Genomic DNA, 144,179 nt, shown 5'->3' on the forward strand with positions numbered 1-144,179 from the left:
CTGGAATATTGGTCAGCCATACAAAGGAATGTAGTACCCATGCAGGCCACAACATGGATGCATTTTAAAAACATTATGCTAAGTGAATGAAGCCAGTCACAAAAAGCTATATGTTGTAGGATTCCATTTATATGAAACGTCCAGAATAGGCAAATCCATGGAGACAAAAAATAGATTAGTGACAGCCAGGTGTTAGGGGAAGGAGACAGTGAGTAACTTCAAATTGGCACAGGGTTTCTCTTGGGATTAATGAAAATATTCTAAAATTGGATAGGACACATAGTTGCCCAACTCTGTAAATATATTTAAAACTACTGAATTGCAAACTTTTAGAAAATGAATTTTATGGAGTGTGAATTGTATCTTTATTTTTACTTATTTGTTGTGAAATGCTATCTTATTATTTACATTCCAGTGACTTCAAGGCAGCTTAAGCATCCCTTAATATTTATTGATCAGTTTTCCTCTTCTGTGAATTTTTTTCATATTCTTTGCCCGGCTTCTGTTGGGCTGGTGGTGTGCAAAACTACCTTTCAGTGCTGGTGATGTATGAACCAGAAGCTTCCCTCTACAGCAGTGACAAGTAAGCATTAGTAGCCACTTGGACATGTCAGTACTTTCGAGAGGGAACCACATCCATTCCAGAATGGAATCTCTGAAACACATGGTTACCATGACAAATGACAACATCCCAAAGGATTCCTTTAGTTGACAGAGTATTTTACTTTTGGCTAAGAGGTAAAGTACTTGAGTTTCTTTTCACTACTGTGCCTCATCACCAATAACAGAGAGGTTACACACAAGTAAGTAATTTTTCTCCTATTAACCCTTCAGTCAGTCAAAAGCCTGTCTTCTTTCTCAGGTGACTACTTTCCTTAGTTTGTATTGTTAAAAGAAACAAGTACGGGGGCGCCTGGGTGGCTCGGTCGGTTGAGCCTCCGACTTCGGCTCAGGTCACGATCTCACAGTCCGTGAGTTCAAGCCCCGCGTCGGGCTCTGTGCTGACAGCTCAGAGCCTGGAGCCTGTTTCAGATTCTGTGTCTCCCTCTCTCTCTGGCCCTCCCCTGTTCATGCTCTGTCTCTCTCTGTCTCAAAGATAAATAAACGTTAAAAAAAAATTTTTTTTAATAAAAAAAAAAAAAGAAACAAGTACGGATACATGAGGATGTACCTCACCATCTACCCTCTTCTAAAGTTCTTACCAAATTTGCCAGTTGGAAGAGTTCATCTTTGTTCATTGATCTCCTGACTTCATGTCTATCATTTTTTCCACCATCTGCCCACATCTCTTCTGCCTTGCAGGCATTTGAGCTCCTGTGTTAGCTGATGGCCATCTAAACCACCTATTGGCTGGCACCCACAAAATTTGGACTCAACCCAAGCACCCAAAGTCTAAAATTGAATTCCCATCCAGAAAACCTTTCATTTTCTTCAATGAAGCTGGACTTCAAGGAGTCAGGAAACAAACCCATCAGGTGGTGAAAAGCCCGTGAGACTAATCAGTGTACACATCAGTTTAAGAAATGCTAATCACAATTTATTAAAATAAACCAGACACACATAGAAGCATAGAATAACAAAAATCGGATCAGGGAGAAAATCCTAGATCTGTCCTAAAATTTATTCATGTATGTATTTAATCCCATGAGAATTTTAAAGAGCGAATTTTTCCCAAAGCGAAGTCTTTGGTGGGATAGACTAGGCACATTCATTTAGTAAGATGCAAAATGTTTGGAAATGACAATGAAAACACTCAACAAATGAAAAAAAAGAGCTAAATTGTGAGCACATACAACATCTCGGGGGTGAGGCTTTTGTTCCCATGTTTGGATCCAGACATGCCTCCCTGGGAATGGATAACCTTTGGTTCTGGTTTTGAACCAAGGATAAGTGGTGAAGCTGAACTAAGCAAGGAGTCTCAAAGATAAGCCCTAGTGCAGAGGGCTCAGGATGGATACGAGAAATTCCATGGTAGCTTTGAAGCCAACAGGATCAAATAGCTGGGGAAGAATAAGGATGAAAGAGCAAATTTACACACACACAATTTTGGGTCAGGAAGAGAATTCCTCCACATGAAGGTCCAACAAACATTTGACCGGAGGACAGTTCATCTCATTCGATACTGAGTAATGATTACAAAGGAATCAAAGAAAGATTTTCCAAGAAAAAAAGCAGGAAAGTAACATAAAAATAAATGACAAATAATTTTAGAAAAATATTTTCAAAGAGCAGATGACAAAGACTTTGCAATTCAATGAAACAACTTTATCTATAAAATGTGAGGATAAAATAGAGATATAAGAATTCAGGGAAGAATAGTGCAGCTCAGAAAAGAAATGGAGGAGAGAAATATTCTACAAAAACAAAGGGCATGTCGGAAACAGTACAAAGAAAATAAACATTGCTGCGAACATGATAAGGAGCAGGAAGGACAAATTGAGGTCAGCTAGAAAGACTTTTTAAAAGACATTTTTGGGGTGCCTGGGTGGCTCAGTCGGTTAAGCGCCTGACTTCAGCTCAGGTCATGATCTCCCGGTTCGTGGGTTCGAGGCCCACATCGGGCTCTGTGTTGGCAGCTCAGAGCCTGGAGCCTGCTTTGGATTCTGTCTCTCCTTCTCTCTCTGCCCCTCTCCCACTCACACTCTGTCTCTCAAAAATAAAGAAACAGTAAAAAAAAAAATTTTTTTAAGACATCATATGTAAGCACAATTGATATCACCAAAGAAGAGAACTAAAATAACAGAAGAAAGTATTTAAATACAAATTTTAGTAAAACTTTCCATGAATGTATAGATTGAAAACCAGGCTACGTCTCCAGAAAAATTAACTCAATGACAATCAATGGTGAGTTATAGCCATTGAAAATGGCTGATTGAAATCACATCGAAAATGGTGATTTTCAAAGGTAAATAAAAGATGCTTTGGAAATCCAAGAAAAGGAAAAACATTCAATGAATCTATTCAATGCTAGAGGACTCTGGAGCTGAGCCTCTAAAATCCTTGAGGAAGATGCTATGGCCCAACAATGTTGTGACTCAGCCAGACTTTAATTCAGAGTGAATGTAACAAACATTTTTTAACATGAAAGAACTCATGTGATTCCCCTCCTCAATGGACTAACAGAAAATGAACTTTAACCCAACTAGAGATGAACGGGCAAAGCATGGCCGATGACAGTGGATCTAGCTCAATGTAGGGCTAAGACATAAAGGAAAATGAAGATTATTATTTCAGAACTGAATATAAATATTATAAACTTTGAAAATATAGAAATGATATAACTAATAACATAAAAATTAGAAAACAAAAGGGAAGGTAATGTCAGGACATTGATTTCTTCATTATTAAAGCTTAGGGATTAATAAGTTATCAAGGACAGTCAACCCTTGAACAAGACAGAGGTCAGGGGCATCAAACTCTGTGCCAGTCAAAAACCTGCATATAATGTTTGATTCCCCAAAAACCTAACTACTGATAGCCTACTGTTGACTGGAAGCCTTACTAATAACATACATTTATAGTACTCTATGGTATACACTGAAAAAAATCCACATATAAATGGACCCATACAGTTCAAACTCCTGTTGTTCAAGGGTCCACTGTAATATAAACAGAAAAGCATAAAGGTTTCACTAAGTAATCAGTTAAAATTATATGGAGAATGAGGGAGGGGAGGAAATAAAAATTCCTTGTTGATTTCAAAAATTTCATCTTGGCTCACAGTTGGGACTCGACAGATTCGCTCTAAAGTTTTGAAGAATAAATACATTACAAAAAGTTAGTCATATTAATCATAATCACAAGAGGAATATAAGCCTGTTGTATTAAAGAAACACACAAACACATCACATTATACACACACACACACAAAGTAAGGGAGAAAATACCAAATCATAAAGGATTTAAAGGTAGCTACCACAAAAGCAGAACTTAAAAATAGGACAAAAGTAAAAACCCAAATCCATTATGTAAATACATCAAAACTCACCTATAAGAAGAAAAGAATCTGGGGCACCTGGGTGGCTGTCGGTTGAGCGTCTGACTTCAGCTCAGGTCATGATCTCACGGCTTGTGAGTTCAAGCCCCGTGTCAGGCTCTGTGCTGACAGCTCGCAGCCTGGAGCCTGCTTTAGATTCTGTGTCTCCCTCTCTCTTCTGCCCCTCCCCTGTTCATGCTCTGTCTCTCTCTCTCTCAAAAATAAATAAACATTCAAAAAAAATTAAAAAAAAAAAAAGAAGGAAAGAATCTGGCTGAATTACAAATAAAACCCAGAAATATGCTACATACTAGAGACATTTATAAAACAAAAGATCTCAAAATGGTTGTAAATAAAAAGATGGAAAAAAAGCATTCCAGGAAAATGTACACAAATAATTGTGACAGCAAATTAGGAGTTGAGATCTTAATCCAGACAACTTGAATTCCACACTTGGAAATAAATGCCTGGTTTGCTCAGTCCATTAAGCCTCCAACTCTTGATTTTGGCTCAGGTCTTGATTTCACTGTCTTGAGATCAAGCCCCACGTTGGGCTCCACACTGGGCCTGGAGCCTACTTGGGATTCTCGCTCTCTCTCCCTCTCTCTCTCTGCTCCTTCCCCACTTGAGCTCTCTCTTTCTCAAAAAAAAAAAAAAGACTTTAAAACATTAAATGTATTTTTAAGCAGCACTTAATGAGAAAATGTATAATCCATAATGAAGACAAAATAATTATAAAAATCTACATAAGAAGAATTTTAAGATGCCCCCCAATATTCCTGTCTCTCAGTGTCCATGCTTTGAATAAATCCCTCCTGCATGAAGCTGGAAAGGTAAGGCAGGATGTGGGCTGCTCTCTGCCTGTGATGAGATATGACAATGTTCCTTAATATGGCAAAAGGGATTTTACAGATGCAATAAAGGTTATTAGGCAGCTGACTTTGAGTTGATCAAAATGGGTGTTGCCCTAGTGGGCCTGGTGCAAGTTTGGGTCTAAACGTGGGAGACGGAAGTCAGAGGTTGGAGTGAGAGAAGGTCTTGCCCACGTGGCAAGGGATGGCCTCTAGGAGCTGAAAGGTGCACTCAGACACAGCCAGCAAGAGAGTGGCCCTCCATCTTAATGGTCTCAAGGAACTGATTTCTGCCAAACACCCAAATGACCTAGGGGAGGATCCTGTGCCCCAAATGAGATTGCAGTCCCTGCCGACACGTCAACTCCAGCCATGTGAGACCCTAAGCAGAGCTTAAACCTTCTGACCTGTAGAAACCGTCAAACAATAAATGGATGGTTTTTTAAGCCATTAAGCTTGTAATAATTTGTTACACAGCAAAAGAAAATAAATACAATGTGCATTCCGTATAACATAGTAGCATGAAAACGATAAAGCAATGGAAAATAATACACGTATTCCTGAAATCATAAGGCAACTACAAATCACCAAGCACAAAAAAAAGTCTTACAGGAAATCAAATAGTGTGCAAAAGATATAATCTCACCTACATGAAGTTCAAGAAAAGGCAAAACTAATCCTCTGATGTTAGCTGTCAGAATAGTGGTTATCTCGGGCTGGAGGGGGGGACAGGGAGGGTGCGAGGGGGAAGGGTTCCCACTGAAAAGGGCACAAGGGTACCCTTTCAGACACTGGAAATGTTTTACACCTTCATGGTTACATGGTTGTATAAATATGTAAGAAGTCATTGAGCTGTACTCTTAAGATTTTATGCACTTTGTGTATATTACCCCTTAATAAAAGTACCTTTGGGCAAAAAAAATGATAAAACAAAACTATAAGAACGTTACTAGTTCATATACTAACACAAAACACTCTTTTGCAGTACTATTAGAAAACTTTAATTCACCTTTGTCAGCATGACATCAAAGATTCAGAAAACAAGTAAGAATTTAGGATACAGCAAAGACAAAGGTAAATATGTGTATGTATGTGTATGTTGTGTGAGAGAGATCTGTATATCAGTCTCTATCCATTAAAAACAGAGAATGTATCTTTCTTCCTAGTGTGCACAAAAGGTCTATTCACAAAAGATCACCCTGTTAGGTTAGAAATCTCTGCATAAGTTCCAAAATGTAGAAATAGCAAAAATACTTTCTGATCACAAGGCAAAACATTAGAAAGTAATAACAAACTTATGAGACTAAGCAAAGACGAAAACAAAAACAACCTACCATTTTGCCATCTGTCCTACTCTATTTTGAACAATTCTTGGGTCAACGAGGAAATTAATACAGAAATTGCAGAATGTTGGTAACACATCGCAGGACCTACAGCACACAGCCAAAACTGCAAACAGAAAAAGATCCATAACCTTAAATATTTAGACTACCAGAAAGAACGAAAGTAATTGAATCATATATCCAAAGCAAGAAGTTAGAAAATAAATAAGTAAGTAAGTAAGTAAGTAAATCCAAAAAAGGCAGTCAAAAAAGAAGGCATACATTCAAGGGATACAGGAGAGCTGATGCATAGGGGCACTTGTACCCCAATGTTTATAGCAGCACTTTCAACAATAGCCAAATTATGGAAAGAGCCTAAATGTCCATCAACTGACGAATGGATAAAGAAATTGTGGTTCATATACACAACAGAGTACTACACGGCAATGAGAAAGAATAAAATATGGCCTTTTGTAGCAACATGGATGGAACTGGAGAGTGTTATGTTAAGTGAAATAAGTCCTACAGAGAAAGACAGATACCATATGTTTTCACTCTTATGTGGATCCTGAGAAACTTAACAGAAGCCCATAGGGGAGGGGAAGGAAAAAAAAGAGGTTAGAGAGGGAGGGAGCCAAAGCATAAGAGACTCTTAAAAACTGAGAACAAACTGAGGATTGATGGGGGGTGGGAGGGAGGGGAAAGTGGGTGATGGGCATTGAGGAGGGCACCTTTTGGAATGAGCACTGGGCGTTGTATGGAAACCAATTTGACAGCAAATTTCATATTTAAAAACAAAACAAAAACAAACAAAAAAAGAAGGCATACATAAAGACAAGGCTGAATTCCTGAATTTGATGAGAGGAATAAGAAGACTACTAAGCTCAAATTTTGATACTTTCTTATGATGAAGAGGACACTTCACTTGAGTGAGATTCTTTCCTAAAAACCCAGTCTTATTATGAGGAAAACACCTGACAAATGCAAATCAAGGGACAGTCTTTAAAATACCTGACTAGTCCTTTTCAAAACTGTCAAGGTCATGAACAAGGGAAAGTTGCAAAACAGTTATAGGTTAGAGGAAACTAAGGCAGCAGGATGACTGAATGCAGTGGGATCCTGGAATGGGAAAAATGGGTGAAATCCACATGAACTTTATAGTTTAGTTAATAGAACCGTACTAATATTAATTTCTTAGCTTTGACAAATGTGCCATGGTAACGTACAATGCTAACATTAGGGGAAGCTGTGTGAGGAGTATATGAGATCTCTTACTAGCTTTGCAAATTTTCTGAAAATCTAAAATTATTCCAAAAAAAAAAAAATCTAAAGAACTTCAGAAGACCTAGGAAATCTAGGCAGAGCAATTAAAATGGAAGAAGTAAGAATAATTACCAAAGGGCTATCTCCTCAAACAAACAAAAGTATCCCAGGTCCTAAAGTTTCTATAAAAGAATTTTCCAAATATTTCAGTAACTGATAACTCCAATCTAACTCGTCATTCTGATAACATAGAGAAATTTAAAGAGCATTCACATTATTGTCCATGAAGTAAATAATTAAAAAATAATGTATTTTTCCTTTGTAATATATTATTTCTATTTTCTAAAAATACTGGATGATGAGGTACCTGGGTGGCTCAGTGGGTTCAGCATCTGACTCTTGATTTTGGCTCAGGTCATGACCTCACGGTTAGTGAGATTGAGCCTCGAGTCGAGCTCTGTGCTGACAGTGCGGAGCCTGCTTGGGATTCTGTCTGTCTCTCTCTCTCTGACCTTCCTCCGCTAATACTCTTGCTCTCTCTTTCAAAATAAATAAACTAAAAAAAATTTTTTTAAATAAAAATACTGGATGGTTATGTGCAGAAATGGCAAATAGTGGTAGAAATTTTTGTCTCATTCTTTATTTCAATGAGAATGCTTCTAATTATTTCCTTATTATATCTGGTCCTAGCTTTTGTGCTTATATATCACATTGAGAAATTAACCACATATCTACTTTATTAAGAACTGTTATCAAGAATAGGCTTACAAAACGGGGCGCTTGTGTGGCTCAGTCAGTTAGGCATCTGACTCTTGATTTCGTCTCAGGTCATGATCTCTGGGTACATGAGTTGGAGCCCCGCATCGGGCTCTGTGCTGACAGTGCAGAGCCTGCTTGGGATTCTCCCTCTCTCCCCATCCCCCTTTCCCCTCCCTCACTCGTGCTGTCTCTGACTCTCTCAAAATAAATTAATAAACTTAAAAAAAAAGAATATGCTGGGGCGCCTGGTTGGCGCAGTCGGTTAAGCGTCCGACTTCAGCCAGGTCACGATCTCGCGGTCCGTGAGTTCGAGCCCCGCGTCAGGCTCTGGGCTGATGGCTCGGAGCCTGGAGCCTGTTTCCGATTCTGTGTCTCCCTCTCTCTCTGCCCCTCCCCCGTTCATGCTCTGTCTCTCTCTGTCCCCAAAAAAAAAAAAAAACGTTGAAAAAAAGAATATGCTTACAATTTTATCAGATTTTTTTGCCTTCACAAAAATTATTATGTAAATTTTCTTCTTTTTAAAGCAATTAATGTTAATAATTGTGTTATGAGCTCTCTTTTATTGAACCATCCCTGCATGTTTGGAATAAATACCACTTGGTTATAGTTTATTATTCTTTTAATGTGTCTCTGTATTCTGTCTGCTAACCTTTTTACTAAGTGTTGTTCAGTATCTGAAGTTTTAGTGTGCATGTGTGTGGGTGTGTGTGCATACTATCCTTGATGGGCTTTGCCATCAAGATCATACTAGCCTCAAATTTGGGGATACATCCCGCTAAGATGATAAGAGATTAAGTTGATTCCCTTTTAACTAGTCTCCTTCTTCTCCCTGACTAGTAACCGGTCTCCAGTGTCTACGGTCCAGCGTGAAATGGCATCGCCTGGTAAGTGAGATTCTAGAAGACATTAATGTAACTGAAATCTCCCGGGTAAAAAAAAAAAATAAAGTAAAACAAAATAACTTGTTCACTGTCTCTATTACAAGGATATCATAATTCGTGTTTAAAATACATGTATCTGGGGCAAGGAAAGAGGCAGTTTGATTGAAAACTGGCTTTAGTTTTTTCTTCCCTGAAGAATCATATTCTTGCTTACCCTCATGTGCCCCCTGGAAATGACTTTCAACACTAATTCAAAAGGATGAAAGTTTTGACCCACCATCCCACTGTTTTCCCCACTTACCCACCCCCTATCTCCTAAATGATCTCCTACAACAGCCTCATATCCTTCCTTCCATCATCACTGTGAAACCCCTTCCCACCAACCTGGGTCAGAAGTAATGCCATGAGCGGACAGAAAAAGAAAATTATTTTTCCCAATTCACAGCCATGACCTGGAGAAATAAAGACAAGAAGGTGAGGGGAGCCATGAGAGAGGGAACCCCTTCCATAGGGAGAACAGCTAACACGTCCATAGCATTTATAACATGGAAGTCATGCTCCAATGGCTTTAAATAACTAAGTCATTTAATCCTTGTGACGGCCCTCCACGGTGAGTACTACTGCTATCCCCTCCTGGCAATTGAAGAGACAGGGCAGCAAGTGACCGGCCCATTTAGCTGCCAAGCGGCAGAGCCAGGATACAAACTCATGGAGTTGAGCCATGAGAGACTCCAGGGTCTCTGGAGTCACAGTAGGAATTAGTGAGACAGCTTCAAGAACATGGTCCTACAAAGGTGAAAACTGCACTACAATTCAGGCCTTACTTTGTTTTCAGGAGCAGGGTCTCTATTTCTCTTAGCTGTGGAAACGATCAAGTCCAGAAATCAAATTGTGACATAGACTTAGGTTGGAAATAGTCGAATACAGGAAACAAAAGAAAAAGATGGTCAGATGGCCCATAGGATATAAAACAGAAACTTGTTTGACATGGGCGTCGGGGTTTGAGCCTAAATTGAGTTCCTGCTAGGCTTCAAGCACGTCTGAACCACTCCCATTGAGACAGAACTAACAAATGAAAGAGCCTGCAGGAAAAGAGCACATCTCAAGTGAAGAGATTATCAAGGTGTGGTTCAAGGGTAAGCGGATGGTGGAAGAGGGGAGGAGAGGCTCTCACCGAGGCAGCTGCTGAGTCCTAGGACGATGGGGCTGCTATGAGAGAGAAAAGCAACAAGCAGCTGGAAACGATGATAGTAAATGAGGTTGCCTGTGGCTCTTGCTCTAAAGCAAGAGCCCCTTTTGTGCGACCCCGATTCTCTTGATAATGGCTACCAGCAGCCATGGGACCCTATCAGCAAGGATTAGCAGCAGCATCAATGCCTTTGACCAGAGGGCGGGAACAGCCTCAGCACCATGTTTTGGCTTCCACAGGGATAGGCGATGTCATCATAGCAAGTCAGCAATAAAGGAGTCATCACACTTTAAAACTACTAAAGATAGCTCAAATATATAAACCAAAATCTTTCTGTCTCTAATTAGACAGATCTATCCCCTTATTTCTCTTTTTCAAAAATACATCAGCTAATTTTACTCATTTGTACTTCCAGATGGACTTTGGAATATACTTGTCAAATTTCTCCCAGAATTTCTTTGGCATTTTGATTAGAATTGCACTAAATTTACAGATTAATTTATAGAGAATTTACTTCTTTAAATTACTGTCTTGTCATCTGGCACATGTATGTTTCTTTCCCCTTACTTGAATCTTCAGTAAAGTTTTTTTCTTCATGTAGACCTTGGACATTTCTTAACCATTTATTTTGGGGTATTTTATAGACTGTACGGTTAGTGAGTGTAGATTATATGATTTGCAAATATTTTCTCTCAGTACCTTGATTGTCTTATCTTTTCCTCAATGGTATCTTTTGAAGAGCAAAAGGCTTTAGCATTAATCAAGTCTAATTTATCATTTTTTTCCTTTTATTGACTGTGTTTTGCAGCCATATCAAAGAAAACTGTCCCTGAACCAAAAATGACAAAAATGTTATCCTATTTTTCTTCTAAAGGTTTTATAGTTTTGGCTTTTACATTTAGATCTATCATCCATTTTGAGTTCTTTTTGTGTAGGCATGAGGTAAAAATATCAATTTGTATTTTTACATATGAATCTCTGTTGTCCCACTCTTATGTTTCACATCCCGTATTGTTGCAAAACAACGTGACCTGCATAATTTCTATCTCTGGGAACTTAAAGAGATTTTCTTTGTGAAGTGGATATATGATAAATTTTCGATGTTCTTCTAGTTTTATGGAAGTAGGACACTCTTATTTTTAAAAATGAGAATAATCAGAGACCCGCACCCCCGTGAGCTGTCGGAGTTGATGCGAACGTGATGGTTTTCATGATCTGTTTTACTCAGTTTCTTTTTTTATATTACACACCAAGTGATATCTATTACAAGTTCTGAGGGTCTAAAAGATGGCATTAAAGAGGTGGGAGGGGAAGAAAGCAGGAAGTTATATCAGCAGGCTTCTATCAGGTACTGATACAGATATCTGTGAACATAGGGCTGCACAGTGGGCCACCACCGGCAAGTTTGAGAATTGCATGAATGAAGTCACGTTGAGATTTGGACCCAAAACAACACTTTGACTAACAAGTACCAAGTAGATATTACCAGGCAGTGACACGGGACACACTAACTCGGTTATGATATCCATGTATACTTAAGCTTAAAAACAAAGTTCCTCTTTTTGCAGGCCCCAGTCAAGAAAGTGGAAATCCTTCCCATTTAGGAAGTCAGGGATAGTTGGGTCTCTGGGTCTGTAGACACCCTTTGATTTTACAGGCATGCTGTAACTTTTGAGTTACCTCAAGAGAGTGCACTCTGGTGGCCTTTACTAATGCAGTTCAGCAGGAACGCTCACTGCTCTGTTTGGGGAAGAGGAATCAGAGAAAGCACAGAAGTCTACCTGAAAAAAATGATAAAAAGAAAGGTCTGAGGTCTCCAGGCACGCAATGTCAAGGTTTCTTCAGTGAGTATTCATCTTTTCGTAAATTTTTTTTCTTAATTTTTGACAGAGAGACAGAGACAGAATGCAAGTGGGGAGGGGCAGAGAGAGACAGGGAGACACAGAATCCGCAGCAGGTTCCAGACTCTGAGCTGTCAGCACAGAACCCAACACAGGGCTCAAACTCACGATCTGTGAGATCACGACTTGAGCCGAAGTCAGAGCTTAACCGACTGAGCCACCCAGGTGCCCCAATGAGTCTTAATCGTTTACACCAGAATCAGTCAAAAGGCAGGTACTATATCAAGTACACATGGTTTTGATTTTGCCACAATAATATAGACTTGCTTTTTTGAGCCTCATGTGTTGACTTTGGTCTTACAGAAAGGAAAAGTAACCTTTGGCCAGTAGTGCCTTTTTCTTTGTTCGTTTGTGTCTGAGGATAGCTGAGGATCTCAGATCCAAACGTGAGACCCGCACTGAATGCTCAGCATAGAGAACCCGCCAATGTGAGGATCGACACAACTTTGCACCGAACTCATCCACCCAAGTCTCCAGTGGCCTTTGTGGCTCCAAATCCTAAAGATGTTTTTCCGCCTTTTTCTTTTGGGACCTTTAAGCACTGTCACCAGTGACTATGTAGCTCTTAAATCTCTCTTATTTCCTCTGCCGACACCGGAACCAACCCTCTTCTGTTATAGTCTCTCTCCTGGGTAACATGAGCCTTAACTGTTCTCCTTGTAATCAGTTTACCTTGTTCAATCAAGCGGCCTTGTGATCTTGTCCCCGTTTTGATTAAATGACTACGTTCCCCCCCCCCCCCCACACACACACGCACTTGTTCTTAAAGATGAGTAGCAAATCTTTAGGCCTCACAAGAGGACTTGCTGTGATCTGGCCTCTCTGGGCCCATGACTTAGCACGCTTTGCTCTGGCCAGAAGGCCTTCTTTCGTGTCCTGTAACACAGTGGTTCTCATTTCCGGCTTCATATTACAATTATATATGGAGCTTCAGAAACAAAAACAAAAAACTATTGCCAGGGTCATACCTCCAGAGGTCTGGATTCACTGGTGTGGGGTGAGTTCTAGGCACGTGGATCTTTTGAAGGTATCCGAAGATGATTTTTAAGGCTCAGCCAGGGTTGAGAGCTACTTCTCGAAAGCATTAAACCCTTTCTCAATGCATGGATATTCATGCCCACAATTCAGATTCCTCATCTCTCTGCACTTTAGTATTTTGCTTTTGTCAAAGAAAAGAGACATTCTAGGGAGCTAGAGATGAAGGAAAAGGTGCAGACTCACATTATATTCTAGAGGACCAAGTCCTCTTGGATCCCTTCGGCCACTGCAATGTTAATGGTTGGAATGGAACCAAATGGTTCCCTTTGAGCATTCCCAGGATTGCTTGAGAATTACTAGAAGGGAGTTCAAATTCCCTCAGAATAATGATTATTATGATAATACCATTTGCCCTCGGGCTAAGGTGGCATCAGAAACACATAATGTCTGTGATTTGAAACATCTGAGGTTTAAGGAACTAGTCAAACTGGCATGACTCCAATTTTTCTGGCCAAGAATGACAACAGATATTGAACAAAAATGTCAGTGATATAAGATATATATAAAAAGCAGATGGTCAGCTTAAAGAAGAAAGCCAAAATAATAAATATGGAAGCTTAAGTCCTACCAGGCTGGTCCTAGAAGCTAGTATTATGAAATATATTACAAAGTATAGATTTCCAGGATTGTGACCATCTTATCATTTACTGTGGGTTTCCAGTGAAGAGCCATAGTGAGGAAGGAGTAATTGAAAATGAGATGAAAGAGAACTTATCCATATAACAGAAATTAAAGCCAGAATGATAGTCCTAACTCCCCAGAGGTGGCACTGAGAAATTTAGAGGGGAACTCCGGTGAGCATGTTATGTAGTCTGAATAATAACAAAGAGCCTAACTGGGGAAAGCAGGTAAAATTCCTGGCCAGTTCCTGTAACTTCCTAGGTTCACACCAGTTCAGAACCCACGTATAGATGTTAGACAAACCTATTGCTCACGGAGATGCGCACTGGCTTTGGGTATTACATTAATATCAGTGGTCCCTATAGCACAGGCAAAAGCATGTTCACGAGAAGGCAGGGGTGTGCTGTAACTCAGTTAATCAACAACAGTGTGATGTGAAGGTAATGTGAGCAGAACAATAACCTGGTGATGGAGTTGTAGTAACAAATTTGGCTCCGTGAAAATAAAGAGAAGCTGGCTAACAGATGGGGAACAGAAGTCTGTGTTGTTATAGATCAACTAATTGACAATGTATTACTGTGAAGCAAGCTCCAGGGTTGAGTGGAAATAGTTCACTTAAAAAGTGCTGCTCAATCCTGGATGTACTTCAGAATCACCTGGAAGCCTTGCTCTGTGTGTGTGTGTGTGTGTGTGTGTGTGTGTGTGTGTGTGTGCGTGTGATCTTGAATACAGACCTCTTAAATCTCTGGAGGTGTGGCCCAGGAATCAAAATTGGTTATTTTTCAGGCCCTGAGTGTACAGCCAGGGTTGAGAACCACGGATTTCAATTTGAAGTGTTACAAATTGATTTCCAAGGACTAACACCCAATTAGAAGTTTGTCTATGAGGAAAGTTCCCAGTGAGGCAATAGTCCCAGAAGAACATTGCTTATATAGTGACAGAACATGCTATTAGTCACTGCCCAGAGAAATACTAGTGTATTTCTGGCCAAATTGAAAGAAAACAGTGCCAAAGACAAAAATGTCTAATTTCAAACTAGACAAACCACCATTTATAGTTCCCATGTCACAGTGAGAGTTGTCTGCCATATAGGTTTTATGTTCTCTACGTAATGATAATGTGAAATATGCTAATAAACAACATAGCAAAGAATTATTCTCTTAAGATTGAATAAAATCACATTTGGTGTTGTTAGGAATCAACGATAGGTATGGATATAAATATTTTAGAGAAAGAAGAATAAGTCTTTTACACCACTCGGTCTCAGCACAGCCCAGGGAGGGGGGGGGGGTGTTAGAAAGTGTTCAGGGTGCTGTTACCCAGGAAGGTCATGGCAGGATACTTGTGCCTAGTGGGGAAATGCCAGTTTTTAGTTCCAATCCCAAACAGGAAGTTTCTTAAATGTCTTAGTTCTGGCTGATTTAACAAGATTCCATGGACTGAGTGGCTTAAACAGCGGAGGTGTCTCACAGTTCTAGAGTCTGGGAAAGCCAAGATCAGAATACGACAGATTTGGGGCACCTGGGTGGTTTAGTCGGTTGAGCGTCTGACTTCGGCTCAGGTCTTGATCTTGCAGTTGACGAGTTGGAGCCCTGCGGCCAGCTCTGCGCTGACAGCTCAGAGCCTGGAGCCTATTTCAGATTCTGTGTCTCCCTCTCTCTCTGCCCCTCCCCTGCTCATGCTCTCTCTCTGTCTCAAAATTAAATAAACATTAAAAACAATTTTTTTAAAAAGAATACGACAGATTTAATGTCTGAGTGAGGTTGGTTCCCCTGGTTTTCAGACGGCCACCTCCCTGCATCCTCACGTGGCAGAAAGAGAGAGAAAGTGAGCTCTTTTGGATCTCTCTTATAAGGGCACGGATCCCATCTTGGAGTCCTACTCTCATGACTTCATCTGAGCCTCATTATCTCCCAAAGGCCCATTTCCAAATACCGTCGCATTGGGGATTCGAATTTCAACATATGGTCTGGGAGGGGACACAAGCTTGCAGTCCATAACATGGACTTCACAGGCATATAGCCCTATCTACTGGATTAATTCTGACATCCCACAAAGGTAAGACACAGACCCCACAGGGTACTCAATACTGGAGTCAGAGGAACGGCACTGAGCAGACAGGACAGGGCTTTTTTCAGGGTGATAAGTAGTCAGTGGCTGGTGTTTGCCTATGCATTAGAGAGAATAAATACCCTCAGAAATAGCATTATTTTACAGCAGCACCTAAAAAAGAACGTTGAGTTGTTTCAGAAGTACAGGCTGGGAATTTCCGGAAACAGCACTATTGGTTCCGATGCAAGAAGTGACATTGCCACAGAGGCTTGTATGAACAAGATAAGGATGCACGCAAGAAAAGAGATACTCCTCCACCAGACTTGCCTCAGGTCTCCAGTTTCTTCAATAAAGATCTGGAAAGTCTGCATAGGATCTCACTGATTATAATTGATAAGTTTAAATCACTGTACATCAACCTATAACATGGTTCTCAGTCTATAGCAGAAGACATTCTTCAGTAAGTCCTGATTTAAATCATCCTGCTGGTATTTTTATCAAGAGACCCCACACCGAGTAGACTATACTCAACAGTTACGGTGTCGTCGAGGGCATCCTCGACAACATTTTGTCCAGAAATGCTACTTATAGAAGCACAGTGGTTGGCTGTAAAAGGCCACCATTTAGGCCAAGATGCTATCATGAGTTTAAATTAATTTGGTCTCAACACCATGAACTCTTGGACTTCTAGTCCCGTCCAGTTTGGTCCGTTGCTCTCGGTGAAGGGGAGAACTACGTGTGATGCCTCAAGGGCTGCCATCATTTATTCTTTTCCTTTTTCCAGGAGCACATAGCTACCAGCCTATGGGATGTATACTCAGGCCTGTTCGGTGATCAAGCCATGATCCTCGCCGTGAACTCCAGGTACAAGAAGCTATAATGCTCTCGCATTTCACTGACTGAATATCTTTAAAACACAATAGAGAAAACTCACACTTGTGAAAAACAGAAAATTACTCCAAATCCTACCTTCCTAACTCAGCAGCTGTTATTTCTTTCTTTCTCATGTTCTTCCTCAATTCTTCTGTCTTGCGTGGATAAACAGACAGTCTAATTATTGTAGAAAAATAAGCAGATTGTAGAGGGGAGGAGCCAAGATGGTGGAACAGCATGGAAGTTTTTGTGTGTCTCACATCCATGAAATACACCCAGACCAACACTAAACCGTCCTGCACACCTAGAAAACGGATCTGAGGATTCACACAACAATCTGCACAACCTGAACCACAGAACTCAGCAGGTACACGGCGCGGAGAGGCGAACTGGGGGAGAGAGAAGCCACATAGGGCAAGGAGCCACTTTTGTGTGCGGAGAGAGGATGGAGACAGGGGGGAGAATACGGGAAAAGCACCCCCCCAAAAGCAGCTGGAGAGAAAGTGGAAAAGTGGAAACACCCACAGGGACTGAACTAAAAAGGGAGAAAGGAGAAAGGAGAGGGTTTAAATTCCCTTAAGAGTATAAACAGGGGGAGCAGAGGCTGAAACTCCGCAGCTCCATACCTGGCGGCGTTCGGGTGGGAAGGGCGAATCCCCAGGAGCAGAGTGGGGTCCGGGGGGCTTCGGGCCACACGGGAGAGGCAGTTTCCCTGCTGGGAGGACAGCTGGTAGAGGCGGCGTGGCCCCCGCACAGGCAAAGACCCCGGCGGACCTGGGACAGCGGCCACATTCGCTGGTGCTGGAACAAGGTCGCTGGGGGCGGAGCCCGGTGCCAGATGCGTGTCGTGATCTTCCATAATCCCTGAAACGCCACTGCTACACGATCGCGTGAACTTTCTCTGGGGCGGGCTGGCCCCCCGGCTGCAGTCTCGGGGTGTCAGCAGCAGCACAGTCCCGCGAACGCTCCCGGGTGCGGCCGGCACCCAGCCATCGCTCCGTGAGATCCTCCGCAGAGGGGCAGAAAGGGTCAGAGCTGCGGTCCCTCAGAAGTAAGGGGTCGGGAGACACAGCCGCATCTGAGATAAAACTCAGGGGGGAGGAGCTGTCTGGGGCTTGGTCACGGACAGTGTAAGAGCAGGGAGTGGGCAGAAGCCGAAGACAGAAGACGGGTGCGCGATTGCTGATCGGGGAGAACAGAGTTCCCATATTAGAGAGCGGGTAACCGGGTGACACCATTTTCACCGTCCCGCGCATGCGCGCGAGCTTACACACACCTGCAGCGCCACAACAACCCACCCCAGTAAGCTAGCTGCGCCATCTAGTGGACAACGGAGTCGTTACACTAAGCCCCGCCCAAAGGGCCAACCTCCCTCTTCAGGACACAAGTCTCTCTGCCTGCTTAGTTTATGGACTATAAAGCCCTTCATAGTTTCACTTCTAGGGGAAAACAAAGTAATTTCAGTCGTATTTCAGTCTGTTTGCTGGTCCATCTATTCAATTTTCTTTCTTTTTTTTTCTTTTTTCTCTTTTTCGTTTCTTTTCTTTTTCTTGAATACAGACAGAGAAAAAATTCATTTTTATTTTCAGTTTGTATTAAAAATATTTTTTTAAAATTTTTTTCTCCTGTATTTTTTACTTTTGTGTAAGTTTTTTTAAATTCTATTTTAGTTCCATTGTTTCATTTTTGTCTACTTCAGTGTATTCATTTTTTCAAATTTTCAAAAGATTTCCTTTTTTTTTCTTTCTCCTTTTTTCTCTAATCTATCAAGCCCCTTTCAACACACACACCAAAAAACACCCAGGATCTAGCATCATTTATTTGATTTTTGTGTGTGTGTTTGTTTTTAATTTTTTAATTTTAATATATTTTTAAAATTTTAATATATTTTTAATGTTAATTTTTTTTACCTCATTAATTCCTTTTCTCCCTTCAAAATGATGAAATTTGAAGGGAGAAAAGGGAGAAAATGAGTCACTGATTTCTCTTAATTCTTAAATTATGCTCCTTTGCCTTAATCTCCCTCTTTTATTCTGCTTCATTATTCTCCATAAGTTTGTCTATATCGCTGATTCTCTGTCCTGCCTCATCCATCCTTGCCACCGCAGCATCCATTTGAGATTTCAGCTCAGTTATAGCATTTTTTAATTTCATCCTGACTAGCTTTTACTTCTTTTCTCCCATAAAATTCCTTTTTCTCCCTTCAAAATGATGAAATGAAGGAATTCACCACAAAAGAAAGAGCAGGAAGAAATGACAGCCAGGGACTTAACTAACACTTGCTTGTATAAGCAAGATGTCTGAATCAGAATTTAGAATCATGATAATAAGAATACTAGCTGAAGTTGAAAATAGATTAGAATCCCCTTCTGCAGAGATAAAAGAAGTAAAATCTAGTCAGGATGAAATTAAAAAATGCTATAATTGAGCTCAAATCTCACATGGATGCCGTGGTGGCAAGGATGGATGAGGCAGGACAGAGAATCAGCGATTTAGACAAACTTATGGAGAATAATGAAGCAGAAAAAAAGAGGGAGATTAAGGCAAAGGAGCACAATTTAAGAATTAAGAGAAATCAGTGACTCATTAAAAAGGAAGAACATCAGAATAGAGGTCCCAAAAGAGAAAGAGAGAGAAATAGGGGCAGAAGGGTTATGTGAGCAAGTCATAGCAGAAAACTTTCCTAACCTGGGGAAAGACACAGACATCAAAATCCAGGAAGCACAGAGAACTCCCATTAGATTCAACAAAAACCGACCATCAACAAGGCATATCATAGTCAAATTCACAAAATACTCAGGCAAGGAGAGAATCATGAAAGCAGCAAGGGGAAAAAAATCCTTAACCCACCAGGGAAGACAGATCAGGTTTGCAGCAGACCTATCCACAGAAACTTGGCAGGCCAGAAAGGAGTGGCAGGATATATTCAATGTGCTGAATCAGAAAAATATGTAGCCAAGAATTCTTTACCCAGCAGGCTGTCATTCAAAATAGAAGGAGAGATAAAGAGTTTCCCAGACAAACAAAAATTAAAGGAGTTTATGACCACTAAACCAGGCTTGCAAGAAATTTTAAGGGGGACTCTGAGGGGAGAAAAGAGGAAAAATAAATGAATAAATAAATAAATAAATAAATACTAAAAGCAACAAAGACTAGAAAGGACCAGAGAACACCACCAGAAACTCCGCCTCTACAAGCAACATAATGGCAATAAATTCATATCTTTCAGTACTCACTCTAAACATCAATGGACTAAATGTTCCAATCAAAAGACATAGGGTAACAGAATGGATAAGAAAACAAGATCCATCTATATGCTGTTTACAAGAGACCCACTTTAGACCTAAAGACACCTTCAGATTGAAAGTAAGGGAATGGAGAACCATCTATCATGCTAATGGTCACCAAAAGAAAGCTGGAGTAGCCATACTTACATCAGACAATCTAGACTTTAAAATAAAGACTGTATCAAGAGATGCAGAAGGGCATTATATCATAATCAAGGGGTCTATCCACCAAGAAGACCTAACAATTGTAAATATTTATGCGCCAAATGTGAGAGCACCCAAATATATAAATCAATTAATCACAAACATAAAGAAACTCATTGATAGTAATACCATAATAGTAGAGGACTTCAACACCCCACTCACAGCAATGGACAGTTCATCTAATAAAAAAATTAACAAGGAAGCAATGGCTTTGAATGACACACTGGACCAGATGGACTTAACAGATATATTCAGAGCATTTCATCCTAAAGCAGCAGAATATACATTCTTCTCCAGTGCACATGGAACATTCTCCAGAATAGACCACATACTTGGACACAAATCAGCCCTCAACAAGTACAAAAAGATCGAGATCATACCATGCATATTTTCAGACAACAATGGTATGAAACTTAAAATCAACCACAAGAAACAATTTGGAAAGGTAACAAATACTTGGAGAGTAAATACCATCCTACTAAAGAATGAATGGGCTAACCAAGAAGTTAAAGAGGAAATTAAAAATTTCATAAAGCCAATGAAAATGATAACACCACAATCCAAAATCTCTGGGATGCAGGAAAGGCTGTCATAAGAGGAAAGTATATAGCAATCCAGGCCTTCCTAAAGAAGGAAGAAAGACCTCAGATACACAACCTAACCTTACGTCTTAAGGAGCTGGAAAAAGAACAGCAAATAAAACCCAAAACCAGCAGAAGACATGAAACAATAAAGATTAGAATAGAAATTAATGCTATTGAAACCAAAAAAGAAGAAGAAAAAAAAAAAAAAAACAGTAGAACAGATCAATGAAACCAGAAGCTGGTTCCTTGAAAGAATTAACAAAATTGATAAACCACTAGCCAGTTTGATCAAAAAGAAAAAGGAAAGGACCCATATAAATAAAATCAAGAATGAAAGAGGAGAGATCACAACCAACACAGAAGAAATAAAAACAATAAGAGAACATTATGAGCAATTATATGACAATAAAATGGGCAATCTGGAAGAAATGGAAAAATTCCTAGACACATATAAACTATCAAAACTCAAACAGGAAGAAATGGAAAATTTGAACAGACCCATAACCAGTAAAGAAATCGAATTAGTAATCAAAAATCTCCCAAAAAACAACAGTCCAGGGCCAGATGGCTTTCCAGGGGAATCCTATCAAACACATAGGGAAGAGTTAACACCTACTCTCTTGAAGATGTTCCAAAAAATAGAAATGGAAAGAAAACTTCTAAACTCTTTCTACGAAGCTAGTATTACCTTGATCCCAAAACCAGCCAGAGACCCCACTAAAAGGAGAACTATAGACCAATTTCTCTGATGAACATGGATGCAAAAATCCTCAACAAGATATTAGCTAACCAGATCCAACAATACATTAAAAAATTTATTCACCATGACCAAGTGGGATTTATACCTGGGATGCAGGGCTGATTCAATATCTGCAAAACAATCAATGTGATTCATCACATCAATAAAAGAAAGGACAAGAACCCTCTCAACAGATGCAGAGAAAGCATTTGGGAAAATACAGCATCCTTTATTGATAAAAACCCTCCAGAAAGTAGGGATAGAAGGATCATACCTCAAGATCATAAAAGCCATATATGAAAGACCCAATGCTAATATCATCCTCAATGGGGAAAAACTGAAAGCTTTCCCCCTAAGGTCAGGAACAAGACAGGGATGTCCACTCTCGCCACTGTTATTCAACAGAGTATTGGAAGTCTTAGCCTCTGCAATCAGACAACACAAAGAAATAAAAGGCATCCAAATTGTCCAGAAGGAGGTCAAACTTTCACTTTTGGCAAATGACATGATACTCTATATGGAAAACCCAAAAGATTCCACCAAAAAACTTCTAGAACTGATTCATGAGTTCAGCAAAGTTGCAGGATATAAAATCAATGCACAGAAATCGATTGCATTCTTATACACCAACAATGAAGTGACAAAAAGAGAAATGAAGGAATCGATCCCATTTATAATTGCACCAAAAACCGTAAAATACCTAGGAATAAATCTAACCAAAGAGGTGAAAAATCTATACACTGAAAACTAGAAAGCTTATGAAAGAAATTGAAGAAGACACACACACACACAAACAAAAACAAAAAAAGAAATGGAAAAAGATTCCATGCTCCTGGATAGGAAGAACAAATATTGTTAAAATGTCGATACTACCCAAAGCAATCTACATATTCAATGCAATCCCTATCAAAATAACACCAGCATTCTTCACAGTGCTAGAACAAATAATCCTAAAATTTGTAGGGAACCAGAAAAGACCCTGAATGGCCAAAGCAATCTTGAAAAAGAAAACCAAGGCAGGAGGCATCACAATCCCGGACTTCAAGCTAAACTACAAAGTTGTAATCATCAAGACAGTATGGTACTGTCACAAACGCAGACACTCAGATCAATGGAACACAATAGAGAACCCAGAAATGGACCCACAAATGTGTGGCCAACTAATCTTTGACAAAGCAGGAAAGAATATCCAAAGGAATAAAGACAGTCTCTTCAGCAAGTGGTGCTGGGAAAACTGGACAGTGACATGCAGAGAAATGAAACTGGACCACTTTCTTACACCCTACACAAAAATACACTCAAAATGGATGAAAGGCCTAAATGTAAGACAGGAAGCCATCAAAATCCTCAAGGAGAAAGCAGGCAAGAACCTCTTTGATCTTGGCCACAACAACTTCTTATCAACACGTCTCTGGAGACAAGGGAAACAAAAGCAAAAATTAACTATTAGGACCTCATCAAAATAAAAAGCTTCTGCACAGTGAAGGAAACAATCAGAAAAACTAAAAGATAACTGACAGAATGGGAGAAGATATTTGGAAACGATATATCAGATAAAGGGTTAGTATCCAAAATCGATAAAGAACTTATCAAACTCAACACCCCCACAAAACAAATAACTCAGTGAAGAAATGGGCAAAAGGCATGAATAGACATTTCTCCAAAGAAGACATCCAGATGGCTAACCGACACATGCAAAGATGCTCAACTTCACTCATCATCAGGGAAATACAAATCAAAATCATAACGAGGTACCACCTCACGAACCTGTCAGAATGGCTAATATTAACAACTCAGGCAACAACAGCTGTTGGCGAGGATGCAGAGAAAGAGGATCTCTTTGGCACTGCTGGTGGGAATGCAAGCTGGTGCAGCCACTCTGGAAAACAGTATGGAGGTTCCTCAAAAAATTAGGGGCACCTGGGTGGCTCAGTCGGTTGAGCAACCGACTTCGGCTCAGGTCGTGATCTCACGGTTTGTGAGTTCGAGCCCCGCGTTGGGCTCTGTGCTGACAGTTCAGAACCTGGAGCCTGCTTCGGATTCTGTGTCTCCGTCTCTCTCTGCCCCTCCCCTGCTCATGCTCTGTCTCTCTCTCTGTCAAAAGTAAATAAACATTAAAAAAAAAAGTTTAAAAAAAATTAAAAATAGAGCTACCCTACAACCAAGCAATTGCACTAAGTATTTATCCAAGGGATACAGGTATGCTGCTTCGAAGGGACACATGCACCCCCATGTTTATAGCAGCACTATCAACAATAGCCAAAGTATGGCAAGAGCCCAAAGAGCCCAAATGTCAATCAATAGATGAATGGATAAAGAAGATGTGGCATGCATATATATATATATATATATATATATATATATATACACACACACACACACACACACACACACACACACACACACACAATGGAGTATTACTCAGCAATCAAAAAGAATGAAATCTTGCCATTTGCAACTATGTGAATGGAACTGGAGGGTATTATGCTAAATGAAATTAGTCAGAGAAAGACAAAAATCATATGACTTCACTCATATGAGAACTTTAAGATACAAAACAGATGAACATAAGGAAAGGGAAGCAAAAATAATATAAAAACAGCGAGGGGAGCAAAACATAAGATACTTAAATATGGAGAACAAACAGAGGGTTGCTGGAGGGCTTGTGGGAGGGGGATGGGCTAAATGGGTAAGGGGCATTAAGGAATTTACTCCTGAAATCATTGTTGCACTATATGCTAACTAATTTGGATGTAAATTAAAAAAAATAAAATTAAAAAAAAATTTTTAATAAGATTGTACAATTCAATTTTCTGTAATATTTTTCCTTTTGGCACTATGTCTTAAGTTTATTTTTTCTGCCTAATCATATTTTCATTTTAATGGCACTAGAATATTCCCAAATTTTGAAATTTTCTAAATTACATTTTATTTTACCAATATTATGATAATCATCTTTGTATATAAAAGATCGTATCTTCTCTTTTTTTTTTTAAATAGCCTTCTGAGGGTGAGGTTACTGATTTAGATGATAGGTAACTACAAAAATGCCCTTTGTCTGGGGACCCTAATTAGTTGACAATCCCAGCTGCTGTCTATGTGGATTCATCAGCACATTTGTCCAGGCAACATGGTGGGCGAGTCAATTCTGATGAGTGTTTTTGAATTGAGGAAACCCATCCACCTTGCTGAAGCCTTTTTGGAACTTGCTGTAGTCTCAGCTACTTTCTACCCAAACCCTTCCTTCCTTCCTTCCTTCCTTCCTTCCTTCCTTCCTTCCTTCCTTCCTTCCTTCCTTCTCTCTCTTAGAAATCTCAGGCATCTCTAATCCTGTTTTGGTGTCTGCTTCCCCTGGACCCAAACTAACACAGATGGGATGAAAAGTTTCTTAGAGCTTTTCATAAGGAGTCAGTCTACTGTCCAGAAAACCCTCACTAATAATGGCTCTTCAAAGCCTAGCCACAAGAAGATACAGATATATAAATACATTTTTATACTTTACTGATTTAATAGGTTCAAAATTATACCTCATTATTATTTTAATTTGTATTCCTTTCAAAAAAGCAAGACTCAATATTTTCTGTATGTTTATATATTTATAAATTTTCTCATGTGAGAATTTTCTCATTATCTTTGTCACTTCATTAGGGTTTTAGTGGTGGTATATATTTAGTAAGCTTCTCATGGTATTTTTATGGTTTTAAAATTTTTTATTCTTTTTTATCTTGTTAGAATTGATTTTATAGTCATAGCTGTATTTTTCATGTTTTATGTGATATCTGGTATAAAATTAATTCTCCATTGCACTTTAATATTATGTTCACTTTCTCCTAGTTTTCTGTGATTCGATTTTTGTTACCCTCCAGTCTATAATAGATATTTTTATGTATGAACTACTTTAAAATATCTTTCCAATTCCATAATACAGACCGGAAGTCAACAAACTATGGTCTATGAACTAAATCCTGCTGTTTTCTGCAGCCTCCTGGTTTTGTACATTCTGAGAGAAAAGAATGTCTTTTACGTTTTTAAATAGTTGGAGGGGGTTTAAAAGAGGAAGACTATCTCATAACATGTAAATGCTATATGAAATTCAAATTTCAGGGTCCATAGAGGAAGTTTTGTTGAACACAGCTACGTTTATATATTCACGTATTGTCTATGACTCCTTTTACATCACAATGACAAAACTAAGTAGACATAGACAATTTGGCCAGCAAAGCCTAACATACTTCTTATCTGGGCAGTTACAGACAATGTTGGCTGACCCCAATACAGATAACACTTATTTAAAATGCCTCATTTCTGGAAGGAAAAAAAAAAAAAGAGGTTAGAGTGGGAGAGAGCCAAAGCATAAGAGACTCTTAAAAACTGAGAACAAACTGAGGGTTGATGGGGGGTGGGAGGGAGGGAAGGGTGGGTGATGGGTATTGAGGAGGGCACCTGTTGGGATGAGCACTGGGTGTTGTATGGAAACCAATTTGACAATAAATTTCATATATTGGAAAAAAAAAAGACTAAGAGACAGAAAACACACATTCAATGTGCTTATTAGCATCATGAAAAAATCTTGGAATTTATATATGACTATACTACCAATAAGTCTATGGGCTAAGTGGGTAAATATATCTGATTTTTATATTTTCCTTTTTCCCTACAATAAACTTGATATGTGATTTCATAAATAAATAAATAAATAAATAAATAATGCCTCATTTCCAAAGGCTTATTTAACTCTGTTTTTTTTTTTTTAATTCATCTGTGTAATGGAATAGCTATGGGTTTAAGGGTTCTAAGCTGTTCTTGAGCATCTTGATCGCAGTGGTGATATATGAGGCTCCATGTGTGATAAAATTGTATAGAACTAAATACACACACACATATGCACACGAGCACAAATAAAACTGGGGAAATCTGAACAAGATTGGTGGATTGAATCAATATCAGTATTCTGATGGTGATATACTATAGTCTTTGGAGAATGTTACCGTTTGGGAAAACTGAGGTGAGTGTGTTAGATGTTTCTCTGCATTATTTCCTTCATTTATTTATTTTTTTTATTTTTCATATTTGAGAGAGAGACAGACAGACTGAGTCAGAGCACGAGCAAGGGAGGGGCAGAGAGATGGACACAGAATCTGAAGCAGGCTCCAGGCTCTGAGCTGCCAGCACAGAGCCCGACACAGGGCTCGAACTCACAAACTGTGAGATCATGACCTGAGCTGAAGTCGGACGCCCAACCGACTGAGCCACCCAGGTGCCCCTCTCTGTATTATTTCTTACAACAGTATGTGAATCTACAAATATCTCAATAAAATTTTTAATTAAAAAAAGTGTTCTAAAAGCGCGTTCTGACCCAACATGAAATACTATCACAATAAATTAGTCCCACATTTGGCCTGGTAAGGGCAATGGAGTATTTATCTAGATATTTTCTATTCCCATGTTAGGGTGTTCTCTAGAATATACATTCTCTTCCATTGTTCAGAATTTTGTTGTAGTCCCACCACTAAAGTGTTTTGATTTAGGGCTGTTTTGTAATAGATTTTATTATCTGATCAAGCTGGATTTTCCTTATTTTATTGATCATTTCCAGCATGGTAACCTAAGATAAATTTTTATCTTTCTAAGTGAAAGGTAAACATATTTTGTCAACTTCTGGTGAAAATGTCCTGAAATTTTAATTGCATTTTCAGAGTTTGTAAAACGATTTGAGATTAAGTGACATTTATAAATGATCTTCCTCTTTATAAATCTGTATTTCTAATTATTCAAGTTCTGTTTTATGTTCTTTCTTAAAAGTTGATTGTCTCTTTGGGGTGCCTGGGTGGCTCAGTCAGTTAAGCATCCGACTTCGGCTCAGGTCAGATTTCACGGTTTGTGGGTTCAAGCCCCATGTTGAGCTCTGTGCTGACAGCTCAGAGCCTGGGGCCTCCTTCAGATTCTGTGTCTCCCCCTCTCTCTTCCCCCTTCCCCCCCCCCCGCTCACGCTCTATCTCTGTCTCTGTCTCTCTCAAAAATAAATTAACATTAAAATTTTTTTTAAGTTTGAGGTATTTTTGACATACATTCTGCACATTACTAGACTAGCTTCTTAGTTATACTATATTTCAGGGTTTACCCCCATTTTGTTTGAACAGCAATTTCTGATATACTGGGATGCATATGGGATTTTTAGGGGGGTATATTTATCCTGTGTTTGATTGAGCTCACTGAACTACTTTTATTAGACCATGTCTTATTCAAAATACAGCAAACTCTGACATAATATTTTAAATTGGAAATTGAACCCTTATGTTGTTCCTGTTTTTAATAAAAACTCTTACACTACTTCTCAATTAGCAAAATGGTGGATCTTGGTTTAAATAAAACCTTTCGAGAAATTATTTTAGAGATCTTTTTCCTTAGAATATGATGTTGATATTTATTCCTTTTCCAAGATTGACTAAAGCATGATTTTTTTATTTAATCTATTAATAGGCATGTGCTAATCAATAGTTTTTAAGACATTGGACCACCCTTACCTTCCAATGATAAACCATAATTGGTAGCATTTCAAAATTATTTTATCGTTTCGAAAAAACTCTTATTCTAAAAACTTTAATTTTATACTCATAAATGAAATTGGTTAATTTTTTATTATTTTAATTCCAGTGTAGTTAACATTCAGTGTTTATTAGTTTCAGGCATACAATATAGTAAGTGATTCACCAGTTCCATATATTATTAGTCAGTGCTCAGCAAGATAAGTATAATGTTAATCTCCTTCACCTATTTCATCCATTCCCCTGACCTCCCTCCCTTCTGGTAACCATCTGCTACCAGACTCCAGTTAAGAGTCTGTTTATTCATTTGCCTCTTTTTTTTCCCCTTTGTACATTTGTGGTTTTTTTCCTAAATCCACATATGAGTGAAATCATATGACATTTGTCTTTCTCTGACCAGCTTATTTTGCTCAGCATTATATTCTCTAGATCAATTTATGTTGTTGCAAATGATAAGATTTCATTCTTTTCATGACTGAATAATATTCTAGTGTGTGTGTGTGTGTGTGTGTGTGTGTGTGTGTGTGTGTGCGTGTGCGCACTTCTCTATCCATTCATCTATGGATGGACATTTAGGCTGCTCCCATAATTTGGCTATTGTAAACAGTGCTGCTATAAACATAGGGGTGCATATATCCTTTTAAATTAGCGTTTTCATATTCTTTGGGTAAATACCCAGTAGCACAATTACTGGATTGTAGGGTAGTTCTATTGTTCATGTTCTGAAAGACCTCCATATTTTCTTCCACAATGGCTGTACCATTTTACATTCCCACCAACAACGCAAGAGGGTTCCTTTTTCTCCACATCTTTGCCCAAACCTGTTGTTTCTTGTATTGTTGACTCTAGCCATTCTGACAGGTGGGAAGTGATATTTCATTGTGGTTTTGATTTGAATTTCCCTGATGATGAGTGATGAGGAGCATCTTTTCATGTGTCTGTTGGCTGGATGGCCTCTGGGGAGAAATGTCTATTCATGTCTTCTGCCCATTTTTAAATTGGATTATTTGTTTTTTGGGTGTTGAATTTCATGAATTCTTTATATATCTTGGATACTAAACCTATATTGAACATGTCATTTGCAAATATATTCTCTCAATCAGTAGGTTGTCTTTTAGTTTTGTTTGTTGTTTCCTTTTCTGTGCAGAAGCTTTTTATTTTGATGTAGTCCCAATAGTCTATTTTTGCTTTTGTTTCCTTGCCTCAAGAGACCTATCTACAAATATGTTATGGCCAAAGTCAGAAATTAGTGCCTGTGTTCTCTTGCAGGATTTTTATGGTTTCAGGTCTCACACTTATATACTTAATCCACCTTGACTTTATTATTGTGTATTGTGTATGAAAGCGAGCAGTTTCATTCTTTTGCATGTAGCCAGTTTTTCCAATACCATTTTAGGAGAGACTGACTTTTTCCCACTCGATATTCTTTCCTGCTTTCTTGAAGATTAATTGACCATGTAATTGTGTGTTTATTTCTGGGGTTTCTATTCTGTCCTATTGATCTATATCTCTATTTTTGTGCCAGTACCATAATATTTTGATTACTATTGCCTTGTAATATAAGTTGAAGCCCAACATTGTGATCCCTCCAGCTTTGTTTTTCTCTTTCAAGATTGCTTTGGCCATTTGGGGTCTTTTGTGCTTCCGTACAAATTTTAAGATTCTTTGTTCTAGTTCTGTGAAAAATGCTGGTGGTATTTTGATAGGGATTGCATTAAATCTGTAGATTCCTTTGGGTAGTGTAGACATTTTACCAACACTTGTTCTTCCAATCCATGAACATGGAATGTCTTTCCATTTCTTTGTGTCGTCTTCAATTTCTTTCATCAGTGTTCTATAGTTTTCAGAGTACAGGTCTTTCACCTCTTTGGTTAGGTTTATTCCTAGGTATCTTATTATTTTTGGTGCAATTGTAAGTGGGATTGTTAATTTCTCTTTCTGCTGCTTCATTATAGGTGTGTAGAAATGCAAAGATTTCTGGGTATTTATTTTGTATCCTCTGACTTCACTGAATGCATGGATCAGTTGTAGCAGTTTTTTGGTAGAGTTTTTAGGTTTTCTCTATATAGTATCATGTCATCTGCAAGTAGTGAAAAGTTCACTTCTTCCTCATCATTTTGGATGCCTTTTATTTCTTTCTGTTGTCTGGTTGCTGTGGGTAGGACTTACTTCCAGTACTGTGTTGAATAAAAGTGGTGAGAATGGACTTCTTCCTGAACTTAAAGGAAAACCTCTCAGTTTTTCTGCCGTTAAAGATGTTAGCTGCGGGTTTTTAATACATGGCCTTTATTATGTGGAGATATGTTCCCTCTAGATGTACTTTGTTGAGGGTTTTTTATCATGAATTGATGTTATACTTTGTCAGATGCTTTTTCTGCATCTATTAAAACAATCAATATAGTTTTTATCCTGTCTCTGATTGACGTGATGTATCATGTTAATTGCTTTGCAGATATTGAACAGCACTTTGCATTTAGGGAATAAATCCTACTTGATTGTGATAAATGATATTTTTAATGTATTGTTGGATTCCATTTGCTAGTATTTTGTTGAGGATTTTGGATCTATGTTCACCAGAGATATTGGCCTGTAGTTCTCTTTTTTTGTGTGTGTGGTGTCTTTATCTGGTTTTGTATCAGGATAATGCTGGCCTCATAGAATGAATTTGGAAGTTTGCCTTCCTCTTCTATTTTTTTTTTTTGTTAAGTTTGAGAAGAATTGTTATTAACTATTCTTTAAATATTTGGTAGAATATACCTGTGAAGCCATCTGGTCCTGAGCTTTTGTTTGTTGGGAGTCTGTTCAGAGTCTGATCATCCATAAACCATAAAGAAGTCAAATTAATCTTCCCAAGATTTGAAAATGATCTAATATATTCTAAGAGCTTCCATTTCAAACAGTGGGTATTAGATATTTCAATTTTCCTGTCCAGTGGAGAAAAGGTATTCCGAGTCCAGCACAAAATTTCCTGCCTTACCATCAATATCACCATCTTTTCAAAAAATAAGAAAACATTTTCACCTCCCAAAAAATCAGGAAGGACTGTTATCCACATCACGTATATCAAAGGAATAACAATTATGTCATAATTGGTCTTTCTAACTGCTGATGGGCAGGTTTCTTTTGCCAATAACTGGAGGGATGCAACCCCATAGTATCAGAAATATTAAATGTGAGAAACGTTGCATGGTGGTTTAGAGAAAATGTGGCAGTAATACATTTCAACTAAAGCTCAGCATGGCTTTGTGGGCTTGCCTGGAAATGTAACCACTCTTTACATTATTATGTCTATGGAGAAATATATTCTGGTTTCTAAATAACTGATTACAGATGATTTTTTACAAAGAAATTCATTCCTTTATATTTACAGTGCCATTGTCATTTTTATGGGAATATTTAAAAGTCCACGTGTTATATAAGGCCAGGAACTGGGTCTCATTTTCTAGCACGTTCTCTCTGACCCAAGGACGAGCCACCAAAGTTAGGTTGCATTTGTTATCTTCTCTCTTGAATAATTGTACCTTTTTTTCTCATTAGCTTTGTAGATCCCTCACTGCAATTTGAATCCCAACTGAAGATAATAGAGTCATCCTTTAAAAAGGTATTTTCTATTCCAAGTCTTGAGAAAGTGAGGCAAATGGGGAACAGTGAAGATGACAAAGAGGACATAGAGGTAAGTCTCCGCTTCAGTTATGAAGAGGCAATGTTATGCGCCACAGCAATCCTGACAAATGCCCTTGCACCAAATGCCCTTTGCTACCTCCTTCACTCTTTTGAGATATAATAAACAGTCTATTCCAGTGCCTCTGGACTCCTTGTGAATTCCACAATCCTTGGGATTTAATGGATCGTATAGGAGTTATGAGAACAAATGAGTGAAGAGAGTTTAGGTTAATTGTTTTAGCAAGGACAGAGTTTATGGGCCAAGGCTGCAAAGAAGAAAAGAGGAGCAAAGAAAGGTGGAGAGAGGAAGAGCCCTACAGTAAGGTCAACAACACCTCTGGTCTCCATTTCCTCAGCACAGCTACACAGTGCACCTGCCTTGTAAGATGAGGGAGCGGTTCACGGCACATTGTACTGAGTGAGGTCCCATCTCTATAGCTACCTCGTTCCTTTCTTGCCTTCAGTGTATGGGGATAACTCAGGACCCCGGGACACAAAACTATACACGTGGAGTACAATTACATCTAATTTTATCTGGCCGACTGTTTGTGCAATATTTTTGTTTTTCAGAATTTGTATCAAAATATTTTAAACATGTATGAAGACACTCTTCTCATCTTAGTGTCTAAAGACCTCTACAAACTGCAAATCTTAAAGGTAAAGGGAAAGCACTTTTGTTCTCTGGTCTGAAATCTAAAAGAGCTCACTGTATTTCACTAATCATTTCCCTTTTGTCATATTTGCATCTTCTTCAAGTATTTGGTGGCTGATTTTTTTTCCCTCCGAAGGTGTAAAATATGCCCCAAATGAAATCACTTCCCTTTATTTGGATTACAGAGACACACGTTTAAGAATGCAATTTGGGGAGAATGGCATCACCAGACACTTAAGACAAATGTTATGTGGCAATGTAAAAGTGAATCCAATATGGGTTAACAGAGAGGAGAGGGTGACTGGCCTAAATCACCTTCAGGTCCGTGCGACATTAAATCATACTTCGATAGTGTCTATATGATTGCTTGTTCCCCCACAGCCCTGGGACTGGAGAATCCCATGAGCATCCCATCCTCATGGACACCATGATAACTAACAGAGGAAGGTGTAACAGCTGCACCAAACCCCACTTACATCAAGACTTCATTGTTTTTAACATCTCAGTCAGAGACAGGAGACTGTTCAGGATATCTGACGACCTTTAGCTGTGCATTTCTAGCAAGACGGCATCAGGGGAACCTGTCTGAAAATACTGGGGAACCAGAGTGACTTATTCTACCAGGAGCATTATGAGTCTGTGCAAACTATAAAATACGTTCAAGTCAAGAAGCAGAATTGGTATTTATGAAGACAAGAAGGAATGTGAGGAAAAATAAAATCTACTGAGTTCCTTTGTGCCTAGTTTAAGCCAAATATTTCCTGTGTACTTTAAAAATTTCACCTCACAGCCCTTCAAAGTAGCTGTGATTATTCCATTCTTACAACTATTTCCCCATGCATGCTCTTTCAACCAATAAACCATTGTTTATTGAGCATTTGTTCTACATCAGGCACTAAGCTGAGTACTTCATATATGGGTTATTTCATTTAATCCTTACAATAAACCTATGAGGAAGTTACCATCATCCCTCCCGCCCCCATTATGCAGATAAGGAAATGGAAGCAGAGAGAGGAGGAGTAGTATGTACAATGCTCATGAATGGGGGAGCTACTCGAACTTGGTAACCTGGTACTTAACCATGTTGCTCTTAGACCTTCCATGTCTAGAAACTCTCTTGATCCTCAGAAAGCTGAAAGCCCACACGTAGAAAAGGCAGAGACTGACCTCCAGGGATTTAGACTCTTCTGCCCTGGGAAATGGACTTCAGACCAGTTTTATACAATAGGAGCCAGTGAAAGGAGGACATTTAGCATAAATTCCATGGACTCCAGCAGAGTGCCTTAAGAAATCTGTTGATGGTAGCTGGCATGTGAGGCATAGGCAGTCTTCTTCCCTTCCCAAGCTTGTAAATATGTCCCTGCATCTGGAGATTTAGAACAAATAGAAGTTACAGCAAGATGGAGTTGAATCAAAATTAGCAAGAACCTTCTAACCGAGCTGCCTCCAGGAATATTTTCTGCACCCATGAGCCAGAAAATAACTGAGTGTTGAATCTGCAGAGGAAATTCTGGAGTAAAATGACATTTCAGGATCAGATGACATTTCAAATCTCTTTTAAAATAGAAAGTCAGATCCTGTGATTAAAGAGAGAGGATAGTACTTTGAAAGAAAAAGAGGAGAAGCAGCGGATAATCCCATCACAGCCTCATGTTAAGCTCTTTATGATGACTGACAAAGCGACCGTTAGATTGCACATTAGTAAAGACTCGTTGGATAGAATTAAGTAACATACAACCCATGCTGGAGGGGAGGTGGGTGGGGGGGATGGGCTAAATGGGTGATGGGCATTAAGGAAGACACTTACTGGGATGAGCCCGGGGTGGTACATGTAAGTGGTGAATTACTAAATTCGACTCCTGAAACCAATGCTACACTATATGTTAACTAACTGGAATTTAAATTAAAAATATCATAGTAAATAGAAAACAAATAGATTAGTAACATGCTACCCAGGTGTAGTTGCTACAATAGATGAAGTGTGCTAGATAGCTTGTAGCATACAACTAGCCGGTTGTCCGTCTTTTTGAGAGCAATGTAGGTTAGATGTGACATAATCAGGAGCCCCCCGGGGACCCTTGACATGGTGGAGACGGAGACTAAAAGGAGGGGACTTGTAGAAATGGAAACACCACGCTCTAGGATGATTCTTGTGTTTTCCACAGGACATGGCCATGTGGATGAATGAAGACAGTTCATACCTGCAGGAGAGAGCCATAGTGGTCATCAGCAGGGTGCTGAGCTTTGCCTCCAGGAAAGTCAGGGGATACGTAAGTGACAGTGCAGTTACGCCACCCGCTCCTGAAGGCCGAGTTTCTGTAGTGCTGCCTTCCAAGTCTTGAGGCTGGAGAGTTCTAAATGCCTGCTTGGTATGAGCATGCGGGCAGGTTGGGATACTGAGAAAAGAGTCAATATCCTGCGTGATTTTACATGGCTCTGCAACTCGATTTTTTCACCGAACGATATGTCCCTCAGATATTTTCATGGCAATGTATGTAAGTGTATCTCATTCTTTCAGCCAAAGCATATATCCCCGTAGTTTTGATGTATTGTAATTTAACTATAGATGGAAATTCGGGTATATTTGGTTTTTTTTTTTCTACTTCAAACTATATACAAATGGTTATCTTTTTTCAAGTGTTTGTTCACTTAGAAATGCTTAGAAAGATAATAGATCAAAGAGTATGGATAGGTTACAGTTTTAGCATTACAAAATTATCCTCCGGTTTGTATTCCTGTGGATATTAGAGTAATCATTTGCCCACACCTTCACCAACACTGGGATGTTATTGGACTTTCTAACGGTTGCCTTTCAGCTGGAGAGCAAACAGGCATCTCATCATTGCCAGTATGTACTGGAGTTTTCTGTATTTTTTTTTTAATTTTTTTTTTTTTAACTTTTATTTATTTTGGAGACAGAGAGTGAATGGGGGAGGGTCAGAGAGAGAGGGAGACACAGAATCGGAAGCAGGCTCCAGGCTCTGAGCTGTCAGCACAGAGCCTGACGCGGGGCTCGAACTCACGGACCGAGAGATCATGACCTGAGCCGAAGTCGGACGCTTAACCGACCAAGCCACCCAGGCGCCCCTTCTGTATTTTTAATAACATCATTCCTTGCCTTCTAAAAATCCTTGCCGTCTATGAACATTTCTCTCCCTTTTGGATACCGTGTATCCAGTCTCTGTTTTGCAACTCATTCTTAACTGTGATTTTTAAACATAAGTCTTCTAATTGCTCATCTGATTGTTTGAATCATTCAGGAGTTCAGAATAAAGGGGGCCAGAAACATACATTCGTGATGACACCTTCACGTACCCATTTTCTACCTCTTATACAGAGAGCTTCTAGACATATTGAGACAAAACCCTAGATACACTTTACAATATATCTGAATTTTTACTGTTTTGTTTAAAATCAGCTTTGGAAGGTAACATAATCTACTTACAGGAGGAAATGCAGTCCAGGATGTTCTTTGCATCAGCTAATTCTCTATTTCAAAAGAGAGAGGGAGTGATTTGCTTCAATCTTCTGGTTGCCTGGCCAGGGAAGGCAGCCTTCTATTTCTAAAATGGCTTGGTTGTCCGTTCATATGTCTGAAAGGCTAGTCATTCAAAATTTTGCAGCAAGGCTTGAGATTAAGTGCAGATCGCAACTCCAGCCTGTTTTCTGAACAGTTTCTAAATGTTTCATGCACCCAGCAAGTCTTTGATGGCGACTGTCTGACCGAGATCTATTCATGAGCGGCTGTCTGCTTTTGCATTTGTATTCAGTATACATATACTTGTTCATTTATATTCTAGTGAGTTCCACTCAGGTAGCAGGTATGACATTTTGGAGTTTTGTCATCTTCTATCACCTCTTCTCAATTTTGATTATGTTCATGAAGTTCATTCTCCCCTACACACATCTCATCCCTCAACTGTTAAAAAAATAAATCTGTAAATTCACATGTGCGCAGAAGCCTGTCATAAATTGGGTGTCCCTACTTACAACTGAGATTTGAGAAGTCAAATAGGGTAACGGATTACTTTGTTCTGCAATGTTCACTAAGGACCAGCAGGTGGAAGCACACCAGCATTTTCCAGAACATAGAAGCAAAGCTAGCATCAACCAGTTCGTCATAGTCAAGCAGGCATAAAACTTTATTAGGTTAACTTTCTCTTTATGATAATGTCCTCTAAACATGGTTAAGTCAGTGAAATTAATGGGGGAGAGAGGACAAATATATGAAATAAAACAGATGAATGCATTATTAAATTAAAAACTAGGCTTCCCCCAGGCCTTGTCTCTGTATCTGTATGTCTGACACATTGTAGATAATCAGTGAAGATCTGCTTTGCCCTTCTCTAATTATATGTAACTACCTATTCTGTGCTCACGTGCTGTCCGTTCACTGGAAAGACTTTTTTTTTTCCATAAATTACTGTATCCTGGGGTGCCTGGATGGCTCAGGTGGTTAAGCGTCTGACTTCGGCTCAGGTCATGATCTCATGCTTCATGAGTTTGAGTCCCGCTTCAGGCTCTGCACTTGATAGTGCTGAGCCTGGAGCCTGCTTCACATTCTGTGTCTCTCTCCCTGCCCCTCCCCGACTTGTGGGCGCTCGCTCTCTCTCTCTCAAAACTAAATAAATAAACATAAAAAAATAAATTACCCTATTCTACACCTTCCAGAATCTCAGTGGCCCTTGTATTATTAAATAATCCAAACTACCATTTATATTCTATCAAAAATACTCTTTCATGCAGTAATTCTCCTTATATGACCTATGTGCCTATCAAGGTGAAGAACTTCCACACTCAGAGAGTATTTGTCCCTTCAATTAAACTATTCAGTTTTCAAACAGGCAAAGAAACGTGAGCTAATCGTGTCATCTTATATCATTAACAGAAAGACTTTTCCTGGGTTTGTTCTTTTGGCACAGTCTTTCAGCATTTGAGAGATGGGTGGGGCAGCGCACCAGTGGTCCTGCCAATCTTTCTCTTGCTTCAACAGTGTTTGGATGGAACAGATTCAGGGGCGCCCCTTCTATCAGCCTCCGACCACTCTCCAAACTTTTTTCCAGTTGCAACCTTTGGAGCCATCTTCTTGGCCACCCTCTGCCTCCAGGACCAGCCGATACCCTATTTTGAGCTTAACTCCTTATTACCGATCAACCACGAGCACCCAGATTCGTCAGAATTATTCCACAGAGGTGGAGGCTGCTGTCAACCGCCTCGTCAACAGACATCTGTGGGCCTCTTACACCTACCTCTCTCTGGGCTTCTATTTTGGCCATGAGGATGTGGCTCTAAAGGCATAAGCCACTTCTTTCAAGAATTGGCTGAGGAGAAGTGGGAGGGCACTGAGCGTCTCTTGAAGATGCAAAACCAGTGTGGCAGCCATGCCCTCTTCTAGAACATGCAGAAGTCATATCAAGATGAGTGGGAGTAAAACCCTGGATTCCATGGAAGCCGCCCTGGTTCTGGAGAAGAGCCTGAACCAGCCCCTTTTGGGTCTGCATGCCCTGGGTTGTGCCCATGCAGACCCCCATCTCTGTGACTTGCTAGAGAATCATTTCCTCGATGAAGCGGTAAAAGTCATCAAGAAGATGGGCGACCACCTGACAAACCTCCATAGGCTGGCTGACCCCTAGGCTGGGCCGAACGAGTATCTTAAAAAGCCTCACCCCCAAGCATAAGTAAGAGCTTCTGGAGCCCAGCAGCCTTTTTGAGGGGCCCTCTGGCATCCCCCTGGTGGGAGGGCTTGTGCCTGAGCCTCTTCCTGCAGCCACTAGGCAGCTTTTTAACCACCCTGCAGCCCTCTCCCAAGCTATGGGCCAAATGTAAACGATAAAGCTTTTAGCAGCAATAATAATAATAATGATAATAATAATTAGATGAGTGGGAATCCCCCCCACCAAAAGAAGACAGGTGGGATTTAGGGAGGAAGATGGGGGTGGAGTAGGAGGACCCTAGGCTTGCCTTGTCCAACACATACAAGTAGGTGACTATCAAATCATCTTAAGTACCCTAGAAATCAACCTGAAGACTGGCAGAATAAACTCCACAACTAAAAGTAGAGAAGAGTCCAGAAGAGCCCAAATCGAAGATGGTAGGAAGTGTGGACACACCATTTGGGAAAGAAACAAATCATGAATTCTGTGGTAGGGAGGGAGATGTGGTCAAAGAGAAGGGTAAGAGACAGACTAGCACAGTGGGTAGCACACGGGGAAGATGAATCCCCATGGCAATTGGCTTGGAAAGTGAGAGGAGCCAAATTTCATGAGTTCTTGCAATCACTGGGGCTTAAAGCCTGGAGCTTTAAAGGTCAGCAGACTTGGCTCTAGAAGAGCTTAGAGGACATTGTGCTGCTCTTAGAGGGAAAGCAAACAGGCAGCCTATGGACATACAGCATGGAAACAGTGATATGAAAAGCACTTGGGGCACACAGTGAGGAGGTTATTTGCTCTTCTCTGAGTGTGCCCCGGAAAGGCAACATTCATGCAGAAACCCCCCTCCATGAACAAAGGAACTGGCAGATGTCGTTTCCTCCTCCTTCCCCTCAGCATTAACACAGACCCATGTGCAGCAACCAGGACAGCGCAATCACTACCTAATTTGCTTACATGAAGCCCCGCCCCCGCCGCCATGCTCCAGCAGAATCACCCTTCCCAATCATGCTTGCTTGGTCCCAGCCCAGCAGGTGCCCTTTCCGAGAAAACTGGCTGGCCCAAACCCCTGCCCACGTTGAGTCTCCTGTCCCAAGAGTTTTGCAGGGCTTCAGTTCTGGTAGAGGTGGCAATGGGTATCATCTCACAAGCGGACCAGAGCACACCTAGTTAAAACTTGTCACATTCGAGCCAAGGACCAAACATTTCCCACAATAGGCAGAGAGACGGACAATTGAGCTGCAGGATAAAGTGGCCAGGACACAACAGCAGAGCACATACAGCACACATTGAAGATACTCCCTGAAGTGACAAGCCCTGGGGAATAAGGGAGCTTACATTATAGGGCACTAAGGACCTCTTCTTCATAAGGCCATTACTTTCAAGAACAGGAGACATAGCTAACTGTTCTGACACAGAGAAGCAGGCACAGAGACTTAGACAAAATGAGAAGACAGAGGAATTTGTCCCAAGTGAAAGAACAGGACAAGGTTACAGGCAGATCTAAGTAAAAAATATATAAATAACATGCTTGATAGAAAATTTAAAGTAGTGATCATAAAGATACTTGCTGGACTTGAAGAGAGAGTGGAAGGCATCAGTGAGACCATTAACACATGATAAAGAATTACATAGCATAGATAGAGGGCTGAATAAATAAAATCAGAGACATGCTTGAGGGAATGAATAGCAGACTGGAAGAAGCAGAGTAATGAATCAATGACCTGGAAGACAGAGTAATGGAAAGCAATCACACTGAAAAAAGAAAAAAAGAATTATGCAAAACAAGAATAGACTTAGAGAACTCAGTGACTCCATCAAACATAATAACATTCATATTGTAGGGGTCCCAGTAGAAGAAAAGAGAGAAAAAAGTGGGGAGAAAATTTATTTGAAGAAATAATAGCTGAAAACTTCCCTAATTTGGGGAGAAGGAAACAGACATCCAGATCCAGGGAGCACAGAGATTCCCCGACAAAATCAACAAAAGCAGATCCACACCAAGATATATCAAAATTAAAATGGCAAAATACAGTGATAAAGAAAAAAATGTTTTAAATAGCAAGAGAAAAAGCATCAGTCAGTTACAAGGGAAAACCCATGAGGCCAGAAGGAGATTTTTCAACAGAAACTTGGCAGGCCGGAGTTCATGATATATTCAAAGCGCTGCATGAGAAAAATCTGAAGCCAAGAAAACTCTGTCCAGCAAGGCTATCATTCAAAATCGAAGGAGAGATAAACAGTTTCCCCAACAAGCAAAAACTAAAAGAGTTCATGACCACTAAACCAGCCCTGCAAGAAATACTAAAGGGGACTCTGTGAGTGGAAAGCAAAGACCAAAACTGACAATACGAAGGTAGGAAACACAAAAGCAGTAAAAAGAACTATTTCTGTAAAAAAAAAAAAAAAAAAAAAAATCAGTCAAGTAAGTCACAAAATAAAAAGATGCAAAATATGACAACATATGACTAAAACGTGGGGAGGCGAGGAGAAAAGAATGGGTTCAAACTTAAGTGACCATCAACTTAATATAGACTGTGACATGCAGAAGAGGTTATATACAAACTAATGGCAACCATATATCAAAAACCACTGATAAACATGCAAAGAATAAAGAGAAAGAATTCCAAATATACCACTAAAGAAAATGAGCCAACTACAAAAGAAAGACAAGAAAGGATCAGAGAAAATACATATCTATCAATAATTACTTTGAATGGAAATAGGCTAAGTGCTCTAATCAAAAGACATAGGATGACAAACTGAACTAAAGACACGAGACTCCTTTCAGTCCTAAAGACACGTGCAGATTGAAAGCAAAGGGATGGAAAAACTTTTATCATGCAAATGGATGTCAAAAGAAAGAGTATCAAAACTTAGATCACACAAACTAGACTTTAAAACAGACTGTAATAAGAGACAAAGAAAGGCACTATAAAATAATAAAAGGGACAATTCAACAAGATGGTACAACAATTATAAATATTTATGCACCCAACATGAGACCACTCAAATACATAAAACAATAACAAACATAAAGGAATTAGTTGAAAGTGATACAATAACAATAAAAGACTTTCACACCCCCACTTAAATTAATGGAGAGATCATCCAAATAGAAAATCAATAAGAACACAGTAGTTTTGAATGACACACTTGACTATATGGATGTAACATATATTCAGAGCACTCCATCCTAGAAGTGCAGAATACACTTTCTTTTCAAGTACACATGGAATATTCTCCAGAATAGATCACCTATGAGGCCAGGAAAAAAGTCTCAACAAATGCAAAAAAGATGATCTTTTCTGACCATCACACGTGAAACTAGAAATCAACTACAAGAAAATTCTAGAAAGACCGCAAACATACGGAAGTTCAATAACATGCAGCTAAACAATGAATGGGTCAACCAGGAAATACAAGAGGAAATAAAAAATTACACGGAAACAAATAAAAATGAAAACACAGTGGTTCAAAACCTTTGAGATACAGCAAAAGCAGTTTTAAGAAGGAAATTTAGGGGCGCCTGGGTGGCTCAGTCGGTTGAGCGGCCGACTTCGGCTCAGGTCATGATTTCGCGGTCCATGAGTTCGAGCCCCGCGTCGGGCTCTGTGCTGACAGCTCAGAGCCTGGAGCCTGTTTCAGATTCTGTGTCTCCCTCTCTCTGACCCTCCCCCGTTCATGCTCTGTCTCTCTCTGTCTCAAAAATAAATAAAAACGTTAAAAAAAATTTAAAAAAAAAAGAAGGAAATTTATAGAAATACATACCTACCTCAAATATACAACCTAACCTTACACCTAAATGAGCTAGAAAAAGGAACAAGAAACAAAACCTAAGACCAGCAGAAGGAAGAAATAATAAAGATTAGAGCAGGAATAAATGAATATAGAATAATAAGTAATAAAATGTAGAAACTAAAACACACACACTGTAGAATAAATCAATGAAGCCAGGAGCAGGTTCTTTGAAAAGGTCAATAGAATTGATAGGCCTCTAGCCAGGCTTATCATGAAAAAAAGTAAAAAGACTGAAATAAATAAAATCACAAATGAGAGAGAACTAACAACCAACACCACAGAAAAACAAACAATTATAGTAGAATATTATTAAAAACTATATGCCAACAAATTGGACAACCTAGAAGAAATGAATAAATTCCTAGAAATATATAAACTGCCAAAACTGAAACAGGAAGAAATAGATACTTTGAACAGATCAATAGCCAGCAAAGAAATGAAATCAGTAATCAAAAAACTCCCCAAAAATGAAGATGGCTTCATAAACAAATTCTATAAAACATTTAAATACAAGTTAATACCTGTTCTTCACAAACTATTCCAAAATATAAAAGAGAAAGGAAAACTTCCAAATTCATTCTATGAGATCAGCATTAACCTGATACCCAAACGAGGTAAATATAACCACAAAATAAGAGAACTACAGGCCAATCAATATCTCTGGTGAACATAGATCCAAAAATACTCAACAAAATATTAGCAAACTGAATTCACCAATACATTAAAAAAAAATTATTCACTACAATCCAGTGGGACTTATTCTCAGGATGCAAATGGTTCAATATTTGCAGATTAATCAGTGTAATACATCACATCAATAAGAGAAAGGATAAGAACCATATGATCATTTCAATAGATGCAGAAAAAGCATTCGACAAGGTAAAATGTCCATTCATGACAAAAACCCTCAACAAGGTACATCTAGAGGGAACATATCTCAACATAATAAAGGCCATGTATTAAAAACCCGCAGCTAACATTATCTTTAATAGGGGGAAAATGAGAGCTTTTCCCTTAAGGTCAGGAAGAAGTCCATTCTCACCACTTTTATTCAACACGGTACTGGAAGTAAGCCCTACTACCCACAGCAACCAGACAACAGAAAGAAATAAAAGGCATCCAAAATGATGAGGAAGAAGTGAACTTTTCACTACTTGCAGATGACATGCTACTGTATAGAGAAAACCTAAAAACTCTACCAAAAAACTGCTACAACTGATCCACGAATTCAGTGAAGTCAGAGGATACAAAATCAATACCCAGATGTTGTATGGAAACCAATTTGACAATAAACTTCATATATTGAAAAAAAATTAAAAAAAATCAGTACCCAGAAATCTATTTGCATTTCTACACAACTATAATGAAGCAGCAGCAAGAGAAATTAACAATCCCACTTACAATTGCACCAAAAATAATAAGATACCTAGGAATAAACCTAACCAAAGAGGTGAAAGACCTGTACTCTGAAAACTATAGAACACTGATGAAAGAAATTGAAGATGACACAAAGAAATGGAAAGACATTCCATGTTCATGGATTGGAAGAACAAGTGTTGGTAAAATGTCTACACTACCCAAAGGAATCTACAGATTTAATGCAATCCCTATCAAAATACCACCAGCATTTTTCACGGAACTAGAACAAAGAATCTTAAAATTTGTACGGAAGCACAAAAAACCCCAAATGGCCAAAGCAATCTTGAAAGAGAAAAACAAAGCTGGAGGGATCACAATGTTGAGCTTTAACTTATATTACAAAGCGGTAGTAATCAAAACATTATGGTACTGGCACAAAAACAGACACATAGATCAATAGAACAATACAAAACCGAGAAATAAACCCACATTTACATGGTCACTTAATCTTCAAGAAAGCAGGAAAAAATATTGAGTGGGGGAAAAAACAGTATCTTTAATAAATGGTATTGGAAATACTGGACAGCTACATGCAAAAAATGAAACTGACCCCTTCTTACACCATGCACAATAACAACTTACTGAATGGGAGAAGATAGTTGCAAATGACATATCTGATAAAGAGTTAGTATCCAAAATACAAAGAGCTTATAAAACTCAACACCCAAAAAACAAATAATCCAATTAAAGATGAGCAGAAGACATAAATAGACATTTCTCCAAAGGAGACCTCCAGATGGCCAACAGACATATGAAAATATGCTCATCATCACTTACCATCAGTGAAATGTAAAATCATACAATTAGATATCGCCTCCAACATCTCAGAATGGCTAAATCAAAAACATAAGAAACAACACATGTTGGCAAGGATGTGGAGGAGAAGGAACCCTCTGGCACTGTTGGTGGGAATGCGAACTGGTGCAACCACTGTGGAAAACAGAATGGAGATTCCTCAAAAAGTTAAAAACAGAACTGCTCTGTGATCCAGAAATTGCACTACTAGGTATTTACCCCAAGAATACAAAAACACTAATTCAAAGAGATACATGCACCCCTATGTTTATAGCAGCATTATTTACATAGCCAAGATATGGAAGCAGCCTAAATGTCCATCAACTGATGAATGGATAAAGAAGTGGTATCTATACACACACACACACACACACACACACAATGAAATATTGCTCAGCCATAAAAAAGAATGAAATCATGCTGTTTGCCATGACATAGATGGAGCTAGAGAGTATAAGACTAAATAGAAGAAGTCAGAGAAGGACAAATACCATATGACTTTAATCATATGTGGAATTTAAGAAACAAAACAAATGGGCAAAGGGAAAAAAAGAGAGAGAGACAAACTAAGAAACAGACTCTTAACTGTAGAGAATGAACTGATGGTTACCGAAGGGGAAGTGGGGAGAGGCATGGATTAAATAGGTGATGGAGATTAAGGAGTGCACTTGTGATGATGAACACCGGGTAATGTATGGAAGTGTTGAATCACATTGCACACCTGAAAGTAATGTAACCAACCCTGTATATTAACTACCTGGAATTAAATTTTAAAATAAATAAATAAATAAATAAATAAATAAATAAATAAATAAATGATGAGGGGAGGATTTCCAGTCAAAGCTAACAGATTATCTGCATGCCTTTCTCTCCTCTCCCTCTAAAGTCCTCACAAAATGGAAGTGATGAAATTTGTCAAATTAGTAAAAAGTTTTAGGTGGGCTAGATGTCAACAGGATGATAGAAAAGATAGAAAATGGTAACTGACAAAGCCTCACAAAGGAAGCTGAAAGACAGGTGCACGTGAACATTAGGATGGGGTACAGCTTTTTAGGAAGCAGTTTGCCCAATGCAACTCTGGAGAAGCTGGAGCTTGGAGGTCCAAGTAATGACGAAGGGTGAGAGGCAAAGCAGGGTTGAAAATACATGCATTAACTGAAAGGATTCACTGAAAGTTTATACAGAAGACTCTATTGCCTTCCATCCTCCTTTACACATGTACTATATTCCACAGGGACCTGGGTCCACTGGCAGATAAAATTTGAGGACTTCTTCCTCAAAATGGCTAGAAAATCCCCTGAGAAAATTATCCTGATTGTTCAGAAATATTTCAGTGTAACCCCAGCGTCCCCACCTAACCACTCTAAAGCAAAGCCCACCTGTTGATGAGCCTTGCTCACATACATAAATTCTGCCAAGAAGCATTGCATTTGTAAGTATGACTAGATAACCAAGATTTGTCAGACATTTGGATTAACCCCTCCAAATACCAGAGTCAGCCCAAGATAAATAAAGAGAGAAACATGATTATCAAAATAAAGAGTCAATTCAGGTCACAGGTGAGAATTTAGCCTTGAAAAGGGTAGAGAAAACATATTTATATGCCAAAAGAAAATATAATTAAAGTAAAAATGGCCTATGCATTAAACAATTTTACTTAATCATAATAATAAGACGACATTATTGATTTTCAGCTTTTAGGATCAATCACAGAAAACTCAAATAAGTTATCGAATCCCATCAAATGCTATAAACTTAACAATGCAAAAGCAAAAATGCAGGGAAGAGTTTAGTGGTTCTTCAACAAGTTAAATACACAATTACCGTATGACCCAGCAATCCTAGGTATATACCCAAAAGAATTTGAAAGAGCTGGTCAAACAAAAACTTATACACAAATGTTCATTGCAGCATAATTTGCAATAGCCAAGACATGGAAACAACCTAAATGTCCATCAACAAAGTGAATGGACAAATAAAATGTGGTATATTCATACAATGGAATATTACTCCGCCAAAAAGAGAAATGAGGTCGGATATATACTGCAACATTAATAAAACTGGAAAACATTACACTAAGTGAAAGAAATTAGACCTAAAAGCCTACATGTTCTATGAAATTTACATGAAATGGCAGAATAGGCAAATCCACAGAGACAGAAATCAGCTTTGTGGTTGACAGGGACTGTGGTTACCAAAGAATAAAGACTGACTGGTTAGCGGTTTTCACTTGAGGTGATGAAAAAGATTTAGAGCTAGAGAGAGGTGGTGGTTGTTCCACATTGTGAATGTGATTTATGCTACTGAATTGGGTACTTTAAAAGGGTTAAAATGGTAAATTGTAGGTTATGTATATTTTTTGCCACAATAAATAAATGCATGATAAAGTACAGGCAAAAGTAGTAAGAAAGTAGAAGACATGGTAGAAAAAAGTTGAAGGGAAATACAAGTGCTCCAAAACACTTACTTCATAAAGCAGAAGATCAACAAGGTATTTGTATCTATGAAACAAGAAATAAAAGTACTGCCATATTATGAAAACAGAAAAGGGAAGGACTACAAATAGTAATGTGCCATAATGAGTAACAAGCTATATAGAGAGGATGGTGGTAAAACAGAAAGATGTGATAACCCCTAATTTATCACAGCAGGAATAGATAGGCAATGTCCCAAACTGATATTAGAACAGAAATGGGAGTCCATTATTTAGAGATAAAAAGGTGACCTCCAGAAGAAGCAGCTAAAAACACTTAGGAGTGGTTGCCTATGGAATTTAGTACCTAAACTACCATTATTGTTAAGACAAGGAACTGGAGAGGCCGCATCTACAAAGAAGGAATCCACTAAGAAAGGATCAGAAAAGTGAGCAGAAATACTCCAGCTTAGGGATGGATTCTGAGAAGTTTTTTTTTTTTTCTCCAGATCTTAATGCTTATTTTCCTTTCAGCACTTGGATAGATTTTCTATAAAAGCAGGGCCATATTGTATTGGAAGTTCCCAAAGTCTTGTGTTGGAGAGAGTGTAGCTGTTGTTGGTACACTTCCGAAGGGCATAATCTGTGTGCTCCACAGTGCAGAGCCTTTCTCCTGTCATGTTCCCCATCCTCCTCAAACGTGCCATGCAATCTAGAAACAGCCACACCTACAATAGAGACAGAAATTAGACAGACCCAACCTGGCAAACAGAATAGATAGACCACTGATAGCTTCATTTACAAAAACACCTGGTAATTACACATCCACAAGTTCTTGAGGAGGCATAATCAGAAAAGCCATTTGAGGCAAATAAGACTTTAGGGGCAATCCCTTGTAAATGGTTCCCAACTTCTGTGAACTAAGCTGAGAGGACTACTCCCCCATCAGGCCGGATAGAGAAGTACCACTCAGTCCCACAGTGTGATGGTGGTTCTTAAAATCTTGCCATTAGATGGAAAAAGAAACCTGGGCTGCAATTCCAAAGAAAAGAGCACCCAGGGAAGGAAAACATGTCTCCCTAGAGCCCAGTGTAATGTCTGTACTGTCTGCTTCTAGATTCTCCTAACTCATAGGACTCCTAGAGTAGAGGGACCCCAAGGCCAGCCTTACAAAGAATCCACAGAAGTAAAGGATTATCTCTCCTTCTTCTGCTGAGACCATCGTTCCCAGTATCCTTGTTCAGTTATGCCCTTGACCCATGACCCAGTTCACTTCACATTCCTCTTTAGAAATGACTGTGTGTGTGTGTGTGTGTGTGTGTGTGTGTGTGTGTGTTTAAGATTGAGAGAAAGGGGTGAGTCAAGCAACATGAGAGGCAGGGCTAAGCAGACATATGAGAGAAGTAGAAAGAAAGAGAAACAGGCTGTGGGATCCTCCCAGAGGGTTGACTTGGTTTTAACTTTTACCACCAAAATTTGCTCTAATCCTCGAAACATCTATTTAAGAAAAATAATCACCTGTCTTAGAAACAAGAAGACCTACTAGTTTACCAAACCTACCTGTGAACAGAGCCCCCTTTGTTTAAAAAAATAATTGGTAATGGTACTCAAACCTTCACAAAACCAGAATGTCCCTTCCACCTCTCCTTTCTTCTTGACTAGTCAATCAAGATGAAAATCTAACTATTTGAACAGCCTGTGTCACAGGACGTTGTAGGAAGAAATACATAAAGGTTGTGATGGTAGCTTTGACATCAAAAGTAAATGCTCTGAATTTTTAAAAAATGAATTTCTTTGGGAAGAATCAGAACAACTCCAGGAGGAAAAGTTACATTTCTCCAGTGGCTTACAGAGGCATCTGAAGTGTGTCATACATAGACAAGAGCACATGACAGTTTTTGGATATCCTCCCTCTGCCCCAATATCCTGGAATGTGCTGCCTGAAAATTGCTACCTGATTTACAGAATAGAAACTAACATTAGCTGAGTTCCCATTATTTCCAAACACTTTGCTAAGAACTTGCTTTTTTGTCGTAAATAGTCCCCACGATAACTATTACAAGGTAGCATTTGTTATCTACGTTTCACAGAGGAGAAAACTGAGGTAGTAACAGATTTGAACATAGGTTTGGTAATTTGGAAGCTCATCCTCTAACCCTAGTCCAATATAGATATTAGAGGATTGGATATCAACATTCGATGTTGACTAGGCACAGAAAATGCATTTTTCTCCCTTGTTTTTTCCCATTAGGCAAGTGTTGATGCTCCCTGTCTGGGTGTCCTGGCAGCAGAACTGTCTCTTCTGTGTTGCCATGATGACGTCTCAATCACACAACAAGCGTCCTTGGGCTTGCATCACCTCCTCTGCATTGCAAAGTGTCAGAACGGTAAGAATGATTTACCACCTCTTCTAAGGGGTACTACAAATTGTCCCTAACTTCTCCTTGTGGGTCCCAAGAAGGCTCTATGTCTGTAGATTTCTAAAGCCTGCCCCAACATCTATAGCTCCACTTTCTAACACGCCTTTCATAATCTTTTTAGAATGATCAAGATATGCCAAGATCTATAAAGTACTATACTTGGATTAGTGTTGGGTGTTAATGCTGGGGGCAGGAATGCTGTGGGGAAGAAGAGGAGAAAGAGAAGAAATGGTACCAATGGGACTTTTTTAAAAAGGAGGTATATTTTCCCCCTCTAATGGGGCATCAAATGGAATATTCAGATTCTTGCTTCAGGGGTGGGGGAAAATTAGCCACGAGCAGTAAATGCTGCTGTGGCCTGCCTAACAAAGCATAAAAGCAAGTCCTGAAAATATCATACTATTTCCAAATAACTTAGAGAAAAGATTTAGCCTCAAATGAGGTGGGGTCTACAGTTGCTTGAGCTTACCACCTAAAGTAAGTTTGTAGACTGCAACCCAATGGTGTCACCAAGAAGAGACAGAATTAGGGATCCAGAGAGGTCATGATAGCTAGAGCTCACAGGTCTGAGGGCCAGAGAGGAGTGCACAAAGAGCTCCAGAGATTTGCACAGGGTTCTCCTTATTCAGGTATGTAGTGGTCAGAACACGCATGTGAGAGGATGCATGGGTGGCTCAGTTAGTTGATTTCTGCTCAGGTCATGATCTCATAGTTCGTGGCTTTGAGCCCTGTGTCGGGCTCCACACTGACAACACAGAGCCTGCTTGGTATCCTCTCTCTCTCTCTCTCTCTCTCTCTCCCCCCTGTCTTTCTGCCCCTCCCCCACTCATGCTCACTCTCTCAAAAGAAGTAAATAAACTTAACAACAACAGCAAAAAGGAATACGAATGTGAAGGAAACTACCTGAGGCCAGGGGAGAATGTTTAAGGAGAAAAATCCAATGAACTCGCAAAGGCTGGGAATGGTGCCTATGACGATAAGCCAACATTTAAAACTTCATAATGCACAAGTAATGAGGAAGAGTACCCAAAGGGTTTTGTTTCATTAGAAGGAAAAAATGATCTCTAGACTAAATTGTGTTTTGGTGCCACTTAACAGACCTTAAAAATAAGATCTAAAAAGATCAGGTTATCTCCAAATACTTTGAATGTTAATCAGAATGAAGCTCAAACCTACTCCTAGGAATACCAATATTCCAGCAGTCAACAAGTTAAAATTCACAGGGTCCAATAACAATTATTACACTTGCAAAGAATCAGACCACAGCACATAATGAGGAGAGAAATGAATCAAAACTGACCCAGAAATGACTCAGATGATAGAATTCGTAGAAAGGGACGTTAAAACAATTGTTATAATGTATTCCAATTATTTAAGGAGTCCAAGAAAAAGATGAACATGTTAAGCAGAGACATAGAAAAATTTCTAAAAGACCTCAATTGAAAATCTGGAGATTAAAAGCATAATATCTGAGGTGAAGAACACTCTGGCAAAAATTAACAGTGTAATTTTCAAGAGGGCCAGAGAAAATACGACACATTTCATTCACAGGAACAAAAGTAAATATGACAGTAAATTTCTTATCAGTAAAAGCCATAAACAATGGAGCAGCCTCTCAATGTACAGGGGGGAGGAAAAGGCAATCTAGAATTCTTTAGCCAGCAAAAATTCTTTTAAAAACAAAAGTGAAATAAAGACATGTTTAGATATACAAGAGCTGCTAGAATTCATTGCCAGCAGACCTGCACTAAAAGAAATATTAAAGGAAATCCCTCAAGGAAAAACATCCAGGTGAAAATCTAGGTCCGCATAAAGGAATGAAGAGTAATGGGTTGCAACTACGTAGGTAAATATTCTGTCCTCACTATTTTTAAAAAAAATTTTTAATGTTTATTTAGTTGAGAGACAGAGAGAGAGAGAGAGAGAGAGCGAGCATGAGTGGGAAGAGGGGCAGAGAGTGAGAGAGACACAGAATCCAAAGCGGGCTCCAGGCTCTGAGCTGTCAGTACAGAGCCCGACATGGGGATCGAACTCATGAACTGTGAGTTCATGATCTGAGCTAAAGTCGGATGCTTAACTGACTGAGCCACCCAAGTGCCCCTTCTCATTATTTAATCTTTTAAAATGATAATCAACTGTTCAAGGCAAAAAATAATAATGTAAAAGCTATATGACAACAATAGAGGCTTGAAAGAGGAAGTAGGATTACTTTTTAAGGTTCCTGCAAACAGAGTGTGACATGTCACTTAACGAGTAAACTGTGATAAGTTAAAGATGTGTAATATAAACCTTAAAGCAGCCTCCTAAATAATATAGCCAAGAGGTACATATAGTAAGCCAAATTGAGATGTAATGTTTTAAAAACTACTTTAAAAGAAGACAAAAAAGAGGAAAAATAGAAAGAACAGATGGGAAAAATAGAAAACAAATAGTGAAGACTTAAAGCCATCTAGAGTAAATGTAAATATTCTGAACACCTCCAGTGAAAAGGTGGAGATTATCAGATTGGATAAAAAGCAAGGCTCAACTCTATGCTGCCCTATGAGAAACCCAGTTTAAATGCAAAGCCATAAATAGAATAAAAGTTAAAAGTTGGAAGATAGCACAGTAACACTAGTCAAAAAGAAATTAGAGTGGCTGAATCAATATCAAAAAATATATATTTCAGAGCAAAGAATGCTTCCAGGGAAAAAGAGGATCATTTCATAATGATAAAGGGGTCAATTAATTAATAAGACAACAATGCTAAACATGTATGTCCCTAAAATTAAAAATTTATAAAAATTAAAATACATTAAACAAAAATGGATAGAGCTAGGGGGCGCCTGGGTGGCTCAGTCGGTTAAGCATCTGACTCTTGATTTCAGCTCAGGTCACCACCTCAGGGTCATGAGATTGAGCCCCGCAACACTCTCCATGCAGAGCAGGGAGCCTGCTTGAGACACTTTCCCTTCCTCTCCCTCTGCCCCCACTCGCTTGTGCACATGCTCTCTCTAAAAATAATTTTTTAAAAAAGGATAGAACTACAAGGAGCAGATGTACAATTATAGTCAGAGAATTCAGTATCTCTTTCTCAATAATTCATAATCACACAGAAAATTTTTAAGGATATAGACTTGAACCAACTTGACCTAATTAATATATAGAGAACACTCCACCAATAATGGAAAAACGAACATTCTCCTCAAGGGAAAAACAGAAAACTTACCAAAATAGACCACATTCAAGCCATGAATCAAATCTTAAGAAAGTATAAAGTCTTTAATTCGTCCAAAATGGATTCTCTGACCAAAATGGAATTAACCTAGAAATAAAACTAGAAAGATACCTGGAAAATTCAAAATATTCGGAAACCAGGTAATCCACTTCTAAGTAACCCATGAGTCAAAAAAAAAGAAATAAAAGTAGAAATTGAAAGCATTTTGAACCAAATGAAAAAATACCTACAAAGAAAACTCCAGACTGTAATGTTCTAGCAAACACTTAAAGGTAGAAAGTATTCCAATCCTACCCAAATTCTCCCAGAAATGTGAGAATGAGGAAACACGCCAAATCATTCAAGGAGGCCAGCAACATTCTGATACCAAAACCACATAAAGACATGACAAGAAAAACAAAAACAAAAAACTACAGACCAACGTTCCTCAAGAACATAAGTGCAAACGTTTTTAAATAGATCCGCACATATATGGTCAAATGATTTTTGATAAAGAGTCAAAGGCAATTCAATGGAGAAAGAGTAAACATCGATAAATGGTGTTGGAAAAATTGGTTATGTATCTATGCCAAAGAAAAGAACTCTGGTCTATATCTTATATGTAATGCAAAAGTTAATTCAAAATGGACCCATAAAACTAAAACTATGAAACAAGAAGTCCTTGTACCTTGGGTTAGGCAAAGATGTCTTAAACACAACACCAAAAGCATGACGTATACATTTTAAAAGTGAAAAATTAAGTATTTCTGCTCTTTGAAAGACACTGCTAAGAGAACAGATAAGCCACAGACTGGGAGAAAATATTTGCAAGTTACATATCTGACAAAAGGCTCACACCCAGAATTTAAAAATGAACACTCCAAACTCTGTAAGAAAACAGACAACCAAATTAAAAAATGGTAAATTTGAATTTGAATTACTGAGTCATTTCCCCGAAGAGACACAGATGGCAAAGACACACATCAAAAGATGTTCAATATTTGGTCATAAAAGACGTGTAGCTTAAAAACTGCCTGAGATCCCACTACATATTCATTAGGATGTCTAAAATGGAAACTCTGACCATACCATATGTTATTAAAGATGTGAAGCAGCTGGGACTCTCGCGTTGCCAGAGGGAGCGTGACATGGTATAACAACTTTGGCAAACAATTTGGCCGTTTATCCTAAAAAGATAAACACACATCGACCAAATGACCCAGTCATTCCATAACTTGGGATTTAGCCAAGAGAAATGAAAGCAGATACCCAGAGCAAAACATGTACACAAATGTTGATAGCACCTTTATTTGGAAAAGCCAAAACCCTGGAAACAACCCAAGTGTCCATCAATAGGCAAATGGGTAAGCAGACGATGGAATAGTATTCATCAGTAAAATGGGAATGATAACCTATACCTATACCTATAACCACTTGGGTGAATCACAAAACAATTTCGCTGAGGGCAACATGCGACACAACAGAAGAGTACATCCTATATGAATCCACTTATCTAAGATCAGAAAGTACACACTTGACAGAAAGCCAATGATGGAAAGCAGATCTGTGGATGTCTTTGGATCAGGGGTGGGTACAGGGGAGCAGGTGTGGTGGAAGCAATGAATACGATTGGGTTTTTTTTTTTTTTTTTCGTTTATTTATTTTTTTATTGCAGTTTTTGTGAGTATATACATATATAAAAACTTACCAAATTGTACATTTTAGACAAACTGGATGTCAATTATATCCCTATGGAGCTGTTAACAAACAAAAATCGTTACAAGTTACCTTCTCTGGAACTAAAGACATCAGCACCTGAAGCTTTCACTGAGAGCTCCTGGCTTTCCTGCTATATGACTTCCCCAGCTCTTTGCAAAATGCCTCCATGTCTGGTCTCCTATCAAGAAACCCTCCACCTTAGCGACAGCTTTTCCAGGGCACTGAATGATGCATTTGATGGCCGAAATATATTCAATATCTGCTGAACCTATTAAAATGATCTATGTCTTTCATTCATATTTCACAGAGGCCTCACTTAAACACTTTATAGACTCTGAGTCTGTGCTGTCATAATATCTGATGCGATCAAACTGTCAGCAGAGAGAAATGTTCAGAACACTTTATATCTCCAGAATCGGATAGGAAGGAGAAATTGGAAACAGCAATGTCATAGAAGGAACTGATGATCAACAAAAACCTTAAACTCTTTTTCTCAATACAGAGGACATTGAAAAAACTAAATCTACAAAGTATGAGAAGCATGGAAATCACTGCCTCCTGTCTCCGTCCTGTGATACAGAATTTGTACCCAAAGTCTTGCAACGAGACAGAGCTAAAATTGTCCAGGTAACTTACCCCCTGCTTTATCCAATGGCTTTTCTTTCATGTGTATTATTACTTTTAGTGACAACTTCTTTCTCCTTCCTTCCTTCCTTCCTTCCTTCCTTCCTTCCTTCCTTCCTTCTTTCCTTCCTTCCTTCCTTCCTTCCTTCCTTCCTTCCTTCTTTCCTTCCTTCCTTCCTTCCTTCCTTCCTTCCCTCCTTCCCTCCTTCCTTCCTTCCCTCCTTCCTTCCTCCTTCCCTCCCTCCCTCCCTCCCTCTCTCCCTCCCTCCTTCTCTCCCTCCCTCCCTCCCTCCCTCTCTTTCTCTCTTTCTTTTTCTTTCTTTCTTTCTTTCTTTCTTTCTTTCTTTCTTTCTTTCTTCTTATGTTTATTTATTTTTGAGAGAGACAGAGAGTAAGCAGGGGAGGGGCAGAGAGACTGGGAGACAGCCCAGAGCCTGACGCAGGGCTTGAACCCACCAGAGTGAGATCATGACCTGAGCGGAAGTGGGATGCTTAACCGACTGAGCCACCCAGGAGTCCCTAGTGGCGACTGATTTCAACAGTTTCTATTTTTAATAAATTTTTCCATGTTTTTAAAGTTCAGTGAAGCACAGAGTAAATAATATGTAGAGTGTTTGCTTTCATGATTTGCATCTCTATGAGTAAGAACGATGCCTAATATTCCTGAATATAGCAATTTATATTATTTTCATGTAATCCTTATAGCATGCACATGAGGTGTTTTCTAGTTTTATACTTCTTTTGTTTGATTAATAAATATGTCACTAAAGATGGGGAACTCTGGTTATTCAGCAAAGTTAGTGGAGTCATCAATCAACAGACTTTTCAATAGTATTATAATTTACTCAGCAAACATCAAATAACTTGCTTTAGATTTTGTTTTAAAACACCTATTAGGGTTCCCTGGGTGGTTCCATTGGTTAAGCATCCAACTCTTAATTTGGGCTCAGGTCATGATCTCAAAGTCGTGAGATCGAGCCCCACATTGGGCTCCGCACTGAGCATGGACCCTGCTTAATACTCTCTCTCTCTCTCTCTCTGTCTCTCTCTCTCTCTTTCCCCCTCAGCTCCTCTCCCCTGCTTGTACTCTCTCTCTAAAAAATAAAAACCTTATTAAAACAAATTTTAAGTTGAAGTGATAAACCTCAGTACCGCATAAATAATTTTTACACTGACCCCAACCCCTGGGGAAACCTATGGGGCTCTGCATACTCCCTCACTTTCTTCAAGGTACATGGGCTTATCCACACACTTGCGAGGTCACCCAGCTCTGCAGCCTAGGTTGGGCTGTCTAATACCTGGCCCTCTAGCCACACACATGGAGCCAACGGCTCAGCACAGTTGCTGGGGACGCCCTTCAAGGCTAGCTCATCTCTGGAAGTGGGAGAGTCTTTTGGTTCCTGCTAAAAAGTACATACGTGAAGCAGTGTCTTCTCCTCCCATGGCAGAGGGGATAGAATCGTGTGAAGCTGAGATGTGGAAGTGATACACCTTACATAACATAGTCAAAAATACTGCATAGATGTCTTAAATATGCACCTTAAATTTGAATTTGAATTACTGAGTCATTTCACCAAAGAGACACAGATGATAGTGCATTTTTCCAGAATCAAGCATTTATTCTCACCCACCCCACACCTCAAAAATCACGAGCCTGGTTGACTATGAAGTTATCCATTTACATGAAGAAACCAAGCATCTAGAATTTATTAGAGGGGCGCCTGGGTGGCTCAGATGGCTGAGTGACCGACTTCGGCTCGGGTCATGATCTCACGGTTCGTGGGTTCGAGCCCCGCATCGGGCTGTGTGCTGACAGCTCGGAGCCTGGATCCTGCTTCGGATTCTGTGTCTCCCTCTTTCTCTGCTCCTCCCCTGCTCATGCTCTGTCTGTCTATCTGTCTCTCTCTCAATAATAAATAAACATTAAAAAAAATTAGAATTTACTAGAAAGTTCTTCTACTTCCTTCCATCCTCCATCCAGTGCCCTGGACTCGGGACCCTGAGTGCCATGATTAGGCTAATGAGTGGATGGGCAGCCTCCTCTGAGCCTCTTGCAAGCGGTTCATAGTTTTTCATTTCTTCCTGGCCTGGCCCCACAGCTGACTTATCCAGATGAAAATATTTGAGCCGCTTTGAAAATCAGAAGAAAAAAAAAAAAAATAAATGCAATTCCACTTGAATTCTAGTCATCTCAATATCACCACACTTGTGAAATATGATTTCTAACAATTTTGAGTGAAGGAAGAGGGCTAGAACTGCAAAAATGCCTAAGCCCCCCCCAAACCACGTAGCGGTACCCGGCCCCTGGGCCTGGAGCTTCTCCAGGATGATAGAATTCAGCGGTCTTTCTCATGCTGTTGTTGGTCAGCCCTGAGGTCATGGCTCTCCTTTTGGTTTCAGAGCGTAGGACAAACTTTAATGCCATCCTTGCTGACTGACTTTGTGTGGAACCTCCTGATGACGCTGTCTTCACCTAATTGTGTAACTGCATTCAAGGCGTCAACCATACTGAAAATGACTCTGGAGTCTCATGCCCATAAGGTCACCATGGTAAGACACTTGACCATGAGTAGGGGGCACAGAGTTGATTCTCTAACTTTATTCTCTTGTTGCCTTTGTTACATGCTACTTCTTTTCCTGTGTATTTCTTGTTACTGTTCAACATGTCGCTTTGATCAAATGAGGGGTTTTTTTGTGTGAAAAAATATTTCAAGCATACAGAAAGTGTGGGACACAATGGCATGAATGTTCACCTGCCAATCATACCAAATAATCACATTTTGCCACATTTGCATCAGCTTTTTTAAAGAAATACATTAATAACTGGAGAATAATGCAGATATAACTGAAATCTCCTGCGTAACCGCTAAGGAAAGTTTTCAGGGACCCTCAGGTTGCTGCAGGGCTGGCTATATGATTTGTGGGGCCAAGTGAAAATAAACGTGGGGCTTCCTGTTCAAAACATGTGCTATTATTTAAAGGGCCATTAAATATACAATCATATGTCACTAAATTCTACTCCTGTAACCAATATTACACTATATGTTAACTAACTAGAATTTAAATGAAAACCTAAAATATATATACAGTCCTATGAAGTTTTTCCCCCCCTTTCCTCCATGGTCTCTCTCTTTCTCTCAATTTGTCATAGCATTTTTATTTTCTACTTAATGTCTTTAAGTTAAAAAAAAAAAAAAACTAAAATTTTAAAGTAGCACAAATTTTACCAGCCATTTTTACATCGTGCCATGCCATTTACAGGTGAAAACACAGAAGTGTTTAACTCAAGAAAATAATGCAAGTGACAGCTCATACACGAATATGTTTTCATTCGCACCAAAAGAGTGGAAGCAATACACAAAACTAACTCGATTATTTGTATTTCATTTCTGACATTCACACTTTCTATTAATGCCTTCTACCTTCAGCTTATTGATGAGTCATCATTTTCCATTTAAGTGGTTGAGGCTTCAATGAATGCTTATCTTATACGCGCTGTGATTTCCCACTGACTGCTACACATCTTGGGTCCACTGGAAGTCTGTACACTTAGACTGTGCACGTTGCATGTGAACGGGACTGCACACGGGAGCCACAGCCACCAACGTCCCGGCTCACGTGCATGCTCTATGGTCCCATGGGACTTCACTTCGAAAACACAAGCTCAAAAATAAAATTATTTCAATATTCGAGAGGGCGACAGCAAAGCTCTGAACCTTCTAAGTGCGGAACCCTGTCAAATGCATAGGTCACATGCTCATGAAACCAGCCCTGATCTGATGGTGACATGAGGGCTGAACTCTCAGTTTCTGGTGCTGACACATGGTGTTATTCGACTGAAAATAAACTGAGAGGGGAGCCTGGGTGGCTCAGTCGGTTGAGCATCTGGCTTCGGCTCAGGTCATGACCTCACGTCTCATGGGTTCAAACCCCATGTCAGGCTCTGTGCTGACAGAGCTTTGGCTTCTGTCTCCCTCTCACTCTGCCCTTCCCCCATGGGCGCTCGGTCTCTCCAAAATGAATCAATGTTTGAAAATATTTGAAAAAAAGAAAAAAGAAAATAAACTGAGAGTTCATACTCAAAATCAGCGAGCAGGAAAGGGGAAGTAAAGCTTTCAATAGAACTCCCAACATGGCTACATCCAGGAGCATTCCAGAAGGCAAGTAGGACCAAGGGGAAAGCTGGAGGGCGACAGTCATTTCCTTGATAAATTAAGCTCTTCTCTCATGCGGTGAGAAAGAGAGGGTAGATAAAGCCATACCAAGGCCCTGGAGGGGAAGAGGAGCCCCACAGAAAACTAGACGTGTAAAACTAGCCTCTGCCGCAGTAAAATCATTAAACAGAGAGAAAGCAACTGAACAGAAATGGGGTTCAGCAATTCATCGCTCCACCCAAGCTCCCACAAACGATTCAAGTACTGAGTACAGTGGATTGTCATCTTAAACAGGGCTAGGTTCTAAAATCAGTTATAATGGGAAATTGTGCATAGTTAAAATTATCCCTGGAAACCACTGAAACTGCACATGCAGTATGTGGGTTTCCAGTCTCTAAATAACCGCAACACAGCAAGTCGTTTCTCGAGAATGAAAGCAGATCATCACTGCACACTTGAGCATACAGTGACATAGCTGGCTTGTTTTAGGGGGTGCGCTGCATGGAAAGGAACGGGATGAGGAGAAAAGGGGATGAGAGCGTGTGCGCTCTCTTGCCGTCTCTCAAAAATAAATAAATGTTTTAAAAAATGTCTATGGAGAAGAGTAATGTTTAATTGTCTCCCGCTTCGTGCTCCCCTTGGAGCATATATGGCGGAAGGAATGTCCTGCACTCTTAACACTTCGTTTATTTTTTTTTTTTTCTTTTGTTTGGAGTAGAGGGCTGTGCACAGATAAGTAACTGAATTGTACGTGAGGCAATCGCAATGGGATGTAAATTTACGTCAACCAACATCTCAGCTTGTGCTCTCTGAGGAATATTTCCAAATAAAAAACGCAGGCATCCAGGAAGATGAAAATTGATGTTGAATCTACAACCATTAGCTTGAGACAAATTTCAGGTCTAACTAGAAATCTCCTTGTTTAGGAATGCATAAAAAGGGGAAAACATTGAACACACATAGGACCTATGAATAAAATTTGCAAGCTTATGACTCAGTGTTTACCATTCTGGGCCATTCTTCCAAACACAGTTTCCCCATTCCATACACACATTCAAGTCTTCTTTAATTGCCAGAAAGTTTTTAAAGTATACAGTTCCATTGTTTTTCTGTTCCATTATTTTGACTTCCTTCTTTTTTTCCATTTTTTTTAATGTTTATTCATTTTTTGAGAGAGAGAGAGAGGATGAGTGGGGAAGAAGCAGAGAGAGAGACAGACAGACAGACAGAATCTGAAGCAGGCTCCAGGCTCTGAGCTGTCAGCCCACAGTCCAAGGCGGGGCTTGAACTCATGAGCCATGAGATCATGACCTGGCTGAAGTTGGACGCCCAACCAACTGAGCCACCCAGGCCCCCCTATTTTGACTTCCTTCTTAAAGGACTTGAATTATACACATGTTTTCTACACTGAGCCTATGTGTTTTATATAATGAAGCCTACCTTCCCCAAATAAACTTTTTAATGGGTATTTTGGGGTACCTGGGTGGTTCAGTCGGTTGAGCGTCCGACTCCGGCTCAGGCCATGATCTCGTGGTTTGTGAGTTCAAGCCCAGCTTCGGGCTCTGTGCTGACAGCTCAGAACCTGGAGCCTGCCTTGGATTCTGTGTCTCCCCCTCTCTCTGCCCTTCCCTCGCTCATGCTCTGTCTCTCAAAAATAAACATTAAAACTTTTTAGTAAATAAATTAAAATTTAAAAAAACAGGTATTTTTCCACTATAGTAAATAGATAGGCTTCTTCTCATCCAAATAAGTATTTTACATTGTGTAGTCGCACACGTGAATATGCTTTCCTCTAGTGCGTATTTGTGTGTAGATTGCTGCCGTGGCCATTCTGAAAAGGACCGAATTCTTACATCCAAGAAACGCCTTGGTTGACAGGTTGCCATGGAACAAGAGGCACTTGTTTGACCCTTGAAATTACTTTTCCAGGTGTCTAAGATTGTGGATGCTATTTATAAGAAACTGCGTGAAAACTCTTCTCATGTGATGAGGCAAGCTATGCTGCGGGTCACTACCTTGCTGACACGCACTTCACCAAAGAAGGTCATCTTTCAGCTTATGGATTATCCAGTTCCAGCGGACAAGTAAGGCCCCCTCACCCCTTCCTACAGTGCTTTGTTCCCAGTCTCCAGAATCAGACAGAGCTAGACTCGGGCTTCTTTTTTTTCTCAAAGAGGATATCTATGTTTGTAACACACAGGATGATCATAAAGCTTAAGTAAGATCATACATGTTATTCATATTCTTGCACGATATCTACACAATACTATAGACCACTGACAAATGATCCTCGTCACTATTTTTTATCTGAGGCTTTAAATTGTGTTCTGCTGCATATACCACGGGAACAAATCACTCCTCAGAGTGATGATGGACGTTTTCCCCATAAGTAATAAAACTTACAGTGCTTTTTTTCTCACTTATGAAGAGCAGATGGAAGGCATTTCCACCTGCCAATAAAATAATGAAACATTAAAAATTCCCAGATATAATGGAGAGTCCCCTGTTACTTACATGTTTATCTGAAATTCATGATCCAGGATCACAGAAAATATTAAGGAGAAAAGAATACCAGTGTGAGCCTATGGGACAGTATGAGCCTAACACACATTAGACGAGCAGAGTAAAGGACATCACTCCATTTCTATCATTTGTACCTTGAGAAGGAAGGTAATACTTCTCTACTATTAGCAGTGTAAAAGGCAGGAAGTTACATTACGAAAAGGATGCAGGCTTTGGAAACGAATCTGAATTCCTTCCCGGCCACACAAATTTCTAAATTCCTTGATCAGATTTCCCTGTATGTGAAATGAGGAAAATTCTTTTTTATCTGTAAATCAATTATTGTGGGTTAAATGAGTTAACATCTGTAAAAGGACATCAAAACTCACAAAATGCCAAACCAATTATATGACTGACTTTCTTTTTCCAACTGAAAGCTTGTATTTATTTAGGAGGTTTAAACTCACAAAGTATTTTACTACCTAGAAAATTCCTGGAAATTAAAAATCTTCATAAGACTCAGCGTTTTCTCATTCAGGAATTAAGCACCCCATTGTATGTTAAATATTACCAGCCTTCGAGCATTTTGTTGAAAATGGGTACAAGTTGCCAATGAATCCAGTACAAACGATATGAAATGAGGGAGTACAGAAAGCAAGCATAGGGTTAAGTGAACTTCATTAAAATAGTCACCAGCAGGGGCGCCTGGGTAGCTCAGTCTGTTAAGCATCTGACTTTGGCTCCAGTCACAGTCTCACGGTTTGTGAGTTCGAGCCCCGCGTCGGGCTCTGTGCTGACAGCTCAGAGGCTGGAGCCTGCTTTGGATTCTGTGTCTCCCTCTCTCTCTGCTCCTCCCCGACTTGTGCGCTCTCTCTCTCAAAAATAAACATTAAGAAATTTTTTTTTAAATAGTCATGAGCAGATCTTGTGTATCTAGGTGAGGGCTGTGGCAGAAAAGAGTGGGATTTAGAGTTGAGCTACAACAGACAAACAGAAGAAATGTCTGATCGGTTAGAAGGTATGATCTGAGAGGTAAGGGAATGAGACAGACCATGTGCAACTGATGTCCATGTGGGTCTAAGCTTGGTTGCAAGCTGAGCCCCAAAGGCAGGAACAGTTGAGTAACGGATTCTAAAGAGCTGGTATGTCTCTGTTCCAGGGGACCAGGCCCCCTATTAGGAACCTAAACTCAGAGAGACTGAGCAGTAGGATCCAGAACCCCGCATGGATTGACAAGGTATCAGGAATGTACCCACACAGAGATGTGTAGCAGTTTTTAAGATGAGCACTAGTAAAAATAATCTTGAAAAGTGGCTAGGTGTGCAGAGGGAGGGAGGGGACTGGAGGTAGAGAAGCCAGGGTGCTAGTGACACCTGTGCCACTGGAATGTGTGTGACCTTTCACTAAAGGGCCCACCCCCCTGAGCTCAATTTTTTAAATCTAATTTTCTAATATTTAAATTTATATAGTTAATCTTTTACTTAGTATTTCTACCTCTTTGGGTTTTTTTTTAAGTTGATGTATTTATTTATACGTTAATTTGTATTTCCATACCAGTTTTTTAAATATTCTGTTATTCCTGGACAAACGAGGTCACAAGATGGGAGGACCAGAGTACAGAGTGGGGAAAGCTGATCAGTTCTTGATACTGAGCTGGACAGATATTTAAATATGGTAGAAAATTACGGCGCCTGGGTGGCTCAGTCAGTTAAGCGGCCGACTTCGGCTCAGGTCATGATCTCGCGGTCCGTGAGTTCGAGCCCCGCGTCCGGCTCTGTGCTGACCGCTCAGAGCCTGGAGCCTGTTTCAGATTCTGTGTCTCCCTCTCTCTGACCCTCCCCCGCTCATGCTCCGTCTCTGTCTCTCAAAAATGAATAAACATTTTTTAAAAATTAAATGTGGTAGGAAATCAACTTGCCGACTTGCAGACTGTATTTTCCGTAAGATCTCACGGACACTCTTCCTCTGTTTTCAAGGACAAGAGACTTAATGAGATCATTTGGAAATGAGCATACCAGTTTGGTTTAGACTTGTCTGTGATCTCTTTGGTATATAAACATGTAAAAGAAAAAACAAGACTTCGATTCATGACACTGTATTAAGCAGGAAATGAATAACCTGATTCTCATCGTGATGGTTGGGCGGGGGGTGGGGGCTGTGTTTGCAGCACTTTGATACTGATGTGGCACGCGGCAGGTTCTGAGTCAAGCGTGGCCCCTCATGTGCTGAAAACAATCTTATTGATACTGAAAGGAAAGCCTGGGGAAGTGCATGCTAGCCTCCAGGAAAGAAGACGTTTCTCTCTCGATACTACTAATATGATGCCTGTAGCGGTAAGTAATACTTAAGTATTAAGTACTAAGTGCTTCCTTGTCCTGGTGTTGTTTTTCTGATCATGAAAATCCCCATCTTCCCACGGACTCGGTCATACTTCTGGACACTGTCCTCTCATTCATTCATTCATTCATTCACTCATCCAACACATATTTATTGAGCGCCTACTGTATGCCACACCTCGACCAGGAAGCATACATTCTGGTAAAAGACACAGACAATGAACACAAAACTGTGTTATGTATCAGATGATATAGAGCTGAGAAAAGACATAAAGTGATGTGAGTAAAAGAAAGTGACAGGGAGTTTAGGAAGGTTGGTCAGGGGAGGGGCCTCTGCTGAGGTGACATCCAGTCAGAGAGTGAAGGAGTGATCCTTGCAAATACCTGGGCAAGAGAGAAGAATATCTAGACAGAAAGACAAAAGCCCCATAGATGGGAGCTTGCCTAGTAAGTGAGTGACTCCAAGGAAACTGAAAGGAGAGAATGGAGCGAGGGCAGAAGTTTGGAGATGGTCTCAGAGACTAGCCACCGGCTAGACTGGATAGACTTTGCATGTGAAGCCCTGATGTCATTTGCGCCCACCATTTTGTATCTCCCAAGGACTAAACTCACCACTCCTGGGAGTAAATTCTAGTCTTACAGAGACACAATGGGAAACAAAATGGGTAGCGCTCCACAAATGTGAGGTGGTGGGATGTGTTTCTCTGATGTGGCAGGTGGGTGTTGCAGTGGTTCCTGGGCCCAACAACTGTTAGTGATCTGGCCTGTCTCCTCTTAACCATCTCACTGGCCTGGAGTATTGAAGCACGGGAAGGACCTGGGTTATTGGCAGGACCATCCTTCATGGCCACATATGAAGGGGACACTGGAAAGTATACTGTCCTTGGGAACCAGCTTGCTTCTTCCAGTCTGGCACCCAGGGGGTTGTTGATAGTACTTTGAGAGTCCATTGCCATAGAATACTGGGCATAGTTCCATTCAAAATGGACTCCATAGCTGTTAGGGAATGAATGAATATGCATGCACGCTCCAGGCTGCCTTCAGGGGGTTGCAGGAGGGATTGCGGTGTTCCTCCCTTCCCCCTCACTAAGGCTGACTGGGCTTAGAGGCAGATGGCTACATTCTTGACTTCTTTTTCCTTCCCTTGTAGGCATCCCAGGCCCTGTGCACATTGCTGCCTGTTGCTTCGTACAAGAAAGCAGTGGCCCAGTTTTTCCCCCAGCTCCTGATGGCCCTCATGCTCCAAGTCTTCTACATCAGTGAACTGAGACTGGTGACAGAGGACAGGCCGTTGTGAGATTGCAGTGGTTATTTCAGAGTCAATAAGAAATAAGCTCCCAGCTGTCGACTATTTCTAGTCCCTCGGGTTCATGTGGAACTCCTTATAATCCTACGCAATGCATTCATTTATTACAGTTTTCTTTGTGAAACTACCCCGAGTACCTAGAAGTGAGCTAGCACCCTCCCTGAGTGTATGTGGCGTGTATAAAGAAGCACCCCCACTTTCTGCCACAGTCGGAGCGGGTTGGGGGGCACCAAGGGGAGAGAGAGCAGGTAGGAGCTTTAGATCCAAAGCCAGGCCCATGCTAGCTCTGCCATTTACTCCCTGAAAGTGATTTCTCGTGGTAATTGTACGTGTGAGATTAAAATAACGCGTGCAAATGTGCTTTATGAACTGTGAAGTTTTATGATTGGTGATGTGATGTGTGGGCTTAAGAGGGTACACATTCTGTCCATGTAAGGTAAGATTCAGCTGTTCCCTTTCACCCAAGGCGGTACAGTTAGCTTTGCCCCAGGGAAATCTGGACCCACTGCCTGCTATTTGCCCGCATCGGGGGTGGACTTCTAAGCCAGGCAAAACTCCAAAGCACAATGCATCCCATTAAGATATTTAACCCATTCTCCGTCTTTCAAGCAGACATGCACCAAATCATCCCACACAGATGAGAATGTATCTATTTATTTAAAGCATCTGAAGAAGAAACCCTGCGGACACTTTCAGCAAATTATCACATCATTTAATATTTTGTGCTAATAACCTGTTAAGCTAACAAATGACTAAGCTGCTCCATGATTAATCCCAGATTTTACATGCCACCATTTCAATGGAACCCTCAATCCCATGTACTGTTAATCAGGAAAGACGGAGAGCACTGAAAGTTGGTTTGCTTTGAAACATCCCCTGTCCCCAAACCAGCATCCTGCCCCAGACAGAATGAAAAGGCAGGTCACATGAACTTCACTATGTGAAGGCCACTGTCAAGTGGTGACTCGGCTCTTCTTTGGGGCCTTAGCTATGCCCGGGATGCCCTGAGAGTTCTGCTGAATTGTTCTGGACTGCAGCAGGTGGATATTGCTCTGAAGAAAAAGAACTGCTGGAACCAGTTTTCCGAAGAGCTGTTTCACCATCAGGGGGTCTACCTTATTGCCAAGTAAGAACGGGGGCTCTGCACAGGGTTCTCTGTCTCTATCTCATCTTTCTGTCTCTGTCTCCATCTTTCTTCAGTGAAGCCACGTGTGAACGCCATCAATATCCACTCCGACTTCCCAGTCTCTCCTAAATTGCCCTGAATTGCCATTTGATTTCTAATGCTTTCCTTATTTTGAGGAGTTTATTACTTATTGGGATAGTTTTCCCTTTCCTTGTCCTCCTACTTGATGATGAAGATACCTAGTCATCCTCCCTCCAAAGAGCAGGTTTCTCTTTCAGATATGGAGAACGAGGTAAATTTACTTTTTCTTTCCTCTACTGTGAGCTGATTCCTGCTCTGCAGGCATCAGTTATGGATGTGCTCCCACTTTAAAGAGGTTCAATAGAGGGGTGCCTGGGTGGCTCAGTCGGTTAAGCGTCCGACTTCGGCTCAGGTCATGATCTGGCGGTCCGTGAGTTCGAGCCCCGTGTTGGGCTCTGTGCTGACCGCTCAGAGCCTGGAGCCTGTTTCAGATTCTGTTTCTCCCTCTGTCTCTGCCCCTCCCCTGTTCATGCTCTGTCTCTCTCTGTCTCAAAAATAAATACACGTTAAAAAAAATTTTTTTTTAAATACTTAAAGAGGTTCAATAGAAATCTGTTCTCAATGAGACAAATTTGGAAAAGCAGGAAAGAGAAGTTTGATTTTTCTTGTACCAGAGGCTTTTTTTTTCTTTCTAGTTAGCAAATTTCTGATTATCGGGATCAGATTTTCTGATCAAAAATCAAGATACATGGACTTGACCACATAATAGACCATTTGAAGTTGTAACAACTCAGAAAGTACAGGCTCTATGGTCTCTGGGCTTTTGCTGCATTTCACATGGCATATTATTTGCACATAGATTTCAGGAACACATCTTATTTTATAAAAGCATGATACATCTGCACCCCACAAGTGGCTACTAGTTAAGAACCACAATATCCTTAGTACTTTTGGATCTTCTTACTCAAAGTGTGGTCCACAGACCAGCAGCTACAGCAGCACCTGCAAGTTACAAATAGAAAGCAGAATAGGATCTCATATGGCCCACTCCAGACCCACCGAACCAGAATCTGCTTTTTAGCAAGATCCCTGGGTAATTTGCATGCACGTTAAAGTTTGAGAAGCCCTGGTTTAGAATGCCAACCCAGAGTCTTCCAATGAAACCTGTCACGTCAACTTTCCCAGGCCTGCCACCACCCATCTGATCCAGACCAGTGTGTCGGGACAACCGTAAGCCTGGTCACTGTCCAGAATGGCTTAGTGAATCGGGACTCACCACCCCTCCTCCCGAGTAACACACGATAGTCCCAAACTCTCTTCTTCATTGTATCGTTCCAAGGAAGGACTTGGTCTAAAACCATGATGGTGACCTATGCAGCCATCTTGGATTGCTAGGGTATTTATTTTGCGCTATTTGTTTTCTCTTCTTTTGGTCAGGCAGGAAGGAGCTTGCGGTATTATAGGGCATTCTGTTATGTGGCACAGGAGGGGAAAGATAGGAAAAGGAGTGATGTTAAGGAAAGAGACATGTCAGTGATCCAGGTATATATAATTCCCTGGAGTCTGCATAGAATTCAGAATGGGGATGCAGTTTGCCTTGGACTAGGGATTAGAAAAGATCTTTATTTTTACCTGGGAGTACAAAATATGAGGATAATGCTTCTCTCTAGCATACCAGTAGCATTTGCTGATGCAAGAAGAGTTTTCATCGTCTTTGCTAATTCAGTGCCTTATTCTCTTTTACAGAACCCTCAGTGAATACAACTTTCCACAGTTTCCAGAGACTTTGCAGTATCTCTACAAGCTCTCAGTGGAAGGTCCTAGACGGTCAGAAGACAGTGTCATCACAGTAATATTCTTCACTGAAGTGAGTTTTATTAGGAGACTGAACAACCAGGTCCTCTTTCCTTACGCAACCTTAAGGCAACACTCCAACCTTTTATCTCCCTCTCTGAATATTGATTCTTATCAAGGGTTAAGACAATGACGGATAACTTTAGTCGTTTCCTAGGAGATGTGGATTTGCAAAGACTCAATTATTTTTGTAGTCGTATATCTCTGCATGCTTGTGAAAGTATATCAAGGGATAATTGAGTTTACTTAAAGATAGCAGGTAGCATCTGGGAAATGAATGATACTTCAGACTGGGGGGAAAAAAAGGGATGGTCCAAATGACTGAGTAAAATGAAGATATAGAACTACATTAATTTGTGTATAAATATCTACCATAGATTGTAATACTATACTAGAGTCAAGCAAATTGAGGAAGTCCTTTGATTTCTAAAAGGCAGGTAGAAAGTTGTATAAGTTGAAACTATCTGAGTCAAATATAATTTTTCCATAGAGGTAATATATAATGAAGTACTGGTCTAAGGCACCATATTAAATATTCTCAAAATTTTGATGTAATTTCAAACATCATAGTCAGCGAAACAGTTAATAAACTATAAAAGATTATATACTACCTACTTCTAAAGCTTTTAGAAATATACATAAATCAGTTTAACTGAACATTGCGGTACCAAATCACCAATGGTCTCAAACTTGCTTGATCCATTTGAATCTCTCATTACTTTTATTACACGATTCATTATTTTCATTGTATTGTCCTTTAAGTATATACAAACATTAAATAGGCCTAAATATGACATACATAATTGCTCCTATAAAATGATACATTCAAAAGAAATTTACAAATGACCTAAGATTTATTTATATTTATAGATAGAAGCGTTATTACTGTGACAGACGATAGCGAACCCTGATTGCCTGTCTAATCATGAATATAGTGCTTACTGCTATTGGAGATTGGCAGGCCTGTCCTTCCAGGAGCTAAGTAATGACCACATCCTTCTACTGCTTTCTCTAATCGAAGCTTCTGGGCCATCCTCAACTGTCCAGTTGACTGTGAGGTGACGTGGCCTTTAGCTGTTCTGAGCGCACAATCTATGTATTTTACCTTAGTTTAGTCGTGTCAGCCAACAATATTTAACACGGTACTATTGATGCTTATGACATTTATTTATATATGTTATTTCTAATTTTCTACTGATCTAAGTAACCATAGAGTTTACATGTTTGTGCCTAAATCTTCTTTCTTTTAGTATTTTAGTTTACTTCCTTCTAATAGATCCCAAGTATCTGAAATGATAACAGAAGAGTCTAAGCATTCTCAAGGCCAAGGATTGTTATTGCTAGACTGATTTCTGGAAGACTCCCGTGCAGTTTGTGGGTGCTCTCACTGCACTCTTGCCATTATTGATGAGTTCTCCAATTTCAGAGGAGGATGTGATTTGACTTGTCCTTAATTTTTAGATGTTTCGAGAGGTTGAACATTTTAAAACTATCATCATTCAGAAATTAAATTTCCATAATCTGAACAATCCGATCTCTCCTTTGCCCGTTTGCCTACAAAAGTCTTAGTGTTTCTCTCAATGAATTGTGTGATCCTCTGTCGCTGTGTCTCTCCCTCTCTCTCACACAACACACACACACAGAAATTTGCGAAGGATGTTAAGTATGTTATACATTTAATTATAATGCCTGTTGATAACCGGGGCCCAGTTTGTTGTTTGCCTTTTAATTTTGTTTATGAAACGTGATTTTTTTTAAAAAAATTAAGCATTAAAAATCTGTGGCTGAAGAATTGACAAATATTCGTTTATAATCTATTCACATTTATATAAATTTTTACATGTAATGTCGTTCCCCATGAAGTTTATATGGTATACCATGAAGTAGGATATAACTTTAGTTTTCAGTGAATAATTAACTTCCGATCCCAGCATCATTTAATTAATAAGCCTTAAATTCACTACTCACTGGTGATACTACCTTCATGAATTCTATTATTAATTTCATGTACATACACACATACACACAACACACACCCATAGTAGGGTTTACCCCGGATTACACTGTTAGGCTCCATTTATATTTTCACTCCTGTGGAAATATCACAATGGAATTATGGCAGTTTGCAATAAAATTTAAAAAAAATTTTTTTTTTGTTTATTTATTTTTGAGAGAGAGGGAGAGACAGAGCATGAGTGGGGAAGGGGCAGAGAGAGGGGGAGACACAGAATCTGAAGCAGGATCCAGGCTCTGAGCTGTCAGCACAGAGCCTGACAAGGGGCTTGAACCCACGAACCATGAGATCACGACCTGAACCAAAGTCGGACACTTAACCAGTCCTGAGCCACGCAGGGGCCCCTGCAGTAAACTTTAATATCTTGCAAAACAACTTTCCCTACACTCTCTTCAAAATGTGTTTAGTCCTTCCTATGTATTTGCCCTTCTGGTTACATTTTAAAATAATTTTGTCAGGTTTAAAGGAAAAACACTTTCACTGAAACTATGCAGTTGAATTAAAGCGATGTGCTTTTTAGGAATTTTTACAATATTTCCACTTCTCTTTTTTTATTCAATATTTTGCCATTTTCATATAAGTCTTACATATTAATTTTGGAATTCTTACGTACTTTGTATAATTTTAAGCTGTCAGTGTAAATGTGGCTTCTTTGTTTTGGTTCTCAAATTTATCTTTATTAAGTATCACGTTGGGTACAGGTTTTCGGGTTTGTTTTGTGTTTGGAGATAGCTACCACCCAATATTACGGTAGGTTCAGGTGTACAACATAGTGATTCTATGACTCTACGCGTTATGCTATATGATCACTGCATGTGTAGCTTTCACTACGCAACGCTATTACGATACCACTGTGTTCCCAGTGCTGTATCTTTTATTCCCGTGATTTATGCATTCCATAACTGGAAGCCTGTCTCTCCCACTCTCTTCCACCATTTTGCCTGTCCCTCTCCCCCTCCCTCTTCTTTTTGGCAAACATCAGTTTGTTCTCTGTATTTACGAACCTGATTCTGCTTCTTATTTGTTTATTTGTTTGTTCTGTTTTTTAGGTTCCACATATGAGTGAAACCGTGTGGTATTTGTCTTTCTCTGTCTGAATTATTTCAGTCAGCGTGATACTCTCTAGGTCCGTCCGTGTTGCTGCAAAGGCAACATCTCACCTTTTTAATGGCTGGATAATATTCCGCTGTGTGTGTGCCACATCTTTACCCATTCATCTATGGATGGACACTTGGGTTGCTTCCGTATCTTGACTAATGTAAATAATGCTGCAATAAACATAGGGGTGCATGTATCTTTTTGAATTCGTATTTTTGTTTTCTTTGGGAAAATACCCAATAGTGGAATTATTGGATCATCTGGTATTTCTAGTTTTAATTTTTTGAGGAACCTCCATACTGTTTTCCCAAATGTGGCCTTTTTCATTCAATTTTCAAGCTCATTATTGCTGGGGATGTTCAGGAAAATTAGACTGTATTGTCTTAAATTCAGCTACTCTCCTGTGCCCTAACAGTAATTCTAATAATATTTTTGTTAATTCCTTTGGATTTTCTAGGTATATGATCCTGATGTATGAAAAATAAGGATGCCATATTGTTACTTGTGTTCAAATTACTTTCCTGAATCATGTGTTTTTGCCTTGGCCTTTAAAGTTCCATTTTGTGAATTATCTGACCTCTCCCTTGCCCATTTACCCATTCTGATCTTGGTGTTTTTCTCAGTGAATGGTATATTTCTCTCTCTGTCTCTGTGTCTCTCCCTCAAATACACACATTTGTGAAGGATATAAAGTGACCTATGAACATGTACTTTGACAATAAATACATCCTTAGTGAAATATATTCTAAGGACAAAAAAAATTCTGTAAAGAAATATTCACTTTTATCCAGGAGGTTTATAGATACTGTATGTTGATGCTATAATTTTAAGACTATGGTATAAATTTTACAGCAGAAAGCAAGTAAGCAAATATATTAATACTGTTGGCACCAAGTTTTTCCAGGTGAGAGAAAGATGAGGCAAACATAAAGCCATAAAAAGCTAATATAAACTCTGTTATATTAGATTTGAACTGAATATATCAACATTGTCCAAATGATCTCCTGACTAAAAAAAAAAGAATACATCATGGTTCAAGTAAAGGCCAAGAAGACATGATATTCCAAAAGCAATGAGTACACTTTAGTGTCTATTTCTAATGGATATAGTTTCTCATGATTTTGCCATCTGTGAGTTTGAGCCCTGCATTGGGCTCTCTAGTCTCAGGGCAGAGCCTGCTTCTAACCCTTTTCCTCCTTTTCCTCCTGTTCGCTCCCCCCCAACTCGTGCTCTCCCTCTCTCTCAAAAATAAATAAACATTAAAAAAGAAAGAAAGAAAGAAAGAAAGAGAAAGAAAGAAAGAAAGAGAAAGAAAGAGAAAGAAAGAAAGAAAGGAAAAAAGAAAAGAAAGGAAAAGAAAAGAAAAGAAAAGAAAAGAAAAGAAAAGAAAAGAAAAGAAAAGAAAACTGTCCCAGAAGATCCTAGTGTGCATCTTGGTTAGGAACCATTGACATAGAGAATATCCAATATTCTCTTTAAAGTTCAATCTATGTCACACCCCTTTTCTCACTGTTCATTTTGTTTGTTCTTTTTAATATGATATTGGTCAAAATTTGTCTATTATAATGCTTTTTTTTCCCATAGCACAGCCATTAGATTGATTAATCCACTGTGTTTCTGATTCCCAAGTCCATAACCCCTGCTTCTCTCCTTGTTATTTTCTTACGCCAATTTTCTTTAGCATGTTCTTATTTCTTGTGATATTTTATTTCTCATAATTTCAGGAAATAAATAATGTATTCATTTTTAACATTTCTTTTCAAGCAAAGTCAAGTTGTGCATTTACTTCCAACCACCATGTACACATCTATTTTATTTTCATTTTCATTGTTCTGCAGTAATCTTTGTTGGATGTTTGAGTTCCTCTGTGGTTTACCATTTTGATCCACAAAAGGGAGAATTCTCTTAAATTTCCAAGTGCTTATGGGCTTTTTTTCTTCCATTTAAACTTTCTTCTTGGTTTCTTCTTTTCTTACATACATCATGATTTTTTTAAAGGTGCTTTTTAAATGATTTGTTTTAGGGAAGTTATTGATTTTTTTGATCTGATAATCAATTTCTGTGAAAGTTGTTTGGAATGTTGAAAAGAATATATGGTCTCTCCTTCCCTCTCACTTTTGCTCTCTTGCTCTCTATTTTTCTGTGTACTTGACCTTAGTCATATTTTAAATTCTTGAAATGTTTTTTGTTAAACTGTCACTTGTGTTTCTAAGACATTTTTAAAATATGTATATTTTGGCTGCTAGTTACTAGATGTATAAAGGCTCGTGGTAATCACATCTTCATTTTGGGTATTAGCTATTAAATACTAAAACTCTATAAACTGGCCTCCCCATCCCTGCCCGCCCTCCAGCCTCACTACCTTTCAGTCTTCTCTTCCCTTCTCATCCTATCACTCTGGCCTTCTTTCAGATGTTCAAACACACCCTGCTCATCTACCACAGGGCCTTTGCACATGGGTTACCTTCCTTGGGGTTATCGTCTCCAAACACTTTATCTAGCTAATGCCAACTCTGCTTTCAAGTCCAAATCTAAATAACAATCCTCATTCTAATTTCAGTCTACAAATGCACAATCTAAATTCAGTTTTCCTTTAAATGTTTTTGTGGCACCTTGTAGCTTTTCTTGCTAGTACTGATCACAATTAGCAACTCTGTTTTCATTGGCATAATATCCTATCTCTTACAGTGTAGTATAGCATCGTTGTACAGTATCAGCCTTTCTTGCCAGTCATGACCACAAGGTCATAGATTGAGACTGTTTTGCTCACTACTGTTTCCCCATTTACTAGCATAGTGCCTGGCCCATGGTAGGCACGGCCTCCAAGTATATATAACCATTCTCTGTTAAGGAATTCACCTACCGAACTACAATCTGAGAGAGGGAGGTAATTTAAATTGAGTCACTAAGTTCCCGAGAATGGAGAGAAAAACAAAATTTACATATATATATATATATATATACACACACACATGTATATATATACATGTATATACATACATGTATATACATGTATATATATACATGTATATACATGTATGTATATACGTATATATATACACAAGTATACGTATATATATATATATAATTTCTAACAACATGGGAGTTGGAACACTGACCTCCATACCATCAAAAATCCACATGTAACTTTGAGTCCCCCAAAAACCTAACCATCGATAGCCTACTGTTGATTGGAAGCCTTTTCCAATGACATAAACCATCAATTAACACATATTCTGTATGTTATATGTATTATATACTGTATTCTAACAATAAAGTAAGCTAGAGAAAAGAAAATGCTATTGTAAAAAATCATAAGGAAAAGGAAATACATTTATAGTACTGTGGTGTAAAAAATCTGCATATAAGTGGAGCCAGAGAGTTCAAACCTGTGTTGATCAAAGGTCAACTAGAGACATATACAGATATAGATACAGATGATATATAGATATATATGCATTTATTTCCTATTATGACTGCTACTTCTCCTTCCAGAGAACTCAGAAATTATGAACACAGAAATGTGTGTAGCGATACATATAAGCATTTGGAATTTTAGTGAGATTCATGCTATGGTTTTACCGAGAATGTCTTGATTTTTATGACTGAATCGTGCATTGGCCTTTATTCTGCTTATGATCTTGTTGACTGTTTTCTTGCAGCTTCTGAATAACTTCTTCAAGGACCCATTCCCAGAAGAATTTTTGGTTCTCTTCAGAAACTGGGTCAATGACTCCAATCCTGCAGTTAGCAAACTGAGCCTCCAGAAAATTGCCAACATGGCGCCAGTTATCAATGAGGTACGCGCGAATGTGTGTGTGTGTGTGTGTGTGTGTGTGTGTGTGGGGAGGGGGGTGGGTGTGGTTTGTGAATGCCATCACCATCAAAGTTAACCTGAGATTTGATATTGCTCAATATCTTTACTGATAAAACATTGATATTTCTCAGTTTCTAACAGCTAAACCAGTATCAAAGCCTGATGTTTTATCGGCAAGAAAATTGGGTTGAGTAGAACTGGTGGTGTAAGTAAATTCAGGAGCGTAATGACCTTGTGTACATTTTCCCCACAAAATCATTTATTGCCCTCGGAATCGAGCAGCATCGTCCTACACAAACTCCTTTCTTTCAGTCGAAACCACGCACACGTTAAGTTAATTTCCCCTTCAATACACACAGGTGCTGACACATTAATTCCGATCTTGGGGCCCTCGCTCAAGGTTTTTCTTCCACACCTCACAACACGTTCCTCCTTCACCCACACATATTCACATTTGTCTCCTTTTTCAGCTCAAGTCAAATTCCGCAGAATATTCTGACCTGGCAGCCTTGTTCTTCTCAGAGCCACAGCAACTGTCAGCAGTCGCTTATACAATACTTCATATCAAAAATTCTCTATGGGGCACCTGGGTGGTTCAGTCAGTTAAGCGTCTGACTCTCATAATCTCACACGGTTTGTGGGTTCGAGCCCCAAGTCAGGCTCTGTGCGAACAGTGGAGAGCCTGCCCGGGATTCTCTCTCTCCCTCGCTCTCTGCCCCTCCCCGACTCTCTTGCTCTTTCTCAAAATAAATAAATAAACTTAAAAAAAAAATCCTCTATGTATGATGCTTGGGCCAGCCGTGTCAGCATCTCCCAGAAAACTTGTTAGAAATGCAAATTGTCAGGCCCCACCCCAGGCCTGTGGAATCAGGAATCCTGGGGTGGGGGTGGGGGAATCAGGAATCCTGGGGTGGGGGCGGGGTGGGGGGGCCACCAACCCGTGTTTTTGTAAGTCTTCCAAGTGATTCTAACACAGTTTAAACTTGAGAATCACTGTCTTACGCTGTTTCCTACTGAATCACGTGAACACTTCTTGCTTTCCAGGAAGATTGAATCTAAGCATACCCTTACGTTTTGTAATTCTCTTATAAATTCCTTTTTCCTTAGTTGTTTTTTGAATTCCAGTTAGTTAACATACGGTGTAATATTAGTTTCATATGTACAATTTAGTGGCAGTTACATGCAATACCCAGTGTTCATCACAAGTGCACTCCTTCATCCCCATCACCTACTTCACCCATCCCAAAGTATCTCGCATAATGGCATTATGCTGATTCCATAACCCATTGTTGATTGAATAATAAATTTAATAATAAATCCTTGTTTATCTATGAAGCATGGTCTCTGAATGCTCAAAGCCGGTCAGTGGGCACCCATTTTTGCACTTAGAGAGACATGAGCCATGGTCTGTTTGCTTTAGATAAATCACACATGTCAGTGTATATGCTATTAGTAATCAGAGTTATTTATCGCCTTGTCTGGCACTCTTCCCAATGTTATTAACAACTGAAAGGAAGATTCTATGTCAAGGTTAGCTAGGAGAGAAAGAGAGAAACAGTGGAGAGGGAGCTGGGTTGAGATCACATACCATCTATTGGTAAAGACAACTTTCTAGCCAGAGGCAAGGCCTCTGGCTATTTTTTTTGGTAAATGGTCTCTGTTTCTTTTGCTTCTTTTCTTTCCAGCCTTTGTTTCTCTTCTTTGAGAAGAGAAGGTGTCTCCTTTTTGCCTTTTTCCTTGCTTTATAATCTGCTGTCTCTGACTCCCAGGCCTTGGCTCAGCAGCTCGGTGGCTCTCACGTCCACACAAGTCACTGGCACCGGTTTAGAGGTCACACTGTTCGTGATGTGCTGGTGAATGCTTAACGGTCACCTCTCTGGAAATAACACCAATTTCTCTGGTGTAGGTACTCTCAATGCGGCTAATTTCAAGCTGTCAAAGGGGCGTCATTAAACAAAGAATTGGGGAGAGATACACAGTAGCACATCACAATTTAATATTCCTACCATACAGATAGGATACATGTATCATATGCCCTCAATGGCATATAAGAGTAAACTGGAGGCAAAGAAATAGGAAGTGATAAGTTTTGAGTATTTATTACCTTTGTTTTATTTCTTTACAGATTTACCAAACTTGGTTGTTTTTTTTTTTAATTTTTTTTTTCAACGTTTTTTATTTATTTTTGGGACAGAGAGAGACAGAGCATGAACGGGGGAGGGGCAGAGAGAGAGGGAGACACAGAATCGGAAACAGGCTCCAGGCTCTGAGCCATCAGCCCAGAGCCCGACGCGGGGCTCGAACTCACAGACCGCGAGATCGTGACCTGGCTGAAGTCGGACGCTTAACCGACTGCGCCACCCAGGCACCCCACCAAACTTGGTTTTTAAGAGTGACTTTTTAAATTTTGATTCCAGTGTAGTTAACATGCCGTGTTATATTAGTTTCAGGTGTGCAATAGAGTGATTCAACAACTCTATACATCACCCATGGGGTGTTCATTGTGATAAGTGTACTCTTGATCCCCTTCACCTATTTCACCCTCTGCCCACCCCCCTCCCCTCTGGCAGCCATCAGTTTGTTGTCTAGAGTTGAGAGTCTGTTTTAACAATCAGCTTACAAAATTTTTGACAATGTGACAGTTGACCGTCTGGGGGCAACCCCCCCACACCCCTGCATGCTGCCCAAACTCTGGTGTGTTTGGTACCAAATGCTACCTCAAGTCTCCTTCTAGCTCCAAAATCCAACCATTTTCCTCTTGTATCTATAGATAGAAAATGTCTGCAGCTTATTAATATCCATCTTGGATGCCTTCCTCTCAAAAGAAAAGACTGTTATAATTCGGGCCTTACTCACCCTTCGAAGACTCTTAGGCAAACTGGACAAGGTGACCTACTCTTCTTTGTGTATTAGGATTGCTTCCAGCTACTGCCCTCTGATGGATCACGTGAGTTACAGTTACATACGTGACATCATTCGGTTTTATAGATAAGCTGAAGGCCCAGAAGACAGTCATTTTGTGCAGAAGCACCATCTTTTCCAGAGATAACAATATGAGTCAAAGAAGTACAATCTCTCTATATATAGTTATATACATATAAAACTAACCCGTGAGAACCTGGAAAAGTCGGCCCATAAGAAAAGAGAAGCAAAAAATAGCCTCTGTCTTTGCATGAAAGAGGAATTGTAGCTCAGTAGCTGTATCTCGGCTAACCCTGGGTCTGGATTCCCTGGTTTCAAATCCCTGTTCTGCCTCTTATGAGCTGTGAAATCTTGAGCAGGTGATTTAGTCTCTTAATGTTCTAGCCTCTCCACCTATAAAATAGAGAGAGTGGCACGTGTATTATGGGCATTAGAGATGACGGGTACAATGCCCCAAATGTGTTAGTTATTATCATACAAAACTCTAAGTAAAAGGTCTTTCATCAAAAAGTTGTGCATTTTGAAAATTCTCATTTTGTATAGTAAATGTGTTCTAGAAAAGTTGGGTGAAAGCAAGATATTTTAATAAGCAACAACACTTTGATATGCCATGGAGAATCTATTTATTTTTAAACACTTCTATGAGTTGTTTGTGAACCAGAGAATTATTTCGTAGAAAATTATTTTGCCAAAATTTATAGGCTCTTAATTATTCAGGTTTCATTGAAGAAGGGCACAGATTATTAAATTATAAAAAAAGAATAAATTTAGTGGCAAAAATTATTTTCATAAAGACATAGTAATAATAATGGTAAATGGATTTATTGAGCATTTACTAAGTACCAATCACTATTCTAAGGGATTTACATGGACTACCTCATATAATTCTCTAAACAGCTCTATTACTATTATCCAGTTTACATGTAAGGAAAATAAAGCAAAGAGAAATGAATATTTGGCCAAGTTCACACGGCTAATAAGTAGTGGGAATGTCCATGTAATAAATTATTTATTATTTGGGGAAAAAAAAACTAAACTAAACTAAACTAAATAAATAAATAATCAAACCAAACCAAATGAAAAGAGGCAAAATCAGAGAGGAAAGTACCAAATATCGATTTACCCTAAGTCATCCCTTGGACATAGAGTATTTGAAAACTACTGGATATCAATGAAACAATGACACTATGTGTCTCCATTTTTTTTTAATTTTTTTTTTTTATGTTTATTTATTTTTGAGACAGAAAGAGACAGAGCATGAACGGGGGAGGGTCAGAGAGAGGGAGACACAGAATCCGAAACAGGCTCCAGGCTCTGAGCGGTCAGCACAGAGCCCGACGCGAGGCTCGAACTCACGGACCGCGAGATCATGACCTGAGCCGAAGTCGGCCGCTTAACCAACTGAGCCACCCAGGCGCCCCACTATGTGTCTCCATTTTAAAAGAAAAGAATAATTTGCTCAAGCTTAATCTATGGGGAATAAAAACAGGATTTCGTCAGGTGTGGGGCACTAAAAGCTCTTTCCACTGGTCCAGATAGGCTTTCAATGGTTAGCATATCTTCCTATAGACTAAGGATACAACAGGTAACCCACAGATGAATGCACTTTGTGGGCGTGTTACATTTGGCTGTCATTTTATGTCATTTGTGTTACATTTAGACTGTTGTCTGAGTCCATGATTTTTAAACTGGGAGATTTCTCCCAGAAATCTGAATTGTAAATGAAATACCAGAAGATTTGAGAATACTGGAGCCCACAAACCCATTTGGCAACGGTCTGCAGGAGCTGGGTGCCCTCTCTGAGAGAGGCCAGAGCCCTCTGCTTCAAGCCCCCCTCCTCTCCCTGCTACCTGCTTTGCTTGTTTACATCAGCTTCCTAGCCCCAAGGACATGACTTGACCATTGCTTTAGGTTTGAGCTTTGATCCACGTTTGTTACCTCCGGGAAGGAACATACAAAGCCACATTAGCCATTTGTATTTTGCTGGGAATATATCTAATATATTTCTGAAAACAGAAAGGAAAAGCAATTAATGAAATCATGAACAAAAACTGGGAAGTGATACGATATTTTTAAAGATTAACCTCTTCTCTGACTTGCAGTTTTTCTCTCCTAGCTTTTTATAATCCCAAAACCTTCCTATTTGGCATAAGCAAGCTCTTAGAAACCTGGTTCTTATGCCATTGGTATTCACCAGTAATCTGCAAAGGCCTCCAGCCTTTGAATGCACCATGGTTACTTTAAGTACCTTTATAGAAATTACTTCCAGGTTATACAGATTATTCCAGTTTATATTTTTAGAACGTTCTTAAATACCGTCTTCCTGAATTTAAGAAACACTTTTCACAGGGAATTTTCATAATGCATCTGAATTTGAGTAAGCGAATCTTTATTTTCCAATCAGAAAAAAGCTGACTACTTAGACTGAGATGAATCTTTTCTAAAAATAAATGATAATTATAATTATATATATGTATGTATGTACATATATCTACATGGTATATATACACATATAGTATATATACATGTAAATATATTTAAACATATATACACAAATGTGAGATATGTATCTCCCACTGCTTAAATAAAAAAGCCTTAGGGGCGCCTGGGTGGCTCAGTTGGTTAAGCGTCCGACTTCAGCCCGGGTCACGACCTCGCGGTCCGTGAGTTCGAGCCCCGCGTGGGGCTCTGGGCTGATGGCTCAGAGCCTGGAGCCTGCTTCCGATTCTGTCTCCCTCTCTCTCTGCCCCTCCCCCGTTCATGCTCTGTCTCTCTCTGTCTCAAAAATAAATAAACGTTAAAAAAAAATTTTATAAAAAAAAAAAAAGCCTTAGTAATATCCTCAGATGTGACCTTTCTCTGTGTGCCTTTGTAGAGTAATGAAGGCATTCGGAGTATGGCCATTCGACACTTTGGTGAATTACTCAGGGACATGAGTCATTACACGTGGATGCTAAATGATGTGGTTCTTGGAGGCTTGGTGCCCCTGATCCTGTTTTTGGAGGACACAGATATCAGTGTAGTTAAAGTAAGTCCTGTGATCTTGTTTTTCCTAGTTTTGCAGAGAATCATAGTGTTTTTGGTAACATCAGACGAGCAGATCTTCAGTGACCTTTTTCTGCTTCACAGGCATGTAGACATACATTAACAATCTGTACCTCAGAATTAGACTGGTCAACATCTTATTTGCTCAAAGACAAATATTACAATTTTGAGCTGGTGGTGCTCAACATCTGTAACAATCTTGTAAGTAACCCCACAATGTTTACTACCTTAGGAGTTCTAGAAATAACTTGAAAGGAGACCCAAAGTGATGAAAGGTGTGGCAGGGACAGGAGTGGACCCTGGAGAAGGAATGTGAAGAAAAGATAAGACACGAATAGTTACAAGCTAGGGCTTAAGACCAGAAAAAAATTAAATTTTCCACTTCTTCCCCAACATGGATCGCCTCTGATTATCTTTCTCCAACCCACCTACTTTGAGCTCCGGATGGTGATAAAGGGAGGAACAGCATTTCAGATCACCAGAAACAAAACTGGAGTTACTCTGTCATCATCTTAATGAGCTGGTGCTCTGGAAACCAACATGAATTGCAGCAATAGACAAGCGGGGCTGGAAGAATGCCACGTAAAAGTTGGAAACACAAAGTTGGGCTTAGGAATCATATAATAAACTGAATAACATCTACAAACAAAAGGGTAAAGTGTATACATAGAAATCTCCAAGGTTTAAATTGGGCCTAATTTGGTATAAGCAACCAAGCTCTTTTTTCTGGAAGCCTCTCTAGAAGAAACGTGCTTTTGCCGATGACTGAGGTTTTTTTTCCCCCCCCTCATTTTATTTTCAGCTTGTTTCTCATGAGAACTACATTACAGATTTGATATCTGACACCTTGGGGTTCCTGAGAAGCTCCCGAATATATCTGAGGAAAGCATCAGTTATTTTAATTGGTAAATAAAATTCAATTCTCATTTTTTAATTTGCCTTACAAGGTACAGAATGGGGTAGCAGCTGGAAGTCTTTCTTAAAAAAATACAAATTTTCTTGGTTTATGAGGGGCAGCACCTGCCATGGTGGTATCTATTAATCAAAGTTAGATATGTGATGAGAATTGAGTTCTATTTGCTAACACAGTAAGTATTATTATACAAAGTGTATTCAACAGGATGAATTTCAGATTTTAAGATGGTGGCAAACCATTGCTAATTCTTCCCCTTCGCTGCCTAAAAATCACTACCCAAAGAGCAGGAAGAATATAAAAAATACAAATACCATCTTCAATAAAACAGGACAACTGTAACTACAAATTACAGATGAGGAAATGCTACTCAATCCAATAAAGTTCTTTCGAAAGTGTTGTGCGGGGAGGGGAGGTGCAGGAAGATTCTAACAGAGGACAGCTAAAGTTTTTGATCTTGTACAAACCTGACCAAACAGGGGTTTTTTGCCCCCTCACTAGTTTGTTACCATAAAGATCAAAATTAATAAACCTTTATTTGGAATGACAGGAGGTGAGTTCCCTGTTTGGTAGTGGGATCTTCCCTTGACCCTATTTAGCATCATGGAGTAGCAGGGGCACCCAGGACTGAGGAAATAGTCATGTCAGCCGGACTTGTAGAGAGGAGTCTGTCAGTCAGCGAAGGTAGAAGACAAATCAAACCAGGCTCATCACTAGAGCTCATGATCTTTCTGGGGCTTAGAGGAGCAACGCAACACAGACGTGCAGAAAATCCTGTGTCATAAGAACTTTATTTCAAACCAGAAAGAGCTCCTATCCTGAATTCTACCCTGGAACTTTCTGCCAACAGTCCTCTATAACTAATATTGCAAGATCCCAAAATAAATAATTGAAAAAGGCATTATCTTTCTACAGAGGTATTTCCATGGGGAAAATAGAGGACAGAAAAAAAATTAGAAAATGTTTCTACAGACCGGATAAAAACCATGATACATATTTCTGTGAACCCAAAACTTTGTTATGTAAAGATCTAAGGTATAATATCAACACACAGGCAGTATATGATAGGAGAACGGGAGCACGGGAAAAATCAGCTTTCAAAGAATGGGGGGAAAGCGTAAGAAAAAAACTATATAACCATTAGTACACTATAACCAGCAAAGAGAAAATATATATTGTTGAGAACCTTAGGAAGGAAGGAAGGAACAACAGGTACAGGGTTGAGAAATGCTAGCAAGAGGAATGAAAACCGGCAAGAAACAGTTTGAAAAGCTAAGGGACAATGAGCAATCCAGAAGATAGATAAAAGAAATGCCAACTATGCATAAATATCCCTGAAGAAGAAAAATGATTAGGGGCACCTGGGTGGCTCAGGCAGTTAAGCGTCCAACTTCGGCTCAGGTTATGTTCTCATGGCTGATGAGTTTGAGCCCCGTGTCCGGCTCTCTGCAGTCAGCTCAGAGTCTGGAGCCTGCTTTGGATTCTGTGTCTCCCTCTCTCTCTGCCCCTCCCCGACTCGCATTCTGCCTCTGTCTCTGTCTCTCTCTCTCAAAAATAAATAAATATTAAAAAAATTAAAAAAAATTTTTAAAAGAAAATGATTAGAGCAAAAAGGCATTCATTCCAAAGGGCTCCTGGGTGGCTCAGTCGGTTAAGCATCCAACTCTCGGTTTCGGCTGAGGTCATGATCTCATGGTTTGGTTAAGTTTGAGCTCTGCCTTGACAGTGCAGAGCCTGCTTGGGATTCTCTCTCTCTCCCTCTGTCTCTGCCCCTCCCCTGCTCATGCTCTCTGTCTCTCTCAAAATAAATAAACTTTAAAAAAAGGTATAATTTAAGAAATAAAAGAATTAAATAAACTGAGGTTTGATCAAATGTTTTTTCAAGAAACATTTTATACAGAATGCAGCATTAAGTCATTTCTTAATAAAGTTACGGAACTTCACAGTTAAAGAATTCTTTGAGCATTTAGGGGGGGAAATGTCATCTATAAGTTACAAAATAAGTAAATCTGGCCTTAGATTTCTCCACTTCGGTATTCAACCCTAAAATAAAGTAGAATAGTGCCTACAAAATCCTAAATGGAATGAAAAGAAGAGAGAGGAAAGAAGGAGGAAGGGAAAAGGAGAGAGCAGCAAAGAGGGGGGAAAGGAAGAAAAGAAAAAGAAATAAGAGTCCCGGGGGGAGGGTGGGAGATGAGTGAGGGAGGAAGGAATGAAAGGAGTATGGACGGACGAAAGGAAGGAAGGGGGATGGAAAAAGAAACTACAATGCGTGCAATATTTCTATGGAAAAAAAAAAAAAAACCTTGCAAGTATTACTGAAAGACACAAAGAAGATCTGAAAAAATAGAAGGGTATAAACCAAATTTTGGGAAAGAAAGAATCAAATTTTAAAATGTGCCAATTCTGGGGTGCCTGGGTGGCTCAGTCCGTTGAGCTTCCAACTCTTGATTTCAGCTCAGTTCACGACCTCAGAGTCGTGCATCCAAGCCCCACATCGGGCTCCACAGAGCCTGCTTGGGATTCGCTCTCTCCCTTTCTCCCTGTCCCTTCCCCCCTCTCTAAAATAAATAAATAAACTTAAAAAAAAAAAAACAAAGAAAATAAAATGTGCCAATTCTTTCCTACATGGATCTATGCAAGGAATGAACTGCCAATTCGAATATCAGTATGGCTTTCTTTTTGCAAAACTGACATGTTGATTCTAAAAATAATGTGGAAAGTTAGCATGCAAGAATATCCAGGAAATTCTGACCAAGAGAAAAAAAAAAAGATGGGGCCAGGAGTGGGGGTGGGGGACTAGCTCTATCAGATATTAATACAGCTACAGTACTTAAAATCACATGGAATAAATAGACAAACAAGTAGAACAAAGTACCGTACAGAAATAACTATCAAAACATGCAGTGTTTTAAAGTGAATCATTGGCTTTAACTAACAGTGATGAGAATATAGAATCTTCCTTAAATAGCTTCGGGACACCTGGTGAGCCATCTGGAATTTCAAAAATTATTTCATTCCTATCTTACTTACTTCAAATAAATTCCAGATAGTCAAAGGCTCATATGCTAAAAATGAAACCATAATGATAAATAAAAGTAGAATAGTTTGGAAAAATTTATTGTATAGTCATGGGGTGGGCAAGACCTTTCTAAAGTAAAGGTCAAAATCTAGGAACCATGAGGAAAAGATTGATAAACTATGAAAAAAAGTAAATACTTCTGCAGGGCAAAACCACTATAAACAGTCAGAACCCAAATTGAGATGACACCACAAATGAAGGGTGAGTTCTCACTGTCCGAAGATTCTTTATAAGTCCATGAGAAAAGACAAGAAATTCCTAAAAATTCCCATTATCGGCATAGAATTCTGTACAAAATAGCTGACATTTAATAAAATAAAATTTAAAAAAACAGACATATAGAAAGAATTTTTTCATGCAAGAAAAAAACCAAACAATGGAAATAGAATCCAGGATATACAATTCTTGAAGTAGGTATGAGCTTTAAAATAGAAATTATAAATGTGTTTAAAAGATTAATAAAATGGAATGCATAATTCAGTGGGTAAAATGAACAGCAGATTAGAAAGACCTGAAAAGAGACTTTGAGAATTAGATCTGTCAGAACAAAATATTCAGCTTCAAGATCAAAGTTTGAAGAGATAAGAGTAGAAAATAGGAAAAGAGCGTAAGAGTATGAGACATGGTGAAAAGGTGAGAAATACACATCCATAAGGAGAGGGAAAGAAGAATGAGACAAAAATACTTGAAGGGTAAAGGCCAAGAATTTTCCAAAACTGAAATAAGGTAATAACAAGAAATAACACATCTAGGTTTGGACAAAGGAAAATAAAACTTTAAAAATATGTAGATAAATAATTATATTTAAAAATATTTAGAACACTGGAAGGAATTCAGAAAAATTGTTTGAATTAATACATAAATTTAGCAAGCTTTCTAGACACAGCATCAAAATACAAAGATCAATTGGATTTCTATACACTAAGAATAAACCATCGGGAAATCAAATTTTTGAAAATGCCTAATACAATAGCACCAAAAAATCCTGAAATAACTCAAAATAAAACTACAGAAAGATGCCCAAGATGGGTACACAGAAAACCAGAAAACCCTGAGACAATTTTTAGAAACTTAGATACATAATGTTGGTGGACTAAAGGATCAAGAGAGTATGGTAACTTCGACTCTTCCCCAAACTGATCTGTAAATTCAGTGCAATCCCAAACAAAATCTCGCCAGGGGCTCTGAGTGTGTGTGTGTGTGTGTGTGTGTGTGTGTGTGTGTGTGTGGTGTGTCTGCGTGTGAAATGAGACAAGCTGATTCTAAGTTTTACATGAAAATGTAATGGTTTGAGAATAACCAAGATGATTTAAGGAAGAACCACAACGTTGAAAACTTATAGTACTGGGTAGATATCAGGACACAGTATCCATGAAGGTAATGTGGCAGTGGCACTGTGATCGAATGAAGTCAAGACACTACCCCCCCACCCCCCGCCCCCGCCACACACACAATTATGATACAAGTGACCCTGCGCAGCAATAGGGAAAGGACAGTGTTTGCTTTAACGGTTCTGGGTTAATCACACAGGGATATAAAAAATATCTTGACTCCTATTTTATGCAATATAATTACAGTTGGATCTACAATCCAAAAGTGTAAGAGGTAACACAATAAAGCTTCTAGAAGTAAATACTGAGTAGTAGGATATCAGGATGACCTTGAGACAGCAAAGATTTCTTATAAGGACCCCAAAATTCACTCACCATAAATAAAAAGATGGTGAACTGGACTACATTAAAATTAAAGACTTCTGTTTATTAAAAAAAAAAAATGGAAAAGTTTAGCCCCAAAGCAGGAGAAGAATTTGTAAGGCACGTAACATTTAAAAAGATTAGTACCCAGAATAAAAACGCCTACAAATATATAAGTAAAAGACAACTCAATATAAAAACAGGGAAGGGACTTGTTAGAACAGGCATTTTACAAAAGAAATATAAAAGTGGCCAATAAATACTATATAAAATTCTTATTAATCATGACCAAAACAGCAAAGAAAATCACAGTGCGATGCCACCAAATCCATGAGAATAACTGAAAGGAAAAAGACTAACAATGTCAAGTGGTAGGAGGCAAAGCAATGGAAATGTTCATAGTTCGGGTGGGAGTGAAAATTGATACAACCACTTTGGAAACTGTTTAACGGTAACGATTAAAGGGCAAGATAAGCATATCCCTTAGCCAATAAGTCTTCTGCTAGCTACATACCAAACATTAATGCGTACAAATGCATACCAAAATTCATGTACAAGAATGCCCACGATAATATCATTATTCGTATAGCCTCAAATTGTTCAGCAGCAGCAGAATGGATTTTTTTTAATGCTGCATTCATAAGATGGAGTATCATATAACAGCGTTCAGCAAACTTTTTCTGTAAAGGAACAGATAGTAATTATTTTAAAATATGAGTACTGTCTGGTCTCTGTCAAAACTACTCAGCTCTGCCATAAAAGCAGAATGGCTAAAAGTAGCAATGGATAATACATAAATATATGAGCCAATGAGCTTGGCTTTGTTCCAAGAAAACTTTATTTGCCAACTCCTGATATGTAGCAGTGGAAATGAATGAACTATTGCTTCATTAAAGAAGTTGGATGAATCTCCCGATAATGCTCAACAACAAGTTGAGCTAAAGAATAGTCTAAGGGGTGGGGGAGGAGATTGGGAAGGGCATGCCAGAGACTTCTGGAATGGTAGCAGTTTTTCTATTTAATGACCTAAGTGGAGCTAGAAATGTTCTCAGTAATCATGCACTGAGCTGTGCCAATATGATTTATGCACATTGATACACATAAATATATCTCCATAAAAAGTATCATTAAATAATAATTATTTGAAAGCACTAAAAGGTGTTCCAAGGATAATCTAAGACATGGTTTGCTTTGAGGAAAGCTATGGAGGCAGCTAGATTAGAGGATGCATTTCCACAATGTATTTTGGGGTCACTCTAATACTACTTTGTGCATAGGGTACTTGGCAAAATCAGGTGGCCATTTACTGCTCAGAGATGAAATTGAAGTCATGCTTGAAGGTAAGTGTTGAAGTTATAATGAAATCTGTATGTATGAGTTATGTATAAGTCTAAATGAATTCATTCTCTGTGATTCAATTCACATGTGTTCTGTAATGGTGCCAGGGACGGGAGAAGGGTGGTAGGGAGGAATCAACGGAAAAACTAGGTTAAAGGGTATCTTTTTTCTTTTCTTTTCTCTTCTCTTCTTTTATTTCTTTTCTTTTTTCTTTTCTTTTCTCTTCTTTTCTTTTTCTTTTCTTTTTTTCTCTTCTCTTCTCTTCTCTTCTCTTCTCTTCTCTTCTCTTCTCTTCTCTTTTCTTCCTTTCCCTGTTCTGCTTCCCTTTCCTCCCTTCCATTCCCTCCCCTTTCTCCACTTGCACCGGAGAGAATTAAGGAACAGTGTTTGCTCTCAAGACGTCCAAACTTTGGCATCTCTCTCTTACCCTCTATGTCCTCATCAGGATCAGATTTACAAACAGGTGGGATAGAAAATAGGGTGGCAACTTCCCTCCCTTCCGTGTGTGTGTGTGTGTGTGTGTGTGTGTGTGTGTGTAATAGACTTTATTTTTTAAAGCAGTTTTAGATTTACAGCAAAATTGACAGGAAGGTACAGAGATTTCCTATATACCTCCTGCCCTCACAATGTTGCACAGCCTCCCCCACCATCAACGTCTCCCCCACTCCAGATGTTTGTTACAACTGATGAACCGACATCGACACATTATGATCTTCCTTTTTTATTCCTTCATTCCCCCCATTCACTAATTTCTTCAACACCTATCTGTGGACAACCTGCAAATGCTAAGCCCTGTAATTCTGCCTCCGTGTCCTCAGAATCTTCTTTCTCTCCTCCTTCTCTTCCTGCTCCTTCTCCTCCCTTTTCCACATCTGTCCTCCCCTCCCCCCCCCCCCATTTCTTCTTGTTAAGAAGAAAATAACTCCCACAAGCCTGGTGTCTGGATATAATGACATTAGCCTTTTGGTATATGTATTATCTCAGATATTTTTAAAGAATATAAGCTATTATATATTTATTTTTTGAATTATCAAAAAGTTGTGTAACTTTCTCATTTCCTCATATATTCATGCCAATATTCACATATTCATGCCAAGAAACAGGGGTTTGCATCATCGTAGTAATATGTGTGTGCCATTTCATTTTATGATATGGCGGATTTTTACGTGGTTCTCTGTTGATGAATGTTTAGATAGATTCCAACTTTTCTCATTATTATGAGTACTACTGAGCCTCTTGATGAATATATATTTATGCCATGTAGCAGAATGCTTAGCACATGACAGGCACTCAGTCAATGTTTAGTGAGAATTCCTATTTTTCTTTTAATGAGGTCTGGTGGGGATAGCAGATAAAACCTCCTGGCTGCTTCTAGCCAAAATAGTGAAATTTAAGGGTGGAGAGGAGAGAAGGAGAGACTCTGTGAGACATGGTGTTTGTTCAGGGTTAGAGCTTCTCGACCACGAAAGAGATGTCTTGAACTAAAGGTTCTTCTGCTCTTAACAGCTATTGACAGAGTGCTTTGGGATGAAGATCCCATCATCAGGCAGTTGGCAGAAATCACCCACAAAATTTTTAAGGAAATAGCCCATAGACTGACATCCTCACATGTTAAACAAACCTTCCGAAGATTATTTCACTTCATCTATATAAAAAAATTGAAGCCTCTTTACAATTATAACTGGCCCAACAACCTGGCCAGCAGTCCTATGAAGATTAAGGAAACCAATGGTGACAAGGAAGGACTTACTGATGAGAATTCTGTATACATGTTTGTAAAGAATGAGACTTGAAGAACTTCCCAGAAGAGGAATGATTTTCCTTTCCCACCTGATAACTTGAGTCTATAGGTACGTGCTTTTCTGAAGGATGCTGGAAGCCTTTCCTGTCGCTTCTTAACTCTCTATTCAAATAGAGAAATCTGTTGCTTCTTTATGTTTGATGCTGAGCAGAGAGTTCACCTCATCAAATCCGCTAATAAAATTGAAAAATCATATAAGCAAAGCATTTGATGAGAAGCTCTTGATTTTGATCAAATCAACCTGCGTCTACTGAACACCTTCCAAGTACCAGGCACGATGCTAGGCGGTGGGGACATCTGGATGATATAAACAGGGTTTCTGTTCTCAGGAGAGTCACAGCATGGCTGTTTCCATCCTACTTGGGCAAATGCTGCCCAGGGCAGTTTCAAAAAGGAAGGAACGGAACTTGCACTGCAAGACCAAGGGGAGCCCCTGTATTCTTGCATTCTTGTTGGAGACACTGAGGCAAGAAGAGTGTTGGGGGAGAGCTAGAGACTTTGTTAAGGACACAGGTGGGCAAGGAAAGAATGGGGAGAGCTGAGGCCTGAGGGGAAGATGATGCTGTGCCCATCACTTTAAACTTTTTGAAATGAAAATAGGATAACCCGTCCTAGTTAGTGGTGACCATTGCCCTCAGGATCTGGTGTCCAGCCATCCTGACCCATCAGAAAGTCCTCAGTGGTCTTGCCTGACCTGTTGCTTGGGCTCATCTTTCATTCCCCTCACCGTACCTCCCTCCCACCCTGTGCTCCCTCTCTGGCATCAACCCCTCCAGCCACAGGAAACTACCGGTAACCCCTACGGTTCAGGTGTTGTGTCTTTGTAATGTGTCAACTCGCAACGCTCGCACATTTCCACCGCTTCGTGGGCCCACCGCACTGGTGTGGGGTAGCAGTCACTGCATCTGCCCTGGGGTCCTCCTTCCGCCTCTCTGACTTCTGAGCCAGTGGGTTTAGTTCCGTTGACAAAGGACACCAGCTTCTCCTGTGGGACAGCCATGGACGGTAGAAGCCATAGGAGACTACCGCAGCTCCAAGACTGTGGGTTCTACCCCATCCTTGCTGTCCTACTTTACATCCCCCCCCTTCCCTTCCCAACCGCATTGAGCTTGAGACTTCAAGCTTGGCATCAATGTGAAGACGACAGTCTTGCAGAGACTACGTCCCCCATGGTTGCTTGCAGTCACATCCTTGGTCGTGCCTCTCTAATTCAACCCTGACCCGTGTATGGGAGATGCACTTTCCAGGCCCCTTTGGAGTGTTGCTCCTGTGTTTTGCCTTAATGCTCTGTGTGCCCTCGTTACATTTACCAGCTTGTAGTGAAATTATTGCTTTTTTTCTCTTCCTGCCCCACAACATTCAAGTTTCTTAAAGGTAAATGCTGTATCTTACGCCTGGTGGAGTACTCTAGAGCCCCACGGTGCCTGGCACCTGATGAATGCTCAGTGAACGCATGCCAATGAATGAAGTGCTAACGGGACATGTTGCCCTCACGCTTCAGTAAGAATTTTCAGATATTAATAAGCGTTGGTTAATATTAAACATAATGAAAGAATGGATACTTTTAATTTACTCCTTAGTCCATATTACTTCATTCTTACCCAGATGTTCCAGACCTCACTTCTCAAAATCAAAGCAACTTCCTTTCCCACCTTTAAGCGAGCAGAATACCTGGTGTGGTAGGCTACATAATAACCCTCCTAACGATATCCAATTCCTGATCCCCAGAATTTGCGAATATTTTACCTTCCGTGGCAAAAGGAGCTTTACAAACATGATCAATTAAAGGATCTTGAGGTGAGGAGATTAGCCTGGATTATCCAGGTAGGCCAAATATAATTATAGGTTCTTTATAAGAACAAAACGGGAGGCCAGAGAGGAAAGAGATTTTTGGAGATGCAACACCCTTGCTTTGAAGCTGGAGGCAGGGACCAGAAACCAAGGAAGGCAACTCTAGAAGCTTAAAAAGGCAAGGGAATGGATTCCCTCCCCGAGCCTCCAGAGGGAGCACAATGCGACCAACACCTTGATTTTGTTCCCAGTGAAACGCGTTTTGGACATCTGAACCCCCAAACTGTAAGATAATAAGTTGATGCTGTTTTAAGCCACTAAATTTGGTAGAGCAGAAATAGGAAACTAAGATACCTAGATTTCTACGAAACAAAGCAAACCAAAGTAAACTCTAACTCTCCCCACTCAAACACACACACACACACACACGCGCGCACACGCACACAGACAGCAATGAGTATAATGGACCTTACGCAAATGTCGAGGTTTCTGTAAAAGATCTGATATTCTGTGCTATTTATACATTAGACATGCTCTTCAAAGTCCATTAGGCCACCCCATCCTCACACCCAACTGACACTACAGCCTCTTCATCATCTCCCGGCTCTCTCTCCACTTTCTCCCTCCCATCTCTTCTCCCCACCCCGCCGCCCACCGCCCCGAATTCCTTGACTTCCCAGGAACCATGAGCTCTTTTCACTTTGTTGTAAAACAGTTGGCTCTCCACAGGTGTCAACTCTAGCCTGGATACCCTGAACTTCCATATGCTCTGAAGACATAAAGGCCTTCTTGCAAAACGTCCTATCTTCCCGAGGTCCAATTGTGATTCTAAATAAATAGCACATTCCCTGCTGGCACATGTCTGTGTTACTGCCATTTTCAAAAATTTTAATAATTCTTGCAGGCTTCCCCATGGCAATCATGAATGTGACCTTTGGTGCTGTGCAGAACGTGGCCACCGTCCTGGAATACTCACCCCTCACACTCTGCTCTCCGGGGCCACTGGCTTTCTCATCTCTGTGTGACCCATGCATTAGGGCCTGCACTCATGCTCTTCCTGTGCCTGAAACACATCATCACCCAGCCAGTTAGTACCCATCTTTCTTTCTTTCTTTCTTTTAATGTTTATTTATTTTTGAGGGAGAGAGAGAGAAGAGGAAGGGCAGAGAGAGAGGGAGACAGAGGATCTGAATCGGGCTCTGCAGTGACAGCAGAGAGCCCAAAGCAGGGCTCCAACTCACGAACCATGAGATCATGACCTGAGCCAAAGCTGGACGCTTAATCCACTGAGCCACCCAGATGCCCCCCTACCCATCTTGCAAACGCCAACTCAAAATTCATGTTCACAGAACCCTCTATATGCCTCTGTAGCACTAACCACAATTACTAGAATAACTAGGGTAATAACTAGGATAATTACGGAACAAATTAATGGAAAAAGTAATTTATTTCACAATGAGTTGCCTATGCCCTGATCCCATTGCTAAAACGTCAGTTCTAGAAGGTCATGCACTGTGTCTGCTTGGTCGCCCCTGTATCCGCCAGGGACCTGGCACAGTGCCTTATGCATAATAATATTTAATATATATTTATCACATGGATCGATGAATGAATGAACGAATGAACACATAACCAGGTTTTCTGATACTAAGAGGCTAGATGTGTTGGTAATAATAATAATGGGAAGACCCAGCCAAAGCTTGATTAGGTACATTGTTGTGGCCCCTGGTATAAGGAATGGGCTCCCATTTGTTGGATACCTACTATGTGGTCAGCATTTGTCTTATGATTATCTTAATTCATTTTCAAAATAACCCCGGAAAAGGGATATTTTTGCCCCATTGTGCAGATGAGGCACTACCGTATACTCTATTAGCTTTGATGTCCACGGAGCTGGAGAGAATGTAAGTGGTCCCCGGTGAGGTCACTGTTCCAGAAAAGACCACTGGCCTCTCTTCTATGCAACAAAATGATGGTGGCATCCGCTCAGGGAAGGAAATAGCCTCCCACTGAGATACCCTCTCTAACTCTCCGTATGTTCCTGTTGCACATTCTGCCCACTTCCTTCGAACAAAATAGTGACAGAAATTGATAAAACTGAGTGGCAACTATATGCCAGACACTGTACAAGGTGCTCTATTGCATGATCCAAATTTGTTCTTCCAAATATCTCAGCAGTTGACTCTTATTACTGTTTCCATTTTACCCTTTAGGAATCCAAGTCTCAGAAAGGTCGTGTAAATCGTCACCATCTTAGGGAGAGGAAGATAGGATATTTAGCCTCAGGGACTCCAGACCCAGGGATCTCAATCACTACCACATTGTATTTGCCTTTTAGGGATCGATTTTTCCCACTGGCTATAAAACCTCGTTATATATACTGGAATCACTTGGACAGTTGTTTGTTTTTTAAAAAATTTTTTAACATTTATTTATTTTTGAAAGAGAGAGAGACAGAGTATGAGCAGGGGAGGGGCAGAGAGAGAGGGAGACACAGAATTCGAAGCAGGCTCCAGGCTCTGAGCTGTCAGCATAGAGTGGGGCTCAAACTCACAAACCGCGAGATCATGACCTGAGCCGAAGACAGACGCTTAACTGACTGAGCCACCCAGGCGCCCCATGTTCGTTTGTTTTTTAAATAACAGCAAGCTGACTTTAATCTAGACCACTTACATCAGAATCTTCCAGTCTGAGGCCTGGGCATCAGTGTTTTTTAAGATTACAGCTGGATGGGGTGCCTGGGTGGCCCAGTTGGTTAAGCGTCTGACTCTTGATTTGGGCTCAGGTCGTGATCTCATGCCTCATGAGATCGAACCTCACACCAGGCTCTGTGCTTGGGATTCTCTCTCTCTCTCTCTCTCTCTCTGCCCCTTCCCTGCTTTCTTTCTCTCTCTCTTTCAAAATAAACATTAAAAAAAAAAAAAAAAAGAATCCAGGTGATCTAGAGGGAAAACAATACTATAAATCAATGTTATCAGTTCATCCTGGAGACTGGATTTAATCATTTGTGTATCCCCAGCATCCAGCACTGTGTCTGACATGTGAAGAAAAACCTTATAAAATGTATCTATGATTTATTGCACTGTAGGAACCAATTAGACAGGAACCAATCATTTATAAACAAACATTTGTTAAGTGTCTAGTGTAAGCAAGGCACTGTCCTGGGGAATAAGGATATAAATTAAGCATTTCCAGATACACGATTCAAATAAGATATTGCCAGTCAGTTCTTCTACAGCGCGGTGAGCAGCAGGAAAAGAGAGTCTATTTCCCTGTAAAAAGAAAAAGTACCTAAATTCTAAGTAGAGCTCCTGTGTGGACTAGGATAGTCAGGACTCTAAACACTGACGAAGTAAAAATTAGATGTTTACTACACTTATATCAATTTGCTTACTTTCCAGCAGATTTTGCTTTCTTTGCAATATCTAAATAGACATCGATGTCGAGTTAATAGAAGGCAAATTACGCGCATGGTGTTGAGGTGGAGGCAAAGATCACGCGGGCAGACAGGAAGGCACGTCTGATAAAGAACGGAGTGTTTTGGGCAAGGAAGTATCGTGGTGGTCTTAAAACCTGGCGGCGTTCAAAGTGAACCACTACTCCAAGGTCTCCCTCTCGGAATAATAATAGAAGAACCTAGACTCGCATTGAGGAGTCGTGGGGTTGAGTCTTGCACTCTCCGCTTACTAGCTCGAAGCCTTCGGTAATGCACTTCATTTCAGGTTCTCTGGCTGTGAAACGGAGTTAATAGTCCCCAGGAGACAGGATTATTATGAAGCTTTCACGGTGTAATCATAGATGAACGCCCTAGAACGGATTGTGTTAACATAAGGCGTTGGGTCAGTAAAGGCCAAATCCCTAGTGCAGGTTTTCCCCCTTATTTGGATCCCTGAGAGTGGTGGTTATTCCTGGAAGCCTCTCAGCTGGGAGAGACGTTCTCTCCATGCACCTTCCCTCTGTTCACACCCCTCCCCCCATCCTCAGCTATTCAGGCTGCAGGGACTAAGAGAGCGTATAGCTGGGTGATCTTTCGCAGCCGAGCTCCCTCCCTGGATCGTGCGCTGTCCGTTGGCCTCTCACTAATTTGGGGGTCACCACTAGAAGCCTTGCTCCTTTTGTCGGACCCCCCAGAGAAAACCCAGGCACGTCATTCTCCTGAGAAGTCTTCAGTGAGTCGTTGTTCTCAGCGTGCAATTCTAACTCCTGAGTTTGGCAAACCTTCCCTCTCCTGGCCCTGCTTACCTTCTCTAGCCTCATGATGTCCCGACCTCCTCCTATTATCTATGCTGCTGTCTTAAGGGACCACATGCAGCTGTCCCCACACAGCGATCGGGAGCCAAAACTTTAGAATCTGTTGGCCTGGATCCCACCGTGTGCTAGCTCTGCGTGGGTGCGGGCAGGATCGCTGACACTTTCGTGTCTCAGCTTCCTCCTCCATAAAATGGGGATACGGATTGTACCCAGCTCTTTTTTTTTTAACGTTTATTTATTTTTGAGACAGAGAGAGACGGAGCAGGAACGGGGGAGGGGCAGAGAGAGAGGGAGACACAGAATCCGAAACAGGCTCCAGGCTCTGAGCGGTCAGCCCCGAGCCCGACGCGGGGCTCAGACTCGTGGACCTTGAGATCATGACCTGAGCTTAAGTGGGACGCCCAACCAACTGAGCCACCCAGGTGCCCCGGACTGTACCCAACTCTTAAAGTATGATGACACTCATCTAACTTGTCCTAAGATAGTACGCAAAGACCACTTAAGTACACTGTCTAATATTTAATCATTCATAAACATTACTACCATTGTTATTATTAATTTTATTATTGTTCCTGCCCTTACAACCCTCTTCTTCCTCTTTCCCTTTAAAATAATAGAATCAAGGGCTCCCATTTATCACAAGGCTATGAATTTCAAGGTACTGCCCCCAGGAATTTTAAACATAGTGTTTTTATGTTTCACTTATCACAAGAACTCTAATATGGCCCTCACTTTACAGACGTTAACAACTGAGGCTCAGAAAGGTCAAATGATTTCAGCCTGCTTCATCTGAATCGTGTTTTTACTTCATTAATTCCCACTTGATTTGGGGATTTGGCTAATTCTTCACCCCCTCCTGGTGCCTTTCCTTGGCTTCCTAAGACTAGCGGCGGTGTCCCTCTGTGCTCCCCACCAGAGTCACAGTATCTATGATAGCAGATTTTAACTGCTGCATTCAGGGGCGCCTGGGTGGCTCAGTCGGTTAAGCATCTGACTTTGGCTCAGGTCATGATCTCGTGGTCCGCGGGTTCGAGCCCCGCGTCGGGCTCTGTGCTAACCGCTCAGAGCCTGGAGCCTGTTTCAGATTCTGTGTCTCCCTCTCTCTCTGACCCTCCCCCGTTCATGCTCTGTCTCTCTCTGTCTCAAAAATAAATAAACGTTAAAAAAAAAAAAATTCAACTGCTGCATTCAGATGTTTTGTCCACTAGATGGGAGTCTTTTGAGAAAAAGAGTCTTCTGTGTTCATGCCCGTGCACCTGGTAGAGTGCCAGATTCAATGAAAGAGCGAGCGCAGAATAAAGCAATGAGACGACCCTTAGGGCCCGAGGAGAGGAATAGGAATTTGTGAGTAGCCGATGCTGCCCTGAAATCAAAAGGAAGCTTTAGCTGACTTGACACCAGCAAGGGCCACCAGCCAGATGCCCCTGGGCTGGGCCCGAGGGCCTGCCGTTGGCATCTGGGATCAGGAACGTATATCACAGTGATCGCAACACATCTTCGGTCTTCACAGCCCATCTCCTCTGAAACATATCCGAAGCCCTTTACACATTTGCAGGGGACTGACAAGCACAAAGTGTGCCCGTCTGAAACATATCCGAAGCCCTTTACACATTTGCAGGGAACTGACAAGCACAAAGCGTGCCCGTCCGCGTACAGGTTACCTCATATACATTTCACCTCCTGCAATCCTCACGGTAACAATTTAAGGCGAACTTTATTATCCCAGGCTTGCCAACGAAGAAAATCTCTAAGATTTGACTAAGGTCAGAGACACCGGATTCGCACACAGCTCTGCAGGATTCCACAGAGCCGGCTTCTCCCAGGATGTGGCTGGAGGTCCTCTGGCCTCCTCCTCTGGCCGTGTGACAGGTTGTTCCCAAGAGCCAAAATGCCAAAGCACCTGGTGTGTTAGTTAACAAGTCAATGGTACCTGAACACTGGGATTCTCAGGGGAAAAAAATTACATAACAGTGTGTGTGTCAAAAGTAGAAGGAAAAAAGGTGGAAACAAACCAAATGCCCATCAACAGATAAATGGGCATACAAAAATATTATCCAGCCATAAAAAGGAATGGAGTGCTGATACATATTACAACATGGATGAATCTTAAAAACATTATGCCAGGGGCGCCTGGGTGGCTCAGTCAGTTAAGCGGCCGACTTCAGCTCGGGTCACGATCTCGCGGTCCGTGAGTTCGAGCCCCGCGTCGGGCTCTGTGCTGACAGCTCAGAGCCTGAAGCCTGTTTCAGATTCTGTGTCTCCCTCTCTCTGACCCTCCCCCGTTCATGCTCTGTCTCTGTCTCAAAAATAAATAAACGTTAAAAAAAAAAACCTTTAAAAAACAAACAAACAAACAAAAAAACATTATGCTAAGTGAAGGAAGCCAGCCACACAAGACCACATACTGTATGATTCTATTTATACAAAATTTCAGAACAGATAATTCGAGAACCAGAATGCAGATTAGTGGGGCCACAGCAGGGAACCGGAAGAAATGAGGAGTAACTGTTTAATATATAGGGCTTCCTTTTAGAGTGATGAAAATGTCCTCGAACTAGGCAGAGGTGGGACGCCTGGGTGGCTCAGTCAGTTAAACGTACAACTCTTGGTCGTAATCTCATGGTCGTGGGTTCGAACCCCACATCAGGTTCCACACTGACAGCAGGGAACCTACTTGGTATTCTCTCTCTCTGCCCATCCCCTGCTCATTCTCTCTCTCTCAAAATAAATTAAAATAAAAGAAAACTTTAAAAAAAGAAAGAACTAAATAGAGGTGATGGTTGCACAAAATTATGAATGTACTCCCCCCTGCCCATGATGGTATGGCCTGGGAGGAATCTCTCTCAAATCTCCCTCCTGCTATGCGACCTTAGGTGCATTTCGCCTAGAGGGCAAGCATCTGGAATCAGGGCCTCAGTGTGTCCTTACAAGGCCCGCAGATCAGCCAATGAATGTATTTGGCGAGTGAGGCCAGTCTGCAAGTGAAGGTTTCAGAGCCTAAACCCAAAGACAAGCTACTTTCTATGGTTGGACACACTGCAGGGAATGGTTTGCTATATTCGGTCTGTGCCTATCATGGCAACTAACGTATCTTCTTCCTTTTGAAAAGAAGGGAGACAAGGTATAACTTCTGAATAGGGAGTTCTCTGGTGAGGAAGGTCTTCGGAAGTGATTTCAAAGCAGAGGAAAGCCCTCCACGGCGGAGTCTGCCGAATGTCCCCACATAGATACTTAGCTTCTCAAGCAGAGACCAGTCCCTTTCAGACTAGAGGTGGCCAAATTTCACGCCAATGGAAGGCGAGTAGAAGCAAAGTGTACAACTTTGGCATCACTTGCTTAAGAGGAAATCCCACAGCCTGGTCATCTGCTTTGTGTCTTTCGGCTGGCTGCATGTGGAGGTGGAACTCAGCTTCAACCCTGCAGTCAGTAACACGCTCTTTGGACGAGGGCAGAGCCCCCACTAGCCTGGGCATCTGGATGGCTTCTCAGTAGACCCTGCCCATCCCGTACTTTTATATGACACAGAAATAAACAACTATCTTCACTCCGATGAATATAGCCCCACTCCGAACACCCAGCTCAAACAGCCCGAAGTTACGCTTTAAAATCTTTCATCCTTTGCCAGAAAAACTTCTCTGTTGAGATGTCAGTGCTGTACCTTAAGGATTATCCTAATGAAATAGTACTCATCAATTGTGTCTTCAAACAAGTGAGTTTAAAGGATTCTTTCTGGAGGAGAATGAAGAACATAACACAAGTCTCCCATTCCGTCAGAACGTACCCTTTCCCCCAAGAAAGACAGTAGTTTCATCCAGTTAATGCTCTCTGCTCGAATCCGGTGACTTCTGGGTGACGCGGCCACTCCTCAGTGGGCGTGGCTTCCCGTAGCCTGATCTGATATACAACGCGCTACTCTTCATTGGACAGACAACAGTAGAGCTGTATTCCGATCCTTTTTTTTTTTTTTTTTTTTTTTTTGCATAGTGCAGAAGGTGGACAAGTCTATAAGAGCTTGGATTTTATTAGCATAATCAGTTTAATAATAGAGTTTGTAGCAGAGTGATGTGATCGATAGCAAGTCCTTGACCCTTTCTAGTACATAGGAAGAGGGAGATTTCCCAGAGTCCTTTGCAGTTAGGTTGGCAAGTGCCGGTCAAATACGAGTGAGCGACGAGTGTCACTTCTGTGTCGAGGTGTGAGCACTAGATACGCTTGCTCTTCCCTTTCTGCATCAAAGGTCATTTGTGAAAGATGATGGCAACATATCATGAAAGGTCCTTGGATCCTTGAGTCGCTATTTGGAGGATAACTTCCCAGAGAAAGTGTCCAACCCACATTATGTGAGTAAAAAATACACTTTTAATGTTAAACCATTGGATTTCCAAGTCTGTGTATTCCCAAAGTTTATCCTAATTATCTTGACTAACATAGCATCTCGTGTGGAATTCATATATATGGGCAAATGTTCACATATGATGGCTGTCTACAAATCAAACAATAGATGAGTTAAGACATACGGTCTTCAAAACATTTTTATGTAAAACTTTCATATTTCTCTATCATTATATTTTACCCTCAGTGGACACATTCAGTGTTTCCTTAAAATCTTACATTTCAAATTATCTGTGTACCATTTTGAGTATTCCCTTTAATATCTCAGCAACTGTCAGGGCACCTGAGTGGCTCAGTGGGTGAAGCGTCCGACTTCGGCTCAGGTCATGATCTCGTGGTTGGTGGGTTCAAACCCCATGTTGGACTCTGTGCTGATAGCTCGGAACCTAGAGTCTGCTTCAGATTCTGTATCTCCCTCTCTCTCTGCCCCTCCTCTCTCGCTCAAAAATAAATAAATATTTAAAAAAATTTTTTGAATAATAAATCAGGAACTGTCTTTCCAAAGTATCTTTCAAAAGCATATTTTCAAAAAGTATGTACAGTGCGAATTCTCAAACCTTGAAAACATTACTTGTTATCTTAACAAAACTCTTGCTATGGGCAAGCAAAAAACCGTCAGTGTTTTTCAGAGTAATAGTCCTATGAGGTTATCCCTTCAGTAGTTTTAACTGATCACAATGATTTATGTCTTTAATTCATCGATCCATAATTGAAACACTTTATTCAAACATCATCTAGACTAGTTTTTATCTCCCAACGTGCTACACATCTATGTCTACTTTCAGTATTTTCTGAAAATGGACATTTTTATTTTTATTTCATTTGATTGAACAGTCCCCAGCATTCATATGAAGGGAGGTTGATGGGGGCTGGGTCTGTTGTCCAGAATAGCTACCGTGACTCTTCTGTGTGGCTTGGGCTTTCTCACAGTCCTAGGAGTGAGCCTTCTAAGAGAATGGAAGGAAGCCATATCACTTTTATGACCAAAATGTCACTTGTACAGTAGCCACAAGCAACCGGGATGCTTAAGGAAGGAGCTTAGAACCCATCATTCAATAGGAGTGTCACAGTAAGATTGTAAGAAGAACATGGGGGGTTGGGGATAATGCACCCATTCTGGGACAGCACAACCTACCACAGTTCCATAGTCTGTAGCCTTGCAGAGTTAAGAAAGCCAACTGCTACCCTACTTCAAACAGAAGGCGTTATAAGTACAGGCTTAGGAGAGAAAATCAGTGCTACTTTCATAAAAGAGCAGAAAGCTTCTGGTGTGATCGAATTTGCCATTTTCTCAAATTTCCTCACAGCAGGAGCCATCTGAAAAGGTAGCACAGAAGCCAGTGGGGAAAAGGTCAGAATTGTCACATGTAAAAAGCATGTCTTCACAAGATCTTTGGCTGTTGTTTCTGATGTGTGGAAATGACTGGAAGCAAACAGACAGCAGGCTTGCAGAATCTAGAGAGAATAAAGTGGTCAAAGGTGCCTTAAACCTGGCCTGTAAAAGCTTTTAGGTGCTAGAATAATCTCAGTGCACTCAAACTGCCACCAAAATAAATGGGTTTCAAAAGCTGGGCAAACTCCTAGAAGTGCATCCATTATAATCCTCACCTCGGAGAGGAAAGATCGAGGTCCACAGAGGACAATGCACAAGGAAGATTCTCCCAGAAAGCAGACTCGGGAGTTGCCAGCTTGTGTAACCAATGAGCTTCCCCTGTGCTAAGGCCCAGAGTCCTCACCACGTCTGCCAGGCAGAATTTGATGATAGCTATGGACCGGTGACCACCACATGTTTCCCATCGTCCCCTTTCCTGAATGGTAGTTTTTGTTTATTGCGTTTACCTGTTCCTTCTCCACTGCTGCATATTGAGTGGTTAGAGGCAGATGACATCTTTCTCCCTGCCTGGAATGTGGTCACTCTATTGGGAAGAAAAGAGCCACTAAGTGTGACTGCCATGAGAAGCAAAAAGAGAACAGGAGTTTGAACCCTGGGGGGTTATTAAAGCCATGCATATACGCTGCATTCTCAACTCCTGAACTTCTTATTAGGTAAGGAAAAGTTACATTCCTTTTTTAGCTATTGTTTTTAATCTCTGTTACTCGTAGTCTAATGTAATTAATGGCAATCCTGACTGGCTCAGTATTGTGTTCTTGTAGTCAAGTCCTGTACTATTAAAATACCATATTTTATTGACTCAACCCTAAGACTCACCCTGATTTTATGTACCAAAAAGAAAAGAATAGAAGAAAAATATTCTGTCCGTCAGAAATATAAGATGATATTGATTGTAAGACACATACCTATTGCAATGGTGTTAAATACAACTCAGTTAAATACATTGTGTAGAGTTAGAGCTTGATCTATTTGCTTAAAAATAAAATAGTCCTGCATTTGGCATAAGCACAGGACATTTTGGAAACACAAAAAGTCATTAATGATGATTACCTTTGGGAAGTAGAAAGATATAGGGTAGGAAAGTTAATTTTTGCATTTTCCTTTCTATAGTTCTGAGATGTAGTATTTTTAGGAGTCATCTAAGCCACCACTAAGAGGGTGAATATTTAATTTCATCCACCACTGTTACCCCAAGTCCTAGTCCTATCGTTTCATAGACACTCAATGGAAACCAATTTGACAATAAATTTCATATCTAAAAAAAATAGACACTCAAATATATGTTGATCAGGTGAATGATTTTTTAAATAAGTCAGTGTCATTGAAAAAGTAAATGAAGAAATTGCTATAGCATGAGTGTTAGTGTTCCCCCCAAATTCATATATTAAATCCTAGCCCCCAATGTGATGGTGTTAGGAGGTGGAGTCTTTGGAGGTGATGAGGTCATGAGTGGACCCCTTCTAGAAGAGATCCCACAGCGCTCCCTAGTCCCTGCTGCCATGTGAAGATACAGTAAGAAGTCTGCAAGCTGACCAGGTGCCAGCACCCTGAAACCGGACTTCCAACCTCCAGAACGGTGAGAAATAAATGTCTGTTGTTCATAAGCCACCAACCGTGCGGTACTTTGTTATGGCGGCCTGAACAGACCAAGACAGAAATTGTCTGCTTTCTCCTCATTAGTCTACAAGTTCCTCTGCGATTAGGGCTGTGCCATATTTCTCATTGAATCCCTAGAGCTTTGTGCAATGCCTGGTCCATATTAGGAACAGGGTAAATATTTGGGGAATTAAAAAAATGTTTTGCAGAGACATTTAAGCTCATTCTGTGGAGGGTGCCATTGCGATGTGGGGCAGAGCCGTGATTTAATCAGACTCTCAGGAAAAGCATTCTTTTGGTGGCAACTGTTGGAGACGGAAGAAGCAAGGGTAGAGTCAGGAAAGTGAGTCACGCCGACAGATGAGGTCGCGTGAGGGCTTCTGTCCAGGCTGACACGGGGAACAAGAGATGGAACTTTACATTTTCCTTTCACTTTGAATATTTCAAAACTCAGCATCCCACCAATCACAAAAGGCAGTATCCCTCTCTATTCCTCCCAACCCAGTGAGTTGGGTAGACGCAAAAAGTACAGCCTCAAAACATTAAGCCAGATTCCTTCAGCCACCCCATGCTCAGTCACAGAGCCGGGCTAGAACTCATAAGTTTGCTTCTAATGCTCTGGTTTCACTAGACTCTGCTGATTCCTTTTCTAGGAAACCTTCTCTCTGGCCCTCTTCCCCCACCACCTCACCACGACATAGAGAAAAAGTCGAGAACTATGAATCTACAGTTTGGAAGGAGAATGCTAAAAAATATTATTTTTTGGAGATCCTTCATCAAGAAACACGGGAACCACAATTCTATAATCATATATTGATTGGAACTGGACCGCTCCTTAGAAGTATGTTTTCGAGGCCAGAAGCACTAAGCTAGCCCACAGTGTCGGAGACTTTAATCCCTGGTATTTTGATGTCCTATTTCTTTACAGCTTGATTTCAGTTAATGCCTTTCTCTCTTTTATTTTCCCTTTCACCACCTACAGATATGGAATATGTCCCAGCATAGTTTCCTTCACCAACTGTCAAGCTATAGAGGAAGGTATTCCATTAAGGGGTTATAACTATAGTCAAGAGTAGCAAAAAACAGGAAGAATAGGAAAGTGGAGAACAGCCCCAAGTAATAGGGGTTACCTGGACCAACAGTGGTTAATGACCATGATGTTCATTGCAATAAATAAGCTAGGAAAGGCTGTTTCACAGTGTTCTTTTTTTTTGTTTGTTTTTAATGTCTATGTATTTATTTTGAGGGAGAGAGAGGGAGAGCAAGAGAGAGAGAGCAAACAAGGCAGTGAAGGGGCAGAGAGAGGGGGAAAGAGAGAGAATCCCAAGCAGCTCTGCACTGTCAGCACAGAGTCCCATGCAGGACTCAATCCCATGAACTGTGAGATCATGACCTGAGCCAAAATCAAGAATTGGATGCTTAACTGACTGAGCCACTCAGGTGCTCCCACTGTGTTCTTTAAGATACAGAGGGGTGCCTGGGTGGCTCAGTTGGTTGAGCCTTTGACTCTTGATTTTGACTCAGGTCATGATCCCAGGGTCATGGGATTGAGCCTAGCATCGGGCTCCAAGCTGAGTGTGGAGCCTGCTTAAGTCTCTCTCTCCCTCTCCCTCTGCCCCTCTCCCCCTTTGCTCAAGCTCTCTCTCTCTCTCAAAAAAAAAAAAAAAAAAAAAAAGATATAGAGACCATAATTCCAAAAGGCCTAATATACATGCAATATTAGTAATACATGCAAAATTAGTAATTGCAAAAGCCATTGAATAATATATTGAAGTTTGAGAGTATTTTAGGTCATTCCTTACTCATAAAGTGTCTATCACTTTACAGATGTGTTTAGTGACAAAAAAATTCATAAGCTAATCCCAGCAATGAAATATTCTCTACTTCAGAAAAGTTTAAAATAAGCACAATCATGCATTCAGAGGATATTACAGGTATTTCAAACTCTTAAGGCTTTACTAAATGAAACAGTTATAAAAAGTACTATTCTCTTGAAGCATAGACATTGACTTCTAAACTTTCTTTGCGATTTTTTAATTTGTTAAGCCAGAATCACAAAATAACCGACATCTGCTTGGTTCTGTCATTTCCATGGGTTTCCCATACCTGTTCCCTGAAGTATGCTTTTGTGTCTAAACAGGTCATAGTAAACTTGTACAGGGCTCTTCCGTTAAAAAAAAAAAAAAGAAACAACAAGTTCCAAATGGAGTCATTGGCTCCCCAGGACAGCAAACCAAGAACTACAGTTTCAAGAATATTTCAGGAATGTGATCCTTTAACAGTCAATCTCGAAATTTCCTGATCAGTGCTAGAAGCAATCTGCATGGTAAACAAACAAACAAACAAACAAAAAACACAACCAACTCTGTCAAATGAAATAATCACCTTGAAATCACCACAGTGAACTATTGTCAGAATGGCTAGTCTTAAAAAGACAAGAAATAACAAGTGTTGGGGAAGATGTGGGGAGAAGAATCCGTCACACCCTGCTAGTGGGAACGTAAACTGATGCAGTCCCTGTCGAAAACAGTATGGAGGTTCCTCATAAAAGTTAAAAATAAAGCCACCATACGATCCAGTAATTCCACTCCTGGATATTTACCTGAAGAAAACAAAAACTCTAATTCGAAGAGACATATGCACCCCTATGTTTATTGCAGCATCATTTGCAATAGCCAAGATATGGAAGCAGCCCCAATGTCCATCAAGAGACGAATTGGTAAAGATGTGTATAATGGAATATTACCAAATCACACACACAAAAATGAGATCTTGCCATCTGTGACAACATAGATGGACCTAGAGGGTACTGTGCTGGGTGAGATAAGTCAGAGAAAGACTAATACCACAGGACTCCGCTTATATGTGGAACCTAGAAGACAAATGAATAAACAAACAAACAAACAAAAAGCAGAACCTGACCCACAAATACTGAGAACAAACTGATGGTTGCGGGAAGCGAGAGGGAGGGGATAAAGGGGAGAGGAAGGCACATTCTCCCAGACATGGAATGAATACATCACGGGGATTAAAGGCACAGCAGAGGGAATATGGTCAATAGTATTCTAGCAGGTTGTTCGGTGGCAGGTGGTAACTACACCTGTGACATGCATAGCAGATCGCATAGACTTGTTGAAAAACTATGTCGTATACCTGAAACTAATGTAGCATTCTGTGTCAAATGTGTCCCACTTAAACAAACAAACAAACAAACAAACCCTGCCTTTCCCTTCCCTGCCAAAAGAAGATGCAGCAAATCTTTCTTTCTTTTGCTAATCAGCTTCCTTGCTCCAACCTCTTTCCTGTAAAAACCTTTCATCTTGTACAATTCCTCGCAGCACCTCTCTACTTGCTGGACGGCAAGCTTCCTAATTCATGAATTGCTCAAGGAAGCCAGTTAGATCTTCAAAATTGCTGGTTGAATTTTGTTTTATTTTTAACACCCGCTAAGAGCCAAGCACTTTATATGTGTTATTTCATCTTTATATCGGCCTTCTGAAGGTAAGGAATTTTTTATTCCTTTTTTTTTTAACGTTTATTTATTTTTGAGACAGAGATAGACAGAGCATGAAGGGGGGTGGGGGGGGTCAGAGAGAGAGGGAGACACAGAATCCGAAACAGGCTCCAGGCTCTGAGCTGTCAGCACAGAGCCCGACACGGGGCTCGAACTCACGGACCGTGAGATCGTGACCTGAGCCGAAGTCGGACACTTAACCAACTGAGCCACCCAGGCGCCCCTATTCCTTTTTTATAGATAAAGAAACCAAGGCACACAGACAGTAGTTTGCCCAAGGATACATAACCAGTAAGCAAAGTTCAAATATTCAAACCCAAACTTTCTGACTCTCACCTACCCAACTTTTGACTGTTAAGCTCTGCTATTTCCAATCGTTTTAGGCTCATGACATGAGGGCATCACACTTTGGTTACAGTATCTTACATTCATCTAAAGATCCTAATTATTATAAACCTTAATGTGGTGCCTAAATGGTGTCTCTCAACTCGATGGGGACCTCCAAATGTGGGGCAACCATCAAGTGGATGCCAGTGGCACGGGAGGTGAAAGAATTCACCCGAGGCAGAACAAAGGAGATAGAAGTTTATGGAATACACCACAGGGGGGCGTGGCAGGACAGCAGAGGAGAGGCAGTCTGCCAGGAGGCAGAGGGTGGGGGCCGCTTTTCAAGGAGGGAAAGTGAGGAGGTATGGTGACTACAGAATTTCCCTTTTTGGGTAAGCATGCCTAGCTGCAAGTCGCCCGCTGGTCAGCTAGAGCCTACGGATATTTCAGGGTGAGTTGCCCGAAGGGCCTGCCTGTATTCAGCCAGGTGGTCACCAGGCCCTTTCTGTATCCCATCGCTGAGCCTGTTTGCCTAAAAGCGGCCTCCATACTTTACTCATCTGTCACCTTCACAACACAGTTATTTGTTGTAGCAAGGATCTACAGTAAAACCTTGGTTCGCGAGCATAATTCGCTCCGGAAACATGCTTGTAACCCAGAGTACTTGTCTATCAAAGCGAATTTCAAGAATTATTGGCTCAGTTGCGGTCATGTGACTTTTGGCATGACGCACTACTCATATGGCAAGATATCGCTCATTTATCAAGTCAGAATTTATTAGAAGCGTTTGCTCATCTTGGGGAACACTCGCTGACAAGTTACTTGCAATGCAAGGTTTTACTGTATTGCTACTTAAAATTTTAAAAATTACCTTTCTTATGACCTGGTCGCAGACTAAGGTACCTTTAGGTATATGGAGCAGAAGTGAGCCCAGTGAGCCAGAAGGACACCCAGCTTCTTTTCCAAAGCCAAGCCTGGGTACACACACTCCCTACAATTCTTTCATCTGCACTTAGTAGTAAGTTCATGAAGTTTACGATCTACTAGAGAGGCGATATTAGACATATAAATGTACAAATTAGCATACGATTATAAAATGTATGCTGTAAAAGGAAATATAACAGGCGCTGAGATCATGTCCTAAAAGGACCCAATATAAAATGGGGATTTGAGAGGTTTCTTTATGCACAGACAGATTCTATAGGAATGTAGTTTCTGGAAGAGTTGGGGATCATCCAGGCAGAGGGGACATCACGTATGAGGGCACAGAGGCAGCATCAGTTGTCATTAAAATAGGGGAGTCACTTAGGAAACAATGGATTTCACTGGACATTGTTGTATATTAACACTGAAACCCTGGTTAACTATCCCACAGAGAAAGCTCCCCGGTGACTCAGAGGCTGGGAGTTGGCCTGGGAGTGGGGGGCAGAAGGGTGCAGCCAGGAAGCTTGGAGGGCCATGGCGGGGAGGTGAGATGTGCGGAAGCCTGGGGCCAACTTCATTCTGCTTGCCTATTTGTGTGTTCAGCTGGGCTCTGGGCTGGATCTCTGGAGGGAGATGGGCTTGTGGTCCGAGGAGGCATGAAGTTCTGCCTTAGACGAAAGGGTGCTAGCCGTGTGACTCTTTTCTACCCCTGTGATGTGCCGAAGCGATGGAGACTGGGCTGTGTTACAGATAGATCATTTTGGGGTTGTTGTTAGAACAGACAAACGAAAACACAGAGAAAACAGAGTCCAAGTTAACGTAGTTTATTTCTGCATTGTAAACGCTGAGAAATGTGTCATGCAAACAAAAAGTACCGATCAATTGCAGGTTAACGGCTCTTGAGGTAAAATAAGGCACTGGATGGGGCAAGTTTCCGTGACTCAGTAACAAAAGTGAACAGAGCCAACGAGGATTTCTTGTTTAATTCTCTTCCAACTCTACAGACGTAATTCTGCTTTCACCTTCATGACACCTTCATGTGGTTTTAGCAGGGGATAAACCTCCTCTTCTAAGAATCTCTGCACCTGTTGGGATGCACGACCCGTAAAAGAAGGATCCAGTAGATGGTCCAACTGGGAGTGAATGGGACTGAAAGAGGCATCATCCTGGCTTCGCTCTATGAGGTCATTGTCACCCGCTTCCTTCCTGCTTGACCGCAGCAGCTGCCTGTTAGGAAAGCACTCTTATTATCTCGTGGCAATCCTGGAAGCTAGCCCCAGCTTTCACCATGGCCGTGATGACGTTCTCCGTGGCCATGAAAGGCAGCTCTTGCTGAACGCACTGCTCAATTACTTCGGGGTATACCGCCAATCCTTCAGAAATGTTCTGCAGCGTATTCAGTGTAACATCCGCAGCGAGAAGTGCCTCAGCCAAACAGATACGTAGATCGACACTGTCATCCGCTGTGCCCTCAAACCAATGCACAGATGCTGCAGCACCGCTCTGAGCACACAGGGTTCCGCTTGTGTGGCATTGCACTTGGGTCAGTCTGCTGTCTCTCAGAGGGTTCCTTCATCTCCCTGAGGTGTGCCGGGAGTCATATGTCCATACAAATCTTATGCGTGGATGCCCCCAACCTAGCCAGCACCTGAATAGCCACTTTTCGTATGTAGGTCTGATGTGGTTTGAAGTGTTGAGGTTCGGAGCCGACAGCCAAGAAGGAATTCTGGAGGCATCTTTGTTGCAGAAAAAAGTGGTTTTATTAAAGGACGGGGACGGGACCCATGGGCAGAAAGAGCTGCATTGTGAGTGTAAGGAGTGACTGATTATATACGAATTTTCTATCCTATGGAGGGGAGGATGACATCAGGGTCCCAAGAAGTTGAATCTACAGGTTTCTGGAAGTTTGCTATGGATAAAATTGCTTTTTACCTTAGGGGCGCCTAGGTGGCTCAGTCATTAAGCGTCTGACTTCAGCTCAGGTCATGATCTCACTGTTTGTGAGTTCGAGCCCTGCATCGGGCTCCGTGCTGACAGCTCGGAGCCTGGAGCCTGCTTCGGATTCTGTGTCTCCCTCTCTCTCAGCCCCTCCCCTGCTTGCTCGCTCTCTCTCTCTTAAAAATAAATGAATATTAAAAAAGTCTTTTTGATTGCCTTTTACCTTGTAATCATTAAGATAGTTATAAACTGATGGAGACTCTGTCCTGCATGACTGGGATCTCTATCAGTGAACCATTAGTTTTTTCCCTTTCCTTGGTTCTTGGGCAGCCAGGAGTGCCCGAGGGATGTCACACTCATCCCACCTGACCTGGGAGGTTCCTCCCCTCCCCCAGGTGGTTGTTAGCTTGTGCTTTGACCTCAGCTTGCCTCGGTTTCCCCACATCATTCGCCACCCTGAACAATTTTAACCTCTAAATCTTTAAGGTTGCTGAGAGTGGAAGGTCTTGTCTTCTGTAACTTCTTCCTGCTGAATAGGGGTGTGGGGATGTCCCTAACTATGGGTCAACACTGTCAGTGGGGGGCTTTTGTAAGTAGGAGTTATGAAAGGAGAAGCAGCGAGTCCAAGAGGGGCCACATGTGTGGAGTGGAAAGGATCACCTGCAGCTTGAAGTTATGGCGGGGAAGGAGTCTTGGCACCAAGTGGTGAGTTATTAAGAAAGCAACACACTACGATGAGTGTGGCTATAAGAATGAGAAGTCCAGGGGCGCCCAGGTGGCTCAGTTGGTTGAGCGTCCGACCTCGGCTCAGGTCATGATCTCACAGTTCGTGGGTTCGAGCCCCACATCGGGCTCTGTGCTGACCTCTTGCTCGGAGCCTGGAGCCTGCTTCCGATTCTGTGTCTCCTTCTCTCTTTCCCCCTCCCCCGCTCACGCTTTGTCTCACTCTGTTTCTCAAAAATAAATAAATGTGAAAAAAAAAAAAAGAATGAGAAGTCCAATGAAAAGATCCCTAATTGTTGACCATAGCCCTCCCCAGGCCAGAAACGTAACCAATCATTGAAAGAGAGAGAAGGATTTTGGGGTGGCTTAGTCAGTTAAGCATCTGACTCTTGATGTCAGCTCAGGTCATGATCTCACAGTTCGTGAGTTCAAGCCCCACATGGGGCTCTGCCCTCGCACCACTGACAGTGTGAAGCCTGTGTGGGATTCTCTCTCTCCCTCTCTCTCTGCCCCTACCCCACTTAAAAAATAATTTTTTTAAAAAACGAGAGAGAAGGACTTTGTAGAGCCCCAATTTGGATATTCACATTTTTTAGTAACCCTGTGACATTTCTGTGACAACCTGGGTTGTGGACACAGAATTCTGTTTTAATAATGACCTATGTGCCATCTTGTGCTGTGATTAGAGCATCTGAAGCCACTCTATTTTGTAGAACTGCTTTGCTCATCTGTGCAACTTCAGTATTAAGTAAGGAGATACTGTTCTGTGAATCACTGAGTGCCTTTATGGTGTATTTACTAAGGACTTCCATGTGCCAAATTATACTTTCTAACCTTACAGATGGAGAAAAATGGATGCCAAATGATCATACCATTGAAAACCAGATCGTGTCCATCTTTGTTGTTTTTTTAAATTTTTTTTAATGTTTTTATTTATTTTTGAGAGAGAGAAACAGAGACAGAGGGCAAGCGGGAGAGGGGCAGAGAGAGAGGGAGACACAGATCCTGAAGCAGGCTCCAGGCTCTGAGCTGTCAGCACAGAGCCCAACGCGGGCGGGGCTCGAACCCACAAACCACAAGATCGTGACCTGAGCTGAAGTCGGACACTTAACCAACTGAGCCACCCGGGTGCCCCCACCTTTGTTTTAAATTGGGAAGATTAGTCAGGGTAGTGATGGTTTTGTTAATGTGCCCATGAATCCAGGCAAAACTTAGGGTGCAACAACCTATCCACTCCGGAGGAAGCCATGGCCGTAGGTTAGTCCCACATAACCAGTGGGTTCTGTTTGGAGCTGGCCGTCTGATTCCAGGTCGCCTTATCCAATCAGTAGCAAACTTGTCAGTAGCCTGGAGCACAATGGTTTGGGAACTTGTTTCTAATGATAGCCATCCTAAACGCCCAGATGTTGGCTATTTTCCCAGGTATCATATGTATGATTTCTTTGTCCCCAGCATAAAAGTGCCTTTTGACTGAGCTGTCCAGTCGTGGGTGTGAGCCATAAATATACATCCCAAATTTGATATATGCCATTCTCAGCATAGTGATAAGTAGGGTTTCATAACTATGGCACTTGTTGGCAGGCAGCAATTTGTGGGTTTGTAAAATCAGTTAAGATTTTAATAGTTTGAGGGCATGAAAAAGTCTGGTTATGTCCTGGTAAATTCCATATCCTATCGATCATGGGCCAGGAAGAAACATCCTAATTAGTGATAGGTTTATCACAAGACATTGCATCATTATATATCATCACTGAAATATAAGAATAGAGAGAGAGCCAATCTGTGCCTTGTAAAGGGAACACCCACCAGGGTAACCCAGATGTACTTGACATGGGCAAAACTCCACATAGGCAACTAGCTCTTTGATTTTGTAGTTTAGCATCATGTTGTGCCTATTGTAGAAAGGAATTGTCAGCCAAGATAGGTGGACGGAACTCAAAGAGGAAATATACAACCTTCATCATCATTTGAAGAGGAGTTTGAGATCTTCTACAGGTTCACAGAGTCAGAGGTGCATTTGTTTGCTCATGGGTCTCCTGTGAAGGAGGTACAGGTTTTATTCTAGATAAATGAGCCCGTGAAGTGTCCCTCTAATTTTACTGCAGGGGGAGTACATAATATGACCCGATATGGACCTTTCCACTTTAGATTTAAGTCTCCGGCTGTATTTGACTTCCAATTCTTTCAATCAACTATATCTCCAGGACTTACATGGGTGGACTTTCAGTTGTAGTTAAATCAGGTTTGGGGAGCATGTGATCAGTACACTCATTAAGTAATTTGTGAATTAAACTAGCCTCAAGTGAAAAATTTAACAAAGCATTACAATCTTCATCTAATAACAGATCCACCGGAAGAAATGGCTTTCCATAAAATAACTCAAAAGGGTTGAGTCCTAGAGGTTGTTTTGAAGCAGTTCTTGCTCTGAGAAGTCCTATTGGTAAAAGAGTAACCCAATTTTCCTGGGTCTCTAAGACTAAGTTTAGTAAGGTGTCATTTTAAATTCTTGTTTTTTACGTTTATTTATTTATTTTTGAGAGACAGAGAGAGACAGAGCCCAAGCGGGGAGATGGGCAGAGACAGAAGGAGACACAGAATCTGAAGCAGGCTCCAGGCTCCCAGCTGTCAGCACAGAGCCCGGTGCGGGGCTCGAACTCACAAACCGCGAGATCATGACTTGAGCTGAAGTCGGACGCTCAACCAACTGAGCCACCCAGGCGCCCCAGTAAGGTGTCATTTTAAAGTATGGTTAGCTTTTTCTACCTTCCCAGAGGATTGTGGACGCCAGACTGAACACAGAAAATACTTAGTTTTTAAAACTTGTGCTATTTGTTGAGTTGTTTCTGCAGTAAAAGAGGGACCATTGTCACTTTGAAGGGATCGTGGAAGGCCAAATGTGGGAATAATTTCTCGCAACAAAACTTTGGTTACTTCTGTGGTTCTTTCGGTTTTTCGGTTTCACATGGAAAGGCCTCCATCCATCCTGTGAAGGTATCAATAAACACTAGTAGAAACTTACAGCCTTTGCAAGGAGGCATTTGTGTGAAATCAGGCTTCCAGTCCTCTCCTGGGTATGATCCAAATCTTTGGACTGGTTTAAAAGTGGGGGAGGGTGGACGGTGCCTTCTGGATTTACCTGCACACAAACAATACAGGATTAGCAGAACTGCTTTACTGAGGCTGTGAAGTTTACTCCATCAAATATATTTTTAATTAAATGTTTTAAGGCATTTTTTCCCAAATGAATAGCCTGGTGTTTATAAACCCTTTGTTACCTTCCGTCGATTATTCTTGGGTATGAAGATTTTTCACTCTTGTGCATTTTTTGAATATCCTTGTGCCTGGGCTATATGAATTTCTTGGCCTGAATAGACTGGAGCTATGGACTTTATTGGAGTTAAGACTGGTATAAGATCAAATATTTGTTTATCCCATGCTGCCTGCTTGGCATGATGGTCTGCTGAATTGTTTCTTTTAGATTTTAGATCATGTCCTTTGGATATCCTTTGAGGTGAATTACAGGTACCTCCTTAGGTAGGTATACAGCCTCAAGAGGAGTAATAATTTCAGGCCCATATTTGATTGGGGAATTATGCCTTGAAAATAGTCCTCTTTCCTTCCAGACTTCTCCATGGGTATGCAGCATTAGAAAAACATATTTGAAGTCAGTATAAATATTAATTAGGCCTTTTTGCCAATCAAGGATCATGGATAAGAGCTATCAATTCAGTCTTTTGAGCAGAAGTATTTATTGGAAGGGCTTTTGCCTCAATGGTCTTAATTAGACTAACTATAGCATATCCAGCTTTTCTCTCTCCCTCATCCATGAAGCTACTGCCATCAGTAAACTAATTATCATCTGCATTTTCAATAGAGGAATCTTTTAAATCTGATCTGCTAGAATAAACAAGATTGATAATCTGAGCAGTCATGTTCCAACATAGAAGTACAATGGTCAGGCCCAGGCATAAGGGTAGCTGGGTTTAAAATTTGACAGGTTTTTTCGTTGTTTTCTTTAATTTTTTTTTATCGTTTATTTATTATTGAGAGGCACAAAACATGAGCAGGGGAGGGGCCAAGAGATGGAGAGACACAGAATCTGAAACAGGCTCCATGCTCTGAGCTGTCAGCACAGAGCCCGACGTGGGGCTCAAACTCACAAACTATGAGATCATGACCTGAGCCGAAGTCAGATGCTCACCCAACTGAGCCACTCAGGTGCCCCAAAATTTGACAGGTTTTAAGTATTATTTCATGTATCTAAAAGCATAGCCTGGAATTTAGTAAGTTGGCCTCCCATTATCTATTGGTGGCCTTTGGTTTCTAAGACACTCTGGACGGGATGTGGAGTTATCACAGTCAGCGACTGTCCCACACTAAGTTCTGAGGCTCCTTCTACCAGGAGGGCTGTTGTAGCCACTGCTCAGAGACAAGTTGGCCACCCTTGAGCTACATTATCAAGTGACTTTGAAAAATAGCCCACTGGTCTTGTTTCATTTCCTAATTTCTGGGTAAGAACCCCCAAAGCTTGTCCCTGTTTTTCTGCTGTGTATAAAGTGAAAGATTTTTCTAAATTTGGTAAAGCCAAAGCTGGGGCTGATGAAAGCCTAGCTTTTATTGTTTGAAAGGCCATCTGCTGAGCGTTAGTCCAGAGTAAAGATTCCTCATCAGGGCCCTTAACTGAATCATGCAGTGGTTTGGCCAAGAGCCCAAATCCAGGAATCCATAGGTGGCAAAAACCTGCCATGACTAGGAAAGTACAGAGTTGTTTTTTCGTAGCTGGGGTTCCAAGATCTAATACAGCCTTTTTCTCTGTCCATAGACAGGGTCCTGGTGTTAGTTCATATTCCAAATATCATACTTTCTGTTTCAATATTTCTACCTTTTTAGGGGAGATTCAATACCCTCTGTCTGCCAAGAAATTAAATAAAAATATAGAATTGTTATCAGACATTTCTTCTGTGGGACTACAGATTAGAATATCATCCACATATTGTACTACAGTCCCTTGAGTCAGGGAGATATCATGGAGGTCTTTAGTAAGCACAGCCCCAAAGAAGTGAGGATTGTCTCTAAATCCCAGAGGCAAGACTGGCCAAGTTAATTGAGCAGCCCGTGGGCTTGAAGGTGAGGCCCATTCAAGGGCAAATAGTGGCTGCATTTCATCACTGAGAGGGAACCAAAAGAAGGCATCTCCTAAGTCCAGTACTGTAAGCCAGTTGGTGTCACCAGGGACCTGGGTGAGAATAGTATATGGGGGCGCCTGGGGGGTTCAGTCGGTTGACTGTTGATTTAGGCTCAGGTCATGATCTCACGCTTCATAAGATCGAGCCCCACATGGGGTTCTGCACTAATGGTGCAGAGCCTGCTTGGGATTCTCTTTCTACCTTTCTCTCTGTCCCTTCCCACCCTGTCTCTGAAAATAAATCAATAAACATTAAAAAAAGAATAGTGTATGGACTCGGCACTATGGGATGAACAGGCACTATTGCTTCATTTATAGCTAAATCGTATACCGTTTGATAGTCTTCATTTGCCTTTTTTACTGGCAAAATTGGAGTGTTAGAAGGACAGTGACAAGGCTTTGACTGTGTTTAAAAAATTTGTCTATAAGTGGTTGTGACTTGGCCTTGGCCTCAAGTTTTAAAGGGTATTGTTTTCTATGTGGTACAGTGGTTGGGACCTTTAAAGTCACTTTAATTGGTTGGGCTCTCAGAGCCCATCCTGGAACATCATAATCCCAAACCTGTAGATTTACTTCCTTCCAGATATTAGAAGGGATATCAGGGTAAGGTTTTAACTCTCCAGGTGTTAAAGACAACGAGCTGTCTCCTTATTTAGTAACTGCTTCCCAGTTTATTTGTTAAATCTCATCCCAGTGATGGAGTGGGACAAGATGCAAGGACTAAAAAAACACGAGCAGCCAGCTGACTTTTATATTTATAGGTTAAAGACATTGCTTGATGGCACATTTTAGTTTTCCCCTTTATGCCAACAACTTTATGGTTAGAAAGACAACTAGGGCCAGTGTGCTGAAAAAGAACAGAATAAGTGGCTCCTGTATCAATAAGAAAATTGACAAACTTACCTCCCACATCCAGGGCAACCCGGGGCTCAGTCATCTAGATGTCAAAGGGAGCCGGACCAGCCTCAGGGCCCTGTCATGCCAGTTTCTCTGGTTTTAACTCTTCAGGGTGGTGAGTGCTTGACCTTCTCTCTCTGGACACAAGGACAGTCTCTCATCCGATGTCTTTGTTTTTACAAGCAGGGCATGACCCAGGGAGAGAGCCCTTGTTGGGACAATCTCTGCTCCAATATCCTATCTGCCCATGTCTGAAACATGGGATCTTATCTGACCTGTCATCTGGAGTCAGCCCTTAGCAAGGACTTCTGGCTAGTCTGGTGTTGTGGGAAGCTCGAGATAGCAGCAGCCAATATTTGAGCCGATTATCACACCCTGTAACTTAGCCCTCTGGTCCTTTTCTGGTATTAATGCCATGTCACTATTATTGAAAACTCCGAAAGCCACCTCCAAGAGGTGCTGAGTGGGAATTTGAGGGTCTAAAGTCATTTTTGTTAACTTCCAGCGGATGTAAAGTGCCCACTGATTTATAAAATGCATGTTTAAAATAGTCATTCCTTCAGGTATAGTTGGGTCCAGATTTGTATATTTAGGATTAGCGTTCTATTAAGCAACGCTGAAATAGAGCAGGATTTTAATCAACTCTTTGGGTGACTTCCTGGTTTTTGTTAAAATTTACAGGTTTAATAAATCCTTTTTTCATTCCTTCTGTCAAATCATACGATCTCGTCTTTTCCCTTTCCTGACTATCCTGATAGTTCCAATGTGGTTCAGTATTTGGGACAGCAGCTCTCTCCACAGATAATGTTCCCTGTCTCTTGTTGCCTGTTCATCAGCGAACTCTTGATCTCCTGCCCAGATGCAGTTCTTTTCCTCAAGGATTCAACAAAGGGTTAATATGATATCTACATATCCAGGTCATATCCTACATGATAGATATTTGTTGAAAGTCCTCATTAAACTGAAGAGTATTTTCAGAATATCATCCTCATTGTTGTCTTATCTGAGCCAGGTCTGCCATGGAGACATGGACTGTCATTGTGCCCATTTCTCCATTGGCAACTTCCCGAAAAGGGCGGATTCCAAATTTAGGTGGAGCTCCTGGAAGACAGGGAGTCCCACTCCGACTAAGTCCCAGCTGGGCTGGGAGCAGAGAGGTCTTGGGTTTATAAGGAGAAGGCATAGCAACAGAGCCAGTATCTTCTTTGTCTGGACTGACTGGTGATTCCTCCACTAAGCCCAGCTTTATTAGGAGGAATGGGCCTATATAGACATCATCATCCAATATGTCCAGAGGGACTTTATTAACCTGGTTCGTGGCTAGAAAAATTCTTCAAGAGGACCTCAGGTCTGGATCCTGATTTAGGGACATGAAGGCCTGAGCATAGGGTACCACAGTCCATTTGCCCTGCTTCTTGCAGAAGACATCTGATAGATCGTATTGAAGTTTAATGTCCTGTTAATGGGCCATTTTTCCTCTTCTCCTAAGGAGTACTGAGACCAGGAAATGTTACAGAAGAAGATCAGTTTTTCTTTTTTCCTTAGATCTTGCAATCCAAATTGATTCCAGTGGTTTAAAAGGCATCCCAAGGAAGAATCCTTGGGGGCTGAAGAAGAAGCTCCTATGCTCCTAGAAAAGTAGAGAAGGTCCATGACCAAGAAAATCCCCCCTGCCTCCCAGGTAGCGTCCCACGAAGGATATGTAAGAGGTTTCTGGTGTCAAAGTGACCTGAAATCAAATGAAATTGCTATGATCACCACCTGCCATTAAAGGCCCTGGAGGAGGGAGGCTAACATCCCCTCACTTCCCCATTGCATTCTAGACAGCGAAATGGGTGCCAAAATATGGACCAAGATACCATGCCATGACTTGAAGGCCATGACATAAAAGACCATGCCTTAGTTTACCTTGAAGAACCCGCTATTTTTAACCTTATGGAAAACACTAGAAAAGTTTTACAAGGGGAAATTACCCAATTTTGTAGTTTAAGTAGTTAGTAGAGGACACTGACAGAGAACAGTAAAGATTGAAATCCATCATGGTCTAGGGGAACCTGGGTGGCTCAGTCAGTTAAGAAATCCATCATGGTCTAAATGACATTCCAGCACATGTAGTCTTTACAGCCAACTTCCCTAGGAAAGGGTCCCCAGTTGGGCTTTAATTCAATCAAGTACTGGTTTCCACCAGCTCTGAGTGGAGGTCTCTAGGCCAGAAACAGTTAGACCAGAGATATAAAGGGGATCACATTAGACCAATGAGGAGGAAACCTCACACAAGAGTCTTAAGATCAGTAGCCATGCTAGTCACTTAGTTGACGGTCCCGTGTCTAAATAGACAACTTTGGATAAGGACAGGAATAAAGAGAGGGCATCAAGTTTGTGGCTCTTGCTACCATTCTGGCCAAGGTACTAGCTTCCAGCCAAAAAGCGGGCTACTTTTTAGAGTGGCCACAGGCTGGAGGATTGCAGCCTGAGCAATCAACATGGAAGTGTTCAAATAAGACCATACTCATTGACAAGCCCATGAAATGAAAGTAAAGGGAGAGAAGAGGAAGTACTCACCACATGTGAGTGCACCAAGGCTCAGACTCCAGATGAAAAGACTCAGAGCCACATGTTGGACACCAAAACTATGTAATTTATAGTGTTGGGGTTCGGAGCCCACAGCCAGGAAAGAATTCTTGAGACATCTTTGGTACAAAACAGGTGGCTTCATAAAAGCCTGAGGACAGGACCCATGGGCAGAAAGAGCTGCATTATAAGTGTAAGAAGAAACTGATTATATTTAGAATTTTCTACCCTATGGGGGGCAGGGTGAGATCAAGATCCCAGGAAATTGAATCTATAGGTTTCTGGAAGTTTGGCTGTTGATAAAATTGCTTTTTTCCTTGTAAACCATTAAGACATTTGCAAACCCATGGAGACTCGTGTCCTGCATGACTGTGACCTCTATCAGTTAACCATTGGTTTTTCCCTTTCCTTTGCTCCTGGGCAGCCAGGAGTGCCTGAGGGATGTCACACATATCCCACCGGGGACAACTGTTAGCTTGTGCTTTGCCCTCGACTTGCCTTTGTTGCCCACATCAGGTCGGCAGTATGGTGATGAAAACCCTCTTAAATCCTGCCTTTTCCGACACCATCTTGTCAAGCTGCTGTATCCTCTGGTCACCTCCCTCGAAGAGCTGCAGGAAGCTAGCCTGAACACGGGTGGTGCCCTTCATGCCCCAGAAGCACGGGTCATCTCAGGCACACTTCAGGTTCTGGAGATCCAGGCAAAGATCCCGAATCCAGGGTTAATGGAACATAGCTGGGGGGTGGGGGGTTGCACAGGATGATACTGGAATTATCGACAGGGGTGCAGGCTGCACCAAGAATTTTGGATTTTATTTTGAGTCCAGTGGGAAGCCAACGAAGCATTTTAGGCAGGAAAATGATACCCAATGTGAGCTTTTTAAAAAGGTCATTTTGGCTGCTTTGTCAAGAAAGAAATCGAGGTGGAAAAGTGTGGAAGCAGGGAAACTAGTTGGGTCATTGCACAAGGCCAAGAAAGAAGTGGTAACAAATTATACCGAGACAGACCATATTAAATCATGATGTATGGCACTACAAGGTCAAATAATTTTACCATCACTTCATTCAGACCCATCCATATGTACCAAGAGAAGACCACAAATAACTCTGAACAGACCCATGTGTTCTATTAAAAAAACAAACAAAAAAAACCCCAAAAAAACCCAGAAACAAAAACAAAAACAAAAAAACAGGCCCCAAATGGAGTCACTTATGGTAAGCTCTACTAGATTTAATACCTAAGGTAACTGCAATGTCAGCCTCTCCCAGGAGTGGAATTTTAAAGCACTCAGTCTGGAATTTTCTGACCAGCACTGGTTAGGTAATCTGCAGGGTAAAACACTCCTCCCACCCCCTCCTCCTACCACCTTCCTTTAAGGGAAGGTAATCTTGCCTGAAATAGTCCTTTCTTTTCATTGTTGCCTGAAATCGTCCTTTCTTTTCATTTGCTAATAACCTCCTTGCCCCAACTGCTCTGTTTCAGTCTACAAAATCCTTCCATTTTGTACAACTCCTCAGCGTGCCCCTCCATTTACCAGAAGCAATCATGACCAGCGCATGAGTTGTTGAATAGAGCCAATTAGATCTTCATATTTACTCCGTTGAATTTTTGTTCTTTAACAGATTCCAAGAGAAGACCAGCATCTCCTGCCAAGTTCACACGTTCTAACCAAGACCTTGCTTGCCTTCTTCTGTCTTAAAACCTCCCTTTGATAACCCCAGCCTCCAGAATGTGTAGGTACGTTTCCCTAGCCCCCCCTTTTAATTTTGATATATTAAAATTCTTTAATATACCAACCCACTGTCAAAGGTTGTCAAGGCAGTCCTCTCTCAGCTTTATACAGTCTGCCTGTTTTCTCCTGGTCTTTATACGTGGCAGCTTTGACCATAACTTAGACTATGGTGGTACCAGGCAAAATAAAAAGTGGATGGAGTCCATGTGTATTTTGGATGTAGACGCCATAGGTCTTGAAAATTGAATATAAAGGATGAGAGAAACAAGATGATAAACATTAATTCCAAATTTCTGTTCTTTTGTTTCACTCCAAGGAGATAAAGCCTGAGGACCCGATGCAAGGTACTGGCACAGTTCTTGGCAGGTAGCAAACAATAAATGTTACCTGCTCTACTGAAGATGATTCACAAGCACGAATTCTAATATGCAAGACATTTAGTTGTCTATATTAATTGTATTTTCCTATAATAATTTTTGTTGCAAGCCCCTTTTCTGCCTGGTAACAGAAGCCTCCTCAGTCAGTTCCGGTGTTGCCCCAGCTCCGTCCTGCAGGGGGAGGCTGAATGGCTCCCTAGCACCAAGCCATCAAGGTGCTCGGGGGACAGGAAGGTTGATGCAGCTGGTCCTTGCTCGACATCACCACAGTGATATCTGCTAACACTACTTCATGTCTGTCAGGTGTTCTGTCATTCATCCACTAAGTCATCCTTGGGCCCTGTTCGTTCCCACCTCAAGACCTCACGACACTCAGCTGTCTCTGCCACGCGTGCCTCTCTGATCCATGAGAAAGACTGTTCCTTCTTCTAAACACCAACTATGAGAAATTAGATGGGGCTGCCTCAGGCACTTTGCCTTTTATATTCCACTGTCCCCATTTCATGCCGGACCAGGGAAGCCTGGGAGTTTGGGGGGGTGGGGGGAGGGTGCTTATCAGCCTCCTGGTGTTTCCCTGGGTCTGTAAGGGATGGGCAGGAGGCTCAGGTCCTTTTGGTCTCACACCTGCAGATCCCTGCAGTACTTTCTTCCCTCTCTACCATCATGAGAACCTAAGGGAGGGGAAGCCAGAACCACAATTTCCAGTTCTATCTCCTCCAACGAGAAGATAAGCCCACCTGGCCCGGGGGTGAGATAAAATGGTATTCTTTCAAAGCTTTTGTTTATGCACAGAGCTTACTTTTTTTTTTTTTTCCTGTGTTCTATGCCCCCAGAAGACACTAAATCACTGAGATTTGAAGGAGGGAAAGGGTTGTACAGTTCAGGAAATACTGAGAACAACAACTAAATTCTTTAATATATCAAAATACTGTCCCACTATGTAGTTATTATCGCTGTTCATATTTACTGTGAATTCACTGATTTCAAGAGGCTTTGTAGAGAAGTAATTAAGCACTTAGACTCTGGAGGCTGAAGGCTTGGGTTCAAATCCCAGCTCTGCTAATTGTGCGCTAATTGCTAGCGGTATGACTTTGGGTGATTGTTTTTAGTGCCTCAATTTCTTCATTTGTGTCCTGGAGATGATCATAATACCTCCCTCACAGTGTTGTTTTGGGCATTGAATGAGATCACTAATGTCAGAACATGTCATGTCAGAATAGTGCGCATCTTGCCTGCAGTGTGTTTGCTTTACGACCACTAAGCCTGTCGGGCCCTTCTAACACTTGGCAGAAATCCATCACTGGTTCCTGTAATTGTTGGGAACTCAAAAATTGTTGCTCTACAATGGATGCTTAAGGGGAACCAGACACTATCACATAGACCTCATTGAATCTGCAGCACGTTGCTGTGATGTAGGTGTTATTATCATTAGTTTGCCCTGGACGAAACCAAGACTGAGTGAAGTGACCCACCCACCCCACAGACACTTCTAATTTCCCACTATAGCTCTGACATGCTCACAGGTAGCTGTAGGAAACGTATTGCTGTGTAAATGAAAACAGCTTCCGGTGGCCTTGTGGCCTGGATTTGCACAGCCTATTAACTAGTAGTCCTCTAAGAACTCCAAAAACCCTCACTTTGGGGTGCCTGGGTGGCTCAGTTCGTTAAGCGTCTGACTTCGGCTCAGGTCATGATCTCACGGTTTGGTGTTCAAGCCCCCCCTTGGGCTCTGTGCTGACAGCTCAAAACAGGGGCCTGCTTCCGATTCTGTGTCTCCCTCTCTCTCTGCCCCTCCTCTGCTCACTCCTGGTCTCTGTCTCTCAAAAACAAATAAACATTAAAAAAAAATAATAAAATTTAAAAAACAAAAAACCAAAAATCCTCACTGGGTTTAACTCTTCCCTGGGCCCTAAGAAAATTAAAAAACCAGCTCCCAAACCAACTTCCTGGTGAATGGGTCAAAACCGGACTCAGGCAGAGTTGGGGCAAAGACAATACATTTTACCGGGGTTTTCGACTCACATTATTACTAATGAGTGCCTGGCGGTGCGTCAGGCCCTGTTCTAAGTGCTGAGGATACAGCAGCAAATAAAATCGAAAGGAGTCTTTGCCTTTATGAAGCTTATATCCAGCGGAAGGCAAGAATAGATAATAAACAAATAAATAAAGGTTAGATCATGGGAAGTTCTGTGGGGAACCATAAAGTAGGGGAAGGGGAGAAATGTGGGTGAGAGCAAGCTGTTCCAAGCAGCCTCTCCAACTCTGCACAAGTCCGGGGGGTAAAACCAGAAAAGGCCACCTCGGTGCTAGATGCTTCACAGCAGGGCCGGTTTGCTTTGTCCCTACCACTGGAGATCACGGCTACGAGTAACTCTTCTTGGAGTTGCTTGGACGAAGGACGCGAGCCTACCTGCTTTGAGAAAAACAGTGACATGGGGGCTTGTAGAAGTTCCAGGGAGGACTTCTCCTATGTGAGTTGGTTATATCCTGTTATTGCCAAGGTTGTTTATCTTGGGAGGTTCAGGCAATTGGGCAAGCTCACCACCAGAAGGAGGAATTGGATGGCTCTCCCTTTGCAGAGGCACTACCAGTTCAACAAACACACCATGTTGCATGCCAGGCTCTGGGCCGTCCCTGGGAACTGTGCACCCATATAATTTCATTGCCATATCAAACTGAGTTTATAGGGGAGGAAAAGCCATGGGGCGAAAGCATTTTGTAGGGCAGATAAATCAGATCATTCTTTAGAGAGCATTTATTCTTTAACAGGCCTATATTCACGTATACCAAGCTTCGGAGATTTTCTTTTATGGTTTGAAATAAAAAGCCACTTGCACATTTATTATCTCATGAGCATTTTTGTTAGAAAAGACATTTACAAAGCCTATTGTAAACGGATCCCTCAGTTGCCAACAACAGGTTGAATTTCTGTTTCTTATGACATTATGAAATTGGCCTTAAGTCATTTCCCTTTTATATTGTGTGCTCTGCTCTCTTTGTATCTAGTAACCTTCACCTCCTCACCACTTAGCCCCTGTTCCCACAGCTACGCCCTGGACCCTGTCATCACCAGGAATTACTCCACCACTCGTATCTTAAATTCAAGCAATCCTGCTTTGGGACCTCCACCTCTTATATTTCCAGAACCCTGAACCTCCTATATTACTTTTGTAGGGCTGCCATAACAAATACCACAGATTAGGTGGCTAAAAACCCAGAAATTTATTTCTTCACAGCTCTGGAGGCTGGAAGTCCCAGATGAAGATGAGGATTTCTTCTGAGGCCTCTCCCTGCTGGATTAGTCAGCGTTCTCCAGAGAAACAGAACGAAGAGCCATTTGGAGACACATGTAACAGAGTATAGGAATTGGGTTCAGTAATTCTGGAGGCCACGAAGCCCCACTATCTGCCTTCTGCAAGCTGGAGAGCCAGGACTGAGAACCAGAAGCTCCAATATTCAAGGGCAGAAGGGGTTGGATGTCCCAGCTCCAAAAGGAAGAGACCAGATATACCCTTCCCCTCTGTTTCTGTTCTGTTCAGGCCCCCAGTGGATTGGATGCTGCCCGGCCTCCTTGGTGAGGGGGATCTTCACTCACTTTACTGATGCAGTGCTAATCAGAAACTCTCACAGACACACCCAGAAACCATGTTTTACCAGCTCTCTGGGCATCTCTTATGCCAGGCAAGTTGATGCCTAAAAATTGACCTACACGGCTGCTTTCTCTCTGTCTTCACACAGTCTTTCTTCTGCATATGTCTGTGCTACAGTCTCATACTGGATTAGAGCCTATCCTAATGACCTCATTTAACCATAATTATCTTTTTTTTTTTTTACAAATTTTTTTTTTAATGTTTATTCATTTTTGAGAGAGACAGAGAGAGAGAGAGAGCACAAGCAGGGGAAGGCCAGAGAGAGAGACACACAGAATCCAAAGCAGGCTCCAGGCTCTGAGCTGTCAGGACAGAGCCCGATGCGGGGCTCGAGCCCACAGACCGTGAGATCATGACCTGGGCCGAAGTCGGACGCTCAACCGACTAAGCCACTCAGGCGCCCCCCCTTTTTTTTTAAAGTTTTATTTATTTATTTTTAAGAAAGAGAGTGCATGCCTGCATGTGCACAAGTGGGGGAGGAGGAGAGAGAGAGGGAGAGAGAGAGACAGAGACAGAGAGAGAGAATCCCAAGCAGACTCTACCCTGTCAGTGCAGAGCCTGATATAAGGCTCGAACCCACAAATGGCAAGATCGTGACCTGAGCCGAAGTCAGACACTTAACCGACTGAGCCACCCAGGCGCCCCATAACCTTAATTGTCTTCAAATAGAGTCACATTCCGAGGTACTGGGGGTTAGGATTTTAACAAAGGAATTTGGGGGGGGACATAGTTCACCCCATAACCGTCATTCCTACCACACCAGGTCTCCCAATCTGTTGGGACATTCAGACTCTTGAGACCATCCTCTCAAATCATTTCCTTCTCTGCAAGGCCAAGGACTCTTGTTTTCCACTTCAGCAACCTTCCTAACAAAAGACACAATTCCACCACTCTTCTGCTGTCGACCCATCTAAAGAAAACACAAGTCTTGGATTAATTCACCTGTTGTGTAACTGAGCTAATTGTGAATTTGCTCCTCGGTGAGATACAGAAAGAGACCACACTAGCTGGAATCGTCACACAAAGGATACTTTATTAGATGCAAATAAGGAATCATGGGTAATAACTTCCAAAGCTGTGATGCTCCGAGTGGGGGGTGAGTGGGTTTCTTTTATTTAGGGGTAGGATAAACATTCAAGAGGGGAGTTTGGTCACCACACGTAAAGGTGGGTATAAGGTTGCTCACGTGTACTTAGGAAACATGCTTATACATGCATCAGATGCTACGTCATTACTAAGGAGATTTGTGTTCCCCTTTGGGCAGAGATTTCAACATTATAACTGGATAGATTTAACCACCGGACACTCCATAATTCATCTTTTTAATTATTTTCCTTCAAAGACATGATTTTTTTTTTTATTCACTTTTCAATTTTTTTCTGTTTTGACAGTCTGGCTAAAAACGAAAGAACATGTCAGAAATTAAAATTTTTAGTGGTGAGCCTACCTACTTTTTATAATCCAACTTCATGAGCAAATTGGATCTGAATCAGGCTCTTCCCCTTCTCTGAAATAAGACATGTGATTCAGCGACCTCACACAATATTCTCCTGCCACTCATTGCTGACGGGGTAGCAAGTGTAGCTGTGACCTCTAGTCTGCATATCCCGGGTCCAATCTATTAGATTTAGTCATGTTTCACCAAATCCACATGAATTTAAACTTATTGATCCTTATTTTATCTACAAATATGTATCTTTTAAGATTATTTCCATTATTTAAATGCTATTCAAATTAAATGACTAAATAAACGAAGTTTGAAAGATGAAGATAGGACTTTGCAGAAGCCACAACCCAACTGTTGGAAGAGATTAAATACCCCCAACACCAGCACTACTCTGCATCTGAGGCACTAAACTCTACTCGCCACAAACTCCTGCCTCTCCTCTCTGTCACTCTTTTTAGGATTTTGTCCTACATCAATTAACACTTTTACTGAGTACTCTTTGTTTCAAGATTCTGTGCTAGGCATTGAGGATATCACCATGAGTATATGTATTCCCTTCCTTTGAAGATTTTAAAGGGTAATTGCAAAAACAAGACAAACAGGAAATTAAATAATAATGCAAAAGATAGTAATAACAGTGCAAAATAATAAGCAAGGCAGAACATAAAAGGTTGTCACAAGAAGGGTGCCTGGGTGGCTCAGGTGGCCGAGCGTCCCACTCTTGATTTGGGCTCAGGTCATGATCCCAGGGTCATGGGATGAAGTCCCATGTTGGGCTCTGCACTCAGTGCGGAGCCTACTTAAGATTCTCTCTCTTTCTCCCTCTGCCACTCTCCCTGATTCCCTCTCTCCCTCTCTCTCTCTCTCTCTCTCATATAAAAAATTTTTTAAAAGTTGCTACAAGTTGGGGAAAGAGAGTCAGAGAGGGAACTGGTACTTTTAAGAACCTGTTGGGGCGCCTGGGTTGCTCAGTCGGTTAAGCGTCCGACTTCGGCTCAGGTCATGATCTCACGGTCCGTGAGTTCGAGCCCCGCGTCGGGCTCTGTGCTGACAGCTCAGAGCCTGGAGCCTGTTTCAGATTCTGTGTCTCCCTCTCTCTCTGCCCCTCCCCTGTTCATGCTCTGTCTCTCTCTGTCTCAAAAATAAATAAACATAAAAAATAAATAAATAAAAATAAAAGAACCTGTTTTATGCCAGGATCTGTACCAGGTGGTTTTACAGCCTAAGCATTTCTAGATGGCAACAACTTTGTTAATTAGAATTATGTAACTAATGCTGTTCCCCTGAGTTTCGTCTGAGCCTTCAGAATCTTGATCATAATAGAAAATAGCCATTTAATGTAGGAATTTACTACGAAAACACAATTCTATCAAGTTTGCTGCTATTAATATCCCCATTCTATAAAAGAGAAAACAGAAGCTTGTAAACATTAAGTAATTTGCCCAAGGTCAAACATCCAATAGCTAGAAGAAACCATTTTTTAATTCTAGACTTTATGCAAGTCACTCAAGAACTTCAGAGTATCTCAAACACACACTCTGGAATAAGAACCAGATGGCCTTCCCTTAGCTAAGTTAAGCATAAATACAAGTAGCACTACCTTAAAAGACAGGAAGCAGGGTCTTTATGTGAATGGGCAGTTGCTCCCTGCTGAGAAGCTGGTCAGAGTAGCCTGTGTAACCAAGGGTACCAAATCTAGTGTGGTCTGGTCTGGTTTGTATGATCCTTAAACTCAGCAGTTCTCATGCCCGGGGAAGAGTTTGCTTTCTTTCCTTTCAGAGCCAGTGGGGGAGTAAGGCGTTGCAAGGCGTGTGATTCGTTCTTGGACTCACCCTTTGCTTCTGGCCCAGTAGGTTTGGGATGAAGCCTGGGCAGGGGAATCTGCTTTCTTTTGTAATCCCTTTAAGTTCATTTTGGCGTTCACACACGTTTAAGAACCTTTAATGCCCTAAAGCATGTTTCAGGACAAAACGGATTAGGTTTAGCTTTGGTGTAAGTGATGAAATAAAGGCCACTTTCAGCGATTCATCACTTGATTTCTCAAGCTGTTTGCTCATTTCCACTAAGACCTACAAAATGCACTGCCTTAACCGAAGAAAGCTCCTCTTAAACAGAAGAGTGTGTTCTTTGGTGCCTATATTTTCCTTACCAGCTGTGCTTTCTTCCAGAAAGATGCTTTGCTGCTCAATGAGTATGTGTGCAAAAATACTGTCTGCCAAGTAGCATATGCCTCTGTTTCATATACATCAGCTAATTTATCCCTGTGGCCACTTTTTGCAGTAGTGTCCGTTCTTACTTTACTGATTAAAAAAAAAAAGATTTGGGAAAGAAATAACTTTCTCAAGGTCATGCAGCTAATATACACTGGAGCTGAGTTTCAAACCAGATCTGTATGATTCTAAATCACTCTCCTTTGATGTTTTCCTCTTGGTCTTCATTTTCTTTCCTGCCCATGTCTTGAGCCCCATCGTATTACCCACAGGGGTCTCTGAGTCTTATTCCTGGTTCTGAAGGCTAGGGAAGTTGAACCTTGGTGCCAGGTAGATTCCTACCTAGAATTTTCAGCTCATATATGAGCCTTTGGAGAATTCATTGGTTTGATGCACACTAAAAAGACGAACAAGTTTGCTGTTTGGTAACTTTGCCTTTCATTTTAGAGACTATGCATAAATATTACCTAATGTTTATTCATTCACCTTCTTCCTACCTAATTGTGGCTCTGAGACCAATTCCCACATTTGTTGGGGGAAGGGGGTGCCCTACACCACCAAGCAATTCTCTGGACACCATCTGGGTGTCCTACAATCCAATTCAATTCTGATACTATCTCCCCAGAGATGGCCATCAGATCACACAGGTTATGAATTCAGGCCTACAAGACTGCCACCTCCCCACTTCAGAGGCTGGTCACAACCCCAGGTTGTTACCTGTGCTTCTGTCCAAACGGCTACAGATTGGATGTTCCCATGACTCCCCCCTTGGGTTCAATGTTTTACTAGAGCAGCCCACAAAACTGAGAGAAACGTTTTTCATACTAAATTACCAAAGAAGACTAAATTATAAAAGGATATAACCCAGGCAGACAGAAGAGATGCATCGGGAAAGATAGGGGACAGGGTGTGGAACTTTCATGCCACTCTTCACAATCTCCACTTATTTGCCAACCCAAAACTCTCTGAGCCAGTCCTTTTGGCTTTTTATGGAGGCTTCATTATATCATCGTAATTGATTAAGTCATTAGCCTTTGACAGGGGGCTCCAGCCCCTCTCCCCTCCCAGGAGGTGAGAGAACAAGAATTCCGACCCTCTAAGCACACGGTTGGCTCCTCCGGGAACTTGCTGCCAGTTTTAGGTGGCCAAGGGGTTTCCAAAAGTCACTTCCTTAACATGACAAAAGACACTACCACCCTCATCTCTTAGGAAGTTCCAAGGGTCTTAGGAACTCTGTGCCAAGAATGAGGATGAAGATTAAATTATATATTTCTTATTATAAATCATAAATTTAAATGCTTGCTTTTTATTATAAACATTGATGTATTTCCCAGGAATACAAGGTCTCCAATTAGAAAGAAAATCTTTCTGTTACTGGACTTTTTTTTTTCCAGGTCCAATCAAACCCCCTAGCAATAATGTCACCATGGATGATATTATCAAGAGAGAGAAGGACAGTGAGAAGCAGTACAATAATATTTGTCAAAGTTTCATAACTTTAAATGGGCTTGACTGTAAGGCAGACTGCTAAAGACCGTAGTCTCTTCTGCTGTCCTGGGCTTCTGATTCTAAAATTGGACCTCATTTCTAAAACCTCAGACCATTCAGTAAATAACCTGGTGAGAATATACTATGCATTGGACATTGGGCTAAGAGTTGTGCTAAGATGAATCCAAGGAAGAATAGAAGACATGACTCCCACATTCTGCAATGAATTTTTAGAAATGAAATATCATTATGCAATGACAATGATAATGGTAACTAAGGCATGATTGTGTCAAAATAAAATAAGACGAAGGTCAGGCTTGAAGATCCCCTGAGCAGACAAAAACAGCGAAGCACTTAAGCAAAACTTAACCTAGCTTACTTCATGAATGTAAGGGCAACTGAACTTCGATTATTTCTTGTAAATGTCTCTACTAATCATAAATGAAACCTGTCATCTTCCTAAAATGGTATGTCAATCAATTTTAACCAATCCCCTGCCATCTGGAAACTTCTATTGTAATAATCATTGTAAGAATCACTACCATCATCATCATTATAAAGGTTAAACAACTTCCTTGCTCGCACTTTATGAATCACCCTGTAACAGCATGTCTCTAAGCTTCAGGCCACTTTTGGGTTTGAAGTCTCCCTGTTCCAAGACTATTTTGTTTCTCACTCAATAAGATATTCATATCAGGTAAAGCTCTCTAGATTTTCTTTTGACAGTAGATAATCAGACAGTGAAAGTTGAGATATCAAAATAAGCAGGTGCTTCTTTGAGCCTAAGTAAGTCCTTGCAAAGAAAAGGAAAAAAATCATTCTACTATCAAATAGCTGTACTATAACAACTTTGACTTTTATCATGCCAGAAAGTGCTAAATTATGTGCTTAAACAGGGTTCTTTTTGTTGTCTGCTGATAAGATCAAAGACGGTTTGGATCTCTTGCAGAACCTTCAGAAGTCGAGCCAGCAAAACTAGTTTACAAGTACACTGGGTTTCGTGTTTCGTGCATGCTAATCTTCAAACCAACTTGATCCACAGATAAAATCCACAGTAATCACCACTATAACATTTTCATCAGTATATGTAACATTTTCATAATCTTCAAGCTTTCAAAAGCAATTTCAATTTCTTTTTTTGTTTGTTTTCACATGATGACTTCTGTGAAAGTGGCTTCTGTGTTGCTTATGGGCCAGTAAGTGTTGGGTCTCGTCTTGATGTGACCGGGTTTGGGAGGGATAGAGAAATGGAAGAGTATTTATTTGAAAACTTACCAATGATATCTTAAATTTTAAAGATATACCACTGATGGCAGTCAGTTAGGAGTAGAACTGGAAAGTAGCCACAGAGAAGATCACTTGAATAGAAATTGCACGAGGGAATAGATCCTTGATGCTCAGAACATTAGCTGGTGCACAGTAGGCGTTCATTTACTACATTAATGACTGTGAAAAGTACACATGACTATAGTTCAAGATACAAATGAAAGGCATCATTCTCCTTGGTTATAAGTTCCAACCAGCTCTGTGAACCTTACCTATTTGCTCTTCTGCCTATTTAATGTCATCCAACTCTGCACACTGAACAGTGTGTGTGTGTGTGTGTGTGTGTGTGTGTGTGTGTAAAAGTGAAATTACCTACTTATGTGTCTGCCTCCTCTGCTAGATTCTGTACCCGGTGTCATATAAATCTTTATATCTTTGGAGCACCTGGGTGGCTCTGTCTGTTAAGCATCCTACTCTGTATTTCGGCTCAGGTCATGATGTCATGGTTTGTGAAACCGAGCCCCACATCAGACTCTGAGCTGACAGTGCAGAACCTGCTTGAGATTCTCTGTCTCTCCCTATTTCTCTGCCCCTCCCTGGCTCATGCTATCTCTCTTTCTCCAAAATAAATACATAAATATTAAAAACAAACAAACAAACAAATAAATAAATCTTTATATCTTTAGCAACTAGCTCAGTGCCTGACATATCATAAGAGTTATGAATATTTGTTGAACTAGTCAACAACAGTTTGAATAAATCTTTTAACATCCTTCACATTTTTTTGGTCCAAAAATAAGGTAAGTGGGTTGATCTATAAGTGGTTCTCAGTGAACCACTACGTGGTAGGAGCATCTAGAAATGTACAGAGACAGCTTTTTTGTTTTCCTAATGCCACAGAGGTGTCACTGGCCCTTCTGACCAGGTCGCAGGCAAGTTAAATACACTGCAAATCACTAGGCTAGTCCCACACACTGAAGAATTGCTCTGCCCAAAATATCATAATGAGGCCATTCAGAATTTCATTCCCTAAAGTCTTTTCTAGTTCTGAAACTCTATGATTGTAATATTTTAAAAATTACTGTTTCAAAATGCAGACACGAATATCAAGTCAACATCAGCTAATAAGGCTCCTGATTTGTTTCCTATTTGCCTTCAGGTATGTTCCTGCCTGGCACATTGCTCTCAGATACAGTATGTGGACTACATGAATGAAAAGGCCAGTTTTTCTCGTGTGAAACTGAACTACTGTCCCTGCTCCTCAGGGATCCCAGACTAGCCTGGGAAATCTTTTCCGGCCCTTGTATACTAACCTCATTCCAGTAGATAGGATCTGGGAAATGCAATAGGGCCAAAAGGATCTCTAATCCCTTCACCCCCAAATGTCGATCAAAGCCCCCAAGACAGGGAATCTTCCTCTCACGAGCCATAAACTGATCTTCCTTATTCTCTAAGCCTCCTGCTCTAGAAGGCTCTGGTATTGCTGCCATTTTCCTGGTGATTTAACTTATTTGTAATTTGTGTAAGATAAGCTCTTCCTCACGTAATCACAGCCCTTTGATTGTCCTGCTCCTGGGATAATAGTAGTTGCAGAATAATGACCTTGCCCTTTTGTAAAGGTAAACACCAGGGGGAGGGATCAACCCCTCAGAGCCTGTGGGTAGATCTGACTTTTAAGTCAGTGTTTCTCAACAGTTCATCCAAGAGTCAAAAATCACAGTGATTCACAGCCAAACTCCGTTTCACCCTCCTGTTCCAATGTTCACTTGCTTGTTAGCTCCAGGATGAAATTTACAGTCTTTTTCCTAAGTTGCAGAACACTTAATTTTTTTTTCCTGATCAGAATATTTTCTTTTTTTTTTTTTTTAATTTTTTTTTTTCTTTTTTAACGTTTATTTATTTTTGAGACAGAGCATGAACGGGGGAGGGTCAGAGAGAGAAGGAGACACAGAATCTGAAACAGGCTCCAGGCTCTGAGCAGTCAGCACAGAGCCCGACGCGGGGCTCGAACCCACAAGCTGTGAGATCATGACCTGAGCCGAAGTCGGACGCTCAACCGACTGAGCCACCCAGGCGCCCCCCTGATCAGAATATTTTCACTTCAATTTTCTTTATTTTTTAAATTTCATCTATCGATTGATTGATTTGGTCCTAGCTCTTTCATCCATTCACATATGATTACCTCACACGAAAAAGCATATTACCAACTTGATATATATCCATTCATATTTCTCTCCCTAATCAAAATTCATTACAGATTACATGAGTGATTGTGTGTGTGTGTGTGTGTGTGTGTGTGTCCATACATATACAGAATTGTTAAAAATCATGGTTTATCTTTCAAATTAGGATCATGTCCTAAGCACTTTTCTATGTTTGGTTTTTGGGTTTTTTCGTTTGTTTGCTTTGCTTTCTAACACTTTATGGGGTGTTTCTCTAAGTCATCTGTTATAGCTCTAACTCACACTTTTTAGTACCTGCAAAAAATTTCATGGAAGGGATAAAATAACTTATCCACTTCACTTCTCTAACAATAAGCATCTATTTTGTCCTCAGTTTTTTGACACTTTGACAATACAGAAATAAACGTCTTCATACAATATGTAGAAACGTGCTTGTGTTTTCACTTCTGTAAGATAGATGCCCAAGAATAAAATTGCTAGATGAAACACGATGTATCTTTTTTTTTAAAAAAAAGAAAAACTGGGAGCACTTTATTATCATGATTGAAGTTAACAAATGATAAACCCAATAAGGAAATGTTTTATATAATTTTACATCACTGATCCAAGACCTACAGATACAGGAAACAGATAGAAAACAGAGGAAAACACATACATCTTTGGAAATGAACACAGTATTCCTGTGGAGGTGAAACTTAAAATACAGAACACTTCTTAAGTTTGTAGCTCAGGTGCAATGGATTGCCTCAGCCTAACTTCACACTGCCTGCACAAGATGTCCCTTCCTGACTTGAGATGTTAGCTTCAGAATATGTGCACTGAAGAGGCTGCTATCTCTGGAATGTTCCACAGGAGCACTAGGGATCCAATCTGAATTTTCAAAGGCCATTGTCATTTCATACAAGCCTTTCATCCATTAAGGACGACACAGCGTCACCAGACTTACCCACCACATCTCTTGTGAGTCATTTAGAAGGCAAAAACAAAATGTCTTTGAAATACAGAGCAAATCCTGCTTCTCTCTGAGGAAGTGTTAGAGAGATTGGTGGGACCAGATACGCATCTCTGTGCACCAGTTGGCAGATGTAGATTTGATGATGGTGTCTGCAACTCCAATGGAGCAGACAGCGCTCTCAGTGTCCCTCTGACCCTCAGCAAGTTACAGCTCGGGGCAAGCCGGCCAAGCCAGCCTGCGCGCTCCCCCCAGCACTGTGTCAGAAGACTTTAACGCCTGAAGACATAAGCCACTGTAGTTTTTAGTAGGGCACTCCAGGGTCGTCATCCAAGTAGCAGTGTGTAACATCGTTCAGTAGGGGAAATGTGCAGGACAATTTAACGCAGTCTGACCCACTCACACAATCCTATCTACTCTCAGCAAACAAAGACATGTTTTAGCTCAAATCTGTTCCGTCCTAATCTTAGCCACTACGCTGAGACTTCATACATCCAAACAGCAAAGCATAATACGATGACCTCTAAGTCAATGCTTATTCTGGATTCTAGTAGCAGACTTCTTAAAACTAACGTGAATTGGAGGTCAACCTGTTGAGCATCCCTTTATTATTATTGGCCAACTAGCCGCAATCTACATCTTCTTCTTATCCTTGGGACTATACTGCTTACAAGCTTAACTGGATGTAACCTTCTTAAATTACGAGTCCTTGTATATTTATTACTCCAGCCTTCCAAACCAGAAATGGAGACAAATTTCTCCCCACGGCCATCAAGGAAGGAGCCCTCAGCTCCACCATCAGCACCCGGAGTTGAAATTCTACTTAAACTATTCCTTGTATGGTTATATGTAAACAAGAAGCATTATTGTCATATTCTATGTTGACATTGAGGAACAATATTAAAAATTCACCCACTATGTACATCACGCATTATGTGATCCACCACATACTATTTTATCAGCATATACATGTTTAATTATACATAATACTATATATAATTGTACATTAAACTATCTGCCCCATTCACATAAGCATGTGCATTAAACTATTTATCTTACATAATACATATCATACGTAAAACCCCAGACAACATGAATAGCATATGCTACATATCACCATTCACATCACATAGGATATCACATTATTGAGCATCCAGAGCCAATTGAGTCAAATTAATCCTTGCCACCATGTTTATCATAGCCATTGTCTTAATCACCAAGTGTTGAGGAACTAGCAACCTACTCAGATTATACCCATTCCCTCTCTGGCCCCATAATATGTTGGGGTTTTTAATGGAAAACTATACCTGGCAACTGGTTCTTACTTCAGGACAATTGCACCCAAAATCGTCCATTCATTGCCTTAAATAAGACATCCCAGTGAACCAGTGACTAATCATCTCATGCTCACATAACTGTGGTGCCATACATTTGGTATTTTTTAATTTGGGGAGGCTGTCAAAGGCCTCAACACAGTCAAGCAACTTGTAGCTGAGCTTAAATTGAATATTACTTACCAACATCATAACCCTATGGTTTTAATTAGTTAATGCTTGTAGGATATATAAAAACTTAATTATAAATTTGTACACATATTATCATCAAACAAAATTAGCTTAGCAAACCTCCTTGTCCCCCAATAGACTTTTTTTTTAATATTTTTTTTTTAATTTTTTTTTTAACGTTTATTTATTTTTGAGACAGAGAGAGACAGAGCATGAACAGGGGAGGGGCAGAGAGAGTAGGAGACACAGAATCTGAAACAGGCTCCAGGCTCCGAGCTGTCAGCACAGAGCCCGACGCGGGGCTCGAACTCACGGACCGTGAGATCATGACCTGAGCCGAAGTCAGACGCTTAACCGACCAAGCCACCCAGGCGCCCCCCACCCCAATAGACTTTTAACTGTAAATAATATATAAGTTTATCTTGCCAAACTCCCAAAATAAGACTCTCTAACATACAAGGCCTAAATAATCTTAATTATTCCATAATTTGTATATTTTCTCCAATTATAGTCTCAACCAAAACATATTCTAGCCCAACTCCTAATTAAATAAAATTTTAAGACTCTAAAAATTTTCCAAATATTAGGCTTAATGAGCTAATTATTTTTTATTCTTTATTAAGTTTAATCTCACCCCTTTGAAAAACTGATACAGCAGTTAGTATTTTGAAAATAAAATATTCGGAAAGGAATTTTTCTAGATATGATTTAGTTAATGAATCTTAACAATTAAAGCCAGGCACCGAAAATGCCTAGATGAGTTTATAAAACTCCGTAAACTCATAGGCTTTGTCCCACTATTTCTACTAATTTTGCATCAAATTACACAGGCAAGTATATGCATCCCAGTGAGAATGCCTTCCAGATCTGTGAAGATAAAAGAACAGGCCTCAAGGTCAATACCAAGGAGTTCATTATGCCTTGCTTAACCACACACCCATGAAACACAGCAGTGATAAAAATTGTTATAAGTGAAAGTTTGACTAATTTCTATTAGCTTACTATTAGAGTTGGTAAATTTTGTGCCAGCCACCGCAGTCATACAATTAACCCAAATTAATAAAATTTGGGGGTAAAGCATGTTTAAGAAAATCTAATAATAAAGTTAAATTCTGATTAAACTATAAGAAGCTGCGACTAAAATCAAAACAACCTGCAGAAATGACTTGGATATTTCTGGTTACACGACAGCTAACTGAGATCCGAACTGGGATTAGATACTCCACAATGCTCAACCCTACACCCAGATAATTAATATAACAAAATACTCGCCAGAGCACTACTGGCAATGTCTTAAAACTCTAAGAACTTGGAAGCCTTTTCTATAATTTATAAACCCAGATAAACCTCACCACCTCTTGTGAATCCAGACCATGAACCACCTTCCTCAGCAAACCCTAAAAGGGGATGATGGGGGGCGCCTGGGTGGCGCAGTCGGTTAAGCGTCCGACTTCAGCCAGGTCACGATTAAGCGTCCGACTTCAGCCAGGTCACGATCTCGCGGTCCGTGGGTTCGAGCCCCGCGTCAGGCTCGGGGCTGATGGCTCGGAGCCTGGAGCCTGTTTCCGATTCTGTGTCTCCCTCTCTCTCTGCCCCTCCCCCGTTCATGCTCTGTCTCTCTCTGTCCCAAAAATAAATAAAAAACGTTGAAAAAAATTTTAAAGGGGATGATGGTAGGCAAAAATATCAGCATAGAAATATAGGTCAAGCCATAGCTTACGAGGTGGAAAGAATGGGCCATTTACTCCACTTCAAGAAGATCAAATACCATGCAAAAGCCTGTGTGAAACTGAAGACTAAGGAGGAGTTAGTAGTAAATTAAGAACAGAGAGCTTCATTGAATTAGGCCACGAAGCAGGAGCACAATCATCCATCACCCTCCTCAAATGTTAATTTCATTTTTTAAGACTATTTATAATTATCTAACACATGAAAAAAGACAAGTGTGTTTGGACAAACCAAGGTGTAAATAAAGCACTTGGTTTACCCTCGGGAGATTTCATCTTAAAATGACCGCTTTGAACTAAAGCCAGCCAAAACTTAGCTAAACCTAACAATTCTATTTAAATGCAACAAGACATTTATTTACAAAGGCGAATATAGGGGAGAGGCATCTTAATGGGTGCTATGGAGAAGATAGCGCAAGAGAATGATGAAATAAGTATTTAAAGTAGTAAAGAGCAGAGTTTGCCCGTTTATCTTTTGCATCATGAATTGACTAGAACGATTTTGACAAAGAGAGCTTAAGTCAAAACATCAGACAGCTACTCGCAGACACTTTAAGGAGCAAACTCATCTATTTGGCAAAACAGTGACAAGATCTATTAACACAGGTAAAAAGCCTGATGAGCTGGGAGATAGCTGACTCTCCAGTTCAACTTCAATGTTACCCAGGGGCTTCTGGGTGGCTCGGTCGATAGAGCATCCGACTTCTGCTCGGGTCATGATCTCACAGTTTGAGAGTTTGAGCCCCGTGTCGGGCTCTCTGCTGTCAGCGCAGAGCCCGCTGTGGATCCTCTGTCCCCCTCTCTATCTCTGCTCACACTCTCTCTCTCTCTCAAAAATAAAAAAATAAAATAAAATTACCCAAATTAGTTCAACTTTACAATTAACCCAAAAAAGTATGGGGCGCCTGGGTGGCTCAGTCAGTTAAGTGTCCCACTTCAGCTCAGGTCATGATTTCCTGGTTCATGAGTTCAAGTCCCTGGAGCCTGCTTTGGATTCTGTGTCTCCCTCTCTCTCTCCCACTCCCTCACTCACGGTCTGTCTCTCTCTCTCAAAAATAAACATTTAAAATAACATAAAATAAAATAAAATAAAATAAAATAAAATAAAATAAAATAAAATAAAATAACCTAAAAAAGTATTAAGTCCTACATAAATTTAAATGTTAATTTAAAAAGGTACAGCTCTTAGGACATGGGAAATAACCTTCTTTAGAGGTTTTTACAATATTTACAATATTTTACAATATTTACAAATCCACAGTTGCCTTAAAAGGCAAATATTTAGAGTTCTTATTGACAATAAGGTGCCAATAAGGTGACAACCTCAATGCCAGACCAGAATATCCCAATGTTGTAACTACTATCAATGGTCCTTCTGTTCAATGATTAAAGTTTCATATGATTTGAGTTCAAACTAGAGCAATCCAGATTGATTTCTATTTCATATTTTCCCCCCAGGAAAAGACAAGAGAAATGAGGCCAACCTGAGAAAAGTGCCTTCGACCGAATATATGATATACTCTTCATCTAATTAATTTCTATCAGCCCTGCTCTTGGTCTGGGTAAGTGGAAGTCCGGTAACCTCATAAAACTTGAACCTTTATAACTAGGGGTTCAAATCTTCTTCTTAACAGTACATTCATGGGGTGCCTGTGTGGCTCAGTCAGTTAAGCCTCCGAATGCAGCTCAGGTTATGATCTCACAGTTTGTGAGTTTGAGCCCCAAATCTGGCTCTGTACTGACAGTGTGGAACCTACTTGGATTCTCTCTCCCTCTCTCTCTGCCCCTTCCTGTCTCGCTCTCCCTCTCTCTCTCTCTCCCTCAAAATAAATAAAATTTTTAAAAAGGTATATTCATAATTAATCTTCTGTTAATTATTCTCCCCCCCCACTTTTTTTAATCTAAATTCAAAGTAGTTAACTTACAGTGTAGTCTTGGCTTTAGGAGTGATTCATCTCTTACATATGACACCGAGTGCTCATTCTGAAAAGTGCCCTCCTTAATGCCCATCACCCATTTAGTCCATCATCCCATCCACCCTCCCTCCAGCAATCCTTAGTTTGTTCTCTATATTTGAAAGTCTTTTATGGTTTGCCTCCCTCTCTGTTTCTATCTTATTTTTCCTTCCCTTCCTCTATGTTCATTGGTTGAGTTTCTCAAATTCCACATATGAAGACCTAAATGTGAGATAGGAAACCATCAAAATTCTAGAGGAGAAAACAGGGAGCGACCTCTTTGATCTAGGCCGCAGCAACTTCTTACTTGACATGTCTCCAGAGGCAAGGGAAATAAAAGCAAAAATGAACTATTGGTACTTCGTCAAGATAAAAAGCCTCTGCACTGCAAAGGAAAATCAACAAAACTAAAAGGCAACCGATGGAATGGGAAAAGATACTTGCAAATGACGTATTAGATAAAGGGCTAGTATCCAAAATCTATAAAGAACTTACCAAACTCAACACCCAAAAAACAAATAATCCAGTGAAGAAGTGGGCAAAAGACATGAATAGACACTTTTCCAAAGAAGACATCTAGATGGCAAACAGACACATGAAAAGATGCTCGACATCACTCATCATCAGGGAAAAACAAATCAAAACCACAATGAGATACCACCTCACCCCTGTCAGAATGGCTAACATTAACAACTCAGGAAACAACAGATATTGGCAAGGATGTGGAGAAAGGGGAACTCTTTTGCACTGCCAGTGGGAATGCAAACTGGTGCGGCCACTCTGGGAAACAGTATGTATGTTCCTCAAAAAATTAATAGTAGAACTACCTTATGACCCAGCAATTGCACTATTAGGAATTTATCCAAAGGATTAAAAAATTCAGCTTTGAAGGGCACAAACACCCCAATGTTTATAGCAGCGCTACCAACAACAGCCAAAGTATGGAAAGAAACCAAATGTCCATCAACTGATGAATGGATAAAGAAGATGTGGTATACATGTAGATCGTAGAATATTACTCGGTGATGAAAAAGAATGAAATCTTGCCATTTTGCAACAATGTGATGGAACTAGGGGGTGTTATACTCAAGAAATAAGTTAGCCTTCTGTTAACTATCCTTATTTTACTTGCTATAGTTCTTTTCATATTAACTGAATGAAAAGTATTAAGTTATGTAGAACTTCATAAAGGACGAAATATTGTTGGTCCTCATCATCTATTTAAACCCATCACCAGTGCCTTCAAATTCTTTATCAAAGAATATTTACAACCATTGACATCATCAATAATTATATCATGGCACCAATCCTAGCCCTTACAGTAGTCTTAACAATATGTATCTCGCTACCCATACTATATCTACTAATCAACATAAATCTAGGTGTATTATTCATATTAGCTATAGCAAGACTACCCGTTTATTCTATTCTCTGATTGGAATGAGCTTCAAATGCAAAATATGCCCTAATTGGTGTAGGCTGAGCAGTAGCACAATTTCATATGAAGAACACCAGCAATTATTCTATTATCATCACTACTAGTAAATGTATCATTTACATCATCAACCTTAATTATTACTCAAGAGTATTTTCTTTTTTTGAGAAAGAAAGAGAGAACGAGGGAGGGGCAGAGAGAGAGGGAGGCAGAAGATCCAAAGCAGGCTCTGTGCTGACAGCAGAGAACCCAATGAGGGGCTCAAACTCACAAACCTTGAGATCTTAACCTGAACTGAGGTCAGAAGCTTAACCGACTGAGCCACCCAAGGGCCCTTCAAGAGTGTTTATGATTAATTTTTTTCTTATCATGACCACTAGACATAATATGACTCATTTAAACTCTAGCAGAAACCAGCTGGGCCCCTGTGCCTTAAGAGAGAGAATCAGAATTTGTCTCTGGTTTCAGTGTAAATATGTAGCAGGCCCATTTGCTCTATTTTTTTTTTTTTCTTGCAGAAATATGCCACCATTATCATAATAAATACTTTAACAATTCTTTTGCTAGCAGCATTTCACAATCCTTATATACCAGAAATGTATACAATTAACTTCATTATCGAAACCTTTCTTCTTTCTGATATGACCAAGTTACACATCTCATATGAAAAAAAATTTCTTATACTAATGTTAGCATTATGCATATGATATGTATCAACTCCCATTATTATAGCAAATGTCCCACCACAAACATTAAAAATATGTCTGAGGGGCATGTTGGTGATCTCAAGACCATGGGATTGAGCCCCATATCAGGCTCCACGCTGAGCACGGAGCCTTCTTGGGATTCTGTCTCTCTCTCTTCTCTGCCCCCACCCCCCTCTTGTGCTCTGTCTCTAAAAATATATAATAATGACAAAATAAAATAAAATAAAATAAAATAAAGTAAAATAAAATAAAATAATAAAATAAAATAAAATAAAATAAAAATTTTTTAAATAATAAAATGTCTGATAAAAGAATTGCTTTGATAGAGTAAATAACAGAAGCTTAAACCCCCTTATTTCTAGCATTATAGGGGTTGAACCTAATCCTAAGAATTCAAAACTCTCCATGTTACCATAATACATCATATTCTATGATATTCTATGGTCAGCTGAATAAACTATAAGGCCAATACCCCCAAAATTGTTTATATTCTTCCCATACTAATAAACTCTCTTATCTTTAGTATTATATTATTTACCATTATTACAAATACCATAATCATTATATTAAGCTCACACTAATTAATAATCTAAATTTGTTTCAAGATAAATATAATAAACCACATTCCAATTCTAATTAAAACTTATAGTCCATGATCCATAGAAGTATCCATTAAATATTTCCTAATAACAAACAAGCTACCACATCTCTACTTCTCATAATAGTTATCATTATTAAATTAACATATTCTGGTCAATGGACAATTACTAAAATTTTTATTCCACGGCATCCTTTATTATTACAGTAGCCTTTATTATAAAACTTGAACTTGCCCCATTCCACCCTTGAGTACCAGAACTTACACAAAGTATTCCATTAATAATCAGACTTAATCATCTTATCAGCATGACAAAAACTTGCCTATCAGTTTTATATCAAATTTCACCATCAATTAATCTATTATTAACAGATCATAAGTTTACTATCTTACTATATAGTATTACTGTATTATTAACAGATCGTAAGTACCACTTCCTTTGATCCTGAAGGAGGAGGCGACCCAATTTTATCTCAATATCTATTCTGATTCTTCAGTTACCTGAAGTATATATTCTTATTTTACCTGGATTTGGGATAATTTCACATATTGTTGTATATTACTCAGGGAAAAAAAAAGGCTTTTGGCTATGTAGGGATAGTATGAGTCATATTATATTGGAGAATCAGAAGTTACTAAAGGATTTTCAACTGCACAGGGGGTCAATGCCCTTGACCCCGACATCGTTCAAGGGTCAACTATACTTGCAACACTGGTATTACACGTGGTACTTTGGCGAGAACAGTACACTCAAGTACCACACACCAGTTAAGCAATAAAAGCGATATGTAGACATTTTATTCAGTAGTATTAATTTCCGAGAACCTCTCCCTTTCCTGATGGGCCCTTTCTGGTCTGTTTCATTTACATCTAGCTCAGAATCCTTGATTTTCCTCCTGTTGGGGCCCATTCCTGCCTTTAGATTTGGTGGCTCATTTTGGCTTTGTTATCTTGATCTTTACTGATTTATACAGAGTTTGACTTGATTCTCTTTACTTCTTGACACATGAGGTAGGATACTCTTCCTTAGTTCTGACCCTTGTGACTACAATCCCTTTTAGGCTAGGTGCTAGCCATGTGTCACCTTGGTTTCCTCCTCAGGGTAATTCTGATAATTTACCATCTGTGAGATGCACTTTTCTGTGTATGTGAAGTGTCAAACATTCATTTATTCAAGAAAAAAATTTTTCTCTACATTCGATCTTCAACACTCTGACTCAGATCTAAACGTATCTAGAAACATAAATTTTTCTTTGCTCTTCTGTTTATTCACATGTTTAAATAAGAATACCCAGTGTTAGAAATCAATGATCTCTCATGAAGTAGGATTGCATTTTCGGGTGTAAAACTCTTTTGAAGGAAATGTATGTAACTGTGGGACTGGTTAGTTAAGGAGTTGCTTGACTTAGATTTGTCAGTATTTTGTTGGACTTTTAAACTTTCATTTTACATCATTCTTGGTCATTATTGTACCTCACTGGGATTTATGATCTCTGTATGTGAGCGGATGAATAAACAGATGGAAATGCTAACTAAATGGCAGCCCTGGAGAATGGGTGTAGTTCTCAGACAAGCCTCCACTCACTGATGGTTAATTCTGGCTTTCCTGAGTTCTGAGGTGGGCGGGAATGTGGTGAGCACTTACTAGAGGGGGGATCCATCAGGATGGGCAAACTGAATTTGCAAGTGGCATGTTCATCTGGAAATTCTCTTCCCTAGAAAATTCCTTAGAAACAGAACTATCTGTTCATACTTTGAAGCTTTTTAATAAGACCACCTCACAGGAGACCTGCAATACCTTGAACGATGATTCGCTAGAATAATGTTTCTCCAACGAAGGGGCGGGCCTGTGGCCAAATCTGGCCCCATTTGTTTTTGCGTGACTTGGAAGCCAAGACAAGCTTTTACATTTTCAAACGATTGGGGGGAAAAATCAAAAGAAGACTAATATTTCATAACATGTGAAAATTACATGAAACTCAAACT

General features: G+C 40.5%; 1 protein-coding gene, 1 non-coding gene and 2 pseudogenes across 4 annotated transcripts; 3 read left to right on the plus strand and 1 right to left on the minus strand.

Annotated features, from left to right (window-relative positions):
- Positions 1-707: 707 nt before the first annotated feature.
- On the plus strand, positions 708-89,651 carry MROH9 (maestro heat like repeat family member 9). Of its 3 annotated transcripts, XM_042925984.1 has the most exons (22): positions 708-803; positions 5,813-5,901; positions 9,009-9,055; positions 16,638-16,717; positions 31,623-31,758; positions 32,319-32,405; positions 34,566-34,670; positions 48,728-48,863; positions 54,314-54,438; positions 56,836-56,985; positions 60,519-60,673; positions 63,259-63,424; positions 64,578-64,720; positions 65,722-65,859; positions 67,627-67,747; positions 74,509-74,646; positions 77,434-77,610; positions 80,461-80,613; positions 80,715-80,831; positions 81,433-81,535; positions 87,597-87,659; positions 89,164-89,651. In XM_042925984.1, the coding sequence occupies exons 2-22, from the start codon at positions 5,847-5,849 to the stop codon at positions 89,448-89,450; spliced, it is 2,682 nt and encodes an 893-aa protein (XP_042781918.1). In that variant the 5' UTR covers positions 708-803; positions 5,813-5,846; the 3' UTR covers positions 89,451-89,651. The 3 variants fall into 3 exon arrangements, with proteins under 3 accessions (XP_042781918.1, XP_042781919.1, XP_042781920.1); XM_042925985.1 differs by lacking the exon at positions 80,715-80,831; XM_042925986.1 differs by lacking the exons at positions 81,433-81,535; positions 87,597-87,659; positions 89,164-89,651 and adding an exon at positions 81,069-81,393.
- LOC122212364 lies at positions 37,341-38,078 on the plus strand (annotated as a pseudogene).
- A 6,812-nt stretch (positions 89,652-96,463) lies between the features above and the next one.
- Positions 96,464-96,548, plus strand: TRNAQ-UUG. The gene has a single exon. It is a non-coding gene; the product is annotated as a tRNA-Gln (tRNA).
- A 12,096-nt stretch (positions 96,549-108,644) lies between these two features.
- On the minus strand, positions 108,645-119,679 carry LOC122212397 (annotated as a pseudogene).
- Positions 119,680-144,179: the final 24,500 nt, after the last annotated feature.

The sequence above is a fragment of the Panthera leo genome, chromosome F3 (assembly GCF_018350215.1).
Source record: "Panthera leo isolate Ple1 chromosome F3, P.leo_Ple1_pat1.1, whole genome shotgun sequence".
In the NCBI taxonomy this organism is placed as follows: Eukaryota; Metazoa; Chordata; class Mammalia; order Carnivora; family Felidae; genus Panthera; species Panthera leo.

What these genes read in the sequence shown, in the direction of transcription:
- MROH9 (XM_042925984.1), top strand. Translation starts at nt 5,847, where the DNA reads ATGACATCAAAGATTCAGAAAACAAGTAAGAATTTAGGATACAGCAAA. An exon ending in ACAGAGCTAAAATTGTCCAG is followed by an intron (nt 54,439 to 56,835) that starts GTAACTTACCCC and finishes TTTTGGTTTCAG; the next exon opens with AGCGTAGGACAAACTTTAAT. An exon ending in ATGCCCATAAGGTCACCATG is followed by an intron (nt 56,986 to 60,518) that starts GTAAGACACTTG and finishes TTACTTTTCCAG; the next exon opens with GTGTCTAAGATTGTGGATGC.